The 138,856-nt window shown below is 43.1% G+C and overlaps 1 protein-coding gene across 2 annotated transcripts; it reads left to right on the top strand.

Moving 5' to 3' along the window:
- Window positions 1-66,093: 66,093 nt before the first annotated feature.
- KLHL14 (kelch like family member 14) lies at window positions 66,094-132,744 on the top strand. 2 transcript variants are annotated; one of them, XM_052788576.1, is made up of 9 exons: window positions 66,094-66,133; window positions 67,790-68,772; window positions 84,499-84,620; window positions 115,049-115,138; window positions 119,667-119,745; window positions 126,149-126,339; window positions 126,498-126,656; window positions 129,408-129,565; window positions 130,037-132,744. In XM_052788576.1, exons 2-9 carry the CDS (start codon window positions 67,835-67,837, stop codon window positions 130,175-130,177), a joined length of 1,878 nt encoding a protein of 625 aa, XP_052644536.1. In that variant the 5' UTR covers window positions 66,094-66,133; window positions 67,790-67,834; the 3' UTR covers window positions 130,178-132,744. The 2 variants fall into 2 exon arrangements, with proteins under 2 accessions (XP_052644536.1, XP_052644535.1); XM_052788575.1 differs by lacking the exon at window positions 66,094-66,133 and adding an exon at window positions 66,639-66,789.
- The last annotated feature ends 6,112 nt before the right edge of the window (window positions 132,745-138,856 follow it).

Genomic DNA, 138,856 nt, shown 5'->3' with positions numbered 1-138,856 from the left:
AAGGACATAATTGTCACGAGATGGGAGAATTACTTAGATAGCAGTTTGATTCCCTGTTACAGCCATTTGGATCTAAACTGCATTACAAAGGGATTTTTGACAGGGAAGAGAAGGAGGTAAGAGAAGAACCAATGTGATTTAGAGAAAATAAAACAGGTTCACCCATTTCCTGGTTATGGTCATTAAGAGTGGTTTAATTGTGCATAATCATTGGTCCCATTCCTAGTGTACATTGCTAGAGGCTGACTGAACTTTGCATCTGCATAGAAATTAAGATGCAAATATGAGTTGTGTTCACTGGTATGACTAGTGTAAAGTAAACAAAGAGTATTTCTATTGTATATTTAAGGTTGAGAAACCTATTTTGTGAACAGCATGCTATCAGCAAAGACTTCACAGTTATTAAGTAACAGCAAAAGGATGTGGTCATGTCAATGATGGCTAAGGAAAAAGGAATACATAAAGACCACAACCATGTCGGGGTACTGATAGGCACTTGTAGTTGTCCCCACCTTGGAAAATTGCAATAATTCTGTGTTTCATGATCCCCGTGTTTTAAAACAAAACAAAAAGTGTTGTGTGTGGCCGAAAGAGGGGCTGAATGCCAAGCAGTAATTTTAGGATGAAGAATATAGAAAAGTCAGAGCAAAATGGATGATTTAATTTCTCATCATTATTCTACTGAAGAATTAAATTTGCAAGGTCATGTTGCGGCTTACTCAGTCAGAGGCATATCAGTGAAGGTAACTGGATTCAGATGAGTTACCATCCAAGAGATATTTAAAGAAGCGACTGTTCTCTAAATATATGTACAAAACAGCGTTGTCTAGACTCACGTTGCATATTAAATCAAAGCTTGGCTTCCTGGAGTTAAAGGACCTTATTTCAGGCTCTTAACAAAAAACTGAACCAAGTTCTGAGATCCACCTTCCCAGATTTACTTTATGAGATAACACTGTATTTCATTTGCTATAGCTTCCATGTACTTTAGCCCTTTGTTTCTTTTTAAAATTCTCTACCAATACCTGTAACAGCAGAAATATGCTTTGTATAATTCCCATGCCTCACTAATATATACTCACGGTAGAACAGACATGAAAAATACTGGTTACCCGTAACCAGGTCTATGCATTTACTGAACGTATTAGATGAGTCCTTTCTCTAATTCATGTACTTAATATATAGCTGTGTTTCAGATGTGCTTGCAATAGAATGTGGGAAGGAAAATTCAGAACATGGAAGAAAGGGAAGAAGGGGAGTGGAATTACTGCAGAAAAATTCCTATAGGACAATTTTTGAAAAACCTATACTGTAAATACTTTTCAGGTGTTAATAATTTTTCCCTATTAACATTCACCTTTTTATTCTATTTGTTTTCTTGACCCCTTGTCCTGGTTTCAGCTGGGATAGAGTTAATTGTCTTCCTAGTAGCTGGTACAGTGCTATGTTTTTGAGTTCAGTAGGAGAAGAATGTTGATAACACACTGATGTTTTCAGTTGTGGCTAAGTAATGTTTAGTCTAAAGTCAAGGATTTTTCAGCTTCTGATGCCCAGCCAACAAGAAGGCTGGAGGGGCACAAGAAGTTGGGAGGGGACACAGCCAGGGCAGCTGACCCAAACTGGACTTATCTCAACCCATGAGTTTTACTTTTTCCCGCTTCTCTCCCCCATCCCACTGGGTGGGGGAGAAGCGAGTGAACCGCTGCGTGGAGCTTAGTTGCTGGCTGGGGTTAAACCACGACACCCCTTCACTGATTTGCAGAGGAAGATATCATTTTAGATCTTTTGAACTACTTGAGAAATGTCTGTCAGCTGGTTTTGATGGAATTTGTTATTAACAGCTGACAGTCTTAGCTTTAGGAATCCAACTGTGATATGTAAAAATGATCTCTCAGGTTTTTCTTTTAGCCACACCCCTAATTTGCAGAGTCTTAAATGATTCAGTTCTTCCTTTTTTCTTTTTCGTATTTTCCAAAATGTATCCAGAGCTGCTGGTAGAAGAGCAGCCTGGGCACTAGCAGTATGTAGAGAACACCCAGATTTTTATCTTCTTTCGCAGGGAGAAGTGTCTCAAAACCAAATTCAGATTAGCCTCTGAATGAAAAGCAGAATCCATGTAACATTGAAATAGACAAATAGAAATGGCAGGAAAAATGTTGTTACTTCTGTAATGGGGCAGAAAAGATTCCACCTTTTCTTATCTAACACACCTGTGATTCAGCAATCCAAATGTTCATAAACCTCAGGACTGATTATTCAGGAAACATCTGGGAAAGAACTGCAGTCTAGAGCACGAAGCTTTTCACATCCCATAAGTTTCAAGAGCTTCTTATGTTTTTATCTAGAATAGGTAAACTTCTGCCCTGTTCCCCAAATAGTCCCTTTTCCCCCAAAACTGTGTCACTACATCAACGTGCAGAAAAATTTTGCTACTTTTGGAAAGTGGTGTTTGATCAAGCAGACAATTTGAAATATTTACAGAAAACACATTGGGCAGTAAAACTATTTTTTCAAATCTCATGCTGGTTTGTGAAGCCATCATATGAAAGCTCACCTCCCTTCCTCTTAAACCCACTGCTTAAATCCCGTGTGCCTTAATTCTGAGGATCCTTCGTGGCTCAGCTAGTCCATATGTGCACTGTATTTCATCTACTGCATCTCTACAGGCTAACCCTTTAGGGCAGGGGCTCAGCCCTTTGCCATATGTCTCTTTTTGTATGTTGTAGCACATGTGAAGGACTCACTGTAAATTAAAAATTGTAAGAAGCATACTGGACAAAATGAAGACCCTATGAAATCCATAAACCATTGGAGTGGCTTATTAGAGGCCAGTTCAGTACCCAAAATGCAATTTTAATACAAAACCTTGAACATCATCCTGGTACTGTTTGTATCAACTGGATCCATTTATTCTAAAAATACCACCTTTAGAAAATCAAGAGAAAACAGATGGGAAAGAGGTATTCTCTTTTTGGTACATCAGTTGAACTCCAACCATTGGGGGAATATTTATGACCCTAAAATGGGGGCAAAAAGTCTTTTAGTCTGTGAGAAAAGGCTGTCTGACAGCAGTATCCCAGCCTGATGGGGTTTGGGGCTTTCCCCTTGTCAAGGTCAGACAAACATTTATCAAACAGCTTTGAACAATAAGCAGTTGTGAAGGACACCCAAAACAGAATTATTCCACTTCTTCAGACATGACATATATTGTGAAATTTAGCTTGCCAGTGATGAGGGGTCAATTTTATAAGATTAGTTGGTGTAAAAATTTTAATCTTAAAAATGTTATACCCATTTGGTCTTGTATATACGGCAATCTGGCTTTTTATTTCTTTTAAAGAAAAATGAAAACATTGAAGTGGGGTTATAACAGCTTCTTTATTTTTTTTCTGTATTCTAAATTATGCTTATTCACCCATACATTCCCTCTCTGAGTATTCATTTAGAAGGAAGGTTTTGCAATAGTCACATTTAATTTATCAGGGTGCAATAATTTGTGTTTCCCAATCATCTTGCAGACTTTGGTTCATTATACTATTGTTTCACATGAGTAAGTTAGCAAAGTTTGGATTGATTGACTCTAATTAACTAAAACTGGTTCCAGGCTGTGCATCTATTGTCATGGTAGCTAGCCACAAAGCCCCAAACTGTTCAGTAATGGCAATATAACGTACTACCGATATGAAAACTCCAGCAAATGTTTAATGTTGGGCTTGTCAGCAAATGAAAAAAGCAGTAGTGGAGGAGGGAGAAAGGGACATTAGGACAAGCATGTCTCAGAAGGCGTGGGGGAAATGCAGCCTTCCAGAGCTGCTGGTGCCCTGATCTCTTCACTTATTGTCATCTGGGCCTCCAACATGGAAAGAAATGCAAGCCGAGCTGGAAACATGCACAGTATTCTGTAATAGAAAAATCCACATTTTTGTGTGTGTGTAAAAAACCTCAAAATGGACACAAAACTCTATGCTAGCTAAGACCTTCTGGAATAATGTATACGGATTTCTCCCTCTATATATTTAAAAGGCAAAAGCCTTTTTCCTTGCTTTTGTTAGTCCACTTGCATGATGTCTGAGTCTATTTTCTGTTTACTGCTGTCAAGAGAATCTAAGCACTAATAAATGCATCCCCTTACACGTGACACTGGAGAACCAGCTGCACTGAAAGCTTGGGATAACAAGGAAATATTCCGTCTCTTGACTTGTTCTTTAGAGTCTTTCTGAAATTAAGTAAAAGCAATGAGGACCTCGGAGGATGAGCTGCTTCTGGCAGTGGTGTGCAGCACCTTGGCACGTGCAGAACGTGCAAGTCTGAAAGTGTAAAAGCTTTATACCATGGGCTGTCTGCTCTCCAGAGACACATCACCTGAAATATCAGCCTCCGCATATCATTACATGCAAAACCGTAGTTAGGAGAACACTCACCGAGGTGCCAATGTCAAGTACAAAAGCTCAGAAATGCCAGGACTGGTTTCCTTTGCTTGACCTACCTGCGTGACTGCATTGCTGCAGCCTCCAATGTCTTGCTTCAGAGCTATTTCTAAGATGAGACCTGTAGCAGTCAGTGTTTACTACTCCCAAGGAGCAATTCCTTGGTGTGATGTTTAGTCCTTACTTTGCAACATGGGGCTGTCTTCCCTATTTTTAAAGCATGTGATTCAAACCATCACTCAAGTACAGATATGCCATTCATTTCTAATTTTTCTATGTCCCGTAACTGCAGGACGTATCATAACTCCGCTCTTCATGGTGGGGAGCGCAGTCTCCGTTTTACAGACGCTCTTTGTCCCAACCTCGCGCTATTTGCAGCACCTGCAGCCTGCACCTGAACAGGGCTGGTTTCACCCCCCAGTACCTGGCTGCCCTCCAGGCTGTGCAAGAGGGTGATCGCCCCGTTGCCCACCAGCTGCCAGCCCCTCGGCAGACTGGGGCAGCCCAGAGCCCTGGCTGCTCAGGGGCTGAGCCCCCCTGTACAGGCAGCCTGGCTGCCTCTAGTCTCCAGTCTTTTTTCAGGCAAATATCTTCTGCCTTCCCATTTGCCAAAATAAGGACTCAGATTTTTATGGCACGACCGGTCTCAACCTTTAACACAAATAGGCACTAGGGCGAGCGACACCTGTAATTTTTCCAAAGTGGCACAACTCGTCACAGGTCGTTTCCAAGAAGCTCTTCATAGTTTCATTTCTTCCCCAGCCTGGACGGAGGGATTGAGAGCAAGGCTCGCAGGTAGGAGCTGCGGGGGCCCTTCGGTCCTGTCGGGCGCACGCACGCAGCTCCCATCGACTTCGGTACAATTTACGTCCCTGGGAGTGATGGAATTGGGTCCTGGAGCCTGGTGCCGCCCCGCTCTGACTCGCTGTGTGCCTCCAGGCAAGTCATTTAACACCAGGCTGTGATACCTCTCATTGAACTACACATTACACCAAAAAGGGTCTCCTGGAAGTCAATGGAGCTACTTGTGGAGCGCTTGTACTTAGTAAGTGTGTCACAATCTGGCCTTTGCTTAAGTTTCCCCTTTTATAGGAAATTACAGACTCATTTCCAAGGTTGTGGGGCTTAATTAGTTTATGTTTGCAAAACACATCTTATTGCTGGTGAAAGGGAATAACCATTATTATGATGATGATGTGTTCAGTGCATGGCAAGGTCTTGAGTCTGTCTAGGCTTTGCTTCATTTATTCTGTATAAAATAAAAAAAAAAAAAGGCCTTCCTTTGCAATCATTTGAAAACCTATTTCTAGGAATGGTGCATTCATTCTTCTGTCAGAAGTGTTAAGGGAAAAAAACCCTAAACTCTTCTTGGACAAAGTTCCCCAGAGACTGAGCCCAGGACAAAAATGCAGTCGCCACTGCAGGGCGATGGGGACTGACCAGCCATAGCAAATCTGTGATCAGTTCGGATCCACTTGCTGGGTGACACTTTCCCAAACATAACCACCATTCCCTTTCCCCCACTCAGGATATATTCTCTTTTAACCCTAACATGTATCATACCTTTAAAACTTGGCATTAGCAAACAGTTTGGTTTTTCGTCAGCTGTAATCGGTTTTTTGAATTCTGTTTTTTGTTGGGTTTTTTTGTTTTTTTAATCCAAGTATGGTTCTCATGGTGTAGTAAATGACATTAGGCTTTTGTAAATTCTTGCAGAATATAACAGATCATTGGTTTTATAACACAGTCACTGCTTTTGCATTCTGATGAGATTATTAGTAGCAGCCTAGAATACAACATCCCTGCATACTGTTAGTTAAAAAAAATAAAAGTTTACTAAATGGTCTCTTGTCAACTGTATCTGAAAATCATTATAGTTTCTCTGGTTTCCTTTACGTGGAGGACTTCTTCTGTGAGCTGGTGGGTTACATCAGTATGAAGTTACAGAATTATTGTAGAGATGCTGTTTATTTCTCTATAGCTCTGTTTGTTTTTCTATAGAAAACCAGTTTTTTAAGTATTTATAAATCAGTTGTAAAAATTGTTCACATGCCCAAGACATGCAATATGGTATCTGAGCTTAGTAAATATATTTTTCCTTTCACATTTTAACTGCAATTACATTAGACATTTTTATCTTATGTCAAAGCAAATACAAATCAAGCCATTTTCTGATCTTTTCACACATACTGTCTTGCAGCCCTAAAGCAGTTTCATTTGCCAATGAAGACACAAACCATCTGATCTTTTCAGGCCAAACTCCCTCTCTTCCCCCCTGCATTGCAGCTCCCCACTGTACGTCTGGCGTGTGCCTCCCCCCGATTGTGAGCTGGGGACCCACATGCAGCACCGACCTGGGGCCACGCTTCAGACTCTGCTCACCGGGCAGAGGGGAAGGGAGAATTTGAGCTTGAGCATATTTTTAAAAGGCTAAAAATGCTGGAATTAAAAGCTGGCTACTGACATGCAGCATTTTCTCTCCTTCCATACTGTTATTAACATACATCTGTATTAACACCATGACAGTCCACCCTACAAATTGATACAATACCAAATAAAGAGCCTGCACTGTGCACCGTAATGACTCTACAGGAGCCATTACATCTGATATAGTCAATATTATACATTTTTTAAAAATGTATGAATGCATATTTAACTGAGAGATCTGATCTGCTCCAGCAGTTCTGGTCTATCAGAAACATAATATGCATTTTAAAAAACTGCTTGCATACATTTTACATTTTTACTTGAGAAACCGAACACAGGGTCACATATAAACATTTTATATTCTCTACCTGCCCATGACGTGTTTGTTTAAAAACAAAACAAAAATAATTGAGAAAGTTGATGAAGTCCTGGCTGTGTTGCCTCACCGTGCTACCACCAGCATTCCCATCCCCTTTGCACTTCCCTCCAGCAGCTTTCGCTCCATGTCCCTAGCACGGTGTATGGGTACATTTGCTTTTCATACAGCTGCGAGGAGTGAGCATCTTAGCAGAAGGAGCATCACTGGGCCTCTGCTGATTTACACCGCAGCAGCTCATGGCCATGCCACCAGCCGCACACACCTGGGGTGAGTAGCGTGCACCCACGCACACACGCACAGAAAGTGGAGGATGCTGAGATGCCACCACCACTCACAGGTTACCTGAGCTGCACAGGGAGGGGGGCGGGGGGGACTCAGTTGGAAAATACCAGCAGATGCATTTCTCTCTTGAATGAGATCATATCCTGTGGTTTTGCAGACAGAGCGAATAGCACTATGGCCCCATCTTTGTGGGGCACATTGGGGTGGGAGCAGCTGATCTGGGGAACCAATTTTGAGATGCCATGAACGGCATCACTCCACGCTGGGGTCTGGGCTTGAGCACAGGGCCATTGGAGGTTTCCCCTCAGTTTTGCGTACATTGCTGGTGGGAGGCATCAAACTGTCCCAGGCACCCCCAGCTCTTCTGAACATGCTGCTGATCCCCCCTGCGGCTGCTGGCCCGCCTGACCTATTTTGAGTGTTGTGAGCAGAGGACATAAAAGTTCAGCAATCCTCATCATGAGAGACAGGGTAGAAAGAAGGGGTACGGAGAAAAGGAACCTACACATTTGTATTTTTGAAAAACAATCTTTGCTTTTATCGCTACCATGCAGATGTCTACATGTTAAAAACACACGCAGGCAGTCTCACTCCCTTTCCCACCCTTATCTGCATGCACAAGTGTCCCTGTACTCTCACCAGGCTAATGCAGAATACAGCTTAACTCTGTGGCTTCCTGGGGACTTGCAACCACTTCTTGTCCTCAGGAAGCGTTCCTCCTTCTCACCTGTTACAGCCCTCTTTGGCTTCTTCCCTTATACCTCTACGGAGCTTTTACATTCTCACATGTGTGTGCGGAAGAACTAAATAGTGCAACCAGTAGAAGACCATACATTATTAATTACTCCTATGCATCCATGGATGTGCACAGTAGTTTTGAAGCTAAATGTAGCTTGCCCACATAACAAGGATTTGGACTGCAATGTCACCAACGTTGCCAGCTCTGTAGCAAATCTTACTCATGGATTTTCCCTGAAAGCATTCGTTCCTGGAGTCAGGTGATTATGTGAGCTGCGTGGGTTTCTAAACAAAAGCTGGTTTCTGCCACATGCAGCTGTAGTGTGAAAACATGTAGCTGAAAGGCTCTAGCGTCACAATATTAAGAGTCAGATACGCTTAGTTGTGTCTATATTTGTGGTTCTTTTATCAGGCATCATGTGGAGGGGTGCATGTGCACACTTCAAGGGGCATGTGGAGGCAACATGTATACTGTGGGCAAAGTAGGCTGGCATAACACACGCCACATCAGCTCTTCGAACACATACAAAGGTGTATTTCAGAACAGCCCAGCTAGCAATGGCAGCTGTAACTGTTTCAGGGTCTATGGATAAATGTAGATTTCAGAGAAGCAATTAGTGATAGTAGGGGATGTGGGGGCGGTTTTGAGTAGAGGTGCAGTTTCTTGTACCCTGCACTTCCTTTGCTTTCTGGGTGAGAGGATCTGGGTGTGGGTACACATGCTATTGCAGTATGTCCTATGTTAATACTATAATGAAAAAGCTACTAATGCAAGTGCTGAGTGTTTGCTCAGTGCTGTGTAAGACCAAAAGATGACTGTCCTTCACTGACAGAGTTTCAACCCAGAATGGCCACCAGCTTAAACAAGTGAACAACTCAGGCCAGCACAGAAGAAAAAGGTCTCACAGACAGTCCCTGATCTTGCAGTTATCTCCTGTCCTCTTATCAGAAGAGGAATTCAGTGTGCAAATATTATTAAAGAAGAAATGTAGGAAATAATGAGGAATCATTTCTGTCAAATGGATATAAGATGCTAATTGGTGATGTGCTGAATCCCAAAGATGCTTGACATTCAAAAAGTGAATGAAGTACAGCAGAGCATTTGTATAGACCATCTGGAGATGTACACCATACTCTACACTTGATGAGAAAGTGGCATTAAACTGAAATTTCTGATTCCAAGACCTAAATATGCATCACTCCAGGCTTCAAATTTCATAGATTGCTGGGAAGATCACAGATAAACAGCAATCTGGCACATCTCCGACTACAGGGAGAGAAATGCTTTGCGCTCCATTCCTTACAAAATTATTAATGATCTGAAGAACTTCCATAAACTTAAGAAGCAAAAACTTTGGTGCTTACATTCCCATTTATGCCTAGTTCTGGCTCCTGGGGTAATTTGACTGTGAAATCTCTGTGCAGACAGGGATATCCAAAATACTGTATCAGCAAACAGTGTTACCATTACAGAGGGAATAGCAGGCAAAGCACAGCCAGAAACATCACACAAACCTGCATGGTGATGCCCTCAGTTCTTTCATGACATCAGGATTTCTCTGGTAAGAGAACAAAAACTTTGTAAAAGCAGGTAGTAGCAGTAGTTGTTCAACATCCCCTTTTTCTAGTTTCCAGAAATCTGTAACTTACGTCACTAAACAATTTTTGTTCTCACTAAAAGTTGCTCTTACAAAGCACTTATACAGCATATTAAACCTTAAGATGATCCAGATGGTAGTGTCGAAGACATTACATTGCAAATGTGTACACTGCTACTTTCTTCATACATTGCCGTCAATTCTTTGCAGCGCTGTCGGCCCTACAGGCTATATATATCCTGAATCCACTATGTTTGATGCTGTACCAACACAGAGCTACAAGTGAATCACAGCCCAGGTAGCCTGCAAGCTAAGAAGACAGGGGCAGCACATGGCTGGAGGGTGCATAGTGGGGGGCTTTCAGATAGAGGCAAGGTAGAGCTCTCAGCATAGCAGCCGTAGAACTGGTGCCAATTTTTACAGGTACCTGAGGGAAAAAAAAAACTTAAAGAAAACAAAAAGAAGTGAATCTGCTGATGTTTGTATAGCGCTCTTCGCAAGCTTGAAGAACAGCAATGGAGAAAGTGAGGAAGTGTTTGCTTGGATGTAGCAGCTGGCCGGGCGCGAGCTCCTCATATGGACCAGGGAGCAGTCAACATCTCACCAGGGTCAAGGGCATGTAGGACATCATAGGTTGGTTTGGAAGGCAGAAATTTTGAGAGGTTACATGGATAGAGGTTTAGATATGGCATTGGCACATCTACAAAGAACAAGGTCAAAGTTGAACCCAGGCCACAGTGACCAACAGGATGATGATGGTATAGAAAATAACAGAGAAAGCAGGGAGAGATTTGAAGAGAAAAATAAGGTCACTGTTTTTGTCACCTCAGTCTTGAACTGGTGGCTAGTTATCCTTAAGGAGATATCAGAAAAACAGACAGCATGAAGGATCTGGCATAAAGACCTGTGCAGGGCTGGAAGACAGATTTGTCTGGCCGGGAGAGAGGAACAAGAGATGATCTGAAGGAAAGAAGAGGCAGGGAACTAGGACAACCCTTGGTAGGAAAAGAGGCACCTCTACAGGTTATCTGAAAGAAGAAGCAAGAGAGCAAAGGCAAAGGAGGGGGCAATGGAGGCAGAGAAGCTGCAGAAGATTTCAGGAAAGTGCAGTTAAAACTGCTGCCATTGCCAGCCCCAGGACATGGGGCCCACAAGCTTGTTACTCCTTAACCAAAACACTCTTTTCTCTCCCCACCACCAGAAGACTTTGATGCTGGCTAGGAAACATTGAGGGCTCTTACCCCTTATGCATGCCTGCTGCCTTCACCGTGCCACCAGTGTCACCCTGATTCACTAAGGGGTTATAGAATAAGGGAGGGGGGAAAGAACTGACCCAAAGCAGCTTAATCAAGTTACCTCTTTTCTTAGTCACTGTAACTATAAGCAAAAGAGCACAGCTGTCAGTAAAACTAGATTGCACAAGACAACTACCATTTCTCTGTCCTCTCTCATTGTATTGCAAGCTTCCTGAACAAGGTTCATTTCTTAAATGTGTTCTGCAGCCTGCCTTGTAAAATGGCTTCATATGGGATGGAGATATAAAAAATAATTTGCACCATCTGCACTGATTCCCAGGGACAGAAATCCTGCAATCCAGCAAGAAATTCTTAAATAAACATAAAAAACATGGCACGAGACCTTTGCTATTCTATGCAGATCTTCAGAAACAATTAATGCAGAAAGGACAAAGTGTTTTTCTTTTCTTAAAGGATAGTCCAAGGCCTAGGGTAAAATGCTCAGAGCTTTGCACTAGTGTTGGATGTAGGCAGGTTGGGGCACTCTGCCTCACAGGCTAGAAGTACCTTTTCTGGTGAAAGCCTCTGGAAGATATCTGGAGATATACTGGATAAGTACCACAACAGAAGCAAAAGGCCACACAGCCCCTCTCATTCTCTCTATACTTGTAGAAATGGCATAATCACAGGTACCCTCCCGCTTGGACTCATATTTCTGTTAAAGTCAAGGAGAAAGCAAAGGCAAGGCCATGCCAGCTTTGTGTGAGGGCCATGCATGACAAAGGTGAGTGAGTAAATGTGACTGAAGTGCATCTTTGTGGCACTGGGGAGATGTCCATCAGCCCGTTAGTGCTGCTGGGCAGCTCGTCCACCTCCCACACTGCCAGCTGGGGTCAGCAGGCAGAGACATGATTGTTGCAGTGTGGCTGCGCTCATCAGACCCGAGTGTGGTGGCAGGAAGCTGCTCCTCTTCTTCATGTGTCTGACCTGCATAGTTTCATTGATACCAATTGTCTCCACAGTGCATCTGCTCTGTGGCATGTCACTGGGGGCAATGGAGGCTCTGGTGCTACCCATGTATTGATGATGTCCAGCTCCTGCTCCGCTAGATCAAGGTCTAATCATCTTCTATCCACAGATGCTGAGTGAACCAGAAGACCAGCTCTGAGAAAGCTGAATTCAGGTAAGAATTAACTATACTGTACAGCAAAGCAACAGTTTCCAAGGAGCTAGTCATAAAGGTGATGCTACATTTTGAGGCTGCTACCAGTAGTATGCGAGGGATGTAGTCTCACTCAGTTCCTCATCCCTCTTGAGTATCCGGGTGGTCCAAGGTTTCCAGACAACTGGCCCATGCCTGCCCTAGGCAGACCCATGGCAATGACTAATGCAGTCCAAAATACCCCACCACAGCCTGTGACCTACACATCATGCAGAGCCCCTCCTTTTGATCGGGGCCTGCCTTCAAGGCTGTTCAGGTGGCTTCCAATCAGTTTGACCTTTCTGCTTGAAAATATTTGCATGGTTTGAAGTGCCATAGTATCCATAATTACCTTCTTGTCCTACCTTTACTACCAATCCCTATTTGCAATAGCCATGTCTCTTGGTGGGACTCAGCATAGAGTTGGCGGTGTTTGGAGGCCGGGTATACCCCTTCCCCTTCTCAGTGGAAGGTCTGTCATTCTGGCAGTAGTATTGCTGTAGTGATAGTGATTCAAAGAAATGAGTAGATCAAGATCAAGTAGATCTTAGACCAGCTGATATGTCCAGAGTAAATGGTCTCCAAGGTAAAGAAGTCATTCGTCAGCTCATCCTCAGTAGCCCTTCCTGGGATAAAATATTGTGCCAAGCAGCTTCTCGTACAGCCTCTGGCATGTTGTAAGGAATCAGTGTCAAAAGACAGAGATAATTCACTTCTCCAAAGTGTTATGGTGTTTGTTTATCCTGAAGATGCAGTTTCACATCTGGCTGCTCTAATTTTATACTGGATGAGACATTGTCTGTCCTCCTGCACAAAGCTGGTATAAACATTGTGTTGTTCTTTCAGACCAGGTCTACAGGAGTGCAGCTGTGTGCTTTGCCTGCTTAACATCTGATCTTTACATTTGGGGATCTGCTCCTAAACTGATCCAGGGTTAAGTAATGTGAAACCATGCTCTGGCAGCAAGGATGCTACACTAATAACTTACCACCATGCCAGGTGGAAGAGCTCCAGAGATCACCTTTTCGTCTCCTCTGCCTCAAGATGGAGGAGTAAAGCCAGAAAAAAACCTGGAAAATTTGCCTGACCTCTTCTTTAAAATTCCCCAGTGGTGGCAACTCCATCATTTCCCTAACAATTTGTGACTACGCTTCACTGCTCCTGTTTCCAGAAAGGTTTCCTAATGTCTAAACATAGTCTTCATTAATACCTGTTGAATTTATCACTTCCTGTCCTACCAGTTAGGCTATACTCTTAGTATTAGGCTCTGATCATTTATTGTTAACACAGATTTCCATAGATTTATAGAGTTGTCAGACACAGTATTTGTGAACAACTTTCAATTGGGTAATTAATCATTGCATCTGTTTTCTGTTATTGTGATTCCAATTCTGCATGTGTATACGTGATTGATTTTTAGGCACACAAATGGTCTCATTAAAGACAATGACACTTGCGGATTTGCAGCTGAGCACATACTTACAGGTCTGCAGAATCAGGATACGGTAGTAATCGTGTTGTTGCATAAAAATCTTCTCATTTCAGTCCTGGACTTCATTTATCTCAGGTCATAAGTAGTCCTTCAAAGCAGAAGTGCTGAAAAGTCATTACAGACATTCACTAACTTTAAAAGTCAGTAAGTGGTTTATGGCTACACCAACATGATCATGGTACTGATCCTGTCTTGACAGATTGGATCATCATTACCAGGAGAGTATATGTAAGAATAACTCAAAAAGTATTCGTGCCTGTAAAATATTTTTTATAAAGATCATCTACTAGAGATACTCAATATTCCTCCATAATAATTGCAGATGACAGTCAAAATTTTGGAATATAAATATATTATTAGAGACTGATTTAATTAAGACACAAATAATATTGGGTTATGACCTCAAATTAACACTTCAAAGTGGCTGACTTCAGGGCGTAGTTTTGAAATATGTGTTATTTTGCCTATTCCATGGGTTTTGACTAAAAAGTATTCAAACTATTTAGGAAAGTTGCTGAGAGAAATTATTAAAAAACATTTTATTGCAGTTTGAATGAAGAATACAATTCTATAATAAAATTGCACTAACTGAACTGTCTATTCATTGTACTTTGTTAAAATCTGATCATAAATTTTGAATTCCCTGAGAATCCTAGGTTCTTAATGCTGGTGAAATTTGTCCAATTCATAACTTTGTAGCAGACACTACAAATGGTTACACAATTAGATGAGATGCAGATCCCTTGCTCCCAGCATGAGGGTGTTAGTGTTAAACTCCACAGGGAAAAATAAAATCCTGGAGAATAGAAGGGAGGCACCTGAGAGCAACCCTGTTTATCCTTGGAGCGGGCTCAGTGACTCCTGAGAAAATGCACACCCTTGGATTGGAAAATTGCTAGAAAGGCCAAAGAACAGTCACTCTAAAGGCTGACTTATTCAGGGCTTGGGATCTAACTCAGAGGTTCGATGGCCTGGAGGTATCTGCCAGCACACACAAGAGAAGCTGCAAGAACTTGTGTTTCTGTTGCTTTACACTTCTCTTTCAAATGCAGGCTGAACCCTTGTCAACAGGGAGGGACAACACCACAGTATGCAGCAAGGAGCCAAGTCTCTCCTAATCCCCTCAGTGAAGCATTTGGGAAGGGAGAGCATATGGTCACTGTTGTTTTTTCCACATTAAGGACAGGCAGCTGCAGGGGCTCTTTGGCTGGGGAGCTGCCCCATTCTCCCCAATCTCAGCTCCCAGCCAGCCAAGGTCACCAGGCAAAAGACAATGTGCATTTCCCTGAGTTTCAGGATGTATCTATCTCTGTCAGTGCATCAAGACGTGCATGCCTGTGCCTGTGAAGAGCTTCAGAGAGCACATGAATAGCCTATACTACTTGTCTCTCGGCACCCCAGGGCACAGCAGCATCATGGCACAAAAACACCTTGCTCGTCTCATGTAGCTCCAGGACGTTCCCATCAGGCAACAATGTCACAGCCCCTTTGCTATGAACAGGGTTAAGGATATCACTGAGGCTAAGGAATTAGTAGGACTAGCTACTGCGCTCCTCTCTGGGCAGCACTGATGGTGGCAGCAGGACACTGAACCTCGTGTAGTGGAGCCTGGGCTGAGCTCTTCACTTTCCTGACAATTAGCCTGGAAACCATCCTATGCTGATCATCTGCTCCCCGTATTAACTCACTGCAGGAAAAAAGCTGAGGGGAGAGGGAAAAGAGAGCAAACTGCCATTTCTCTGTGGCTCTTCCCTGCCTCAGGGGAACACTGAGACTTTCCTCTTCCCCAGGGAAAGCCAAGCAGAGCTTAACCACTGGCAGACAGGAGGGAAATACTGCCATGACAAGTTGACCCACCCGTTTAAAATACAAACAAATATCATGTTTGCTTGTGTACCACCTCAGCAGCAAATGCTCTCATTCTGATCATGTATGACTTGGCTCTCATAAGTCTCAGGTGCTACTTGGAGGCTGCAGCTCCTTGGGTTTCTCTCCGGGCTCAGCAGAACCACAGGCAGAGGCCCTTCACGCACTTACAAGGCTGAAAGAGGAAAACAACACGTCATGTTGCACGGGGCTTGGGAGAGACCATGTCCTTCCATGGGCTGTCTGCCAGCTGGGACAGGGTCTGCTAGCACCTCTGCCAGCCTCTCACCGCGAGTCATGACACAGGGCTGGAGCCCCAGTGGGACCCACGCGTGCATATCCAGAGGCAGCGCAGGGCACATCCTGACTCTTCACCTCTTGGTGGACACCTCGCAGCTCACCAGCTGGTCTGCAGGACTCTGCCTTCCCACCGCAATCTCTGCACAAAGACCCGCAGGAGGGACAAATGCCATGGGGGCCACCGAGTGCAGCAGGAGCCCCACCACTGTCCCCCTCCAGGAGAGCGCTGCCCCTGGCGGCACTGAGGCTGCCAGCCCTTGCGGTGGTCTGCCCGCCTGGCCCGTCTGCTCAGCAGCCATGCTAACCCCATGGGCATGTCCACTGCCCCACTTGCTGGGGTGTTGTCCTATCCCCTCCTGACACTTACTATCTTGCTTTTAATCATGGCTTTCGGTGCTGAGATGGCTGTGACTGCTACTTCCAGCTCCCTCAGCAACGTGCCATCTCAGCTTTCCATAGTCCGCTTCTGAGCTAACATCTCCCTGTGAGAAAGGGGAGAAGTTTGAGAAGAGACGGATGAAATGGAGAAAGAAAACTGGTGTTTCCTATTAAAACAGACAAACATACAAAACTATGTGAATGTGACTTGGAAGGTGTGAATGCAAAAGGCCAGGTAACATAGAAGTTAGGCCCCTCACTTTTAAACAAGTAATAAATAATGTATTAAATTGCAAAGTGGCAATACAAAATACTCTGTCTGTCTGACATGACCTCTGTTTGTGGACTACTTTGGTATATGTAATTGAGGCCAGGAGGAGAATCTCTTGGAGATTTCTATTAAAGTTTCTTCTTCTCTCACCATCACTCTTTCTGCTTTTATTCTGATGTCTTTTATACTTGTCTTTTTCTTGGCAATAGTGGCACAGCATCCAAACAAGGTGCAAAAGCAAGCAGTCTGCCAGCTTTAGGTACCAGCGTTCACTACTAAATATCTGAGGGGTTTTTAGCGAGTTGCACAGTGCTATGTGCTTCATTTGGATATGTTGGATTCAATCTTGCTTTGGTTAAAGAGGTGTTTAATTAAAAGGACAAAATGTTAGCAATTCAGTAAATATCACATTAATTTCAGAGTGTAATTACTAAACATGCATTAGTAAAAGAATCATAAATTATACTCATAGTTGTTATTTAAAAAATGCTTGGGTCTTAAGAATGATTATACAGTGGTTACAGTTTGTCTTGTTATAGACATATTTCAAGTATTTTACAGTGGCTTCCCTGTTCATCACCAGCCATCACATTGCAGCATCTGGGATACAGCAGTCCCTCCACTCCAGTTGCCATTTAAACCTTTGCCACAACAAATGCTGCCGAGATGCCTGCAGTATCCCCCAGGCTGCCTGCCTGCCTGCAGGACCCTTCCTAACATGTCAGACACGCTCCCTGTGTTCCCAGCAGTGCGGCGTGGAGTGGTGTTGTGAGCAGTGGTAATGATTGCTGGTGAGGAGAGGATTGTGAAGGTGTTAACAGTGGCATCATAATGAGTGTGAGGTAGTTATGTATGGGTTTCTTAATGCTGCTCTTCTGGAAAAATCTGACATAGTGATGCTTCTTTCCACAGGGCGTTTACATCACCCTATGTCATACTGGAAGAAGTGTGCAATATAAATGCTGCTTGGTTCAATAGGTTAGCTCTTCAGTTCTCCAGAATTTAAATAATTCTCTAGTAATCCCATCTGTTATTCAGAGTAATTTCTGTTGAATCCCATTGGTTTCACCCCTATTATCTTCTCCAAGTTCCACTGCTCATGGTGAGTCAGCATGGTCTAAAAGGCTGAGTGCGAGGAGCCAGAAATGAGACATTTTTCCAGGAGGAAAAGTACATAAGCAGGATGTCCTTTCCAGATGCTGAGTTAGGGAATTTCATTTCGCTTAGCTAAATTCCCCTTGCAGTTTCTGGTAGGTGCAAAATTTTTCTTTATGTTCTGTCATAAACTCCTCTTCTGTTGTGCACTGCTGAATACTTACCTCCAGCTCCAGGTTGCATTTCAATGGTAAGCAGAATCATATTTGTTTCTGTTTCTTTATACTTGTAAATGCTTTGGAGTCCTTCTCCATAAAAGGTGCTGCATAAAGTGTAAACTATATTTTAGTATTATGAGCACCATCACTTGCAGGGGAAGCTCTAAATATATTTCACTCTCGTTGTAGTCTATCAAATTAATGTAATGATGAACATTAAGGCTTTTTATAAATCAGCTGAAGGATGCAAATATTTTTTTTCTCCAAATCATATGGAGTTGAATAAACTCAAAAGCAGAGATAGTCCACAAAGCCCCATCTTAGTCCCTCTAAGATCTCTCTCTAGGGTTTTTGTTGCTCTTGTTCTTTTTCTTACAAAAGTACAAAAAGACAGGCAGCGGTAGTAGGTTTAAAGTATGGCCAGGTAGATGGCAGAAACAGTCACCTCTGGAATTCCCCAGTGCAAGAATGGTGGATTGAGTTTTCGGTGGAGTTTGTGGGGTTTTTTTGTGTGTGTGTGTGTGTGTAAATTGGGTGCATTCAATTCTATATGATTTGGAGAAAAAAAACCTCATCAACCATGGCCAACTCATCACCTCATCACTCAGGCCAGCTGAGGATGCAGGAGCGTGTCTTTGTGCTCTAGCGAGTTTCCCATTCTGCCAAATCTCCTGTAAACAAGTAAGAGGGACCCTCTTGCTAGAGGTTGTTAGAGATTTTAGAGATCTTAGAGATGGCAGACATTACGCTTGAGGTGGTGAATGGCCCCAGAGTGTTTGAGACAGCCATGAAATAGCTATCCTGTCCACCTGAAGCTCAACTCTACATTATTTGCTCGGGTCACATTTTTTACAGCTGAACTTGATGCAGGTAAGGGATAGGGTTGGTTTGTGGCACTAAGAGGCCAAAGATAGCTTGAAGAGGTACGTGACATGACATGAAGAAGGCTGCTAGGGCTCAGGAAAAATGCAAAATCTTTATTCTAAATAAAACAGTCCATGGGCTGTTCTCCAGTCCCACAGCCACATAGCATGGCACAGCTTATATCTGCACACCTGGGCTCTCTCCGCTCTCTTGTCCATCCAGGACAGCACGGCTCTACCCAGGAGTGGTCCCTGGCTCGTGATGCCACTTCAGCTGCGCTGGGGGACTGCCTGGGAGAGCACTCGTTGGCATCGCCCTCATGCCAGAGAGCAATGAAACAGTATGGACAGGAGCGCGTAGTGCTTGAGCCAACATCCTGGCTCTCATTTAATTACAAATACAGACATAGCTGAAGGGGTACTGTGGAGACCTCCTTGGTCTCTGCACAGTGGCAATAGATGGTTTAGATTAGTGAAACTAATGATATCTGAGGGTAAGATGGCCAGAGCTCTTGGTAATGAGGTAGATGAAGGAAGCAGCAAACCTCTGGCAAGACTTGAGAGAAAAGGGATCATGGCATCATGGTGCACTGCTGCTCTTCTGTGCAGCAGGTCCGTGTGCTACCCAAGTGCTTGTCGTCCTTGAAATTTGTCAGCTTTTACACATGCTGGTAAGAACATTCACCCTCTACTTGCCTGTTCCCTGATATCAGTTCTCCCAGTACAGGAAAGACATCATCAAACTGGAGCAAGTTCAGCGGAAGCCACCAGGATGGTTGGGGCTGGAGCACTTGTCCTGTGAGGAGAGGCTGAGGGACCAGTGCTTCTTCAGCCTGGAGTTGAGACAGCTTCAGGGGCACCTAACAGCAGCCCTTCAGTACCTATGGGGGAGTCATCAAGAAGATGGAGCTGGTCTCTTTATAATGGGGCATGGTGAGAAGACAAGAGACAACAGGCACAAGTTGAAAGTATGACATCTTCACACTGATATGAGGAGAAATATTTCCCCAGAAACACAGTGAGGCAGTGGCACAGGCTGCCCAGGGAGGTTGTGCAGTCACCATCCTTGGAGGTTTTCAAGACTTGATCAGAGAAATCCCCAAGCACCTGATCTAAGCTTGTGGCTGAGTCCAGCTGAAGAAGAAGGTTGGATTAGAGACCTCATGAGGTCTCCTCTGACCTGAAGTATCTTGTGATCCTATAGAAAACTTCTTCCTGGCAGAAGCAGTAATTCAACTGCAGCAATAATTATGGCTAAACAGATTGGCACATCATATTTTCAAATAAATGTTTTCCAGGGTCAGGAAGATTTCAGAATAATTTTCTTTCTAAAACCCCTTTTTGTGACTTGTCCAAACTTTCTAAACAAAAGTTTTCCTATGGGATGAAATGGAAACTGTTAGGAAATTGGTTTGCATAGAAAGAGGGGGGCAGTTAGAAGAAAATCAAGCATCAGATGCTCAGCAGGTACTAATTGGGTGGTTAGTTGTGAAGAAACTGCTTCCCCCAGGTACTGGTATAAGGCAGCACAGAAATGACTTGAAATATGGATGTGACCCAATACCTCCCTTTTAATTCAATCTTTTTCCAGCCCATCGCTGGAATTTACACAACGTTTTATTGACTATGGTATCAGAAGCTATCAATTTGCTGCAGCCTCATAAAAATAAAATAGTGATACAGAAGAGAAACTGCTGTGTCAGACACACTTCAGCTATTCCCAGCTTTCCTCGACCCCTTCATCTACCCTCTCATCATAAACATCACTATTCTGTTTGCCTCTTGCTTCTCCTAACCGTTAAAACAGGGAAACAAAAATGTAGCCCCAGAAGCTGTTAACACAAGCCCCAGAAATGTGTCAAATATTCAGTATCTGAAATATTTGTTGGCACCAACTAGTAGGAAGGAACAAACAAGCAAGCAAATAGCATAAAACCAGGTGTGTCTGTGGGTAAGAGAGAGATAAAAGCAGGGCCATATATTTAAAATGGAGCAAGAGTGTTGTCTCATACCATGATTGCTGTGGTAATTACCCACTTTAACGCATATTAGTGCAAACAGCTGTGTAAAATTCATATAAATGGTGGAACATAAGTAATACTCTTTAATTAAAAAAATTACAAGGGTATTTTTTTTTAAGGAGTTAAATGTATTTTGCTCATCACGCTTGATCCCTTATGACATGAATATTTCCCAAGAAACAGTAACAGGGGTGCACAGTAACCATTTACCTCTTGGTTTAATTCCACACGTATTAAAAATACCTTGGTTTGGTGAATTCAATAGTATGTTTTGGAACAATACCTTTGTTTTAGCGCTGAAAATCACAGACCTTCTGCAATACCAATGCTGTTTATCATACTTTATACATGGCCGCGTGTCAAAGACAGAGCATTTAACAAAAAATAAAATAGCTTGGGTTTGGGGGAGTTATAATGCTTCTGTTGTGACTGTGCAAAGTGGGTCTGGTAAAATATATTTAGCAGCAGGAGCTGCAGGTATTTGGACAAAAACTATGGCCCTGGGTGACTTGAAGCCATGAGGAACCACAACATATTACTTTCCATAAAGAGGCAAAAAAGTTTAGGGCAAAACATAAGATGAGATCCTAAAATTGTGTTTTAGGGTGTGTGCTTAATAACAACTTGAGGGGAAGCCCTGGAGCATGGAGCCCCTGTTAACCTCATCGCTCAAACACTGGGGCTTGCAACATTCCCCAGGAAGTTTTAAGTCCTTCAGTACATGCATTTGCTGATGAGAACTGTTCCCTTAAGTATATGCCCAAAGAGATAAACTTTATGCTGTATGCCAACTTTATGATGTGATAAAAGTTTGTGTTTGACGTACCTTACTGATTATCTATTAGGTGGAAGAAAAAGAATAAAACAACCAATTAAACAGTAGCTCTCATATCTGTATCTTAGCTAACGTGGTAATTGAAAAATGGCCCCCATTTTTCCCTCCCCCACCCATTTCTATGTAGCATTTCAAGAACTCTGTCCAAGAATATCACTATATGAAAAAAAACATCATCTCAAAATTATTAAAATCTCTGTGGGAATTCATGATTAATTTTAAGGCCTGGCAGATTAAAATACATTATTATGTACACTCTAGTGCATCCTTTCAGATATTTTCAGAATCTGATTTTGCTCTCTTGATACACACCAATGATTCTACATGTATCTAGTAGATTGCAAGGAATAGATTAGCATTAAAGAGGCAGTATTGTGTTGTTAGGTTGTTATGTGTAACTTGTGCTCATACATTAAGAAAAATGTAGCTGGCATTCCCTTGGACATGACCAGACCCCTTAAAAAAAGGAGAGAATTATTAATAGTTGGTTGTAATGCATTTGTAGAGTACTCCTGAAATTTTGACCTTTAGTACATTAACTGGCTGTTTTTATCCAGCTACCAGGCAGAGTAAGATCTACAGCAGCCTGCTTAGGAAATGGAAATAATGGGCTTATTAGTAGGACTTGTTAAACCTTCAATTTCTGAACATTCTACCTTTAGCTCTGGACCTAGCTTTGCAGCGAATCTATCACTCTAAACAGCAAAATCAACAGCATTCAACATCAAGAAGACAGAAAAAATATTTTTTTATTTGTGACAGACTGACCAAATTGATCATTACTGCAAAGTCATTCATTCACAGTTTAGCTTTATAAATGTTAAAGTTCCAGCTTCAGGCCCAGCAACTGTTGTATTTCTGACTAGAAGTCTGAGGACCCATCTAGCATCAATTTTCCATCATTCTGAAACTTCTTTGTCCTCCATCCTGACATGGTAAGTAGATATAGAGCTCCTTAAGCCTTTTTTTATTAAGGCATGTTTTCTCATGTAATTCTAATGTAATTATCTTTGACGCTTTTCCATGTTCCACCTACAGCTCGGTAGCAACCTGTCCGAGTTGTGGGCACATAAACAGGACAAAGGACTTCGACAGCGTTATGGCTGACATATAACCAAATCCCTCTGTCACTGCATAGTCTCCTGTTTATATGCTTGGAGACCACACCAGGTGCAGGACAACACTGGAGTTCATGCCCAGTTGACCAGTCATCATGATTTCCATCTTTTTCACTGCCTCTGTTATGAAGGTGGTCCCTCTCTTTCAAGTAGTTTTCCCCCAGATACTGCACAGACAGCTTTAGTGAAATTATACTGGTTGGTTGCGCCCATTGTCCTAGCAATCAGACCCTCCTGCAGCAGAGATCTCTCGGGGTCATTATTTAACATGGCCCCAAATGTCATGTCATCTGCAAACTTTATCATAATGATTTTATGTTTTCTTCCATGTCACTGATAATGTTAAATGATATACAGCCAAGAACCAATCCCTGCAGAACCCCACTAGCAACAAACACACACAGTGGTGATTGTTGCTTATTATTATATTTTGAGACATATCTTTTAACCAGTTTTAATGCATTTAACATGTGCCATATTGGTTTTGTATTGCTGTAGTGTGTTAATCAAAATACTTTGAAGTACCAGGTTAAATACTTCACAAAAATTGAAGTATACTACATCAATATAATTATCAACTAAATTAATAATCTTATAAAAAATGTTAGGAAGCTAGTTTCACAAGAACTGTTTTCTATAAAACCATGTTAATTGTCCCTAATTAAACTACTTTATTTGTTAATCAAATCCTCTGTCAATGATCCTATTTCAAAACTCTGGACTGACATTAGACTGAGAGGCCTGGAGCTAATGGGGTCATAGTACTTGCTGGTTTTTAAACACTGGCACAACGCTGCCTTTCTATTCCTCCTCTGCAACATCTGGATTGTTTCAAAATTTATTGAAAATCAATGCTAACAATCTAAAGAGGTCCTTGGCTAGCTCTAAATAAAACATCTGATGATTTTAAACATCTAACCTTCATAACGGCTACCGTCAGCCTTACAAACTGTTGGGAATGCTGGGAAATAGTTCAGTGACAGTTTCATATCATATAAATATAGATCTATTTTTTTCCCCAAATGAAAAAGAGAGATTCCTTGAATGCTTCCACCCTTTTATATTAGAAATGTTTATTCTAACATTTCCATCTTCTTCTTTAAAAACATCTTTCAGTTCAGACCCGTTTTATTCTTCTAAGTCTAAAAATATTCTTCTTCTATTTTTCTTTTAACTCCTTTATCTGTAAATTTCCTCTTTGTGTCCACTAGCTTTATTATTCTGTTTTCTGTATTTTTCTGCTATTAATATATATTCATTGCTATTGGCATCTCATTTTTTTTAACTTTTTCTTTTTGTCTTGGTATCTACAGCTGTTTATATTTCCATGCTTTCTTAGCTCATACAGCCTTTCTTCTGGACTTACATGAATTTGGTGAGGTAACCATTTCTCAAACAGTTTACAGTTATCATTCATGTTTTTCAGCTTAAATTACGTGGCTCAGATACTTTAGGCTGTGTAAAATACACCGTTTCTAAAGCACCAGACAAATGTATTGGGGATTTGGGCTGTATTCTGTTTTCACATAACAAACAGCCAATTTACAATCCTGAACAGTTGTCAGATTTTATTTCAGACATAAATTTCTCTTCTTCTGTTAGATGAACTCCAGTATAACTTTCAACATGTTGGATACAACCGGCGTGGGTTTTGTATTTTTTTGGAAGTTATGAAGTTGTCATCCATGCTTTTAAAAAATTCCAAGGACATTTTAGTTCTGCCAGCCAGATACTTCTTACACATGTCAATCAGATTGAAATCTGTTCCTCTAATACAGCTTTTTTCCCCCCTTACATCTTAAATATAGAAAGATGTTTAAAGGACTGGACATCCTGTTCTCTTGTGTGATTTGGTAGCCCAGAGTAGTTGTCAATTGTCACTTCATTTTGTTCCTTATCTGCTATACCTTCGATCATAAGTATTTACGATCATTTGCTTTAGAGCTGCCAATGACTCAGAAGCAAGTACTGGTGTAGGTGATACAGAGTGCTTTTCTTTCTCTTCCTTTGAGTGCTTTTCTTTCTATTCCTTTGCTCATCTGGTCCTTCCTAAAAAAAAGTCTTAACATACCAGGCATGAAGCGCTTTCTATTTCATAATAACCACTAGGTCAAATAAAAGAGTTATTTGGAAAGAGGACTGGGGTTTAAAATCACGGGTTCTGTTCCTACTGATTCACAAAAACATTTCCTACATAGCTTTATTTATAGACTCAGGACATTCCCAAACCAGGGGGACTGTCCAAAATGTGGTTTGGTCTCATTGTGCAAAGACATAAGTAATAGCAAAGTGCAAAACAATGCAGAATCAGGGTAAAGAGAGGGTAAATTACAGACAGTGTTATTTTCAAAGGTGGCTCCCCCTCTGAGTGCCTCAGTCCCTGGTATCTGAGCAGCACGAGGATATCTATCTGCACTATCAGAGGCATTGTACATCCCATTCCCACTGTAACTTATTAAGATCTCTGAAGTGCAAACTCTTGGGCTGGACTTCATTCCCTCCTCTCTCAACTTTAGGTGTCCTCAAGGTAGAAGTCAAACATTGGCCATGTGAACTCTACCTCCAATCCCTACTCATGAACCCAAACTAGAGACTGGTTTTGCTCGTATGGCTGTTTTCCTCCCTACGCTTCAATGCACCTGCTTCTATGAAGCAGAAATAGCGATAACACCAGGTGTGGAGAGATAATACTGTAAGGGGTCTGACATCTGAAGGGACGAACCCTGTAGAAGTATGATTATGGGACGTGCTCCTGCAGCTCCAGTGGTACCTTCTGAAAAATGTATAATGTCACCTGCTGTGAAGGTCGGAAGCGCTGATGACACTTAGCATCTTGCAGGAACTGACCTATTGTCACCCATTACTTTTTTTTTTTTTTCTGCTTTCCATTACCTTGCAGATAAGTTATGTCTGTGTCTTATTTAGTGCAGCTCTGAAGAAAATCTCTCCCTCCTCTGCCTTTCTAATTGCCTGAACCTTGGAGTTCAGTTAAGTAGCCCCAGCATTTTTGATGATCCCCACAGCTAAGCAGTTGGAAGGGGCAGGTCAGCTTTGTATCCTGTCACCCTCCCATAATGACCAGGTTGACTGCGTGGGCAAAAGGAGGGAAATAACCTACACCTCTTCAATCAGAGAAATAATGTACCTATCCCTAAATAAAGGTTGGAAGCAAGGCATCAGATCTTGGGTTAGAACAAATTTGTGACATTTGCTTGATACCCAGATCTGAGACTTGCATCCTTACTACAGTTGTTAAATGAAAGACAGAACAGCAGGTTGATGGGCTGATGTGGTATTCTGCACCACAGGGCTCATCTCCTCACCAGCAACCACAGGAGAATGAGAGAGCCAGGAAAAATGACAAAATGGTAAGGCAGTGATACAAGGTCAGCCTAGACACAGGAAAGAAAACAGAATAAAATCAACAAACAGATGTAGTGGTCACTTCTTGAGCTGTATCTGAAGGTTTGCTTTTGAGCTATACTGCAAATTATCTGAAAAGCTCTTTTCTTTCTTTTTATTTTCTTGGTTATATGTGTCAGAGACTGAAGAAATGTATGCAAGAAAGTAAGAAGGAAAATTAATGTAATCAGTCATGAAATGGAAATGAAGATTTATAAGAGAATCACATGAGAATCTGCCAATAATGCTTACAATCACTTTGATTTATAAAAAAATAATTCTGGCATTGGTGTATATTTTATTGCTCTTGAAATATTTTGAAGAATTTTTTTTTCTTTTTTTATTAAAAAAAAACCCTGCAAAAACTCAAACTATTTGCAGTCTGGATTCTTTCCTCCACAATAAAAATGGCTGAAATTTTTTTCTGTGTAGAAAAACCCAAATCATCATACCGTACCATCTGTCTGCTGCATCTCCAGGACTCTCTCCATTTCAGACAGACCTCCTCTTCCTGCCAAATTTGTGAGACCTCATCTTCTCCACCAACCTGTCCATGCCTGGGTAGGAGGTACCATTATTTTGTACTGCTGCTTTGCACCAAAATTGAACCTCAGTTTCATCTGCCAGGTGGGAAGAAAGAAGTTTAAATATACAGCGTCTGCAGTGACTCAATAGGTACATTTAGTGCTTAGCAGCCTAAGTATCTCCACAAGGAGTTTCGTTCTGGGTACTTATCTGTCAGTGACCCAAATGGACTAGAGAGGAGGGATTTGGGCATGGAGGAGGTCAGGGTGGGGAAGTTATAGTACTTGTGTCAGGAGGTGATCAGAAAGCTGATGCTGTGCACTTTCCTGCTCCTCAGTGAACTGATTCACTTTGAATGGTTCATTTATTTATGTGACCATCTAGGGGGAAAAAGTCTTTAATTGCAGGCTCCATAATGTGTTCTTCACATTAAATTCCAAAGTGCTGATTTCAGTTGATTCTGTTTAGAGGTCCATATAGTTTCGTTGGTGAGCTGTGCTCATTCTTTAACTCTCTTGGTTTTGGTGACTTTATATTCTTTATAACAATATAAATCACCTTTGGAAGGCAACTAAATATTATGAACTCCTCTGTACAGAGTAATGTTACCGTAATGTAAATTTGCCCCAGTACGATCTAGGTAGGGACAAAGTATAACTAAATATAGGAATGAGAAGTGAATTCTGTATTTTGGAGTAGCGATCACCTTCTTAAGTCCTATTGTTCATGGAGGAAGATCCGTATTTTGGCAAAGGTAGATATATTTCCCTCTCTTTCTGCAGCCAAACTTGGACGCAGCATGCAAGACTTGTTTCTCAGAGGTGATCTGTGATTAGTTGCTTTGAAATTCCTCCCATGAGAGCTTGAATATCCAGGAACTGTGCAGTGCTGTTTCCTCATCCCTCTTCCCATCCTTCAGCAAGTTGGTTTTTTGGCCCCCAAAGACATTATCTTTCCATGTGTTAACACTGCTCTTGTAGCTGTTCTTACAGTAACCAGGAACAACTGTGCAAAAAGGCCATCCAAATGCTTACTGCCTTTCGCTGCAGCCAGAGATCAGTCTCCAGAGTGCAGAGACCTCCATGAGGACTGAAAAGCAAAGATCAGTCTTGGAAGGTCAGCTTTTCCCAATGTTAGAGATAAGTTCTTCAGGAAACAAAGGCCTGCCAAGGATTGTTCTGACACAAGGGTGTTTATTAATGAGCAAACTTGCTTGCATCTCTTTCCAGAAACGCAAATGTTGTATATGACACATGACCCATCTTCTAGGTTGTGAACTACACTTAAGCCTCTTTCAGAGGTGCTAAACTCAAGGGTGACAGAGAAAAAAACAGTAAGGTGATCTTGCCATGCAGCTCAAGATTTTAAAAGCATAATAACTGTACTTTTTAGATAGTCAGAACTTAGTGAACCATTGAAAGTGACCCAGTTCATTGAGCGGAGCTGAACAGATGGAATTCCAGCCTTGCCGTGCTTGGGTGACTCTCTGAACAATACAAAATCTTCCTTCAAAGCCGTCTCCACCAAGCTTCCTGCCTCACGCACGTAACATTTGGGGATGTTCTGGTCACTTCTCAGTTCAGGTCACCATGTTTTGGGGTAGAGTAGGTGACAGACTCTTAGCATTGGGCTATTGCTTGGGTTTTTCCATTAGGGCTTTTAAAACTTCTGCTGTTTTGTTTCAGACCTTTTAAAAAAAAAGAATCCTATAGTACGGTGGGTTTTTGTTGGAAAATGTCTCACCAGCCTGCAGCCCCTGAAATGCAATGGCTACTTTTTCTTTTTTCATTTGAATTGCCTATCACTGAATGCTGACAAAATATATTTACTGCATTTTTGTGATTTACAGCAAGCCCCTTGCTCAGCAACTCTGAGGGACATGGTGGCCCCGTGGCTGCCAGACAGAAACCACCAGCTCCACCTGTAAGCTGCCTGCTACAGCAGGGAGATGAGAGGGAAGATAAAGTAATTATGGGGAAAGTAAGAATAAAAATGGACAGAAAGCTGCCATCACTTCCTATGGGACAAGAGCAGAGAAAGATGATGGATGGAAGGCTTTGGGTAAGGTATTGATTTGCTAAATCAGAGCTGAGAGTGGCAGAGACCTCCTCTTGGAGCTGTAGTATTGCAAGTTCTCCTAAGAGCAAACTGTCCAGGGCCTGATGCTCATTGACTGACAGCAAGAAGCAAGCTTGGGTGAGGCAGGCTTCAAGCTAAGTGCAGGAAGGTGTGCACAGAAATACTGTAGGGCTTTAATCTTCCCACATGCCTGAATACCTTAAAAAACTGGCTCTATTTCAGATTCATTTTGAAGTGCCTGTAGCAAGCTCTACGCTTCTCTTGGTTAGAAAAGTTTTAGGGTCTCAGTGTCTGTTTATTTTATGGTAAACTGGGAGTTTATTGATTAGATACGGCTTGGGAAGAGAAGGATCTGTACTAGTACATCAAAGGGTGACTATGAAAAAACAGTGTGCTGAAGCCATGCAACCTGGAATGAATGTATCAGATCACATAATTGTGGCACAGATAGGGCACTACTCATCCACGGTGCAAGGCAAAGGTATCATCTGAAAAAGTGAGGTGATTAAAACCCAAAAAAGGAGCATGGTCTGGGCAGGTACAGAGAAGGGCTGGGAGGCTGGTCAGGGAAATGAAGATCCTTCTGTATGTGAGAACAGAAGGTATTAATTTGTGTAAAAACCAAAGGCTCTGAAGAGATATTTTCCCTCTGGCTGTGTGCATCCACAAGGCAAGAAAAAAGATAAACATGGGGATAGAGAAGAGCTCTTTAATCTAAAGGACAGTGTAGGCAGAAGCACATATGGGTATAGGTTGGTTAGGAGGGTTTCTAGCCAACTAGAAGGTGGCTCTGAACCACGGAAGAAAGCTCGCTGCCTTCCTGCTAAACTGGGGCAAGCAAGACCAAGTAGAGCTCAGTAGGTATATCTGGCATGGCTTCACATGAGGAGGGGGTCCCTGACCCAGGAGACCTTCCACTCCAGTCCTTCAATAAAGATGCCTGCACCTGTAGCTAGTACTTGGTATTTCTCCTAGTGGAGACATCTAAAAAAAGAGACAAAATCCTCCCTCTTTTCCAGGTTGGTGTGACGGCCCACTTGAGAGGTGATGCAGGCCGGGTTTTGTCACCACCTTTGCTATAGCCGTTCAGCAGATGAAAGGCTGTTACTCAAATGCTTTTCACCTGCACTTTGTTCGCTGACTTTTCTTTAAGAACAGGTCCCTGAAGTCTGCCTATGTGGTAATGGGAGACAGTAGAGGTACCTGTAATCTAATTAACCCCAGTACCAATAACAGTTGCTAATAACCTTAACTAGTTCCTTGGCATGTGGGCAAGTTCCTGTCTTCCTGGAAAGGTTTTAATCAACTTGTACAAGTCTCTCCTTCTCCTGTTTCACTTCGTGTGTACAATAGTTAGGTTACAGATAGCTCTGCTGCATGCAAATGGCTGCAGCCACATCTGCAATGGCACTGTTCATCACACAGCCTTGGTCAGCAGCCCCTCCTCGGACAGGCACCCAGTGCTGAGTCATGAGCACATCTGCTCTTTTTTGGGGAGTTGGCAGAGATACCTGCTCTATTACCTCTTGGCTGAACCAAGAAGGGAAATTAAATGCAATGAACTTATTGATCATCAAAAATAGTAACTCACAGGAGAGGAGTTCTCCTCTGGTAGCTGTCAGCTCAGACTATAAAACACTGGGAGGATGCTCCAGTGGCTGGGTGAGGTTTATATCCATCCCCTGAACTCACCAAGTACTCCTGTTTGTGGTACTCTGGGTTTTATAAATGCTACGTGAGCTACACCGTAGCCCTGTGGTAGGTAAGGATCATGCAAGTTTGTTACCATACACTGCTCCATGGCAAAGCTGAGGGTAACATGCCCAGACAGGATGCTAGGGTAACCTGACTACTGCCTCACAGCCCCCTTTTCTGTCCTGTGTGAACCGTGACAATAGGCTATCCTGGCTATGCTGTTCCATGCGGCCCCTGAACCTTGCAGCAGGCACCCTAAAGTCTGGGGGGGCAGCTGATGGCACAGCCGGGGTTCAACTTGCCAGCTCGTAACCCCTTGGATGTGCTTTCCTCGCCGGACAGAGGGCAGAGGAGGCATTGCCGACCGCCCCTGTCCAGAGTGCCCTCCCCTCTTAGTAGGCTGCAAATTCTCTTCCGGAGGCAAATAATCTTTGCTAAGTCTCCGCCCCAGCCACAGTGGCATCCATTTAACCGATAGAGAGATGCAAAAAGCAATCATCTTGTTTGATCCAGCGGGAAGCTGGACAAGGAGAAACTATCTCCAGTATATTAATGGCTGGCATGAGCCTAGTAAGTGTTATAATTAGGTGGCATTAATTAGTGCTGGAAAAGACTGTCATGTTTTATACCAAGCCTTTGGTTAAAAGATAGGAGCAGAATACTTTTCTTGAAAAAATTCCATGTATATTTTCTTGTTTTACTAGTAGGGATTTTTAATCAGTTGAATGAACTTGTATGTACTAGTTAACTTTGCTGGAGTTTAGTGGTTGTATTTAAAGCAGATTTTATCCTAGAATGATATTAATTTGATAGGATCCCTGATCTGTAAAACCATTGGTTATCTTGGTCTCTCCTGATAAGAAAAAAAAAGTGCCGAGGGTTTCCAGTTGGTGAGCACATTTGGGCAGAATCTTTCACACGTCACAAATTGCAGATGGGAGGCAGTGATCTCGAACATGCAGTCACATTGCGTGACCATCTGACACCTTCCATTTAGAAAAATAATACTTTCCTCACAGCATACGCTCCCTGCTGCAACCAGCACCAAAAATTATGCCTGGGAGAGCTGTTCCTCCTAGACTAAGGTCTTAAATATTTCTTAGGCTGCTTTTAAAAGATTCATGCAGCAGCACCACCTCACTCACATCCTGCTAAACCAGAGAAAATACTGAAATTCTTCCCCAGACAGTGTTAATCACAAAATAGCTGAAAAGAACAAAAGGGGGAAAAAGACAGCAGGAAATATATATATACTCACACTAGCAAGATGAACAATGGAAGGCTCTTGTTGTATGTGTAATTCAAACATACCCATGTAAAACACCACAAGGAGTTATTTCCTATCGCTACCAGTTTCTCAGCTGCATAAAATCCCACAACTGTGGGGAAGTTCAGCTTTCAAGCGCCCTGGTTTTGTGCATAATTCCTTTTGACAATGTGGTGTACTGACGTTCATTCATTTGAAATAGCAATGACCATTTCAGGGTGTCCTTTGCTATATATTGAGGTGTCAGTAGTGATAAAAAAAATCTTTACTGTTTAAGTACAAAGCCATGTGAATTTAAAGGCTGACATCTCGCACTAGGCTATTGTGTCCTCTTTGTTACTATGTCCCAGTAAATACCAAGAATAAAAATTAACCAACACTCATTCTTTCTACCCAAATTACGAGATTGACTAGGAACACGTTTTTTTAACCCATGATATTATCAGCAGTAGGGTGGTGTGACCTGAAACAGGAGGCAGCTCCTGCTGTCCTACCTGACCTTACCAAGTGTAGCTATCTTAAAGACTGGGCCATGTTTTCCCATTTGTCAGCCGAGCAGATGTGCCCCAGCAGCCACGTCAGGCAAGCACTTAATTTCTGCAGAGTGCCTTCCTCCCCACATCACACCGTCACCATTTCAGGTCTGCCATCCCGTGTCTCTTTTCAGTCTCTGTGTGCCCGAGCGCCACTGATATATCTGTGAAAAAGAGGTGCCCATGGGTGTGGGTGTCTTCCTAGGGAATGGGGCACTGGTTGGTTGTTGTACCAGTGAAATTTAGCAAATTGATGGTAGAGCAAACATATCTCCCCACTCTATACAGATGCATGACCCTCTGGCTGCCGTGGGTGTGACATGAGCCATGGCACAGCTCTGCAAGAGTCTCTCACACCCACCCCGGAGGGCTAAGTGAGGCCCCAGGGCACATCTCTTCCCGACACCCTAGCAGGGACTCCTCCAGCCTCCAGGAGTTTTAATGACAGTTTTGTCTTGCTGCAGATTTCTGGCCGTCAGGGCTGGCCTGAGCCCACCAAGCAGTGTTACAAACACCCATCATGCAGAAATAGCAATTAGTGTCTGCCACCATGGGCCAAGTTTGAACTCACAGACCAGAGAGGAAAGGCTCTATCTTCTCTCCTGTCTTCTGGCACAGCCTTTCAACGCCCCAAGCCCTGAACCGGCTTTTTGAGTGATGAACTTCTCCAAGCTCTATCTTGTACTTTCCAGCCCAGACCTCCGCAGACCTCCTTCCCACAGCATCCTCTCCGGTGAGGTCCCCCTTGCTAAGCGGGTGAGATGCTGCAGCTGTGTGAAGACTTTGTGCTGCTTTCACAAGACAATCGTGACATCTGGGCGCGGTGTTACCCCCTGCCTTGCTCCTGGCTGAGCTCACAGGACGGTGAGCACCCTCCCTGGCAAAGCGATGTGTGCTGCACCTCTAGTACTGAGGTTACATATGGTGTGGAGGTGGTATGTCTGCACCAGGACCTACAGGCTAGGGGAGCACTATGCATCAAAGCTGGGAGGACAGGGAAGCACTATTTCGGGGCAGATGGCCAAGGTCAAAGTGAGGGAGATGTGCAGCTGCTTAACTACTCCTCTAGCCCTGCTGTGGACATGCACACTACCGTGGCTGGTGCCAGTGTCTCTCTGCATCCTCACAGGTGGGTCTCACCCGTGTGGTGTCTGGTGAGACAGAGGCCCCTTCTGCCCCTTCTACCAACAGCCGTGCTACATATGCTGCTTCTTCCTAGCCCTACAATTAGCTCCTCCATCTACCTACAGGACTGCCTTGTCCAGCCTTCTCGTAGGGCACGGGTTGCAGTTTTAGGGTGCTGCAGGACTGATCAAAGGGTCCGCTTTGTGCACCAAGACAAAATTTCTCCCTTTGGAGCCAAAAGTGTCAGATCCTGTTGTATCTCCCTCCTGGGACTATTTAAGCAGAATATGGACTTCAGCGTTTTGTTTTAACAGTTTATAGGCACCTATTTAGATCACCACAGCCTGTTGCCTAGTGAGGATTACAGGCCTCAGGTTTAGTTCCCAAAAGCAAAGATCAAGTGGTGGTCCTAATGCTTGTCAGAGGAAAAAAAAAGACCTAATGATTTCCCAGAATAAGCCCTCCTTCCCTGCTGTGGTACCACCTGCAGGGAGGAGCCTGGGGCACTCAGAATGAGAGCCGAGTCCTCTCTGTGGCTCTGGACAGCCTATGTTATTTTGGGGCAGATGGTTGGATACACAAACGCCAGACTTTTCCCCCTTGAATCCCACTTTTCTGATCTGTTAGCTTAAAAGTTGTGACCTGCTGCTTACATCTCATCCTTGTGCCTGCCAGGAGTCATCGCTGTGTCTGGATCAGTAAGGCTGAGCCAACTGGTGAACTTGTCTCATTATCTCCTTGCTGAAAACTTACAAGCGTTACTTATTCTTGGATACTTGTAGTATTTATGCTTTTCCTACCCAGAAGATTAGCTCAGGCATAGCAGAGCTCAGAACACAAACCCATCTTTTGGCATTAACTTAGCCTGGGCTGGCTGTCATTTTACAGTAGTTGCACAAAAAGAGTAACTAGCAGCAGCACTTACAAATCATAGATTATATTGTATTGGTTTAGCTCATATTGTTTGCTTTAAATTTATATTGTGCTTTAAATGCCAGCCATTAAAATTATTAGGGCAAGGTTTGCCCTCAGTTTACAGTCCCTCTTCCCAGCAGCTCATAAGAGAAGCTGCTGCGCAGTGGTCCTCATCCCTCTTCAGTTGTGCAATAGAAGTTAGAGAGGGTGTCCAGAGAGTCATAACACAGCCTGGAGCTGTTTCACTTCCATACAAGGTTTCCATTTGGAAATCCAGGTACAGAACCAGTCAAAGTGCATTAGAAAGCTGCATTTCATTTGCTCCACCTATTCACCCCACCCTGACACCTACTCTAAATCCCTGACATCTGTCTGGGTGCACTGATGCAAAAGAGATTAAGGGACTGAAAGGCCCCACCTTGTCTTTGGCAATAGGTTTTTCTGAGTTGCCATCTAAGCCTAAGGAAGACCATTCCTTTTTCTAGGAGATTATTTTATTAATGTATTCGTTTTGACTGTTATCCTCTCTCATGTGTTGCTTTGCATTTTTCTAGTCTGTCCTCACATTTCCTGTAAAACATAGTTCTTAAATAGCTTCAGACGTGCATACAGAACTTTCTGTGGATGTTCTTAATCTGTGAAAACAAGATCTATAGCAGAGAAACTAATGCAGCCCTAAGCACAGAGATGCCAGTGACACTTCTTCAGGGCCTTTAAACTGGTGGATATGATCTTATTTTGGCTTGTGACAAATCCCAGTGAGGAAATGTCAGCAGTGTTTACACAGAAGTCTCCCTATCAGAGACAGTGCAAAATTAGCCCTTTCTAGCACCGCTGTCAAGACAGAACAGAGCCTTTGTGTTCTTCTGCAAGGATCAGGCTGGCAGAAAAGAAGGAAACGGTTGTGGAAGTATTGCCAAACACCAATCTGGAGGGCAGAGACCCTGTGAAGCTGACCACACTCTGTGTGACAAATTGAACAAGACATGACTTGCTTGAGAGTTGTCCTGGGCAGAGTTTTCCGGACATACCTGGTGAGGGCAACGTCAAAATTTGTCCACAGTTCCTCAGTGGAAGTTTGAACCAAAATCACAGCTATCTTCCAGGCACGGTTTGCCACTACATACGCGATGTCCACGTCTCTCAGCTTCCATAGGATAGTTTAGGTGTGAGACAAAGCTGGACAAAGTTTCAGTGGGAAACTTGAAATATATTTTGCCATGTAAACCCCTGACTGTGCATTAACAGCACACATGGCGGTCTAGGGACATAAAGGCAGACACAGCCCATCTCAAGGAGCAGGCAGCGGAAAAAAAGCTAACAGGATCCTTCTGTCAAAGATCCTGACTTTGTTGAGTATTAGGTCTACAGTCTATATTATATCACTACAATGACTGAAAAAGTCCATGAAAGAAGCAGAGGATCTGCAAGAGCAGGGAGTGGGTAGCCAGAGCTGAGCTAGCCGGCAGGTGGCAAGATGGGAGGAATACACGAGTGGTAGAAAAGCACTAACACTTCCCTCAGGAAGAAGCACATCAAAACGGCCTAGGAGAAAATGGGACCTGGAGATCCAGTTGTAAGAGAGCAGCCAGTGGAGGTGTCTAAGTAAGGAGAGCTGAAGGTGTCTCTGCAGGGGGAAAGCCGCAGGTGACAGGTACAATGGTGTCCCACGTGAGGTTAAGGTAAAGAGGGAGGCAGGAAAGGAAAAAAGGAAAATGTTTTGTGCTGACATGATGCAGAGGAGAACTTTTTGTAACTGCAACATTAGAAAAAACAGGAGGAAAGAAGAGGATTTTAGGAGCGTCAGAGAGGGTGAAAGAGTGGAACTGGTCCCTGCGTGGGCCTGGGAGAGCAGAGAGGACAGCCCAGGTTTGTACGGTGGGGAAGCACAAGGAGATGGCAGCAGCCCAGCCACGAAAAACGCTGTTGTCTCGTGCCTCTTGCTGGAGATGGAGATGGAGCTCTGGCAACAGCTTTGGCTGGAAACTGTGCTGGAAAATCACAGAGCCTCTCCCACACTGCGGCAGGAGCAGTTTGTGAACTGTGTCACCCTGAGGTCAGGAGATAAAGGGAGCAGGGGATGCCTTGCACAAAACAGGCAAACTCTGGGAGGCAGGAAGCCTTGTGCAAACCTGACGTTTTACTGTTGCTAACTAAAATAGCTGTAAGGCTGAATTGTAGGAATAGGCCAGCTTTGAGCTTATGTGGCAACACACATACAGGTTTATAGGCTTTGCTGCTTTCTTGTAGGCTTTTGGGGGGGCAAAGGGGAGTGCTAGCTGTGCCAGCGAAGCTGTGGTGTTCCCTGCACTGGTAAGGGAGGAAAGTGTTAACAAGGAAAATATTACTTAGTCAGAACTATTATCCTGGCTCTTTCAGAGACTTTTTTACAGCATCACCATCTTTCTTCTTCCAGATATGCTGAGCAATTCTAGATCCTGTGAAAGTTTAAGGTAGGTACAGACATTTAGCTGCTCTGAAAAGTATTCAGATCATCCTTGCTGTGTGAGCTCTGTCCTTAAGTGCTGTATGGACACAGCTGCCCTATGCCTCAACTCTAAATGCAAGCTCAATTAACATAACCACCAAAGGCCGTTACAGCCTCTGTGTCTCAGCTCATGCTTTGGCAAAATGCAGGTACCTTTTACACACAGACAAGTATGACAAGGCATAAAGCTTCATACCTAATGCCAGACATGCCGAAAAGCCAAAACACAGTGAGAAGAAAGAGAAAGATAGGAACGGGAGGGCTGACAAAAAAAAAAAGGGGGGGGGGTGAGAAAAGCAGAATGAGTATATTGGAAAAAGAAATTGCCTGTACGGGGGTGGAGAAGAGGCACAGATGAGGGGCAATCTGGTGCCAACAGGCTCTTGTTGAAATGTCCCATATGCTTTGCCCTCCCCCGCAGCAGTGGCTCTTCCAGGGAGCAGGGAGCAGGCGCTGCAGGGGCTGAAGCCTGCCGCCGGCGGGCAGGGCAGGGCAGGGCAGGGCAGGGCAGGGCAGGGCAGGGCAGGGCAGGAGCTGCGGGGCCAGCCGCAGAGCCCGGCTGTGCCTCCCGGCTGCCGCGCAAACGGTGCTTTTCCAAGTGGGGTTAGAGTCAGGAGGCAGCTCACTCTCCAGGCTTCACTGAATTGTGTGGTTGCGTGTCAAAAACGTTCAACAAATCCAGCCAGTGCTCTTTGTGCTCTATGATGTCACTGGAAAAAATGGAAATGTGTTATACTGGGGACAGAAGGGGTCTGGATCTTCCCTTCCTGACACGCTTTTCCTCTTTTAGGGCTTTGCTTTAGGGTTCAAATGCCCTTTACAGAGAGAATCTGCAGTCCTGTTCCTGAGGCTTTTGGGTATCCAAACTCCTCTCTCCTTGCTTTTTGGTCACTGCTTGTGCTCCTCAGAGGCCATTTCGTCATGTTGTAAGGTAAGACAAGGCTGTGACCCAGATTCTGGTCTCTTGGGTGCTGTGGCTCAGCTGCATATACTAATGTTGCTTGGGGTTTCACTGTTTCCACCTTTCCTACTGTTCTTGTAAATTTGATTTCCCACTGCAACACATAAAGAGCAACAATACACGCTCCGAGGCATCGTCTCTCACCTCTTTGTCCTCAGCCATGAGAAAAAGTCTCTTTTAAAAACACCTTGCTTGTATTCATTCGGCTTCTGCTCTTTTTCATATTATTTAATATTTTCATTGCATTTTTTCTGGGATTCTTTCCCCAAGACCTTAGATAAACCACAGAACACTAAACAGAGTCACAGTTGCTTCCCGGGACAATAAAAGCTAAGGGTCAAATGAAGAGGAAAACATCACTTCAAGGTAGGCCTATAAAATCTTGTGCATTTCAGGGGCAGTGCGGGAGTCTGCAGCACAAGTGTCTGACTAACAGCTGGTTGCCATGTCCTACAAACACTCTTCCTGCTGCAAGTACATTGGAAGGCATTTTTAAGGCCAGCGCCAGCTAAGGAGAGTCAGCCCAACAGGCAGCACCAAAGGATCACAGGAATCTTGAATGCAGAATAATTCCCAGAGGAGCCTTTTGTATTTCATACGCCACAGTATTCTTCAGAATTTCATAGAGCTTTACACCAAATAATAATACGTCATGTATCTGTGTTATTCTGTATTTTTCACTGGTTCCTTACAGGGCCCTCTCTGTCCCTCTCCACTTGTTTACTCAAGGGCAAGCAACTGGAATTACATATCCCTTGTGCTCGTCAATCGAGAGAACAAATTATTGCCTGCAAATCTTTCTGGTTACCTACGGAGCAGGGAGAGCAAAACAAGCATAGAGCCAGGCATGGCTTGAGAAGAGAATCCCGCTAGTCATGGCCAACTTATTTGTTGTCATGAGAGACAATAATAATGCTAAAGATGAAACAGACAACACAGTGATGACAACTTTGTTCCTTAGAAAGGGATAAAGGATTTTAAAAGGTTCTAAAATATTTTCCAAAGAGATTACTTTGCCCATGACAGAAACGTGGCAATTGCTGTGGTAGGACACCACAGCTGGGGAGTAATAGCTCGCCGCTTCATTCTACTGTCTGGAAGGGACATATGAACATCTGATCCCATTTCACCAAATCATCTTCCATGCAAAGCTTGTGTCTATGTGCTGTTTCTTTCTTAACAGCAAAGAGAGGCTTCTGAATGTGCGCATCGCATCTGCCCCACACTAATATTTTTTAAAGGCTTTAAGGTTTCTGCCCAGCATCTTCTCTGCATGAAGTCCCTTTCTTCAGACAACTCAAGAATACTTTGCAAATATTTTTATTGTAATTCCGGTGGCCACAGCATAGGGAGCATTCAGAAGGACACAGCTCACTGGACTGGAGCGATGGGGAGGGTGGAATTCAGCCCCCTGCACGCTTCGCCAGGCTGTACCCTGCCAAGCTTTCTTCTGCCTTGCCTCCTTGGAGCTGCCCTGCGCTTATGAGTTAAAAGAAAACTGCAGCCATATTACAGAGGCCAGCAGCATGAAAGTACAGTGCGAGAAGCACTTGTCACCATGAATAAACAGTGAAATGCATTTTTTTGAAGTTGCTAATTCCACTTGGCATTTCTGAGCCCAGCGTTGGAAACATCCATCTTGCTAAAAACTGATGTCATTTGTGACACTAGTAGTATTAGAAGAGACTGCAAACAAGTGTTCAACCTGCTTTAATAATGATTTAACAACCAGGAAAGTAATCAATATTTTAGGGATAAATTTTCCACTGTGCCTTTAGCAGACTCCATTTCTGCCCATACAGAACCATGTCTACAGATCTGCAGGTGAAAATACCTGAGTGCATGTGTCAAAAATGTACACATGAAATATTACCTATGCAACACTTACTGCCCAACACTGAGTTTATATTGTGAATTTGTAAAGTGAATTAAAAATCCCTTTGTCTTTCCCCAGTCTCTGATAAAACCAATTCCAGCTATCTCTCCAATGAATCTATAAAATAAGTCTTTATACCTGTTTTCTCTTACATATTTCTGTGTTTAAAAACAACAAAAAAAGCTGGGGAGTTTTTGATATAGCGCAATATCTAGCACAAGGCACCATAATGTCATTTACTGATAGAATTGGATGACATTTGGATTTCACATCCTGGTCACAAAATGAGATTATGGCATTCTAAACTGCTTGGGTAATTGATGTGCAGATGCTTTTTAAAAAAGTGGATAATCCAAACTGATTGGTTTACAAAGGAAAAAAAAGGGAAAGGAGCTCAAGTTTCTTCTTTTTTTAATGCTGATTCATTCCATAGCTATGTCACTGAAAGCAGAAGCCTTTCAAATGGCTTTGGGGGTTTGTTTGTTTGTTTTTGCTGAGTGAATTGTTCTTATGCAATTTCACTCCTACATAAGAAATATTCTTAAGAGATTATTTAATCATTGGCAAAGTTCCTGAAAAGGTAAGTGTGGAATCTATGTCCTCCCTTCTTGGGAGACATAGACTAATATTTTCTGAAGTAAGTAGTAATTAGATTAGTTAGTGTCTTAAATTAGCCTTTTTATTTTTTTACTGAATAGTGCTCTGAACTTTCCAAACCTAAGTCACTCAAAATCACTACTCCCCTCAAAAGTCTTGGTCCTGCAGTAAAATTCTGTGTGTGACCACATTTCCCTAAGGGTCTTTTTAATGTATCACCAAGCTAGATGACCTTAGGCTCCAAAATACTCACGTTGTTATTGATAGTAAGTCACACTAAAGCTAATAGTAGCATAATGAACTTTTGTTTGTTTATGAGAAGCTTAAAAAAAAAGATTATTTTAGATAGTCTTTTAGATAATTAGAAAATAATTAGACAAAGTATTTCTGAAGTGTCAATTTCTGAGGGCCTCAATCCATGTATGTTCAATTAATTAAGTCACATTCTCACTTGGAAGTTAATGGGAGTCTCTTTACCTATAGCACTGTAAGATTTGACCCAAGGTTTTGGATACCACAATACTGATGAATAATTTTGCCAGCTTTTTTCTCACAATTAAAATCTTTGTGGGTATTTGGCCAGCCAATGTCTCGTGGTGGTAATGTTAAAAATCTCGTTTATGTCTAGCAAGACTAATAGCTACATTTTCATTTTAGAGCACATGTGAGAAAAACACACCTTTGGAAACTGATGCTTAGCTCACCTGGAGCTGGATTAGTGACTATTATTAGGGGCAAGGCAGGAGCTGCTCTGAACTTTAGCTCAAAACTTGACGTTACATACAATAAAGTGTAAAAAGAACCAAATGACCACATGGACAGCTTACGACGGGGAGGCTGGGAAGGCAGGGAGGGGATAGCAGAGCTGCTGGGGAGCTGCTGGAGTCCCCACCGTGGGACGCCGGGCAGAAAGCCTGGCCCAGACCGCAAGCCACAGGTGGGCACTGCTGGGTGGAAAGCTCCATGCGTGACAGGAAGGAGATGTGCACTCAGGGTTGGCACTGTGCCCTTCTCTGTCACTGCGTGGTGCTCAGCTTTGTGGGGAGGTTAGGTGGGAGGAGAAGGGGCCCCTCACCTACGGGACAGATGTTGAGTTGAGCAGCATTTGCTAGCAAGCGGCAGAAATGAATGGGGAGGTGGTGACCAGCTGTGGATAGAGCATAGCGCAAAAAGGATTCAGACTGCAAGTGACGACAAGTGAAAATAGGGAAATCCCGACAGAGGGATTTTGCTTAAATAATGTGCTACGGTAAAAGCTAGCTCAGGTGGGGGATCTGAGATGGAAGTTGACAGTAGGAGTCCCAGAAAGCGAAATGTTTCCTTTCCTCTAGTCTTTACTCTAAATTTATCTCAGATTTCATTTGAAACAGGCACTGTACGGAAAGGAATATCCTTTTTCTGACTACCTATTCTCCAACTTTCACTAATTCTCAGAAAACAACAGATATGACCCTACTGGTCATTCAAGACATTATTGACTTGGATCATTTGTGTGCCCATATATATGTGTGCATGTGGGTGAGCAGGTATGTGAGAGAGTCTGTACTCCCAGTCCCAAGTACAAAGCACCAGCCTAGTATTTCTAACCTAACTTAAATTTGGAAATCTGTGAAGTAGAGAAAATGTTTTCTTGTGTGTGGTGCAGAGAGACCCTTTTGGGAAGTCGAAAGGTTTAGGCAGGATGTCGTGGGTATGAAGACAAATGTTTCAGTCATCCTTCTGAGCCTGTTTCCAGTTATTTGAGCGAGTGTCTAATCATGTTCTTGCAAAGAAAAGCCTTCAAAATGTGAAGCAGGCAATGGCACTTGGTCCTGGCAGAGGGGCTGATGCAGCTGCTGGGAGGTGCAAATGGCACTGGTCCATGGTGCAGGGTGCAGCATGGTGTCATTTTGTCCTACGACCCAGTCAGGCTCAGCAGCCAAGCAGGGGAGCCCCGTCCACAGTTGGATGGGAGATGAATTGGGAATCCTTGGTGTAGTGCAATGCTGAGGAAGGTCTAACTTCCCACTGAATGGGAGAGTGATGCCAAGAGTAGGGTGTTGTCCTAGTGAGCTATGCAAGCCACACACAAAAAGGGGATGAAAACAAGTCTTTGCTCTCCACACTGGGCTCAAGGGGCTGTCCAGCCAACCTAAAGTTGCAGTATGATGTTCCAGTCAGCTGGCGATTGTGGAGACTTATTTGTTCCCCCAAGAGCTGTGGAAGTAGTTACACTGAAATTAATCTGGCCAGAACATGTACGAGAGCAGGTTTCCACTGGAACATATTACTTCCATGACGTGGCATTTTCCTACGAAATATGCCCCAAAGGTCTTCACTAGCTTTCCCACTCTTTTTCTGGATGTGTGAATCCACAGCCTCCCAAAGATACCCATTTCCCCACGTTCCCTCAGTCCACTAGGCAAAACATCTGCAAAGCACTTTGCCAAACCAGAACTTTTCAAAAATTTCTCTTCTGTAAGAAACAAAACAACCCGATCCCACACCCCAGCAAGCACCCCAGTTTGGGAATTTTCATTTTTATTTGGAATAAGAAGTATTTTGAATACGTAAGCATCCCTGCATGATTCTATTGCCAAGTTGGAGGTGAATGAGGATATTTCAGATGTCACTATTCTTAATATCTGTATCATGTATGTGTCCTAGAAAGGAGGCGTGGATATGAAGAGGAGTATCATGTCACACAGATCTAGGGGTTCACTGAAGGGTGGAGAACACTGTGCAGAGGAGACAGTCACGGGACTATACAAACATAGACCATTAGTCACAGGCTGTAAGGTTCATGAAGGGCTTCCTGTGGTCCGATTTTGTTGAAGGTGTGTTTGGCCTTTGAAACCTTGAAAAGTACAGGAGCAAGGGGTGACAAATGGTTTAATGATTACAGGATGGTACGCCACATCACATGTTCTTGGTCCTTAGCCTGACCTGACTCCTGACCTGTTATTCGACTGTAAATAAATTCTTTTACTGTTCCAGTCCAAATCCTGCTGTCTGCATCCAGGCAAAACAGTCACTACAATAAAATTCTGTCTTGCTCAATGTTTTATGGTAACCATAATAACAATGTTTCCTTCCTCTTGCCCACAGCAAGATCTTCTGGTACCACAGTCCCCTGAAGGACAAGGCTAAATGTGGCACAATTTGGTGACAGGCTGTGATCAAAATCAAATCTGAACACCAGTGTATAGCAGTAGTGACCCACTTTCACTCTTTATTTCCTCGTCTCGTCTGTGGTTCTCGAAAATCACTTGCCTCTAGCATTGTCACTTCTTTAACTCCCAGCCTAGAAGATCTGCTGTGCCAGAGCACCCCATGACTCAGAGAGATCCAAAAAGCCTGAGCTTAGCAGCATGCCTACTGAACTGAGACAAATAAGATGAGCAGGTCAGTCTGACGAGCTAATCAGAACTCTCCTCTAGGAAAGATTATGCTTCCAGGACATACTCCACATATTGCAGAAAGCATGTGGAATAGAGCCAAGGCAGAGATACCAACTCCAGCATAACCCATGTTCCCTCAGTCTTGCACATCCTCAAGGACAGTTTGTCTTTTGACCTAACGCTCAGAACCTTTATAAGTACAAAATCTCTCCCCTTCCCTTCCTTCTCAGTGGGGGCGTGTTTCTCATCCCATCACTTTCTCTGGCCCCAATAGTGGGGATTCTGCAGCTACTGAAAAAATGTCTCCAAGTGCCCAAGACAGATTAGGTACAAGACAGACCCTCTGATATTCCTCACATCTCCATGTGAGCACTTAAGGCCTGTATTTGTGACCCTAGTGAGTCTTGGAAGGTTACTTAGCTATGGCAATAGGACTGGAGTTATTACTTCAATTCTCTGTCTCAGGCAGGAAGAGCACATGCTGTGACAGAAGAGCTGTAGATGGTACCTACTGAGTCTACACAGCTTCATGGATGTCGCTTCAAGTCCAGTAACACTGCTGAGAGAAACATCCTCAAGTCTGAAACTCATCATCCCTTTAATTTCTTTTTTTCTTAGACAACCTACAGCACATTTCTCAGTCTTGAAAGCACAACAGAAGATCTCTGTTGAAGGAGAAAATAAGTTGTTGATCTACATTTCCGTATTTTCTAATCTGAGCTCCTCTTACCTAGGCACCCATACCAACACTCACTGTTTATCAAAATATCAAGTATCAAAAATATAGCATATTGGCTAAATGCCACTCGGGGACTCACCCACTGTTCATACCTAGCAGTGGTCATATCCATTCCACGTGTGGTTTGGCCTTCTGTGGCTTTGGGAGAATGGCAGAAAACTGATGAACAGCAGCCCCCCTCTGCCATGGTGCATACTGATCCACATACGTCTGGCTAACAGATCTGTGAACCCTTTGGAAAAAAAAAAATCACACAGCCGTTCTAAGAAAAGGCATTAAATGAGGTGGCAAGATTTTGTTTTACTTTGCTTCCCTTATGTTTTGCTTAGGAGAGTTAGTGCTAAGTCTCCATTTCGGAATTTCAAAGGTTGATGTTTTGCTTTGGGTCACAAGTGAAACAGCCTTTTTAGTTCCATTCTTCTTTATAATTTTTGCATTGGACAGGAATAGTAGACTTTGCAGATTGATACACACATGCTAAGGGAAGATCTGTAAGAAAAATAATGCCATTCTTATCTGAAATATGCCTTTGTAATAAGACTCACCCACCACTGTTCTTCAGTTGTTGTAGCACCAAATTCACATGCAGGTCTAATGCTGAAAATAAATAAGCAGTGACTTGTCTGTGCGTGTGGTGTGTATAGTATAGCAGATACTGGGGCAGATCGTCAGCTGGTGTAAATCAGCCTAGGTCCATTGACTTTAATGGAAACTTGCCAACTTACCCCAGCTGAGAATCTGATTATTGTTTTGCAAGTTCTTGCATTAAAGATAAGCATTCACATTTTGTTCTGTTACACTGGTGTAAGTGGGAGTAACTTCACTGAAGTCTCCAGAGTCTTGCTAGATGTACCTTACCTGGAAAGCAGAATTCAGTTGGAAATCTTAATGAGAGTTAAAGCAGTTTTTACCTCTACTACATTTCAGCTCTTCCCTTTTCCTTAAAAAAAAAAAAAAAAAGGGAAAAAGGAAGAAATATCAGGCTGTCATGGAAATTCTCAACTATATCTTTTTTCTCTGACTCTCATTTCCAGGCTTTGTGCAAATACTTTATTCGATTTGACACCTACTGCACAAAAGGTTGCCCCTTCTGTTCTATCAAGGCTGGTATCAAGAAAAGAGAGAGAAAAATCGCACAGCTGGTAATACAGAGAACCCAAAAATATACAAAGACGTACCAGAGGGAATAGTCATCAACATAAAGTGAACAAGCACCCAGACTATTGATTACATGCTGCTCACAGAACACTAGGCATTTCTGCCAACTTCTTTCCACTCTTACACTGAGCTGCAGACAGCATGTTGTACTTTGCATCATCAGTTTTGATGAATAATGCACTGATAAACACTGCAGCCAATATTCTGGAGGAGCTGAGAAGCCAGATGTCATCTGGACCTCCAATAGTTTTAACCCTGGGTCTCTGACAGACACTGAAATAAACACTAGACATGCACCGCAGAATGGGCGATGCCCAAATGCAAGGTTAGGTACAATATTAAGCTGGCAGGCATATGAAAAATGAAGGGGCATTGTAATCCTTCCACGAACAACTTCCAGAGGTGCTGAGATAGTGAGAAAGCAGCACCCCAGCGCAAGCTGCTCACTGGAAACACCTGCCAGGTGCAGCATCCCTGCGTGAGTAGGGGTGCCCAGACAAAAGAAATGCTGTTAGCTGTGTCGGCTCAGCCCTGCGAGCCGCTGCCCGGCTCCATTTTGAAGGGAGCGAGCAAAGGGCTCAGCGGACTCGACCCCCTGGGGAAGCGGGATCCCCGTTCGGAAGAGCGAATGCATTCTTCCTGCGGCTGTGGGCTGAATATGTTAGGATGGCAATCAGCTGGGTATCTTAGCGATACACCAGAGCCTTTCTCCTCACGGGCAGCAATGCATAGCAAGGTTTCTCAAGCCCTTAAACCTCATTTGGTATTTATCTTACCTGTATCCTCACCAGTGAGACCTGGCTTTTTTTAAAATAAGGAACCTCTGGGCCCCCTCGGTCTACCCACTGATAAGGTCAGTGCTCAGGGGACCTCAAGGCCTGTGAAGGTTTCATTTCAGTGAGTCTCAGCAGCACTGGGTACCCTTTAAAATCTCACATGGTTTAGCAATATCATCACTGAGATTATGCAGTTTTGGAAGTAAGCTATTCAACCCACCCATCTCAATAATCCAAGATCGCAGCATGCCACGTAAGAGTAAAAGTTACTTTTTTTAATGAATGAGGGAAAAGGCTCTACCTTCCCCAGAATTACAGTGTAAAGGGCTCGTTGCTAACTCAAAATTCTGTTTAAGGAAGATCTGCTTATATAAAAAGCCAAATTAGGCTCTCAAAGGCTGAGCGTATGCCTAAGCAACGGAAGAGTAGTTTCTCTCTGCTGGCACTGCAACACTGCTAGGGTCAGGAAGCCCCCTCATGGTTTGCTCACCAGGAGGAGGGTTGTATTATTTGAAGCATCCTAAATGTTCTGCTTTATTTTACCACCAGAATTTCCCAAGAAAAACTGCATGTAGAAAAGAATATATATGGCTTAAATATGGAGGGGGAGTGTTTTCCCTCTATTTACTTTCTCCACTTTCTTTTGCACCTGAGTAACCATTCTTGGCATAGTTGGCAAATGCTCTAAGACATGCCCTACTCCCACACTGAGGGGAAATCCAAAAATAGGTAACATGCTCCTTATAATGCTATATCTTTTCCATTCAGCTTGTCAAATAACTGACAAATGTGAAGCATGAATAAGGACCTCTTAAAGGTATGAAACAACCCAAGAAGAAAACTGGCATGCACCTGGGAAGTGGTTAAAACAAAGTAGTAGATCAGGAAACGCTTACATTGATAAGGGGTAAGCTGTAAAAAGGCAGAGGCAGTGACTACAGTGGAATTTCAATTATACTGACATTGATGGGCATAGCAGTAGTGGAGTCATTAAGGATGGATGCGTGTTTCTGAGTGCAGTACCAAACTGTTTTTTCGGTTTGAGGAGCAATCAACAAGACCAGGGGCTATTTTGGACTTAGTCCAAGGAAATGAAACTAGGTGAAATGAATAATATAGAAGATAATAAACCCTTAGGGCTAGGTTATAATATCATCAAATTGGAAACACTTTTGAAAATATTTGTGAATGGTTATAAAAGTACAATAATTTTGAGGACAGAACGAGTTGAAGAAAGTTGATTGGAATCAACTGTTTGTGGACAATAATGGAAAAGCATGCGGTATTTAAGAAACGGAGAGGCTGCTATTTCTATTCAGTTTATTAGAATCAAAGTCAAAATGCTAGCAAAAACAAGCTAATGTGGCCTCAAAAAATGTAATAAAGGTATAAAAATGCTTTCCTTATTTAAAAGGCCAGGCATCCTTGAAAAATGGGAAGGTTTGGCAGTTTTAAAATGAATGAGAACAACATCGAGAGAATACCAACAATGAATAATATCCATTAAATATTTCAATCAAGACTGAAGCCAAGTTGCTCAAGTGTATGCATGCAATGTAAATGGTAAGAAAGAAGAAAAAGAAAAAAAAGAAAAGATGATAATGAAACATGGAGCACTCATTCGTATCTATTTCCACAAATAAAAGGACCAGTGCTCAGGCTTTAATTCAGAGCGCAGTTCCCCGTGGCTGCGGCAGAGTAAGAATATGAGGTAGGGCTATTCCGGGAGTGTACCCTTAAGGAAGCTGCCGGCAGCGGGACACCAGGATAACAACTTCCATGCGGAAGGGTCTGATCCTACTCTTGCGGTGCTGAAAACCACTTAGAAGTGGCTGCCTAAGAGTTGGTGCAGGGTCTACCCTGGCGACATGGTGGTTATTCTCACTTGCTGTGACAACCTGGAAGATTCAAGAGGAAGAAGTACCTCTTGATCCATACAAATTACTCCAAGGGCATGGTCAAGTGATCAGAAAGGTGGTTCAAGCACACGTATTTCATTTCACAGAGATGCAGTCGAGTACTCTGAACCCTCCTGGGATGGCCGCAGCTCCCAGCTGAGGGGGGCAGTAACCTCTCCCGGTAAGCTAACTCAGTCCTTCCCCAGTTTACCTCTGTTTTCAGCTGTCATTTCTGAGCACACCCTCTGTAACTTCTCCTGAACGCCAGAGTTTGTCACACCAGAGAGGTCTCTCTTCATTCTGCTCAACTAGCAATGTGAGGGCCACAGTCATCTGGCTAAATCTTACCCTGGGAAGGAACCCGAAGACATTGCCTAGTAAGAGTCTAAGCAGAGAGACAGACAGACAGCAGAAGCTTGTGAAAACAAGAGGCTGTGCAGTGGGTAAGGGGAATGTGCTGAGGGAGGTACTTTGTCCCTTCCTGGGGAGAAACAAGATGTCCTCGGTGAGAGCGTGCTGCAGTCAGCAGAGCGCCTGGCCAGGCAGAGATGGGGCTGGCCATGCCTGGCTGAGCAGCACTTCGTGCCCCCGTAGGGATGTGTTGTTCAGCTGGCAGCATCTCCTGCTGCTGTACAGAGCCCGTGACGGGGATTGCTGCTTCTCCCAGGGAAGGAGGTGCCAGAGCCTTCCTCCTTCTTTCGGCACAGCCACGTATTTCTCAGCCCACATCACCAGCCAGGCATGCCATGAAGTTGAACTCCAACCTTCTCCAGTATCCAGAAAGGATGGAATTACTTGTTTCAGTTGCAAAGTGGAGAGCTCAAGATACCAGGTTCCTTTTTACAGCCCTGATTTCAAAGCAGGCCTCATATCTAGCACCCAAGCTCCAAGACAACTCTTCTGATTTTCCAGCGTGCTTTAGCTGAGGACAAAATGGTGACTTTTCCTATGCTGCAGTGATGACTCACAAACAGCCTCAGAATCCAGAAAAGGACCAATTTAAGTGTTTTTTTTCTTAAGCTACAATTTTTTTACTCCATTCTCACCAGGTACCTTCAGAACACAAGAGCGTTGATAACAGAAAAAGAGCTTTTGGGGAGACACTAGCTCTCACATGGGTGAATCTCCTTGTAAAATCCTGATACCATGTGCAGATGTATCCTGAAGACAGATGGTTTCTGGTTTTCATGACTTGAAGGACCTCTCATGGCTGAATCGCACAGTAAGCCCCATGCCCCGGTTTCCATGATGAAGGCCAAAGGCAAGAACAGGCTGTGGAGGATCATGAATGGTTTCTGGACCATGCTGCAATGGTTCAGTGGGAATTAGGAACAATATTATATTTGACAGAGTTTTACACAGAAGTAAACGTGGTACAGGACAGAGAGGAATCCGGTACTTAACCCTCAGACTGGCAGAAATTGTGGCTTTGGCTTCAAAGATAAAGATGAAAAGCAGTTGATTTTGTCCAGTTACGTGTTGCAGAAATGAACCCAGCCCTAATTAAGCTTACCAAGTCCGCAAATTGTAATGGGGACCTTGTAGTTTTGTGTTGGGGTGTGAAAGGTGTCCAAATATGAGCAAGATCAATCCTTTGTGTGCCACCCTTCACCCATCAGTGAGACTCCTTGAGAGAGAGGATGGCCCTGAGTGAAACTGGAGTTTATTGCACAAATCCTCTCCCCTCAAACACTTTGGCACCTATCAAGCACTGAGCATCCCCCACCTCTCCCCACAGCCTTCTCTCCCTGTGGCTGCTGCACCACTGATTCACATGCCCCGCCAGAGCTTGCAGGACCCCTGCTAGCCTTTATGGTAAGCTGGCCTGAGGAGATGGCTTACACTGTGCTCGCAAAACCCACAAAACTCGGTGGAAATTTCAGCCCTGCGATAATGATCCAAATTTCCATGAGCCCATAAAGCGCTCTAAAAAATTAGCAGGGTGAGTGCAAGATCATGCATACCTGTGCAGAATTACTTGTCGCCTAGGCAGGGAAGCAGAGAGGAGGATGTAAAAGGAGCAGAAGCAAGTGCAACAGCAGGGCTACATCTTTCTCTCTAGAAAATTCAGAACTACAGAGGTGCAAACAACTGTTCCCAAAGCAAATGGATACTTCTTTTTCAAGTAAAGCCTGGAGAAAACAAGACTGATAGTGGTTCATAAAACCCTGGGAAGCTCAAATCAGGGTGTCCTCCTTTTCTCCAAGCATCTGTATAAAGTGACGAACAAAGAAAGGATTGCACAAGTGTAGAAACCAGAGTAAATTTTTATTTATTTTTGTTTAAATCCTACCGCACAGCCTGGCTGCGGAGAAGTGCAAGCTCCAGCCTTTGTGGAAGTGGAACCTGCCACATATTTGCCCTGGGTAATGAGCTCAGAGGAGGAGATTTGAAAGAAGACTTTGCATTGTTCGAGGAGGCTCTGGAGCAGAGGGAGGGTGGAATTCCATCTGTTCACTTCCGCGCGGTTCAGTGAGCTGCTTCACTTTTAATGGTTCACTAGGCTGTGACACTTAGCAGAAATTACGGTAAATGTTTTTTAAAACCTTTACATTATCATTTAAGAAGCCACATGACAAGATCACTGAAAAGCTAACCCTTTGATCTCTGTCTCTTGTGAAGTTTTTTTGTGTGATAATGGAGACAATGTACCATGTGCCATTGAGGCTGGATAATGTGTTGGTGTGCTTATGTTCACTTTGCCCCCTGTCTTAATGGCATTCTCTATGGTGTTTTTTTCACACCATCACAAAAAAAGCAGACTGTTGCCCTTAAAATCTATAGTCACCTCAGCAGGTCCCATATAGCTCTTCATGCGTTAGGAGAGCTGACAAACAGCTCGCACACCAGCTCACATACATAGGAAGTCCCCTATGTTACCGATCAGGTGGAATTCCACTTTGCCTGCTTGAGTGACTCTGTGAACAATGTAAATCATTAAGTAAGTCTTTGCAATGGTGCAGAAAGGTGATGGGGGAAGGGAGCTCTGTATCTGGTGCTTGTTCAATGCACTTTCACAGGAAGACTCTTTATTTTCCATAAACCTCTGAAGAAGACCAAGTAGCTGTCAACAAGTTCATCTTGACTTGAAGACAGGGACGGGAAGTCATGGTAAATTCTTGTGCACTTCTGTGTTTAATCAGCACTTAGGACATTTTTGTCTCCCTATGTTTTCTCCTTTCCATCAGACTTTTCAGCACTTTCTTGTGTAAATCGGTCTTTTCCATCAGGAGAAAGATCTATGCAGTGTCTGGAAGACTTGGAGCAACCATTTGGGTGTCTTCACTGTTGTAGAAATTGGCCCTTTAAGTACCAAAAGAAAATCTTTATCTTTCTGCAAAGAAGAAGGGAAACCCATACAAATGAAGTCAGACTCCACACAGATCCATGGCTCACAAAGCTTTCTGCTGCCTTTGCTCTAGTCAAAGGAAATGGTTTACAGCTTCTTTAGACAGACCACACTCCCCCATCAACTACACTGCACAGGTGGCATGCCTGAAAAACAGGCAGCCTGAAAAACAAATGGAGGCTACAGATTCCAGGCCTTAGAGATTATTCTTACCTTCTCCAACCCCCCAAAATTAAATACTAAAGCCTGTTTTGGTGTTAGGGGACAACTACGGGCAGATTCAGAACCATTTTTTTCCTTTTGTCAGTCGTGTCTGATCCAGCCCAGGGGCATGGGTTCACAACATGAGTTCAAGCCCTTTGCTATGTGAAGACATCCCATAGGAAATAGATATCTCAAAGATACAGATTCTGAATTGGGATGGTGTTCACAGCAATGGCTTCATTTTGCTCACATTTTACCAAGGAGCATGGTCAGCACACTTTACAAATAGTATTTTAGCCATCATGAAGGAAAATTCTGAAGTAAAATGTAGATAAATAAACCCAGTGAGTTCTTGCTATAGCTCTGCTACTGTGTTGGCCCTCTTGATGAAAAATGTCCATTTTCCTCCTACAAGGTAGAATCTATCAATCAGAAGACAAAAAGGATGCTCAGACCATTTATGAGAAGCCTGATAACTACTCACTAAGAAGAGACAGAGAGAGGTCACCAGAGAGGGAGAGGGAGAAGAAGCAAGGAATGCAGCTGAATTTCAGGTGGAAGAATATGATATTTTGGACAAGCCGGTAGTAATCAAGAAGAAAGATGTAGCTGGGCTGGTTGGGATTCCAGCTGCAGTAGCTTCATATTGTCCCTTCTAGCTGCTGATTTGGGTAAGGCACTACTGACCTTGAGAATTTGCCTGACATCTAAACCAGCACAAATAAATTAAACAAAAGCAAGCAGCTAAATATTGGCACCACAAGTCTGTTTTTCATTGCTCCCTGCATCATCTCCGTGCTGTGCTTTGCCCATGATCCCAGATCACCCACACAGCTCAGGAGCATCCAGGCTGGGGAAGCCCTCACATCACACTGCTCATATGCTAGTTGCCTCCGGCTGTCTCTGACTTGTCTCAAACAGACACAGAGACAGCGAGACACTCCCCCCTGCCCCCCCCCTCAACTCTGCTGAAATGTAAGTCCAAGTATTTCTTTTCAAGCAGTGCCCAAGACTTTTTTTTCTTCCCCTCTTGGGGATTTGCAAAAGCTCATTTGAAATCCAGTGTCCCTGTACCGGTGCAGTGGCCAGTGAATGCTTTATGTTACAGGGACATGCTACCTCTCAATCTAAACGTGGAATCCTTCCTGCAGAAATATCCATATCTCATGAAGCTGGAAAAGCATGGCCAATATAGAGCAAATAAATCTATCTGCATGTGGACTTTGACTGGTATCAAACTGGCTCATTTATTGCCACAACTCTTTGCTGGGAGATTTTTGTTCTGCTGTAGAGCTGCTAAATTCCCCTTGAGTACTATTAGTGTTGCTGCTTTTTATGTCTCTCTCCATGACACTACTCAATGCAAGTTATAATTAACTCAGAGGAAGTAGAAGGGGATGGACTCTGTCTGTTTAGGGGGAGATGGGTACAGAATGGGAAAAGATAATGCCAAATAACCTTTGGGGTTTCTAGTATCCCCTGAAAACTTGGACCTCGGTTATTTTTAGACCTCACCTTTCTACTGAGAGGCAGCCAAAGCCTGTTGTCAGCCGCAAACTACAGCAATCACGACTAATTTTTGGGGCTGAGGGAGGACTTGAATAACTTAACTTGTAAGACCTTTGTACTGGCCTTTTGCACAAGACTGGTTTTTAGCCTTGGAGAACTACAAAAGTAACCCCTGGCTGAGATCCTAGTTTCAAAGGTGAAAATGGGTCTGTTTTCCAGCAACACTGGACAATCCGGAGAACAATTTATTGCTTAACTATTAAAGATTTAAATGTCAAATGCAGGACCTATCCCGACTCCCATAGATCTCACATTTGTGCATACACACAGAAGCTGGAGGGCTAGTACGCAGCTGAGGCATGCAAAGGCAGGCTGAGAGAGGGTAGCACAGCATTTCCGAAGGTGCATGCACTTAAACAGGATCCTGGCAAGGTTTCTTGCATTTTTTAAAGTACTGCATTGTGGAAGAAGAGAAGGGTAGAAAAACTAGCAAACTAGTGATCACATTGCACGTGCTTTGGACACAGAAATTATTCCCCTAGCAGCAAATAGTGAATGTGAATAGGATCTTAGTGATCAGCTCACAGAATCTTTGGAAGTTGACAAGAAAAAATAAAGTGTCCTTACTGACTTTGACATCTCTCCTGTGGGTACATACAGCCATAAGTAACTTTAAACAGCTGAGTAAACCTACTGAGTTCAGCAGGACCACTTTCACATGCACATTACTTACCTGGGTCTCAGTAATATACGCTCACAGTCTAAATAGTTCATACTTTTGAACTATTCAAAAAGTGAGTTTCTGAACCAAGAAGCCATTTGAATAACTAGCGTGATATTTTGATCTGCATTCTAATTTGAAAACTCATCATTATTTACATGATAAACATAAACGGTGCGTTTGGAGTTGTTATAGTCCATCATGTAAATCCGTATTTAAGCATTATGAAAAAGAGGATTTGTGACTCAGTAGATCATATTAGCTGTAGAGCAGATATTCCTGTTGATCAAATCTATTTTCTTACTGCCCAACGTGCATCAAGTCCATGTGATAAAAAATTCTTATGACATATTTACTGCTGTGTGAAATGATGTGGTCATTTTTAATTTCTTTGTATTTTTCCTGTAATACTCTAAGCAGCTTGGCATTATCTGAGGAGAGCAGCAGTCTTACTCTAGGTGGCCCTACTTTGATCTCAGCTAGGTGACCATGAGTGATGAGCTCCCACAGGTTTAACAAACGTTCCCACAAATATTTTCCCCCTCACTCGGTGATGCCTGTGATGTTCTGTGGGTATATCCTCCTCACAAAAAACCATGCCAACTGCATATACTCCTTTCCCAGCCAGAAAACTTCAGCTCCATACCCTCATTTCCCCTGTTTTGAGCCATTATCCCACTGATCCCTCACACTTGCTCATCCCAATAACCTGGTAGCATTTAGAGCTGTTCTCCTTGCCCAGCAACTGTTTTACAAAGCCAATTCAGTAGAAATGAACTTGGTGGTCCCTTGTCACCACTGCTCCCCAGGGCACCTAGTTCTAGTTCTGCCAGCGCTAACCCTACAAAGGCGGCTCAGACAGCCGCCGGGTGTGCCCTGCTGCAGGAATAGGTAGTCAAGAGGCAGGCTCATTTTTCCTTCCATTCCTCAGGCTGACAGTCCCATGCAGACAGATGAAGGTATCATCTCCCAAATGTCAGAAAGATCTTTACACTTGGTGCTGAAGGGAGAGGCAATAGCTCTTCTGTCTTGTGCATGGCAGTACACGCTTTTCTTGCTTCATGCTGGGCCAAAAAGACCAATTTCATTCTTCTTGCTGCTGCTGTCAATGCTGCATCAAATACATGTGCCTTAGCATTTGGCCATGAGCTGGAAATTTTCCTTCTTGTTTCCACCCCAAGTGGAATGAGACAATATGTGCAATTACTGTGACTTTATTTATATGGCACAAAGTTTTTAGGGACTGTTAATGAGCTAATGTTTTTAGGATACTCTTAACTGCCACCATTTTGTGTACATTCACCATGTATGCTTGCAGGGGAGACAGGGGCAGAATTTTGTCCCCTCAGCCTCCTGCAGTAGAAGTACTCTCTATTCTTTCCACTCTCTCCACTTAGGTCACATTTTTAAGGCTTATTTTGCCAACTAAGGGGAAACAAACTTCAGTCCAGATCATCAAAGATTTCTAGAAACCAATACATTCAAGAAAGCCGATGCTTTGTTATTAAAACGGAGATTATCTTCACAAAGCCCCAACAGTTGTTGCTGTTAGGCAAAGCTTGTAGAAGACCCCCCCAAATCCTGTTCCCATCTTCGATGAGGACAGCAAACAGCAGGGTGCCACCCCATGTGCTGCTGTGCTTTTTGACCTTCTTGGGTGAAATCTATCGCAGTCAGAGAGAATTGAAGGAACAAGGAAAAGGTAAGACAAATGAAATGGCAAAATAAGGGCAACGTTCTGCCTAGCAGATGTTCAGTATTCCTACAGTCTCGTTACCTTTGTTTAAATGTTTGAACCAATGCTCTTAGTTTAATAAACAAAACAGATGCAAAATTTGCAGCTAACTGTTAGGAGTGAATGTCAAGGCACAGCGAGCAATCTGCATGTCCCCTGGGACTGTAGGTTTTGGTCCAGGATGGGAAACCTGTTGTTAGAATTGTTCCCAGATTATATCCCACTGGCCCTGATTACCTTGATGTTGGGGAAATGTCTCGAGGGACATAAATTGCCTAGAATCATTTGCAACAGCTGCCAGCAACTGCGATTCTATGTTATTACAAAAGCAATATCTCCCTTCCTGGGAATTTGATTTGCAAAAATAGAAGAATTAATAGAAATAGAAAGAAAGGTTTTAAAATAGGATCGGTTTCCAAAAACCAGGTGCCCTTTTTGACACAAGTATCCCTTATGCTCTCAAATGGGAATAATTACAGAAGTGACTGTCACAAGATGGTACCTGCTTACGAAAAATAAATCTCTCCCTTGAATTTAGGCAGGCTCGAGTCAATATTTCTTGCAGAAGAAATCTCTCCTTTAAGCTCAGTATATTTTCTGGAACAATGGATATTGAATTGTGTCTGTTAATATAATCACTTGACATCTACCGTTTTGTATATTTCGTGTTCCAGTGAAACCTTCTCTGTATTGCTAATGAAATAATTTTTTTATGTTCTCAATAATCATTATTCTCTTTAATGAAAAGTTAGGGCAGATCTTTCAGTCCTTACATGTGGGAATAATTTCTACCCTCACATTACTTTCTTGAGTAACTTAAGCTGACTTGAGTGAATTAAAGTTTTGTAGGGATGGCTTGTTCATAACTTAAGTGCTAATTGACATCTATTTCAGAACATGACATTCTGGAATAAACCCTACTTTAAGACATTAATGCAATTACGGTTTTTATAACAATTAGTATAATTATGTTTTGGGTAATAACTAATAAGTCATTGCAGTGGAATGTAAGGTAATGTCTCCTGCCAGCTGCCTTCAAAAATCCTCTGTCAGAGACAGTGAGAAAGATCTGTCCTGAGTCACATAAAGCATCTCCTGCAAACACGGTGAAATAAAAGAATAGGAGACACAATACTTCTGTCTTTTAATTCTGAGGCATGACTAATTCTACTGCTAGGAAATTTTGGAGTTCTAGTATCATGAACAAATCAAATATTGTTTCATTTCAATGTCTTTGCATCAGAAGAAGAGTCAGGTCCAGATACAGTGGTCAGTCAAATAAGTGATTAATAGCTAAAGAAGTGAGCCACTGGTACTTTATTTCCTATCCCCTGCTCTGCCTCCTCTTTAACACTCAGGTAACTGTCAGAAAGGGACCCAGCTATTACAGATGACAAGGGGTAAATGCCTTCATGTTGTCCTCCAAAGGTTAAGGTTTACCAACCTCAGTTGGAAGCCACAATCTCCAATAACCATTAATCCACTAAACTCCAGTAAGAGTGAACATATTTATGGCTGCAGTCACTAAAGGGTGAAATAAAGATTAGTTTTTAGTTAGGAACGCAAAGCTTTTTAGATCAATACAGACCCACTGCTGAAATCAATCTAAAGTTTGGAATTTTTAAGTAAAGATTTACTGGGCTTCCTTGTACAGTTAATTTTCCAAAGGGGGAATAGTCTCAGCAATGTTACATAGTAATCAAATTGAGTAAACACTAGTCAGTTCGTAAACTGACCTCAGTTATGTGCATAGCAAATGAGTGTACAGCAATAAAAACACCCATAATGTGGATAGTAAATTTGCCAATAAACAGGTAAAGCCAAAATGCACATATAGACTAACATGAAAAAATATTAGTAGCTACATTTGCCTATTTGAAAACATAAATAATCAATAGACATTAATAATGAAGTTGTTCGTGCGTTTCTTTATTGCTGTGCATATTAAGTGTTCCAATTATTTCTACTTAGTTTGATAGATAAATGTATATGCACATTTTATGCCTTGAAAAGAATATAGGATTACTCTTCAAAACAAAAGCTACTGTTTAGATGAAAGAACAAGTGGACTGGAAATACACAGCTTGTTATACCCCTCTGCTGTTCATGTTTGATGCATGTATACAATTTATTATGCAATTTCTTGAGATTTGACAAAGTAATTGTCTGGCAAACCATAGCTTTAATGATGGTTTTTCTGCTTCATACAAAAGGTCTGAAGGTAGTGTAGGAAAATGACTTAATAGATCAGTGTCTATAAATGCTGTTAATGCATATTATATATGTATGTGTGATGGTAACCCAAGTCATTTTCTGAGTTACCGCACAATATGTTGTGAGATTCCATGTGGTAAATTCGTTTTTTGTCATCAGAGCTACTGCATGAAATCTTATACGTTGAGCTGTAACTTCCAAAATAACTCGGGTCACTACCCTAGCTTTAGTCTTGGTGTCTGTCAGTGGGAGTTCTTGACGGTGGACCAAGGGCTGTGAAGAAGCCTCGATGTTATAATAGCGCCATGGTAGCTTAAAAAAGCCAGAATTTCCATTGGTAATCCCGTTTTAAAGGGCTTGTCACTTGGCAGTTAAAATCCATTCAGGTCTGAAACCTAAGTCAAGGTGCAATATATAAATTTCCTTTTAATCATACTCTTTTTAAATCATTGTGGCTATTCGTGAGATAAGGAGCACAGAAATCCTAAAGTTTTATTATTTTGAACACTTTTGCAGTCTTTTGTAACTAAATATGTCTAATTTTAAAAAATGAAATTTCTCAGCAGAGGGATGTTCTTCATTTTGCCTGTCTCCCTGGTTTATCATCGGTAAAAGACTATTGGCCAGATTCATAGCTTGTGTGAGTGAGCACTGGGTCCACTAGGACTGGCCCTTTACATCAGCAATGAACCTTTGTCTGCTGATGAGCTGTACTAGAATGAAGTTAAAATGGAAACCTTTTTCATTTTTCTCCAGTGTCATCTCTCAGCCCTAGGATATTTGGGATGTTTATTTATATCTTGGTGTAAATGAATATGAGGCATTGGGCAGACAGGAAGATGTTATCTTGTGAGCAATAGGTACCTGAAAATCACTCAGGCAACTTGAGCCAAAGAAAAAAAAAAAGAGATGAAGTTCGGTGACTGGGCTCCAACATCAAGTATTGCTTTATTCTGTTTCATCTCCATTTTTTAGAATTAATGATATCTACCCTCATATCTGCTTTTTTGCCTTCCATATATGGCTCATGAATGAGTTTGTTGATAACAGGGAAGACTGAAGTCTCCTCTTAATCCTCTAGTACAACAGGCTATTGATTTCCTCACATTCCGCATTTGGCACCACGGAAATATTCAAAAAGGTGAGGGGGGGACAATTTCCAGCTGTGAATGGTTGGCATATCCTTCACGCCAAACCAGACCACAGATGATCTGCTCATATTCCAAGGCAATGTCACTCTGAGCCAAATACAAGGACATTTTTATTATGTGAACTAGATACTGGCCTGAAACAGCTGACGGGTGACACATAGGGCCCTGCCAGCCATTCAGTGATGACTTCTTTTTGGTTTCTGCTGCCTGGGCCAGATTCGAACCAGGAAGCTGGACACAGCTGAGAAGCAGAGAAACACTTCAGCAAAGGAAAGAGATTATTTTCCTGCTCCCATTTTCTCCCCTTTCAGAGTATCTGCTACCAAAGTTACATCTTCCCTGACAAAAAAATTGTACTTGTACAACACTACAGCAACCTGAGGTTGCTATTTTGCAGTTGGACCTAGTGGAGACAAGGCAGAGGTCTTTGTTTATCTGAGTAGCTAGTTGGGTTCAGTCAGAGCCACTACTAGAGTTCACCAAAATCACCCTCACCAACTAGTGAGGGTCAACACCAGTTAGGGGAATAATGCTTGACCTTCACTGGCTACATAAAGTTAAAGATTACCTGGTTTTAATCTCATGAAGCCCTGTCTCCATGTTTTGTGTTTGTTTTTTTTCTCTCAGCAAACTAGCTAACTTGAGTTAGCAGGTTCTGATTTTAAAAATACAGTTTGGAATATGGGGGAGAAGCAGCACGTTGACTATTTCACAATGGTGAATAGGTCTGGTTACTGAGAAAGTGATGATACATGATCTCTGTAGAGAGATCACCTTTTTCCCTTCTGCAGCAGAACAAGACTGTACTATTTAAGCACTGCCCTATTATTTAAGCAGCCGGGTGAGAAAGCGCTCTGTGTTATCTTAGAAAGATGGAGTAAAGCAAGGGGAGACCGTAAACCTTAAGTTGCATTTCCTTTGCTTTTTTATACTTCTGTTTAACTTATGCCCCCAAAATGACGTTAATGAATAAGCATCTTGGTAGTCAAAGTTAACATCACATTTTATTTTAAATCATTATTTCCTCATGAGGGAGTTGACATCCAGTGAGTCCTCTCTGCTACATCCAAAGGGAGGAGACCATCTTGGGGCAGTTGAAATGGAGCACTACGGGAAAGATTTCTGTCCCCAGAGCCCAGAGCATTTAGATGTGATGGAGAACAAAAGTCTTTGTCAGAAGACTTTGCTTGAAAAGGAATAAAAAAATTTTTTTGCAACTCTTCTCCCTTAAAAACTGTTAGTGCTCCCTTGGGGCTTGTGAGAGCCATGTTAAACCTATGGATCATGTATTACTTCAGTACAAAAATATACTCTAAATCTAGCCACTGCAATCCAGCTAGTTCCTGTTGCTCTGAAGCTTGCCCTTTCCCCCATGTGTCTCAAAATGCTGCCTCAAGAAACCAAGCAACTGGGATGGAGCACTCTCCCACTTGGGAATGTCTCTTTACAAAGCTTGACCGTGACTTTACAGCAATCGCAGTGTCACTTGCCACCACCATATCCTCCTCTTAGGTCTGCAATGAGTCCTGTGTGCAGCAGGCTGAGAAAACTCAGCCAAACTGAATGGCAAATGCAGACACATGTCCCATGCCAGGAAAGAATTCCCTTTCAAGACAGCACTTAAGAATACGCTTTAAGAAATGCTAAAATGCTTTCCTGAACAGAAATGGACTTAAGCACAGGAGAGTATCCCTTAATTGGGAGTACAGTGCAGACACAATCACTAAAGCTCGCGTGCCTGAATATTGAGTCCCAGAGAGTAAGCTTTTCGGAGTGATGGTTAGAGGGTTCCTAGTTGTAGCATGGTTCTGTACAGAAGGATTTGCTTAATCCACCTTGCTTTTAGATTGCAATTTCCCCAAGCTTAGCTGCTTCTTTTAACAGTTCTGAGTTCTGCCCCCAAAAGTTATTTTAATAACTCTTTCAGAGGCAATACCTTATATTTTGATTTTTCAGAAGCTACTGGTTTTCTACAAACTTTATTCATGTCATTTTGACTGCACAGCATTGCATTGAATGGCGTTTTTATTTTTTATGTAGTTTACCCTATTGCCTTTTCAGGGACTGCAAGAGGAGGAAGAACAATTTGTCTTTTGGTGTTCTTAGGATCATTCATTTAGGGTTCTGCTTAGCAGCTCCCAGTTCACCCCCACCAGACCTTTGGGAAAGCAGGGCAAAAGTCTGAATACTTAATGGTATTACGACTCTTTGTTACAAAAAAATTTCTGTTCTGCATACATTCAGGCATAGAAACAATACTTCACAATATGTCTGTGTGTATAAATAAAACCAGTCAGTATTCCTGGAGGAACCTCAAAGCACTAGGCAAGCATGGATTAACCAGGACACAACACAGGTGACCAGGATGCCGGCGACACCTCTGGGGCCAGTTGTGCCACTCTCTAGAGCCACACAGTTGCAGCAGCCACTGGCATAGCAAGCATAATAGTAAACATTCAGAAATACCCAGCTGGGGGTGGAGCTGGGCAGATGTGCTCAGCAGGGCTGATGGACCACAAGCTGGGAGAGTCTTGGACTGCACTAATGAAAACCCTTTTTAGCATTTGTCAACTGAAGCACAGAGATATTAAAGGATGCACCTGCATGAAGGTTGTTAGATCTGTATTATTAGACCCAAGATAATGTTTGATTTCAGATCTCCCTCCCTCCCAGCTCCTTGCAATGCCTCACATCTCCTCAGTTTCCAGGTGAAAGGCTTCCTCAGGGAACAAGGCACCTGCAAGCTTTGGATGGTTCCCAGGCCCTAAACCCAAAGCATGCAAGCCAGTGTAGGTACAATTGCTGTGTGCCAGTGGTGGGAAACCAGACGTCCAGGCTCGTGAGCCCTGGCTCTAACAACCACCACCATAACCTCCTGAAATCAAGCTTCCACTCCTGCCCTACTCCTGGACTGACACTACCTGGCAATAGATGAAGTGAGTAGTTCATCTGTACTCCAGGAACAGTGCGGCTGTGATGCCAGGTCCACCTTCAGAAGTGTGAGCTTACAAACTTCCATATCAGAAACTTCAGGGTGGATTACACAGCAGTGTTTGACATGAGTAGCAACGTTACTGGTAACAGCCAATACTGCTGTTGCTCATCTCTTTGTACAGTACATGTACTACAAAAGGGACCTGTATGCTCAGATCTGTCCAAACAACTAGTATGGCATGTTGCCCAACAAAAACGATCCAGCTTACCTGTAGTCTTTACCTCTCTAGAAGGCCCCCAAGAGGACTTTCTTCTCCTGTGGTGAGAGATCCCATCCACATACACGTGGCTCTGGTGAGCGCTATCATCTCTGTTATACCATTTGAAATGCAACAGTGGCAGAAATGCAGACGGTTGAGAGAGTTCAGCAGGCCGGACGGCACACACAAAGGCAATTTCTGTGCCCCGAACAGGGGAGCCAGCTGAGGCTCTGACAGCAGTCTCAACGACAAAGGGGCAGGTGTTCAGAATTGACACTTATTTTTGTTCTTAATAATTAAGATACTGTGCACGTAACTTCATTTCTGAGCTGTGCCAGGATATCAGTGCATATTGCAAAAATGAAATCTGAAAAAAATCCCCCACAAAACATCAGTTGGGCAGAGATATGTTTCATACTACCAGCACAGATAGTAAAGGAGTTCTAAATTTATCTTTTTTATATAATTATTCTTACTGAAAAGTATTTACCTTGCTTATTTACCAAGTTTGTTCCCTGGGATTTTAATGGCAATGCCTTACACTGTCTTGATGAAGGCCTCCTTTGCATGAAGGCTTCTTCCTTTAATTGCAAGTTGTGATTCAGTTCCTTGTGCAGTATTGACCTCTCTACCACAAGCTTCTGCAATGAGGCTTCAGTAAGTTGAGGAGTCTGCATGGATGGGAAGACATGAGCTAAAGGAAGACAAGTAAAAGCACAATACCTACGAACCTCTGGCTTTGAGAAGATGAAAGCATGGGGCACTGCACGCTGTTCTTTGGAAATCCTGCTTAGGGATAGGGCCCTATAGCTATGATAGGGAAGGCTTGGGAGTTAGTATGTGTTCAGTGCCTCGCAGGAGATGCTCCTCGCTCCCAGTGGTTTCCCTGAAGTCTGTGATGGTCTTAGGTTTATAAACTAGAGACATGAAGTCCCTGCTTAAACCAAGTGGCAAGCACATCTAGTTTTGCTCCAAAGAAAAAAATGGATAAATTTACATGGTGCAGGTCTGGGAGTAACTGCAGGAGAAAGAAAACACACAGTATTTTCTGCTGACAGCTGCCGTCTGTGAGAGACGAACTTTAGTTTTCTACTTTGCAGATAAAATGTGTAAAATTTTGAAAAGCACCCAAGTGAGTTAGAAACTTTGACGTCTCCCTTCAAAAGCGTTCAAGCCCATTTGGAATATACCATACCAGGACTTTTGGAAATACTTCTCCAAATACTTGTCCAGTGTAATTCATAAGTGACCACTAATCATATACATAAGTAAGACTGAACTTTATTTCAACTGCAGTTAGTGTAGCAAAGTTAAATAAAAATTAACCAGGTCTTTTCACTAATGAGCAAAACATACCAGTATGCTGGTCCCAGAAACTTGCTACACATTGGCACAGACATATTTTGGCAGCTTACAATGGTATAAGAGTGTGTGACACATCAGTCAGTGAAAACTGATACAAAACCCCATGGGGACTACTTACAGCCATTACAGCAGTAAAGTTCAGCAGCACAAGCATGATATAAAAATTGTTCTTCCCATCTACTACAGTTGGGAGACAACTCGCGTCACTGAAGACACCAGCTACTATTGAAATGGAGGCATTTTACAATTCATGTTTCTCTTCACCTGAACAGGGTCAAAATCTGGGTGGCAAACAGGGTAATACTGGGAGGAAGAGGAGGCACAACGGGAGCAAACCACAGAAAACAGTTTTAGAAGCAGCACAGGATGGTGTCATTCTTTTGGGAAGAATACCATGCCCTAAAACACCAGCTGCCTAATTTCTCTTGGAAATTTCTTGCAGAAATAATTGACATCCAAGGGAGAAGGAAGTGAGCTATCTGGTGAGGAAAAACACAAAGGTATGGCAGAACTTCTTTTTTAAGGTCACCGGAAATAAATAAAAACAAAAACTGCCTTCATGCCTTTCAGTTCCAGTCCTTTGCATTCCTGAGCAATCCGACTCCAGCTCTGTAAATGCATTGGCATCCTTGGCCAAGTCAAAGAGAAAGACCATGAGACCTGGCATTCCAAGTCCCACTCCTGGTGTGTATTTTAATTAATGGGAGCCTGAGTATTATCTGGGAAAGGGAACGGGGCTCATGGCTTCCACACCAGGTAAAACTTTCTGTAAGTGCTCGCTCCAGTCTCCTTTCATGTGCATTTCATTCAAGGGCATACATTCCACCTTTTTTTCCTCTCTTTTTTTTTTTTTTGACAATTGGAGGTTTGACAACAGAAGAACAGAGCTATAAATGTGAGGGTGCAATATATCATGAGATAAAGTGTGGAGAACATGTCCTCTACCAAAATGCCCCTTGGTGGAAAGAAAAAGCCCAAAATGCCTACAATGAGAATTCCCTCTGCTTCTTACAACTGTAAAGGAGCAAAAACCAAAACAAAGCCCCAGCCCATGGGCTGTGCTGTGCACGTTTCTAGGGTATCAGCTCTGGCAGAAAGTTGAAAGGTTACGTTTGTGAAATAGCAGCTGCTTTCCTGCCATTTGATTCAGGCTTCTGCATTGCAAAGTCTCAAAACCGAAAGACAAACCTGACAATATGCTAATCTTCTAATAAAAAAAAAAGTGACTTCTGAACCCTTATCTGTTGAAGAGCTGACAGTGAAGTTCAGAGACGGTTGTCTAACCAGACAAAACGATAGAGAAAATATGCCTTCAAATAAGATCATAAATCTTGAACAGTGCAAGGGAACAAATGTAAAGGGAACGTTTTACCACTAACACCATTTAGTAGCCTCACTTTCTTTCTCTCCCTTCCACCCCTCCAGCCTCATCATACTTGCAGGGAAGGAGGATATATACTGTCAAAGCAATAATATAAATACAAGGGGGGTGGGGGTGACAATATATCAGGTACTGAAATCAGACATTATTCCCATCACATCTGGGGTGTGGAGTGAGAGCAGAGACACAAAACAAATACAGTGCAACCTGAATAAAACAGACTTACCCCCCCCCCAGCAACACACACACACACACACATAAAAAGTTTGCATATTGCACAGGGCGCTTGAAGATCATAAATCTATGCATGAGAAAGATGTAGTGGAAATTTTTGGGGGGATTAGAGTTTATTTTTGTCATCTCTGTGAGACAGCTACTCATTCATCCAGATCACAGCTAAGAAAAAAGCTGGTCACAGAAATTAGCAGTTTCAGCTCAGCAGCAAAGTCGCCAGCCTGTGAAGGCAGAGAGAAATTGACTAATTAGCAATGCGCACTAAAACTTGACGGTTCTTTATAGAGAGAGAGAAGAGAGAGGGAGAGCGAGAGGGAGGGAGGCAGAGAGGAGGGGGGGGGCTCGCTTTTTCCCCTTCTTTCTTCCAAAGATGTTTGAAATCGCAGTCATTTACGCTCGACAATTTTTACAATAGCCTTGAGCCATAATTTTGCGAGTCTCTCCAGCATCCATCCCCCTGTATGGTCTCTCTCCACTGGCCATGCACGACCGTTTCTCTCCCCAACCGTGGATTTCCTATTACTCTCGTTACGACTCACTGAGCCCCAGGCCCAAGGATAATGATGTGTTGTTTCTTGGTAGCATAATTTGTCACACGTACATTTTTTCTTCTTCTTCTCTTGCAGAAAGCTCTGCGCTCTCTCTCTCTCTCTCTTTCTCTCTCTCTCCTTCTCTCTCTCTCGTACATTTTCTTGCTGTTGCTAATTCATGGTGATCAAATGATGTACGACAAAATAAATTGTAAAGAGTGACTGCTCCGAGTTGGGAACCAGAAGGTTTTTTTTTTTTCTTTCTTTCTTTTCTCTCCCTTTTTTTTTTTTTTGAAGGAGCGAGCAAACCTTTAAAAAGGAAGGACAATTGATTTTTTGGGGGGGGAGCTTAAGTGAACCTTTACTTTGGCAGCTGGTTGTGGAGCAGGTAAGTTTCTGGCCTTGTGTCTAACCGTCTCTGTGCATTTTCTTGTGTCTCCTGATTTGTTTGTTGTTGGGGGAGAGGAAAGGGGTGTCTATGTGTGCGGGTGTGTGTGCTGGAAGTGTGTGCGGGGGGGGGGCAGTTGTGTAACGAACGCGTTTGCAGAATAAACTCCGATTGCAAGAAATGGGCAAAACGAGGAAGAAAGAAGGGGAGGGAGAAAGAGGACTGTGTGTGTGTGTGTGTATATATATATTTATGTGTGTGTGTGTGCATGTATGTATGTGTGTGTGTGTGTGTGCGCGGTGGGGAGGGGGGGGATTGACCGGGTCCACTTAAAGGGAGCGGCTCCGGGAGGTTTCTGTAGCCGGCGGCGGGGCGCGGAGCGGGGCTGAGCGGCGCCGGGCCGGGGAAGCGGCTGGAGGGAGCCCCTCGCTGTGCCGATAAATGGGGCGGGGGGGGGGGGGGGGGGCGAGGGGAGGCAGAGGAAGCCCAGCGCTGGCGGGGAGTGACTGAGAGCGCTGCAATGGCAGGAGCAGGTCTCGGCGGGATCCCGCTGAGGAGGAGGAGGAGGAGGAGGAGGAGGAGGAAGAGCGGCGGCGGCGGCGCTCCGCCGGGCGGGATGCGGCCAGCGCGGGTCGGTGGCTGCGCAGCCCCCGCAGGTGCGGCCGCAGCTCGGGGCTGCCCCGCCGACCCCCCTCGCCGGGCCGGGCCGGGCGCGGGGGCCGGGGCCGGGGGGGGCGCGGCGGGGCCCGGCCGGACCGAGGGGCCGCCGGGCAGGGCCCTGCTCCCCGCCGCCCCCGCCCGCCATCCCCCGTCCTTCCCCCAACTTGAACTTCACGTAGTTACCGGAGTTACGGCAGCGGCGCCGTCTGCTGCGAGGAGAAGCGAGCCGGGCAGGACAGCAGCGGGCGGCCCCTCGCCGGGGCCGGGGCTGCCGCTCCCCTCACCCCGGCCCCTCCTCCTCCGGGGTGCGAAGTATTGCAAACCCCCCCCGCGCTGGGCGGCGGAGAGGGGGTCAACTTAGGTGCCGGCCAGCGCCGGAGCCCCCGCCCCGGGCACGCCGCCCCCCGGCCCCGGGGACGAAGCGGGTCCCGGCGCCGCCGAGTTGCCAAAGCGGCCGGAGGGGGCCGGGGGCTGGCGGCGGGCAGGGCGGCAGGGCTGCTTGCCTTCCCGGCAGAGTTTCAGACACTTCGTAGTTTCTCTGGGCACCGCGGAGTTGGGGGGGGAGGACACGACTTATTTTGTGTTTGATGGCTTGGGTGGTTGGTGCGGGTTTTTTGGGGGGGGTGGGGGGGTGGCCTAGCTTTGAAAACGTCCCCGGCTTCCTCGCTCCTCCCCTGGAGAGCAGCCCGGTTTGCACCGAGGAGGGAGGAGAAAGGGGTGGTGTGAGTGTGTAGTGGGGGCGGGAAGAGGAAGGGGGGAGGCCAAAAAAATACATCTCCTCCAGCCTTCCCAAGTTGCGGCCCCTCCGAGCGAGCCCGTCCGTGGCCGGGGCGGGGGGGCGGCTCGTCGGGCAGAGGGGAGCCCGTCCCCCGGCTGCTCGCCCCCCGTGCGCACACGGCCGGGATGCGCCCTCCGGGCCTCTAAAGCTCTGTGTTTATTGTTGTGTCGTCCCGTGTGTGTCCCCCACCCCGCTCTCCTCCCCACCCCTCTGCCCAGGTTGGAGGAGGGTTTAAAAGGCAGGTGTGTCGGAGGCCGCTCGCCATGTCCAGATCCGGGGACAGGACCTCCACCTTCGACCCCAGCCACAGCGACAACCTGCTGCACGGCCTCAACCTGCTGTGGAGGAAGCAGCTCTTCTGCGACGTGACCCTGACGGCCCAGGGCCAGCAGTTCCACTGCCACAAGGCCGTGCTGGCCTCCTGCTCCCAGTACTTCCGATCCCTCTTCTCCAGCGGCGGCGGGAGCGGCGGGCACCCGCACGCCCTGGGGCTGGGGCCCGGCGCCCAGGACGGGCTCGGGGGGCCGCCCAAGGAGCCGCCGCCGCCGCAGCCGCAGGAGGAGCCCGGCACCCCGTCCTCCTCCCCGGAGGACAAGCTGCTGGCCAGCCCGCGGGCCATCAACAACCTGGTGCTGCAGGGCTGCTCATCCATCGGGCTGCGGCTGGTGCTGGAGTACCTGTACACGGCCAACGTGACCCTCTCGCTGGACACGGTGGAGGAGGTGCTCTCGGTCAGCAAGATCCTGCACATCCCGCAGGTCACCAAGCTGTGCGTGCAGTTCCTCAACGACCAGATCTCGGTGCAGAACTACAAGCAGGTGTGCAAGATCGCCGCCCTGCACGGCCTGGAGGAGACCAAGAAGCTGGCCAACAAGTACCTGGTGGAGGACGTGCTGCTGCTCAACTTCGAGGAGATGCGCGCCCTGCTCGACTCGCTGCCCCCCCCCGTCGAGTCGGAGCTGGCGCTCTTCCAGATGTCCGTGCTCTGGCTGGAGCACGACAGGGAGACCCGCATGCAGTACGCCCCGGACCTGATGAAGCGCCTCCGCTTCGCCCTCATCCCGGCGCCGGAGCTGGTGGAGCGGGTCCAGTCGGTGGATTTCATGCGCACCGACCCCGTCTGCCAGAAGCTGCTGCTGGACGCCATGAACTACCACCTGATGCCCTTCAGGCAGCACTGCCGGCAGAGCCTGGCTAGCAGGTGAGGGGGGCGGCGGGGAGGGGGGGGCCTTTCCTCACAGGCGCCCCCTCGGCGGCTTCTAGCCGCGGGAGGTCGAGGGAGCGGGGAGTCCCCGCAGGGCGCGGGGCCGAGGCGGCGGCGGGCAGGGACCCCGCGGGGGCCGGGCCGGGCGCCCTCCGGCGGGGCAGGGGGCGGCGCGGCGGCTGCGGCCGGGCCGGGCCGTGCCGTGCCGTACCGTGCCGTGCCGGGCGGCGACGGGGCCGAGCTGCCGCCCCCGGCACCGCCAAACTTTTCGTGCCCTCCCCTCGGCTCGGCGGGGCCGCTGCGGCCGGGGGCGGCGGGGGGTCGGGGGTGGCCGTTGGCGCTCCGCAGCGCCCCCCCCGGCGCGGGGGGAGGCCGTCGCGCGGAGAGCCGGCCCGGGCCCCGGCCCGGGCGCGAAGGCGGCCGCAGCCGCGGGGGTCCGGACCCCCGGCAGGGCAGCGGCGGGGGCGGAGGCCTCCTGGGAGGCGGCCGGCGGGGCGAGAGGCCGCCGGTGCCTCCCGCGGCGTGGGTGCCTCGGCTGCCCGCGCGGGGAGAGCGTGCCCGCCCCGCGCCCCGGCCTCCCGGCGCGCCGGCGGCGGTCGCAGCTCCCTCAGCCGTCGTCGTGCCTGGCCCGTGGGGCTAACGCGTGAACGTGAGGCTTCGCCGTGCGTGCGGGAGCCCGCGCCTTGGGAACCTGTTGTAATTATTTGTGACAGGCCACGTTTACTTATTTTTTTCCCACGGTGTTACTCCCTAACGAGGAGTTGCACCTCCAGGGCGTTTAGAGCTGTAATATCCAGGTCCTAGATCTAATTAATTCTTTTCGTAAATAAGTGCAATATCCGCGCATACCCTGATATTGCTGATGTCCGTATTGTGCGTGGAAACTTGTGACTTCATAGTCCTTACATCTATGACATGTCAGTTATTTTCATTTAATAAGGTAATGAATCATGATGTCAAAGATTCACTATATGAGGTTGGTGTTAGGAACTGAAAGCACAGCATGTAGTTTAATGAGCAGTAAATATACCCGAAATGAAGGGGATATTTATTTTTCTCCTTTTAAAATATGTTTAGACTTCATTTCATTCAAAAATGGAAAGATAATACCATTTTCCAAGTGCAGGGGCACGGTAGCGCAGAAATCAAAGCACACGTCATATTATTCAGCTTTTTAACTAAGAGGGGGATATTATTAATGACTTAACAGCAACAAGAAAAACTAGTACATTATTAAATATTTTAGATAATACGCTCTGTTAGCGTTAATGCAGAGGATTCTTTATATCTTCATGTAATAGGTACCCCGATGATTTAACTTTGGAAATGCTGTGCCTTCTTTTATTATCTCTGGCTAGCTTGCTCTGTTAGTGTTTTGTCGTGCTTGTCACTTTGCTGTCCAACCGATTCTCACTCTGAAATCCTACAGTAAAAAATGAATACCAGCATTTTGCAGTGTAAAGTATTTTTGAGACGCCGCCGTTGTAGCTGGCGTGTACCTTTTGCATTTCTGTATTCAAAACTGTTGACTTTCAAAAATGCAAAACCCACCACCTCCTTCTCAGTCGAGATTGTGCACGCCGCCTGGGGCATGCCAGGGCTCGTGTCCTGGTGGATTGCTGAGATACCAGCCGGCTTGGTTCAGTGAAGATACCTTCCAGCTTCACTGGTCCATGTCATTTGAAGGATATGTAGTGGTGTTCTGACCACTGAATGCTTACAAGTGTCATGGATGCTGCAAGAATCTGATACTCCTGGTGCTGGGAGCCGGCTTTCCCTGTAAGCAGGAGTGTACACAAAAGGATCGCACTTTAAGCAGACCTAGATTAGATTCTAAGTTGCGCTTGCTTAATGACTTATGGGGGATTGCAAATACCACAAATACCACGTTTTTTATTTGTAATAGGTCTGCACGCCTGTGCAGACAGTGGTATTTCAGAGACCCTTAACTGTAGTGGGTGGAAATGTACCATCACCTTCCCAACTTTAACGTGTGTTTAATGACAGAGTCGTAAGTAGCTTCTCTTGGTTGGGTTCTTTGGTGGCGGTGAAATCGGAGCAAAAACATTTAGATTTCTCTTATTTATAAGCAGGCATTAGAACTTACTCAAAATGTTAAAATGTTGGAGGTGTTGAAACATTCTGTGATATAGCATACAATTGGTATATTTTCATTTTGGGTCTTGGTTGATATTCCTGGGAATTCATAAAGGTCATGAAGGCCCGTCTTTGAATCTTAATCATTTTAAGATTTCATCAGGCTGCCTAAGTGTACAAATGCCTTCTTAAACATGAACGACGAAACAAAAGAAGCATACCCAAAACTATAGAGATTTCCAGACTTGCCCTTCTTGTTACCCGTAGTTTCTCTAAAGCTGCAATTTTGACAGGTTGACATTCATTCAGTAAAATTTTATTTTAAGGAAGAAAATCTGCAAAGAGTTTCTTAATTTACTAATTTGCAGAAGGAAATCTTTAAAGTAACTAACAGTACAGTATGTGTGCAAATAGATAAAAATTACTACACAGAAAAGGACTTCAAAACTTTGACTACCTTTTCTGTGAGCAATGGTGACCTTCATAATTTGGAATTTAAAGTTTAATGAAAGGTCATTCACAAAAGGTTCACATGTCTTTAGAAAGAGATTAACTGTTTCTGTTGTACAGTATAATATATACTGCACAGTACAGTATGGGTTGGTGAGAAATACAGCAGCACAGTGCCATAGCCACCTGCTTACTGCATGTTGAAGAAATTAGGAGAATCGCGCTCAGAATTAGAACTTGCCAGTAACTTCTCTACATTTTTAAAAAGAACAAATTTTTTTTGTAACAGGCTACTTAAAAAAAAAAGCGTGTACACATACGTACGTACATATCCATACATGCACTACCACTTTGGAGAACTTTGGAATTGGGGCTACTTAATTTCTTAATTAGTATAATGGGAAGCTCGAAATATGGTGATTCTCCTCTGAAATGTAACTGGAAGGATAGTGCTGGTTGTTTCTTTAAGCTTGTCCTTTATGTGGTAAATCACACATGCTCGCTTTTCTGCAAACACAAGTTTTTGCTGTTATCAGGGCTGGAGGAAAGCGATTTTGGATCATAAGAGCCAGTCTGTGCACTATGAGCAGAGTTACTTATAAAGTTTGTGCTACAAATACAGATCCTGCAGCGCAAGTGGTGCTGGGGCTAGTAGGTACCCGAGTTGTCTTTTGTGCTGCAGTGAAAAATGCTGTTTACCTGCAGGGAGAGCAATTTTTTTTTTTCATGAAATTTCCTGAGAGAAGGTAACACTTCAACGCCCTCATGCATTTTTGTAAAATTATTTTTCAAAGTACAGCAACTAAATGATCATCATTTAAAAAGTTGAGGAATGATGTTCCTGACTTGTGAACCTTGCTGTGCACTCTGAGGTTTAGGACTTTACCACAGAGGGTGGGTGTTTTGACTCTGATCTGGCATTTGATCAGGTGCTCAACTCTAAGCAAAAAGTTAGTAATTCTGTTGACTTTGATCTCCCTTTTCCAGGTTAATGCTGGAGCTTTCTGGCCTCTGTGATCCTCACCTACAGTAGGGCCTCAGGACACAAGCTGCTATTAAAGCCTCTTGAGGCACAGTCCGTTTTGACATCAGGAGGAAAAATCCCAGTTGATTTCAGCACGGAGCAGGTTGGGCCCATTATGGTGACCCTGAACGTTAGGCTTAAGTGATGTTTGTCTGTCCCTGAGGGACACAGGTAACTCTGTGCTGTGTCATGTTTTCTGTAGTTCTGGGAAGAAAATGCATTTAGATAGAGGAATGCTTGTCTTCCCGTTATTTATTTGACTCTCGGGACTTCACTAGAGTATTGAGTTGATTAAAATGTCTCTGTGCTTTATTGTGTAATATAATATATTTTATATAATACACGGTATGTGTTTTCAATTTTTAAAAAGTTCTGGGTTAGAGCATTACTGTGTTGCTGGAAAGAATTTCACTTTAAAAGATGAGTGAGCTAGTGAGAATTATTATTGCTTTCATGTTTACTTGCAACAATGAAAATGGTTAAAAACACATCACTGCTATGAAATGCCTAGCTTTTAACTTTAATTTTGCTTGTGCTAAAGCACAATGTAGCTGTAGACAGAGAATGGAGCATTATAGAAAAAAATTTTAAATTATGGGGCTTATTATTAAATGTTTTACCTAAATATTGTTGCCTTTTTATAGAACATTTCCATGATTTTATGGTTTTGCTCTCCTGTAACTATTTACAAAGACTTCTGTTCCAGGCAGACATGAGAAGGTAGGCTGGGTGGGAAGAGGCAGCCCCTTATGGCCTGGGAATTGTTGTTGGCTGCAGGACACATGCAGCTCCTCTCGACATCAATGGGTGTTAGGGCTGGTCAGCTCCTTCCAGGATTTGCAGGCAGAGCAGCAGTTAGATGTCTGTACAGTTGCATCAGGTACCTGAAGGCAGAGGGGAGTGAGGAAAGTAAAGCTGGGAGAGAGGGGGAAATGCAGAAAAAGAAAGGATTTGAGATACCCCAGGACGTAAGTAGCAGAAGCAAGGACATACAAATGAGTGAAAAGGGGAGAGGAGAACAGTCTCGAAAGGAGAAAAGTGAAAGAATAGGATACCAGACAGGAAAAGACACATACAAAATGAAAAAGCCCCCAGCAGATAAAAAGAAGAGAGGAAATGAAACAAAAGGGGAAAAAAACCCCTAATTCTTGGCAGAAACAGCATCTGTTGTCAATAACAGCTGAGTATTTCAGTTTCTGGAAAAGCTATTTCAGATGTGGGAGAGGAAAAGTAGACGGGGATCAATCAACTGACCTGAGATGGGAAAAGTCATAGGCAGGAAATACAGAATTGAAGAGTAAAAGAAAGGAGGAAAATAAAAAGACAAAGAGATAAGAAGGCTAAGCCTGACCGTGCGGTTTTCTGGGTTCAGCGAAGTCCCAGCATGTACAGACCAAGCTGTTTTTCTATACTTTTGTTTCCTGGACTACTGGACCTTGGGGAGGTTGGAAGTGCAAATTCTGGTCCTGCTGAAGCTAATTGTAGAGGTTTTTATTCTTCTTTAATTTCAGCAGTGAGAGGGTGTCATCAAGACTGTTTGGTGTTAGGTAATATTAGTGAAAGTGACAGCAAATTAAACAGTGACAAGTGATGAAGAAGATATGACCAGTTTTCAGTCAGTAGGGAGGTGGTAACTGTTGATGAAGAAGGAAAATGTAAAGTGCTAAACAGCATGAGATGCTAGCATTTATGTGGAAGACATATACCCAGTCTGTTTTACTTTCTACAGAGGAGATTAAAAATTTGAAGAAACTGGCTACATCCCTTGGCGATTAAATAATTTCCTTCTTGAATACACTGTTTTGTCTACAAATCTCACAGACTGTAGTTCAATTTGACTTCTTTTTCTGCTGACATTTTTGTAGGATCTCAGTAGGGCATGTTTGGTGGTTGTAAAAAAAATTGCTTGTTTTTTCACTGAAATACATTGTTGTGTGTTCTAGTAACAGCCACCTGCCTGTCCCTTTGTGATCCTGACACCAATATTTGGATTTTTAAACTAATATTCCTACTCATGTTTAATTGCAAGTGAGAAATATTTCAGGCCCCAAATTAACACCCAGATAAAAAAAACATTCCTTAAAATGTATGTGAATTATTAACATTTGCATTACGGTGTGGATGAAGTGAATGTGAGGCTCTGGTTTATTTTAGTGGGCTTTTCATCAGGTCTTACGTGCTTGAATTAATATCAGGAAAATTGTACCTGTGCCAGGACTCTCTCAGCTGAGCTGCAGAAGGGAGACTGACACATTAGAGGCTGCGGGGAAGTGAACCACAGACCTGTAGTCAGTTTAATCCTAGTTAGTCTCACCTACTTGCCTTACTTGCCTTATGTGCGTTCATTTGCCTTTGGAGACAGGCTAGTGCTGAAGCGTAAGTGGAGAGATGTTGAGTATCGAAGAGAGAGGGAGGCCTGGAGCTCAGGTTATGGTCGGAGGCAGCACCTTTGTCCTAAAAGGACTGCTGTGGGTCAGGACAGTCATTGGGAGCCTTCTTAAAGACATGTATGTCCTGGCTGGTAAAATCCTTGAGAGCTGTGGTGGCATAGGTGATAACCAGTTTCTTGGCCCAGTTACAGCACTCGTTAGGAGAAACTTAATTTATGAAGAGCGTTTAATGGCCTTTCTTAGGAACAACTGTCTTTCCAACAGCTGTAGATGAGGAAGGGGTGCCAAGTACCATGTGCAGATACTCCCCTTCCCCTGCCAGCCAGTGTCCTGGTCAGAGGTACTAGGTGGGATAGTCTCCTTTGTGAACTGCTGATTTATGTCCTTAGGCGACACATAGTCCTGATACCTCCAGATCTTTCCCCACCTCCTGCCCTCCCTTGCTCCAGAATTTCAAAATCCCCTACTTCAAAGCCTTTTTGAACAACCAAACTGCTCATTTTCCCTTACCAGTCTGCCTCACAGGCTTGTCCTTGCTCCCAGGCCACTCTGCCAGATAGGGCTTTTCCCCTGATCCAACGTACCTGAGCTTCACCTCTGCCTGTCCCTTCTCTTGAATCCCCTGCTACCATGGCCCCGGCCCGTCAGTGCCCCTTCCACCAGGCTCCCTACCTCGCACACACCAATGCCAAAGGCTCCAGACCTCCCACCTTGGATCTCCAGAGGCTGCTGCAGCTGGCTGGGCTGTGCTGCTCCTTGGCTTTCCGTCACCCTGCCCCTTTTAGCACTTGAAGCAGCTTCAAGTATCTGCATCTCCAAACTCTTTTTCCAAGAGGGAAATCTTTCATTGGATTTCAAGCCGCCTTGTTCTAGAGGGAAAACTAACTTTAAAAAAATAGTCTTACTAAACTACTAAACACTGTTACTAAACAGTGGAGCTGTCTGCCATGAGGTCCTGTGCTGTTCTTGCCCATGCTTTGGCAACACAATCCAAGACTGTCAAGTCAGGGAGAACATAGATCACAGGTGGTGCGGAGCCTCCTAGTTAAGGAAGTTCCCTCTCAAAGTCCTCCTGGTATGGTTTTTACTTAGGGTGTACCTTTTACAAATGGAGTGCTGTAGGATCATGGTGAACATCACACACACCTGTCTTGGCTGCCTGTGTGCCCTGTCTGAGGCTTTTCTGTTCCCTCTCTGTCTGATGTGCATCCCTGTCATGTGGAGAGAAGTGATAGAAAGGAGAGAGTCTCTGAAAGCGGGTTGTGGCCTGGGGTCGCTATAGTTTTTTCCTTATAGCAGAAGAATATGGAGGTTCTGAGTCTGTAACTGCTGAGCAGTAAATGGAAGAGTTGCGACAGTGCAATTGTTTGGATTTGTACTTGAAGAGAAAGTACAGTGAGCCTTGGGGGCAAGGGGAGTGAGGACAGCAAACGTAGAAAACAAAATCAACAGAAAATAGTTTGCCAGGAAAAAAGCTTTGGTTCTGTTAAACTCACGTTACAGAAGAAAAATCCTTATGATCTGTAAAAACACCGTTTTATCTTTTCAAACAACTCCTGTGTTTTGAAAATCAGCAGTTCTCTAAATCAGAGCAAAGTTCGTTATTATCCTTTGCATAGTATGGCCTGGAAAGATTGAGGAGGGAAGTTAATAGGAATCCTGAACAAAAATTTTGAGCTGGACTCCACGCTCTGTAAACATCTCTGTCACTGATTTTGTTGAGACAGATCCTGTCTGGTATTACAGGACCACCTAAAGAAATCAAAGAATATCGGAAGTTGAAATCCATTAGTAGATACTTCCTGGCATCATTTTTCATATTTGCTGCCTCCCTGAAATTTTCTTTAAAGACTGTCATGCCTAGTACTTAGTAGTCAACACTTCTTGCTGTATTCTTGGAAAGCAGACAATAAACTTTGAGCAAATATTATCAGCTGCCAAGTTCAATGGAAGCAGACGGTTTGCAATGAAGCTGGAAGTAAATAGAAGTTGGTGCCACAGTTGGTTCTTCCTGCCTTCCCTGACTGCCGCCTCCTTTCAGAAAAAAAAAAGGCAGTGGAAAAGGTAACCAGTCATAGCTTGGGTGATGCAGCAGCAAGTTGTGTTTCTTCTCCTCAGCTTCCTAAGGAAAAGGAGCCTCAGCTGGGGAGAACACAGCCTCTGATGCAGAAACCTCCTGTCATCATGGACTTCCAATAGAGAATCAAACAAAAAAAGGACCTTCTTGACTTTTCACAGTCTGAAAATCAAAAAGAAGAGTTGATTGAAATTTCCTAGGGGGAAAAGGAGGATTTGACCACCCTGAAGCATCCTATAAACATTTCTATTTTACCACCTCTGTCTAAAACAACAACAAAAAAAAGGAGGTGGGGAAGGGAAGGCAAATTGCAAAAGCATCTAGCTTTGACATTTTCTTTAGTTTAACTTGTAAAAGTATTCAGGATAAAGGGAATTTCTTCAAGGTTTTTCAGAACTTCCAACAGTATGGAAAATCAGTTGTTTACATAGTTTTGCCAATAAGATTCATGACACGGGAGGTTTTGTGACTCATTTACCAATATAAGCTTTTCTAGTAAAACTCCTTTGATTCAAATCCCTTATAATGCTTCAGATACTCACTGTGTGGCTAGTAAGGATATCTTTATCATTCAGATCTCAGAGAATTTGAAGACTCGTGTTCAAATGATCTATTTGTGTAGATATTGTCACTATAGAAGTACTATTCATGATCTCATATAGGCAACACATCTATTTAAGCCTGTCTTAAGCTGTAAGTAACAACAGTGTTGTGTATGAATACAGCAACCTTGGTAGGACTCCATATGGGAAAGGTACTGCGCATCTTTCTGGGGAACTGTACCAGTCTCCTGTCAACATGAAGAATATGCTGGTAATACCGGGAGACAAAGATGAGAAGGACATTCCTTTGTGTTCCTCCCAAAGGAATGCTGATGGTAGATGCCAGTCTTTCAGGATAGTTGTCCACCCCTAAGCTACCTGTTAGCTCAGAGGCTCTTTTCCCAAAAGGAAGGGATGTTCTCTTTAAAAATCTTCCAGCTAAAAAAATACCCTAACTCTTCAAGATTTACTTAGAGACCGTTCTAAACTAGTAACGGCAGTGGGATTGGATTCATAAAGAAAAATTGGGTATTTAGAGCTCCAAACAGATGCTAAGTTATTTTAATACAGGGGATGGAAAATTGTTTGGCTACTGTAGAAATAAAGGAAACTTTAACATATCAGGTAACTGCAACAGTTAAGTGTGGCTTGTCAGACAAATTATTCACTTACCCTTAGACTTCTGCTTTTTAGATAGAAAAAGGAAAGATTGTTGTTGGAGCAAACAGTAACTCTCCTTTTTTCTATGCATTTATTTAAAAAAATGCATTGGACGAAAATAAAAAAAAATTCTAGTAGATTCAGAGGACAAAACCAACAATCAATGTCTGCAGCAAATCATTCCCAACTTAGTATTTATGTTCCTAAACTTCAGTCTGTCAGTGGTCAGCAACATGTATTAAATGAACAGGAGAGCAGGTTTCTCTTGGGCATCACTGAACCTCTTCAGTGAACATTGTGCTGAGCTCTGCTGCAATGAAGAATTCTACTCAGGGCCTTCTGCTAAGCATGCCCACATTGAGAATGAAAAGATGAAACCCAAAATCTTCATGGCACTAACGTGAATGATAAGACTGGTTTTCAGGTACAGTATAAATAGAAAGTTTTTTCACATTCTTTCAAGTGTGCCTTGGACATCAGCTGTGCCTTAGAAGAGTCACAAAAATCCATTCATAAAGCAACATTCATACATTCAGCATATTTTTGAACATATTTTGACCCTAAGAACTAAATAATTTCTTGGTCATAATTTGCAAGAGACCTCAGCATGCTTTAGGTTTTGACAAAATCAAGATACTCTTTTAGGTCTGTACTTTGCCCATAAGGAGAAAGCTGTCCTGGTGGGTCAGAGGTCCAGCAGAAGTCTGATCTGCAGGACTTGGTCTGGTGGCTGTGAGAGCTCAGGTCCTTTCCCTGGCAGTGTTGTAGGATTAGGAAGAGATTCTGGATGCCTATTTACCTATAGGTTGTGATGTTCATCAATTCTTTTTATGTGATAACAAAACCTCACAAAATTTCTCCATCCAAAATAAATTTTACATTGTATCTTAAGGCTTTCATCAAGTTCACAGTTAAACTCCTGGATAATGATATTTTCTATTAAACATGTGTTGCTAATCATGGCTGTCTTTGCAGTCAACTGCGGAAGCCAAAATCCATGGAAATAAGAAGTTTTCATATGACACTTTTGTTGCACTGAAATGCCTACTGTCCTGCTTTCAGCTGGGATAGAGTTAATTGTCTTCTTAGTAGCTGGTACAGTGCTATGTTTTTGAGTTCGGTAGGAGAAGAATGTTGATAACACTGATGTTTTCAGTTGTGGCTAAGTAATGTTTAGTCTAAAGTCAAGGATTTTTCAGCTTCTGATGCCCAGCCAGCAAGAAGGCTGGAGGGGCACAAGAAGTTGGGAGGGGACACAGCCAGGGCAGCTGACCCAAACTGGACTTATCTCAACCCACGAGTTTTACTTTTTTTCCCGCTTCTTTCCCCCATCCCACTGGGTGGGGGGGAAGTGAGCGAGCCACTGCGTGGTGCTTAGTTGCTGGCTGGGGTTAAATCACGACACCTACCCAGGAGCAGGGAAGGTAATTGTCGAAGATCTCATCACATGTTCTGTGATGGCAAAACAGTTTCTTCAGTCACGCACCAATGGATGCCTGCAGCATCAGTTCAGATTTGCAGACTGCAACTAGATTCTCCATTACATTTTTTGTTGGACACAACACTCCTTCACATGCCTTTTTAGAAGAAAAAGGTTGCTAAGGACTGTCCTGGTTTCTGAAGATTAAATTAAGTGTTAACAAACAAAAGGTCTGCAACTGAAATGCTGATTGGGACAGTGTATTTTATCTCTTTGTCTATTACCTTGAGATTGGTATCTAAACCTCACTGGAATATTTTGTTTCTGCTGCAGGTTAATACAGCCACCTTTTCTGAGATTCTCGCTACTTTTTGTTTTGACAGTATCACTATGTGTTGGCCTCCCATTTCTCAAATGCTTTGATGTAATGAGATTTGTGGATTTAAGTAAAATTCATCACCCATTCACCTGCTCTTGCTGGACCTGGGCTGGTCTTCTGGCTGGTTTTGTTTGCACCTGAGTTTATTGAGCAAATACCTGAAGTTCGATTTGGCTCTGCTGTGTTTAAGGTCAGCACTCAAGCAGGAGTGAGGCATCCCATGTCTATGAGGTCCCTGGTCTGAAGAGCCACCTGGCTCCCTGTATACTCAAAGCCATGGTGATAGCCTATATTAAAAGAGAATTAATGATCCAGGTTTTTGGTTTTATTATAGTCCTGGGTTACGAGGAAAGTATAGTTGGATAGTCTTTTTTTTTTTTTTATTGATTACCATGATCACCTCTATGTCTAAGATGCAGTTTTCTTTCTGATGTGTAACACTGCACCGAATGCATTAAGAACCACAGGATTGCCACTTCATCATTTTATTCTTTCCATTTCTTTGCATTGGCTAATGCAGGGAGGGGAGCCTTATTGCGTTGCTTAAAAACTGGAAGAGTCTGGAGCAAACCTGTTGTTGTTGGGGCTTGTATTCTTGCCAGCCTTGGTAGAATGAACTTCTACTGACTGCCCAGATAAGGAGGACCCATCAGTGAAAGATTTATAGATATGCTAATAAAGAAAAACAACATACAAGAAGAGTATTTCCCATTCATGCATTTTCCATTAACATGAGGCTATCAAGGTTGCAGAAGACCTTTGGGTGGCAGTGGTTGTCAGGAGTATTGAGGTCTGTTACTGTCTTTCTGTTGGTTCCTTGTGAGCTGATAAACTCCCTTGGGCTCAGCGTTTTGGCTTGTGTATTCACAGTTAGTTTCGCCTATGGACTAGTGACCTGAGTTTCAGAGCTGATGCACATCTGCTGCTACCTTTGAAGTGACTAGGATTAGGTATGTTGGTGGATATTCAACATCTCTGAAAATGAAGGCACATAGTTCTCAAATTCCTAGGTTTGTGTGCCTGAAGGAAATGATACAAGTTTGAAAATGTTGACTTTAAAATATACTTTGGTTTCCAGTCTTGTAAGTAGACAAAATAAATTTCACACCACATGGGATACCCTGGAACTTAATTAAGGTGAATTAAATGTTTTAAAATCTTTGCAGAACAGAAACTGCAAAGTGTGTGCAGAATAATAACAGGTGTGTGTTCATCAATGAGAACTAGAGTTTTAGATTCTAGGTACAAGAAATACTTTTGCGATAAGATATGGCTAAGTTTATCTCAGCTTTTTGCCATGACGTCAGCCTGCCTGGTCACAGTTAACATTATTTTAGCCTTCCCTGACCACGACCCACTGCTGATGGTCACAATAGCCGTGCTAGGGACACTGTGAACCACAGTATATAAATGAATACTATATTACACTGTGAAATAAGGACTATGAAAAGAGAGTGTTTCAGATGTAATGCAGTGTGTTTCACATGGTAATCTTGAGTTATCCAAATAGCAAACATGTAATAATGCAAGAAAGGGAGAAACTTTATCTTGCTAAGGTATTACACATGTTTTTAAATCCTGCCTTCATCATAGTGTTTTACTGACTTACATTTTTATTAATATTTGGAACAGTCTTCTGCATATAAGCAGTGATCACTTCTATGTCTTTCATATTTTAAGATGTGTTATAAGATTTTAACAGTACTGCTCAGTGCAATATGAGACACAAATATAATGTAATAAAGAAAATGTTTTTTCAAAACCTAAAATGTAGCAATTCACACCAAAACTTAAAAAGCAGAATTGGCTCCAAGAAAACACATCAGTTTAAAATATGCATATCTTTAGTCACTGTATTATCTTTACTTGGTTCACTGGAAGAGCTCTCAGTATAGATGAATTGGATACTTTGAGTAAAAAAAAAAAACATGTCTGCTTTGCCATGTAAGAGTTCCCTGTGCTCTTGGTAGATACTGTGCTGGCTAAGAAGTTCTTACTAAACTTTTATTAAGGGCTTCTGTTCATGCTACTTCCCATTTTAAACATGTAAAAATACTAAATATTTTTAAAACTTTCCCATATAGCAGTGCTGCTCCTTCTCAAGAAACAGTAGCTTCTCAGATTGTTTAGCTGAAAAAGTAATGTTAAGGATAGTTGCAGCTGCCAAAGTCTGGAAACTCAGAGTTATATCTGACATTTCATTCTTCACCTTAACTATTGAGCCTTGGCCATTCATTGGTTTTTCACAGTGCTTTGGAGTTAGAAGGGAGTTTTACAGATGAAAGATGAAAATCAAAATAAACTCTTTTATCAAGTAAACCTTGCAAGGGCATTCTGAATTTTACAATACACAGGGAGTTGATTGTGATATAACATACAACACAAGAGGGTTGGAATAAACAATTTATTCTCTATTGTTAGGGATGGCCATGCATAACTGACTTATGGCTCTGGTTTGCTCTGCCACTTGTTACATGTGCAGTCATCCCTAACTCATACCAAAAATAGTTTATCATACTCCTGTGTTGCATAGTTTTTATCAAATGTTCTCTCATTAAAAACTTTGCTGGGGAGATTGAATGTTTCAAGATGCTCGCAATGCTTATGAAAGCTTTTCCCAGAGCTTGGTCTCACCGAGTGGAGTCTGTGCTGACATTGATCATGAGACGGTTCCTGATATCCTACACAGATACAGTCTGGTGGGCAGGTAACAGTCATCATTTGACAGTACATAGCAGGTTCAGTGCAGAGGTCAAAGGCTGGCTTGTCAGAAAGACGGAAGGACCGCAGGGGCTCCCGCCAAGTCGGGAGTGAAGCAGGGGGGTAGGACAGCGTGGGACAGTGTCACTGCCCCCGTGGTGTAGCTCCTGCCCCTGCAGTGATGGTTTTGTTTCCTCCACTGTCAATTCAGGGCCTTCCTTGAGCCCTAAGTCCATTTAAAAACAAACAAGGCTATCTGCCAGATAATTCCCTGGCCATCCTTGTGATAGATGTATCTGCAGTCTGTAGTTGTCTTTTGGATAGCCATTTGAAAGGTTTTATTCCTAAGCGTCATGTGGATCAAGCCTTCAGCTGCATGCTCCCTTCCTGAAGGAGGTTCCTTTTGGGTAGTGCGTGTCTACAGCACCACCTAGTTCATTCTGCCCAATCTTCTCAAGAGAGGATGCAATCCTGATGCAAATGTAAATTGGTGGGTCCCCAAGACTCATTCTAGGTAGTAGTTGGAGCTAAGCCACTGGTGTGCCTCAGTAGTAAAGCACCCGCTGCTGGAGTGCACTACTGAGGTTGGAGCTCCTGGGTGGCAGCTTGATCCCGCCGCATGCAGTTGTGGCGGTGGGCTTTGGTTCATGGCATTATGTACCTTTCCTGTCCAGGAGTGTTTGCTGTGGACTGACACACCGATTGCTACAGTGATGTTGCCATACTTGGAAAAACGTTGGTGTTTGGCACAGGTGCTTTCCATCAAATGCATGATCCCCCTGCACATTCGTTCATATCGATGCATTTTTTCTAGGCTACGTCACCTTCCTACTTCACGGGAACATTTTGAGCCTTTATCTCAGCGTTATCACACCCAAGCTTAGTATAACTGATGAAAGTTCAATTATATGCGAATTGACTATTAAAGCATCAGGGCTCATCTGGGGGTCTGGGTCTCCCCTCCCCTTTTCGCTTACAATTGTGCTAAATCCCTTAATGTTGGAAAGAAATCGTACATTCATCAGGTGGAGCGTTGGAGGCCAGGGTGCAGATAACCGCTTTTACTGCATATGAGACATTGCAGTCCTGTTCTTAAGAACTGCCAGGCAGATTGGGAATCACGGTCACGGTTAATAGCAGCGAATTGCCAGCTCTTGATGGGTGGGTAGTCACTCCTTTCAGTGGTTGCCCCCTGGGGGAGAAGGTAGAAAAACAGAGGGAGGGAATTAGAGTGACTTTGCACAGTTGAGCAGGTTCATGCCGCTGGATCAGTGGCAAGCATTGGCAGGGCTCCACTCTGGGGAGGCTCACAACAACATCACAGTCTCATTTTTACCAATTGGTGTTGCTATAGCCAGTGGTGCACAGGGGGAGAGCAAAGACAAGGGGGGAGCCGGGGGGGAGAGTGAAAGCAAGAGTCTGGACTAAATTAAACAAACAAAAGTGCTTGTAAGTACCATTTAACCCATAACCATTAGCCCAGTGCTGCTAATTGTACTAAACTATATATCTGAAGTTCAGTGTGTGATTAAAGAGTTGGCTCACAAACTCTCTGCATAACCTTAATTTTTTCAAGGTTCTTTGAGTGTAGAATGGCTTATAATAATGATTTTGACTAATACGATTTTTGACATGCAACTTTAATGCTTAACCTTAGTACAACTCCAGAGCATTTCATGTGTATTCAGCTGTAAAGAGTGATGATTTAAAGGGATAATATAAGAAAAAGGTCGTTCTAGAATGAACCTCTAACAAATTGCATGAAGGAAGCTTATTATTCCATGAGTAGAGAGATATGCAGCTTTTCTGATCATTTTTCTGCTTGGTTCAAAAAATTGTTGAGACATGATTGGGGAAAGAAACACAAAAAATGAAATAGAAAACTGCAAGCAGTGAACATTCTTTTGATGGTTATGATTTTGTTGCCACTAAAAATACTCCTCAGTAATGTGGTTGTTCATCTTTCCTCTTGTTTTGGGTGAAGAATTCGTTCCAATAAGAAAATGCTGTTATTGGTTGGAGGATTGCCTCCCGGACCTGACCGGCTACCCAGCAATTTGGTTCAGTATTATGATGATGAAAAGAAGACGTGGAAAATACTGACAAGTAAGTGGTTTATTTTTGTACAGTTGTCTTGATGAATTTAAAAACATGGTTAATCAAATTAGACACTTTATTGATTTGTTTCTCTTCAGAGATTTGTTTATGTATCACAAGGGGGCTTCACAATGGAGCAATAAATTGAGATTGCAGAAGATGCTAATTTTATAATAGGATAGGCCTAAATTAACATTGGCTTAAAATCATTCCAGTAAGTTTTTTAAGTAAACTTGTAAGTCTTTCATACTGCGACATGAATACATGCATATTTATGCAGATATGAATAAAATCTGGTTAGGAAAAAAAAAAGGCAATGTTCGAGACAGTTTTCTCAGAGTCAGATCCCTGGTAAGCCATAGTACTAGAGCACACCTTTGATTCTCTTTTGCATTTTCATTTCCTTCTTCCAGCTTTATCTGTTGTCCACAATCATTAAAGAAAGGTTTCCTCTGTACTGCTCTGCGTCCATTGCTGACAGAAGCATTGGTGGAATATATCAGCTACAATAAACAGTGCACAGAGGCTCCTATCACAAAAATCTTTCTCACCTTCTTTTAAAGGTTGATTGTATTTTAGAGTAAGTATTTTGCCTCGAGCATCAAGATTTGGAACTTATTGTTATGTTGGTTGCGATTCCCAGTCTGACTTGGTCATGGAATCAAATCATAGCTTCCTGAGTGCAGCAGGCTGTGTGTGCATTAGTCCCCTTGTGGCTAAACTGGCTGCATTGGTCAATAAAACTAAATTTTAACTGTCAAAATTGCCCAAAGCAGTATAGATAAAATAATAAATGAACAATTTTGATCCATAAATCAAAGCCATACTTCTAAAACTGGACAACTGGTAAAACCTGGATTTCCTAATATACCTGCTTTTTTTCCCCAAGTAAAATACATTTTACAGAATTCTGTTCCTCATCCCTTATCCAATGGCCTTTAATGGGATATATCCATATTAATATTACATGCACAGGTTAGGAAAAAGAATTAAAAAGACTGCTATGATGCAGGACTTGAAATGATGCCTTTGCAAATTGCTTTCTCCCATGGAAAATTTAGAAGCCTTTCTCAAAGTGCTGCAATATAAAGACTGCTTAGGTATAGATGCCCTGGACTAATAGTTGAGGGTATTGTATAAAAATGGCAATTACAAAAGGTCGTATGAACTGTACATTAGAAAAGACTACAGTATCCGTACTAGGGAACATACTGTGCTTCACATTTTTTAGAATAATGAGGTATGATACCTCTGTGTGCTACTACTAAGAAAATACTGAAGATGGTAAGTCAGTGAAAAATCAATGATATTACGTAAGGCAGAAGTGTTCGGGGTTTTTTAATTTGTTGTGTCTAATCCAGTGGCTCATGAGGAGAGGCAGGAGAAATGGATGTCTTGCTTCAGGATCTGAACTCTCCAGTGAATTAAAGTAGAAAACTTTATTCCGAAACTTACCTATCTGTAGATATGTCAGATTTTGTAAGAATGAAATTTACTCAGTTCTTGATTTACTTACATTGTGGTACGAACTCCAAGACTATGGGATACTGGATCCAGAGGTGTGATACCTAAATGCTCTGGTTAAAAGACCATCTATGGTGGTGTTGAGAGATGTTTCTGAATAATTTTATGTAATTTTATCAAAAGAATGTAATCTTTTCTGTGTTACCTCTAACAGTAAACAAAAAATCTCTTTCCATTCTGGTTAATGCACGTAACCTTCTGTGCTGTGATTAAAAGATAATGCATCTGTTACAGTCCTAGCTAGCTCATGTTCAAGCACTTGGTGCTCAGCACTGGAAGTCCTGAAGGTCCCAGGAGCTGTCTCAGTGTCAGCTGAGACAATGGCTGTCAAATACACAGCCTTCTGTGACATGGAGTAATCCTGTTCTTACAAAACCTGCTAGAAAAGGATGCCCTTTTGGCCTGGACTACAGTTCGAGGAACACAGAGGAGAATGCTTGTCTTTTCACACTGAAAAAGACTAAATGTTAACAAGCATGATTTTTTAGCAAATATTATTACTACTCATCAAATGGTAGCAATAATTATTTTTTTAAAAAGTTGAAATAAGAGTTTCAAGTATCCACTGCTTTATTTTCTAACTTAATATAAGAGAGGATGGGAAGTGGAGACAAGTTGGAGTAGAACTTTTGTCCTGTCCTTTCCATAAAATACTGAAGGACTCTACAGCATAGGAGTGCAGGGACTTGAAGAACTGTGACTGAGCAGTTTTAGGGAAGACCACAAACTAATCACCTTATAACATGGTGATAGTTCAGTGCACTCATGGTGTTGTATGAAGTTTATGGTGTGGAGGAATTTAAGGACATTGTTCTATATTTATTTTTCATGTACTTTTTGCAATATAGGAGGAAGTACATTTATATCCTTCCTTTACCCTTTTACCTCACTCCCAGTCCACAGTTCTGGAAAATAATTGGTCTGTTTATTCTTATCAGAGATGTACAATCAGCAGTGAAGGAGGAAGATTCTTTTTTCTGTTTCTTTTTCACTTGTTTAGACAGTGCTGTCAGTCCTGAGGTTTGTGGTGGGTTGACCCTGGCTGGACGCCAGGTGCCCACCAAAGCCGCTCTCTCTCTCCCTTCCCCCAGCTAGACAGGGGAGAGAAAATATAACAAAGGGCTTGTGGGTCGAGATAAGGGCAGGGAGAGATCACGCAACCTATTACCGTCACGGGCAAAACAGACTCAACTTGGGGAAAATTAACTTAATTTATTGCCAATCCACCAGAGTAGGGTAATGAGAAATAAAACCAAATCTCAAAACACCTTCCCTCCACCCCTCCCTTCTTCCTGGGCACAGCTCCACTCCCGATTTTCTCTACCTACTCCACCCTAGCGGCACAGAGGGACAGGGAATGGGGTTTATGGTCAGTTCATCACACGTTGTCTCTGCCGCTCCTTCCTCCTCAGGGGCAGGACTCCTCACACTCTTCCTCTGCTCCACTGTGGGGTCCCTCCCACAGGAGACAGTCTTCCAGGAACTTCTCCAATGGGAGTCCTTCCCATGGGCTGCAGTTCTTCACGAACTGCTCCAGTGTGGGTCTGTTCCACAGGCTGCAGTCCTTCAGGCACAGACTGCTCCAGCGTGGGTCCCCCACAGGGTCACAAGTCCTGCCACCAAACCTGCTCCAGTGTAGGCTCCTCTCTCCATGGGTCTGCAGGTCCTGCCAGGAGCCTTCTCCAGCATGGGCTTCTCATGGGGTCACAGCCTCCTTGGGGTATCCACCTGCTCTGGCATGGAGTCCTCCCCGGGCTGCAGGTGGATATCTGCTCCACCGTGGACCTCCCTGGGCTGCAGGGGGACAGCCTGCCTCACCATGGTCTTCCCCACGGGCTGCAGGGGAATCTCTGCTCTGGCACCTGGAACACCTCCTCCCCCTCCTTCTTCACTGACCTGAGTGTCTGCAGGGTTGTTTCTCTCACATGTTCTCAGTTCTTTCTCTGGCTGCCGCTTCTGTGCCTGCTGCAACTTTTTTCCCTTCTTAAATCTGTTATCCCAGAGGCACCACCACCGTTGCTGATGGGCTCGGCCTTGGCCAGCAGCGGGTCCTTCTTGGAGCTGGCTGGCATTGGCTCTATGGGACATGGGGGAAGCTTCTAGCAGCTTCTCACAGAAGCCATCCCTGTAATGCCCCCTCTACCAAAACCTTGCCACACAAACCCAATACAGGTTGCAGTTTACCCCCAGGTCATCAGTGCAAATGAAGAGTTTGCTCCCTAGTGAACAGGGACAGAGCAAAACCTGTGTCCTGCTCATGAGGTTCTGTGATGGGAAGAATCTCAGTCCTTGCAGTCTGGTATTTTAGGGTGTTCTGTCATATTATCACCTTAGGTGTATTTGATTTCCTCTTGTACTAGTAAACGTTTACAAAGTCTTTTCTTTAACCTTCTTCCTTCCAGTAGACTCCCCCACGCACCAACAAAAAGCCAGGTTTTGCACTTAGAGACTTACTGATCCAATGTAAATGTGCACAGAAATTCCCCTTTCCCTCCTCCAAACCCACCTACATTACTCATTTTCTGCTGTCTGTGCCAGTGGCATTTGGAGGTAGGGAAGGTGGGAAAGAAGCTTGCAAACACTTTGTCCTGGGTGCAGTGGCAGGGCTGTTGAGGAGGAGTGGATGACACGAGACCGAACCTCCTCCTGTCACCTTCCACTGAGAGGAGCCCCAGAAGTTACCCAGCAGGGCCTGCAAGCCTGTTTGAGAGGGAGCTGCTTGCCTGTTGCCTGTTTCCTTCTCAGTGTGGAGAGCAGCTGTTGCAACCACTCCACTCAGTTGCTTAGGACTCTCTGTCCTGCCGTGTGTGATGCATAAGGAACAGGAGAAGATCAACCATCAGAAACTACTGACTCCATGTAAGCCGTGGCGCTGCAGCTGGAGCTATGAAGACAGTTGCAAGTGGAACAGCACAAGCTATCGAGTATGACAGCTCAGCAGAGTAGCAATCTCATTTTGTTCCTGCGACAAGACTAGATCTATTGGCAGGGGATACTGCCCACCTCTCTCTGCCTGGCTACCCAAAGCACCAAATGCATCAGTACTAATGGGAGTAATTCTAAAGGTATCAGGAAAACAACTTGCCTTGTTCATAGATCCAGAAGAGGAGGGGAAGCATGCACCCATTTCCAATTTTTAATGTCATCATCTATAGGCAAGAATGCTGTGGCTCAAGGGATCAGTAGATTTTTCACAGTCTAGTATTACTGTGTATTTTTCCTGTCTGATATTCCTAGGAGTTATTTTTTCTATGTTGGCAACAAAGAATAGAGACAGAACAAAGAAAAAAAAGGAGAAAGTAAGTGTCATTTTACAAACATTTTTTGCCACCTAATTTTACTTGATGTGGGCACAGTCCTAATCTGAGGTTCATAATGAGCATGTTGCTGTTTAATGTGAAACACTACTTATTACACAGTCGTGTCTGAGCAAAGCAGAGGCTTTTATAGACAGTATGGCAAAGTACAGCAAACAGATCTTCACTGCGTGGTTTCTTTTCAGGCTTGCCTACATGTGCACAAACACCAGATCATTTTTTGACTGGGTGCTACCTATGTCACGTAGCAGCAACAAGCTACCACTGCCCAGTGACACAAACTGAATGGCTGATGGGTGTTTGACAGTCCTTAGTAGCAGCAAAAGTTCTGCTCTGTTAGTGGGGTTTCATTATTCCATGGTATTTCGCAGTCTTCATAACTACTTACTGGATGTGGGGCAGTGGGGGGGTCTCAGTGTCACCACCTCATGCCTCACTGCTCAGAACCAGCCACTGCTGCTTCGGTTTTAATTACCAGCTACCATCCTGCCAGGAGTCCTTGTTTAATCCTAGAACTCCTTTGGTTGTTTGGTTTAACTGCAACATTTAAGATTAATTAAACTTTAAGGAAGTGAAACAATGTTTTGTTTGTTAGAATTATTCTATAATAATTGCAAGTTTCAAAATCCAGAGCCTATAAAGATTTTTTGTGTTCAGAATTGCATAGCTCTCCCAAAAACCCTACTGCTAAGGCAATGATGTATTACTTTCACTTTCATTATATGTTTTTAATCAGAGCGTGACTTCACACTAGACAAAGCGATGCTTTATGCATGGTCTCCCTTGTTTTTTGCTAAAATCTTTTGACATGATTAATTTTACTTTAATGCTTTTGTCTTGTTGTAATGGTAAGAATGATGGGTATAAACCAGGGCAAAAAATACATGCTTTTCTGTCATAATGCCTCTAAGCATTTAAAAAATATATTAAATGAAAGAAAAAATATCACAAGAGACTGATCCAACTGGAATTAAATTTCTTGCTACGTGAACAGAGAATGCAAGAAATAAATAAAAATGATGCAGTCATTGTTTTAGGGGTTTTTTTTGTATTTTTTTCCATAGCAATGTATCCATCTGTCTGATTAGAAGCGATGAGTAGGAGAGAAATTGTGTCTTACAGATTTCTAGGTGTACAGCAAATCCTCCTTTCAATGCAAAATTCCTTTTTCTCTAAAGCACAAACGGGTAAAATATTGGAAACATTACTGAACTCTTACATGGCATGTTCCATCCATGTGAAGCTGCAGCTGCAGCAGATCTTTCTTTCATATCAGTCCTTTGTTTTTCAGTAAGATACTAACTGTAACATTCCTTAACCTCCTTAGTTAACCACATCATCTGGGTAAACCACGGAGAGGATTCAGTGAGCATCAAAATAGTGGCAAATACATGCATGGGCAATAATGCATTTATGCTTAGGGATTGCACTAGGTTTGGATTTTAATCCAATGTAAAAGCCAACGTCATTTTCCAGTGAGAAATATGACACAGGTAATATGTTTGGATAGGAAAGACAGGAAAATGTCCAGAAGGTCGCCAGACTGGAGAGTTTAGTCAGGATGACCAGCACCTCATTTCTGGTTACCTCTTTTCCTAGTTATCCCTTAGTCTTATTTTAGTTATCTTGACCTTCCTGCCCTTTGCCAGGTATATTTAAGTCTGCTGTGTTTGGTTAATGTGTAAGGACAAACAATGAATCAGGCATTTCGATTTCCTTCTCCATTCCTCTCCTTCATGCGAGCAGCAATCACACAATATCAAGGAGTTGTCATTTATTTGTCTTCCTCTGACTCACTGATCATAACAAGCAGCTGGTAACCTTTTCATCCTCGATGCTCCGATAAAGGCAGTCCAACTTCTTCCTTCCCCAGGTTGGCTGTGCTTTCATTTTTACATGAGGCAATCTCCACTGCAGGTAGTCTGGTCTGAATACAGTATCTTTTTATTTCTGCCATTTTGACTTTTTAAATTTCCCTTGAATATGTTCCGTGACAGTACAACCTCCTGTACAGCAGTCCTCCATCTTCAGTAACAACATTTTGAATGTCAGCCAGCACTTAGGTATACTGGTGGTTCTAGAAACCCTTTCAGCATCATTATTTATGTATTTTATCCACAGGGAAGTCAAGTAAAAGGAAAGTAGAATGGTTTGCTTCATGTCATAGTCAGTATCACAGAACCTGGGTCACTCCACTCCCCAGCCTACATCGTTTCTGCTGGAATAGGTTATATTTCTTTCTTCTCTGTTTTCTTTGGCAATTCTGTGGTGCTCAGTTGTATCAGCCTTTCCTATACAGGATGATACTTTGTCCTTCCTGGGCAAATTAATAACAAAACTCCTGTTCCTCTGTTTTTCTGAAATGGCTTTGGAGTCACTAAGAGCTTCTCGGTCCTTCATGTGTTGGAGTACTTTATCCAGTTTTCTCTTTTCAAAGTTGGTTACTTACAACACAAACAGTATGATTTATATGCTCACATCAGAGGTTCTTGGGAGAAATTTTCAAAGGCTTAAGTGTCAGCTTAAGCACCACTAGATACCTAGCATATATTGTGCCTTTGGAAATGTTATGTCTTTTAAGTAAATAAATTTATCCACTGTAGAGCTTTTACTTTTTAGAAGAATGATAGCGTGTTAGAAGCAAAGGTTTCCTCCTTCAATTTACCCCCAATCAATTGGTAACTGAATAAAAGAAGTGGTGTTTGAAAAAGTGAGTCGAGTCAGATGGACAGGTTCTCTTGACATATGCCAGTTATAAATTCTTCCCCCCTTTTTTTGTCACTTGTGAGAATAGTGCACACTTGTGTTAATCAAAAATGTGTCTTGATGATCCCTTCTTGGCAGCCCTGATAAATTTCATCTCTCTTACTCCATTTATCCAGCAGTCGGGGATGCTGCAGCTTCTGCTTCAGTGCTGTGTCGAGGATGGTTTCAGCATTGCATTGAAAAGCTTGAGCAAGCATTAGCATATCGCTAAGGCAGAAGTCTCTATATTACCCACTAGATAGATTTAATAAATGTGGTAGATGTATGTAGAAGTTGTACATCTACGCGTATGCACATGCTTATATGTATCTTCCTTCTTAAATAAACACACTGATTGTACTAAAAGCTAATTTGAAACATAAATTCCATCTATATTTTCCATCTTTATATTTAGACCCTTTTGAAAGGTTCAAAACCAGGAAAATATGGTCACAAAAGAAGAGAGATTCATACACAGAAAAGTTGAGTGATTGGTATGACTGTCCAACTTTAAGCCTGGATTTAGGAGATTAATTCAAGGTGGTCGGACACACTGCTAATAAGCCACATGTTTTACACATACAGGGAAGTGAGAATATAGAAGTGAGAAACAGAAACAGAGCGAACAGTATTTTTTTATGTGTGACATACCAGAGGTTAGCCACAACTCCCATTCTGAGGATGATGCATGGGAATTCAACCATGCAAGTGCCATTAATGGTGCACGCCTGCGTATCTAAGAGCAAGACAGAGCTCTAAGAATGAGTGAAAATGTAGCATGTTCTCACAATGAAAGCTGTATTTGTGCATTAAATATTATTTTCTTCTGCACTATCATGTGAGATAACTTTCTAGAAATGTCAGCCCTCTTTCTGTGCATTTTCCTTTTGATAACAATATTGTTAGCTTCTGCTTTTACACAGGTGTTACTTGACTGTGTGTATCTTTTGTGATAACGTCTGTACTCTGTGCCTTATTTGTAAGTGTGGTGTCTTGTGGACTGGATAGCTTTCTCTTCCTGTATTCCCAGTCCCTTTATATCTTGCTATGCTGTGTCTTTGAAACGGCCAGTCTTATCACTGCATTCAGTCTGTTTGTGCTGAAGCCCTCAACAGTCTTTCAGCTTCTCTTGGCTACTTTCTGCCCTTTGTTATGGACTTGTGAACACCCACCTCTCTGGAAACCAGGCTGTCCATTTTCTTCTGCATATACAAAGATGCCTCTGAATCTACTCGCCTTCGTCCTCAGAAACTTCACTGGAAAACAGTTACTTTCAGGTAGAGTCCAGAAGCGTTACCCGAATATCCTGTTCCCTGCCCATGCTCAGCCAGGACCGTTTGTGGTTGAAAACCTGAGTGGGACAAGAGAACAGGACACAACCCTGTTCCAAGACATCCTTTGGCAGGGCACCGAGACAGTGCAGAGTTGAGCCATGGGTGGCTCCAAGTAAGAAGGCGGCAGGTGTAAGACAGATGAGTTATCAGATGATCTGTGCCATTTCCAGAGCAGATGCCGATGTCAGGCTTCTGTGGAGACATCTTACAAAGAAAGCTGCTGGTTCCTGGAGATGCCGCTTCCTCCTATATCCTTGCAAGTACATCAGAACCCTTGATTCAAAACCTTCATCCTAGATCACAGAACTTACTTACCTTTTTCTACCTCATCTTCCAACTTGAGTTACATATCTTTACAGATGGCTTGAGGATGACAGTTCCATTTTGCAGCAACTTCTACAGCTTTGTTCCAAGGCGAAAAGAAAAATTCCTTCGAATGTGTTTGCAAAACCAGAGTTGTATCAGAATGTCCCTTCTCATCTTAACATCTCTTGTGGGTTGGGAAAGAGGCAGACAATTGAGGTTTGAGTCCCTGCTTTGCTTAAGTCAGAGTACAGTTTTTTAACTTACAAATCCCTCATGTATGTCCCAATGGGTATTTCACAGCCTCACCAAAGAAAGTTTTGTCCAGCTTTGCAAGGCTAACTGCAAACCAGAAACTGCGTAGCTACAAATAACAAGTTGCTATGATTTCACCGGTAAACCCAGGTGAGCAACAGAGCATAGATACTTGGGCTTAATGCAGCCCTAGAGTCTCTGCAGCTTTTCGAGTCATCTCAGCCTATGGGCATCGTGCGTCTGCTATGAACACACATACATATCCTGGTCCAGTAGGAACTGGGAGCTGCGTTGTCCTGTCTTCTGTCCATGCAAGTGTCCCACCTGGCTAGATACAGATTGCAGTAAAGTCACATAATTTCTAGTGAAAGGAAATATTTGCCAAAAATGTTCTTACCAGATCTGTGTGTGTAGGTTCCTTAATACTATTTGGCCACTGTCTCTAAAAAATCAGCCATCTGGAATAACTTCCACACAAAATTATGTGGCATTGTGTGAATTTAGTGCTCCCTGCAAACATGGCTTTCTGTTTCTTAGATGATTGCAGGTAAAATTTATGTGTTTATTCTTACCTAGTTTCTCTGGGATTTATGTAGCATTAATGGGAGCTAGGCATGTATGGAGATGAAAATGAACTCTGGTGTGTTTCTAGTTGCTTACTTTAGAAAGCATTCCCTTTTTTCAGTATCTAATGTGACATTTTATTTATGTACAAATGGGTTGCAAACAGGATGGCAAAGCACCGCTAGCTGGGCAAAATGTAATCATAAAAAATTCTCATAGAAATCCTCAGACTTTTTTGAGAAATTCATACATGGTTTATAAATTTTCTCCTCTCAAATGTTGCTAAAACAAAAGGCAGTTTCCTTCCAAGAAGTGTTTTGTACACAATTATTTGCAATACAGATTTTGGAAGCCTGCCTTAGCTTTCTCATTTTTGTAAGTACTATTAATGGCAAGAGGTGCACATTTTGCATCCTCAACTTTATTTGCTGTTGTATGTCCTTATTGCATTGTAGTGGCTCATCGTTTGTAGGAAGTCATTCTCCTTTCAATTTTCCTCTATTTTCTCACAGCTTGATTACGTTCTTTTCTCCCTTCCCTTCCCCATCCCTTCCCCCTTCCCTACTGGCTCCCCTACTCCCGTACCTTCCCTCTGTTTAAGACAGAAATAAAATTTATTACAGACTTGAGAGGGGTTTTTTCTAAGCTTTCTGTCTCATACCAGGTGTTGCATGAGCTACTGCTTTCATTTAACTGAATGCTGGAGTAAGTATCTGCAGGAACAGACTAATATGTCTTTACGGGAATGGTTTTTGGTATGTTGTTTTGTCATATTTATATATTGTGATTCTACTCCCAAATGGGGATTGTGCTACTATAGGGTATGCAACTGCAGAATGACTGTTCACACCGAGAAAAAAAGTGTTAACAAATTGAATAGTAATGAATTAACCTGCAGAAAAAGCATTTTGCCCTAGTACACAGAAACCCTGCATAACTAGAGCATATAATTTTAAATGAAGCAGGCTCTAGGAATGCCTCAATGGGTGTGATGTCGACAGTAGCTCATAATTCATGGATATGAATTATGGCTGAATATCAGGAAAAAACTTCCTGACATTGAGATCTATTAGGTTGTGGAATAATCTCCCATGGGAAATGGTGGAAATCCCATTGCTTAAGATCAGAATGAGCACTAGAAAAGGGACAAATCCTGGCCTGGCCTCAATCTTCTAGGGCAAATGAATTAATCGTTTTAACATATGACTTCCTATCAATCTAGACAGTGATGTCTTCTGATATTCGCCGGGCAGGAGCGACAAAGGCAGCTGTAGTACGAGCTACCCTACCTTGCCCCGTGACCATGTCCCCTCTGCTTGTGAGTAGATCACCCCCCAGGGGTAAAAAAAAAAAGGGGTGACTTTGAGTGCCTCCAGGGCTGTCCTGGAGAATCACTGTGCTGGCTTCTTGGAACCCATGGCTTGGGACCTGAGGGTCCCTGCTCAGCTTGCAGCTCTGCTGCCGGGGGTCTCCCAGCCACCTTCCACACGTGGCGCAGGTTACCTTCGGTCCTCCGCCTCGGTCTCCTCCAGTGCTGCCCTAAGACTCCTACTGCTCTTGTGAGTTACCTTAAATAAACGTGCACAAAGGGGTGGGAAGTGCTGTCACAGTCTCCCAGAGTGGTCTCTTTATAACAGGACACCAAGACAGGGAGTCGAATGCAGTAAGTTATGTCACAAGAGTGTTTGAGGGTGCAAAGCCTAATCAGGTGGTGTCAGTGGACTGGGGCGAGTAGCAGAAGCCTGACGTCGGGTGGTCTTGTCCATAGCGCCTGCGGGGAGCAGTGTGTGAATCAGACGGGCTGTATTTTTGGCACGGAGAGGGCAGCTGGTTTCCAGCTGCGGTGCCCTGAGCTGACCTGCATCCGTGTGAACTGCGTGTGAGGGGTGAGGCGTGGGAGCAAGCCTGGCACCCCGGCCGTTTGGCGTGAGAGACCCTCACTCAGGACCCTTGGCAGGTGGTGAGAGGGACCACCAAAGGGGATCGGGATCTTTTCCACAGTGTGAACGTCTGTTGTCTGTGAACTGGGTAAGCCTACCCAGACACTCACTGAGCTCAGCAAACACGCAGAGCTTCCAGTGGCTGATGTGAGCCTCTCGTTTTCAGTAACAAACTATCTGTGAATCATTTTAGAGTTTCCCATTTTGTTACAAGTAGTTAATGTATTTAATGCACATGATTTAGATTTAATTTAGGGGGGAAAAAGTCTTCAACTCTGAGATGGCTACAGCTAAAACTATTAAATCAAGCCTGTTGCCTTGTGAGTAAAAACTAGATAAATGCAAGTGAAGTGGCAGTTTTGCAGTGATGACAATAACCAGCACCTTAATGTATACGGGTAGGCCAATGCTTTCAGTTCTGATTATTTGAAAAAAAAAAATGTTTTGACTCTGAAACTTGAAACTAGGAGATGGTAAATGCTCCTCCCTGGGTTAAGCAGGAAGGGAAAAATTGAGAGATGCACTTGCATCACTTTCAGGTGGGGAGGCTTGGCAAATTATGTTATTAGAAATCATTAAAATAGATTTAAATAGAATTACCATGATAAGTGATGCAAGAGCCATGTTTCTTCTCTTCCTCTCCCTCCCTCCCAGTTTTACATGCAGAAGAACAGAGTGTATGGCTCCGATCTGTACTCAGCAGCAGCTGCTTGCTTGCTGGTCAGGAATTACAGCGGCTGTATGTGTGCAGCCTTAACAAACATATGTACCATATGTAAAAAATATTTTTCTGATTGCAATGACATGAAAGGAATGTCAAAGAGCTGCCAGATCAGAAAGAACGAACCGGATGTTTTTTTTCCTTGACAAATCATTAAAGACTAACAAAAAAGAAGTCCAATTAAAGGTCATGGAGCAGTCTTCTGCCCTTATGCATGTGAAAGGCATTGTGCAGGCATAACTAAGGCAGAATTTGACTCCCAAATTAACTCATTTGCTAGATGCAAAACTGAAAGAAAATCCTTATGACCAGCTTATAAGTGTATATAATGAAAAATTACAGCAGCAGAAAAATGTATTAGTATCATATCTCTAATTCAGCAAAGTATTAATCACACTGATGTTCAGTAGTGTGTTTAAGTACATGCTTAAGTACTTTACTAAGTACTGCCTGTAAACAACTCTATATGACGGTGCATTAACATAGGACAGAGTTTATCTATATACTCTCTCCAGAGAACTACAATTATTTTAAGCACTGTGGCAGCCGGTAGCACAGAGCTGGATGATCTGTGGTGTCCAAATCCCAGCCTTCTGGCTAGTCCCCGTGCAGTCCTTGTCTCCCAGCTGCATTACCATTAATGTCTGCACAAGCTCGTTTAAAATTTGTTTTATTCAGCAGAAGCACAACTGCTGGAATCAGCTGGGCATTTACTGGCTCCCGTTAAGTTCAGCTCTAGGAAAGAAAGAGATGTCCGCGGCACAGGTGTCTCATGTAAGGGCTTATACAGTGCTCAAGGCTCCAGCTTAAGTCTTGTTAATGTGTATGGAGTTTCAGGGGCTTTCTGCACTGGGACACATTTCACCCAGCAAGGTTGGAGCCACTGTCCTCCTGTCAGCTCTTGGGCTGTCTCCAGCGCAGCTCCAAGAAATGATCATTTCAGCGCTCAGAAGTTTGATTTTTCTTAACTGCAAAGATTTACAACAGCAATAAAGCTGTGACATAGCGTCCCTTTTCCTGAAGCCATGATTTGGCTTCACTCCAGCTGCTTGATTTTAACAGCCTAGCCTCCTCTGAGAGAGGCAGGGCTGCTGTGAAAAGGGGTTTCCCCCCAGGTAAAACAGCGCTGGTGCCCGCTTGAAGCAGTTGCAGTCACTTGAGGGCTTTCATTTGAAACTTTCAATACTGGAAAATAATTCGTTGTCCTCAGAGAAGATAGCCGATTCCTTAGAGAAGAGTCCTCTGGCTTTACATGGCACAAAACAGTAGTGTTCAGCAGGAATGAAGATACATCTTTAAATAATAGAAAAATTTGTTTGAATAATGCTAAACTCGCTGTTTCAGGAGAAAATGTTTTTATACAGAAAACTTCTATTGATCTATCACCTGCTATTGATTCTCACAAAAAAAATTCTTCCAGGGCTGGCCATTTAACCGTACGATACCATGGTTATTTGCCTCTGCTTCTGAAGTCACTAATTACCTTTTTGCAGTATGCAGAAAGTGTTCCTCAGAGCTCTGCATTTCCCCTGACGCTGAGAGGCTTTGCGGGGTGCTGTGGGGTTACATAGCAGTGGGGTGCTGGAGCTGCTGGGGGGTGCACAGCTGGGGATGGGAAGCCTCTTTCTCTTTGCAGAAGCAGAGCTGTAGAGGTAGCACCAAAGTACTGGAAGCCTAATGATTGCGCATCAGTTCTGGGTGTAAGGAACCCCATGGAGGGTGCAGGCAAGGTGAAGGAGTGGCTGGTTTTGGTTGCTTGGGTTCGCTGGGGGTTGCATACTTGCACAAGGAGGGCAGACGCCAGAGCCGCCCGCTGGGTCCACAGCTGGAATTTGTCCTGGGTGAGCTGTAGAGGCTGGTGCAAAAATGTCCTGCAAGTGTCACGGGAAAAAACCACAAGCAAAGGAGAGTCTGGGCTATTAGAGGTAAGACAAGTGAACTGCGTGGACCAAATTCATACCACTCCATGAAATCTATGGATGAAATCTATTACAAATTTAATGTCCGTGCTACTTAAAAATGATTTGTGGTTGTCCACTGGAGCAACCCACAGACAGATACTAAAAATCTGGAAAGAAGTATTTGATTTAACCATGTGTTGATTGTTTCTATATGCCTTTTTAATGTGTTGTTGCCTGCCACTGGTGGATACAGCACCTGCTGAACTTGCGCCCCGGACCAACTGGGACTTTTAAAACAAAAGAGAACCTGAAAGTACAGCAGTTGGGGCTAAGTCAGTAGCATGAAGTTAATTCAGGTATCGCTATACCATACCGTAACAATTTCGGTACTCACAGTTCTTACCCTGGGACTGTCTCTTCAGAGCGCAACAATAATACTGCCCTTTGTCATGTGTCTAAATAAAGCCTAACTGAGTACCTAATTCTGATTATTTCAGGGAAGTTGCTGCAGAGTTACATTAGCAGTGTTGCCAACAATTTTATCTCTGATCTTGCACATTTAGTATATTAAGGCGAAGCTTTGTGATTCAACTGCTTATTTTTTAAATGGGAGGTTTTGATCTTATGGTTGAAAATTAAAAGTAAATTGAAAGTAAATTGAAGAAAGTAAATTGAAGGGGCATCAAGCATATGTAGTGTCTTGGATTTAGTGGTCTGGATTGTAATTTTTTTAAAATGTTTTGGGTTATCAGCACTTGTACTCCAGAGTAGGGAGCAAATAACTAAGCCCACAGGATTTTTAATGTGATTTGAAGACAAGTTTTTTGAAAAAATGCTTAGTATTCATGTTTATCAAAACTGCGTTTATGCACCCTGCAATAGGAATTAATGTATTTGTGAACCTCCAGTGACATGGATCTCAGCAAGTGTCCCAAACAGGTTTTTGTAATCGCTCAGAGGTTCTACATGTTGCAGAACACCAAAAAGTACTTCTTTATGTCAGAAAACAAAATAAATCAGAGGACTTACCAATTGAAAACCTACATACAGCTGATCATATGGAGCTGTCTTTGCAGACTCAATGTCTAAAGTTCAGCTTTAAGGACTCTACAGAATTTTAACGAAGGTATTTCTCTAATGAAAACGCCACTCTGCTTCTTGGGATATGTATAAGCAGTGCAAAATTTCAATGTTTCTGTATTGTGTAAATAAGGTATGCTGGCGCAAGGAGTAGGCTAGTTTCATCAGCTCATTTTGCAGGTAGTTGCTATTATTGTTTGTCATCTGTGGAGTTTTTTTGAGTCTAGATATTTTATGATTTTGTTATGGTCAAAGGATTGCAAGAGATCTAGCTCATCTACTTTTCCCCAAGGTAGCACCCACTAGTTGAGCCACAATACCTGCTAGTGCTCATGTTCCTAGGTGGTTACAAATGTAAAGTAAAATGTGCTCTTTTAAACAATCTAATCAGTGCTTTAAGGTAGTTTAAGCTAGTGGCTTTTTCTAATTGTAAGAGACTAGAAGCAATTAACTGCAGCCCAGCTGATAAGTAGTGACTTTCACAAGCACAGCGCTAAACCAAAGCAATTGCGTTGATCATCTGTTCGTGCTCTGTAGTATGAATCAAAACTGTTTGTATCAGTGGTAACCTAATTTGTGTAAAAACACGTTTATTTTAGCCAGATGTGGATCAGCAGTGTCCATATGAATATATATGATCAAATGCACTGCATTTGGGATTATGTTCTGTCTTCATTAATGTATAGGAAGACTGCAAACTCCTCAGACAGGATCGGTCTGTATTAATGTCCAGTAATAATGCACTGCACATTTTGTCAGTGGTTTTGCAATGAATTAAAAAAAGAACTCCTCAAGTGCACTTTTTAGTTTTATTTCCTTTGTCTTTCTTTTTCTGTGACATTTTTTTCATCTGTTCCTCTTTGTGAAAATCCAAATTCATCAGGAATGAAGGATGAGTTGAGTTTTCACCTGCAGGGTATGTGACAGGACATACTGTTGAGCAGCACAAATCTGTCTGCCCATGCTCGTCTTCCAGTTCACAGCTGAGGTGTAATCCTGCCTGATCAAGTGCTGCATTGCTGCTTGGGTGTACCCCTCCGTGTGGCTCTTTCAAGATGGCTTTTGGGACACTAGCAGGGATATAGGCCTGTGCAGCGCTGGCTGTGACAGGCTGCAAAATGCAAGTTATCCCATTGCTGGGGTAGAGAGGAGAACTGGGGGTGTGCTTACCCCCATCAGTACTGCTGCCCCGTGTTAGGAGCATCCCCAGCAGCTGCCCTCAGGGAGGCTTCCTCTGCTGAGTAGGAGGATGACTTTCTCTACCCATACCAGCAAAGAAAAATAAAAGACTGACTTCAAAATGGTCCTGGCTTTTTGCTCTCCTTCTCTTGGCCATGAAGAAGAAGAGGAGCCTGCAGGAGCTTACAAGGCTGGGCTGGGTCATGAGAAAGTGCTGTGTAGGGGATCTAGAATACCTGTGTTTTCATAGGAAGCTGGAAGAAGCTGGATGTTGGGAAGGAGTGCTTGGCTGTGTTTTATATACAGGTTTAATAATAAATAGTGTTACTGGGATGGATGATGCCTTGAGAGGGACAGTTCTTCTTGTAAGCGGTTGGGAAAGAGTGAGAGAAGGTGTAATTCGGCAGCGGCGTGTATGCAGGTGAATACCAGTCCCTTCCCACATTCCTGATAGAATAGGTACACTTCAGCTTCTGCATGCCTTCCCCAAAAAATCGTTCTTTAGGGAGATGAGAAAAGAGCTGTAATGTGGCCACCTTTATGCAGCTCGGTCTGGGATTAACCTTGAGTAAAGCACCGTGTTTCCATTGGAAAGGAGTGACTATTTTAGAAAGGATTCTTTTTTTTTTCCCTTTAATTCTGTAGGTTATTTTTTTGCATCACGGTTTCCTCACGTCCTCTTTCCCCTTCCTTAGCCCTGTAATGAGGAAGCACGCTCTTTGTCAAAAGCGAGCATGTTGTTTTACCCAGCTTCCAGATCATTATTAAGAGAGAGAGGGAGAGAGATTTGGCGGCGTGTTGGTGGGGAAGGGAACTGTGCCTGCTATATTGCACTGGGACTGGCGCGTGGAGTAGAAAAGCAGATGTGTGTGGACTGCCAGAGAAATCGCTGACTGATCCTCGCGCAGTCTGGGTTCGGGGAGCTGAGACAAGACGAGGCAAAGCAGGTATGACTGATAACCGTGCCAAAGCCTGAGCACCCGCCATGCCCATTGCAGGCAGCGGGAGCCGGGGGGGGCTCAGCATCCGCCAGGATTGATGCACTGAGCGTTCGCCGGGGTTTGTGTACTCCGTTTGATTTCTTCCCTTTCACGCCGAACACGAGGAACAAGCAGAAGTTAACTGCTTGGGAGGAAGCTGGCTATGTCTTTTTTTGTGCTGCGTTTCACCTCTTTGTTTTTTGGTTGGCTGCAAAACCTGAAGCCAAAAGATGATTGAAATGCCTCTCCCGGGGGCGGGGGGAGCCGAGCACACCGCACCCCATCTAGTGGCTTAACCTCAAACTGCCGGCGAGAAGGAAATGCGGCAGGAGGAGGAGGAGGAAGAGGAGGAGGGCTCCTGCAACTCCTGCCACGGGCTCGGTACACTTCGGACTCCACAGCACCTACGTGGGCGATTCAGAGATGCTGAAGCAGCTGCAGGATAAGGAAGGCGTTAGCTGCCTGTCAGACCTAGGGTGGATGACACACAAGGGACTTGCACCAAGCTTGAAAAGAGCGTTAGACAGACGGCGATACCAAGCCCTCCGGAGTTAGGAAATGTGAGAATTAAGCTGCTTCTGCAACCTTAATTCAGCCTCTGTTTGCATAAGCATTAAGATACGATCTCTAATGATATCACACACTATTCTTTGTCACGTGTCAGTGCACAGAAGGGACCGTGCTGAATTTCTGCTCACAGTATTTCTTCTCTGTTGTTCAGCAAGTAGATCCTGTCTGTCACACACTACTGAAGTCTTCTGAAGACAGAATTTTTTCACAAGGTTTCCTTCACAGGCTTCATAACAACAGGGGCCAATTGCTTCATTGGCATTCTTTGTGGTATTTTTGCACCATCGTCTTTGTGAGGAGCATAGTCTGTCATTGTTCCCATTTTGTAGATGAGGAACAGAGGTGCAACGAGGTTAAAGTCGAAGGTAGCCTTTAGTTTGGGGTGCCCATTTCAAGACCCGTCAGACCATGCCTTCCAGACTGCCTCTCCCACCTGCTTCAGTTACAGCAGTGAGCACAGAGCACTCCTACCTATCAGACACAGGGATCAGATCGGGGTCTCCGAAAATGAAGCACACGTAGTTAGTGTTCTCAGAACAGGGGAAGTGGGTAGCTGTGGAAAAAATTAGCTTAAGGGACTTGTCTAGCACCACAGTAAAATCGTGTGGCAAAGGCAGGGACAGGATCCTGTCCGCCAGCTCAGGGCACAGCTGCCTTAACTGTGAGAAATCCCACCTGCTCCCGCAGCCCCCAGCCTCTCCCTACACACCTTCCAGAAGTGAAGCAACCTCTGGCAGCCAGAGGTCTTGTTCACTGTTACCTGCGTCATTCATAGGGTGGCTTCATCCCCTGCACGGGGGCTGTGGCCATGTGGTAGGTGAAGCTGTTGCTGTTGTTTCAAGTTCCTTTCCACCCAAACCCTATCCCGTGGTCTTGTCTCCTCCTTCATGTCAGCGCTGGAACTCATTTGACTCCTGGGTGAGCCTGCTCAGGGCATTAAACCAAAATGAAAATATACTCTCTTGTTTTCTGGGTTATATTTCCACCAATAATTGCTTTGAGAGGGCTCACTGAGGGGTGCTGAGGAGAGACTGTGCTGGCACAAAGAGGGGCCTGGATTGCCTGGGCTGTGAGAGGGACAGGGTCACAGCAACGCTGGGTTAGACCCATTTAAATGGTTTGGTATTGTGTGCCGAGATTGTAGTTTCACAACCATGATAAGCTGATGCAAGTTGGTGCTGCTGCTTATACATCAGTCCTTTTCTTCTTCTCATGGCCTCACTCTCCTGCTGTCCTGATTTCGGCTGGGATAGAGTTAACTTTCTTCTTCGTAGCTGGTACAGTGTGTTTTGGATTTAGTGTGAGAATAATGTTGAAAACACTGATGTTTTAGATGTTGCTAAGTAGCGCTTATCATAAGTTAAGGATTTTTCAGTTTCCCATGCTCTGCCAGCAAGCAGGTGCACAAGAAGCTGGCAGGGAGCACAGCCAGGACAGCTGACCCGAACTAGCCAGAGGAATGTTCCATACCATAGAACATCTTGCTCAGTATATAAACTGGGGGGAGTTGGCCAGGAGGGGCAGATTGCTGCTGCGGCATCAGTCAGTGGGTGGTGAGCACTTGCATTGTGCATCACTTGTCTTTTCTTGGGTTTTGTTTCTCTCTTTTTTCTAATATTCCTTTTAATTACAATTATTATATTTTATTATTGTTGTTATTATTCTATTTTATTTTAATTTAGTTATTAAACCATTCTTATCTCAACACACGAGTTTTACTTCTTTTTTTCGGTTCTCCTCCCCATCCCACTGGGAGTGGGGGTACTGAGTGAGCAGCTGTGTGGTGCTTAGTTGCTGGCTGGGGTTAAACCACGACACCTGCTCACTCCAATTTGTGAGGCCAGGCAGGGAAGCTTAGTGGGGAACAGATCTGGGTTAAATTCAATGCACCTTAAAAAAATAGTGTGGTTTCTTGCTTGTTTATTGCTTGGCTGCATGCATGCGTCAGCCATCACAAGGAGTGATGGGACCTGGGACATGAAAGGGCAGAAATGTTTCTTGCAGTGGCAGCTTCTGCAGGTCTCTGGCGTTCATGGGACTGAACCTTCAGCAAGATGGGCAGCTGGGAAGTATCACAATTAGCTGTTTAAGGACCATACAAGCATAAATAAACAGAGGGGTGCCAGAGGAGATGTGCACTGAAGCCCCTCATAATGGCAGGCCATAACTTCTGAATGCCCCACATCTCCTCAGCATTTTCATAGACTTGGAGGTGAAACTGCCTTTTCAAGGTATGCTGAGAAATGGTGCGTCACGTAGGCTGGCTTTGTAGATCTGCTGTACACATCTCTGCCTTTTGAATTCAGGCTGTTGCTGGTGACAGTGGAGGCTGTGTGTCCTGGGAACCAGGGGGTGTAAACAGCACAAGTTTCTACCCAGATGTGCTGACAGTGGAGGAGTGGGAAGAGTGCAGGACTTGGGGCTCTGGATTAGTATGTGCTGCTGTGTTCGCAGATTTTGCCATCTTTTCCTCCAGTCATGGTCCTTTCTGCCATGTCCCCTCTGACCTGACCTGATCTGAGCCATCCCTGTCTGTTCATTTCAGTTTCATTCCGCTCTTGAATTCAGTCTCCACCAGAACCTGGTCCAAGCCATGGTTACTAGCACAGCGAGTCCCCATTTATTCACGCGGGCTCTGTGTCTCAGTCCCTGCTTCCCTTCACCTAGCTAACTGAAAATGATACTTTCATGAACAATACTGTTTGCAAAATTAACTTCTTCAACAAAAAATGCAAGCCAGTTGAGGATACTTAGTTATGTGTATTTTAAGTATTCGGGATTGATCACAGCAACTTTAATTTACTCTACTGTACATGTCAAATCCTGCAGTCCTGGCATGGCCAGTGATTTAAATTAACCTGACCTTTCATCCTGTTTGTCAGCAGTCCATGACCATGCACTAGTGTGTCATTTGTGAATTATTTGTGATTCTGTGTGAACATGGTTCAGCCCATGAATTTTGACACCGCTTGACTTAAATAGCAGCTGCTTGTGCTACGATACTCAGCTTGGTATTCAGTTTTGAGAAACATGGTTTTGCTTCTGTTTCCTGACTGGGTGCTTTCTAAATCCACAAAAAGTTTTTGAGGAGATGGAACAAATTTTTCTGATTGTTATGATGAGGCATCACAACACATTTTTCGTAACAGTTTTGCTGAAAATATTAAACAATACTGTTATTATAGAACGCAGAAGAAAATTAACATAAACTTAGTCCAAATTTATTAATGGGGTTTTTTTCAGGTATACATTCTCGTTTCATCTTCTGTGTATAGATTTACAAAGTAAGTGTTCTGTGCCAATTTTACATGAGTATGTGGTTTTGCTGCCCAGGTCAAACTTCCTTCCCTGAATTTGAAAACTGTCTGTGGGTCTGTCATTTCCTTTCCTTGGGAGCCCATCTGTGGGGAGAGGTCTAGGAGAGCAACATTTCTGCCTGGTTTCTGTTGGAGAAACCAGTCCTTTGTGTTACCTAATGTATGTGGATTGATTCCTGTGTTTCCCTCTGTATTTGTTTGCCTAGTGGTTAGAATATTTTAGAGTGGGCTCTTGTTGTCCATCCTGAGCAAAAAGAATATTATAAATTATATTTAATTCTGTCCGTCATGGAAGAAGTGTCAACAGTAAGACACTCATTTCCTGGTACTCAGAATGACCATTTCGGTGGTGATGAGAACGTTCAGCTCTGCCGGGGCATCTCCAAGTGCCTTTTTTTTCTCAGGGTGCTGGTAGGGACGTGCAGAATCGGGGTGAAGTCTGGGCTGCAGTCCTCACTCAGACAGCAGTGTTCCCACCTATGGGTATGTGTCAGGGCATGGTGGGGCTGGTGGCTTCATGAGAACAGGCCTCAACACAGGTCCAAAGTCCATCCAGGAGACAAAGACAGGACTGGATATGGACTGCCGCGTACCTGCATGGGGTCCATCCAGGCCAGGTCTGGGTGCCTAGGCCTGAGCTGAAATGGGGCTCCTGTGCCCATGGGTGAGAGGTGTTGGGGAAGACCCTAGGCTGGTCAGGACCATTGGGTCCTGTTGGTGCCCTCAGCACCCTGACGGTATGTTGTCTGACTGCCCTGTCCATTAAAGATTAACTCAGAGCCTTCCTGGAGTCCCTGGCAGGGACTCAAGCTTTCTTTAGGCAGCCTAGGAACATTAACATAATACTACATGGACATTTCTGCTTCTGCATGCTGTGCTTGGGCATGCTGGAAGTTAGGCATGTTGGAGTTTCTTCAGATACCTGTTCAAGGTATATGTCTTCTGAGAAAGCAAGCATTTTTTAAGCTTTTTTCCTGGTGGTAAGCATTGGACAGATCCTTCCACTCTCTTCTGCTTTATGTCTAGTGCTTTAGGTATGTGCTGGACTCTCTTGGAAACAAAACCTTTCGTTTGCAAATACTGAAGTATTTAAAAGGAAAAGTCAAAAAATCTGTAGCAGTGAAGGTTTCAATTTATCTGTTATGAGTGAACTTATGTATATGGAAACTGCTGTTCTAATACGGTGAAATATGGGCACATCCCTCCTCCCTGTAGAGTTTTCCAAATGGAAAATCACATTTTTCTTCTTCTCCTGGAATGACTTCAAGACTTAGTGAGAAGAAAAAATTACTTTTGGTTGCTCTGAAATAATATGTTAGTCAGGAGTGGAGAGCAGGATAGGAAGTACTGAGACATAGAGAGAAAACAGTGAAAGAGTCGACTTTTGGACCAGTGGGGCCTAAGTAAGATCTTGCTGCATGTGATGAATTCTTCTAAAGACATGGGTCCCTGAGCAGTACCGACAGGATCCGACCAGGAAAACGCAAGGAGTGGTTGTGGTTGTCCAGAACTTGGAAGATTACCTTCAGAGGAGAGCAGGAGAATGCATGCATCTCAAGGTCAGTTAGAAGTTGAGATGCAAAAGGATGCGACTGGTCACAAGCAGTTGGGCGTTAGCGCACTGCTCCTGGTCGGGGTCTTCTGTCCTGTGGCTCTGTTAGAAGAGGGAATGCATGTCCTTGAGCTGACGTCTTGGAGGATCTGAAAGCCTCCAGTGGGACAAAACAGTATTTCTTTCTGGAGCTTTCTGGCAACTCTGCCATGGTTTTCTTCCATCAGGGACCATTCATCATTTCCTCCCTGAGGAGATTTTGTTGTGCAAAATGTCACACATGAAGGTTTGGTGGTGAGACTGTTACGATGTAACGAGATGTCATTCCCCAGTAATGTAAGTTGGGCTGTACTTTAGAGACCATAAATCCAGGCCTGAGCAGGTACACAGCATATTCTGCTGGGGAGCAACCATCACTGAGGTAACATTGCATAACTCATGGCGGTGGACAGCGAGCATCTTCTGATAAACGGTCGGTGGGAATCGGTGGGGCATCTGGGTGGCCGGGAGCAGCCTTCAGCAGGTTGACAGGTAAGTAGGGGGTAACAAAACAAGAGGAGTTGTCGCTTTGAACCTTCCCAAAGGACTGTGCGTTACATCCCCCTGCTCCGCATCGTGCCAAGACCTTTGGTGTATTCATGTACACGTGCTTCTTGGACGCTGTATCAGCAGTTCAGCTGCATGGAGTCATTTCCATGGGGAGGGCGGCAGAGACGAGCAGCAGAGTGTGCGTAGGTTTGCTGTACACTGCACAGGGAGGGTTGTGTCAGGATTTTGGTGCAGGAACATCAGTTTTTAAGTGGGAATGCAGTATTTTCCTACTTTATTCAGACACTGCTGATCCGAGTAGGCAGCTTTATTTTATTATTCAGATGAAATCCAAATGGGTGCTTGCAGCTTTGAAAATACATGGGTAAAATTTGTTCTTGCAAACAGCCAAATGTATATGTTGCTGAAAACCCAATAGAACATTCTGCGATTGGGTGAATTTCACCCATGGAAGCAGACAGGTCTGTACTCAGAAATTGCATCCAAGTAACTTTAAAACAATTTATTTCAGGGGGGAGCTGAGCATGCCAGCTATTCCTGATGTTATGTTTGCCTGATCTGGTGCATCAGCATGAATTTAAGTGCCTTATTTTAGATGCTCACGTATGAAAAATTTAGCCCATTAAAACAATTAAACTGAGAACCCCGCTGAAAAAGCCTGCCTGGTGTTATTCCAGAGAATATATCAAAAGAATAACTCCTGACATTTGAATGAAAAAGTTGGTATTTTCATTAATAAGAAATATCTTCATAATGTAAATTATCTTAATTAATATGAAATATCTTAATTATATGAAATGCCATTCACTATGTTGTGAATGATTCCAAGGACTTTCATTTGCTCAGATAACTCTTTCTTAGTACTTATGTTATCTCGGATTGAGGGTACGTTTGGGTGGCATTTTACCTTTGCTTACCTGCAGCCTCACTTGAAGTAGGCGCTGTGTCCTAGATGAACTCAGCTGCCCTGTGCCCATACTACCTGTGATGGCTTGAATGGAGTTGCCGCAAAACTGGCACAGGGATGAAGAGGTTGTGAAGTTTCTAGCTGAGCTGATGGAGTTGTCTGTGGTGCAACTGGACCAGAGCTATACCAGTTATTCTCAAAGGTGACTTTAAGGTACAGTGCTTCATCTTAGGATTTTCTGCTTATGATGACTGCTGTTGGATTGTCCCAGGCTTCCCCCACTGATTGAGCTCAGACTCAAGATTGGCATTTGTGTGTTAATGGAAAAAAATACTTCACACGTATTTGCTTGAATTTGAGGTGATAGGATGCAGTTTGGCCATAGGCATGTTAACATGCCATCAACTGTTGATTATTCTCCTCTTTTAACTTTGTTTCATTATCTTTTGAGCAGAAAATACCAGTGGGTGAAAACCCGATGCCTTTAAAGCAAAACTCCCACCATGTTCACCAAGCCTAGAATTTCATACTTACTGTGGTCAGTCTTTCCCCACAGTTATTAAATAACAAACAATTGAAGTGAACAATTCACAGAGGAATCCTAACGTTTATTTATATAACCTCCTTGGTGAGAAATAACAAGTAACATTCAGTAATAAATGCATAGTCTTCTTGCAAATGATGTATGAACCAAAGAAAGGTGAACAGCATCTGATACTCTTTTCTCAAGAAATAATTGGACCGGCTGTGGTCTGGCCAGCATTTTGCGGAGAGGGTTGGGAATGAAATGAATATTGTGTCTCTGCCATGAGCAAATTACAGTCTCCTAAAATGAGTTTGTAGGTGCCTTCTGTACTGGAAAGAGACATCTTCTCATGTTACCCTGCCCTCTGGAGAGCCGTGGAAATAACCAGTTTTCAAGTAGCAGTAGTTGAATATTATGTAGCCAACAGGTTAGGCCGTCAGTATTGTGGAAGGTCATTATTGACTCCATATGTCCTCTGGTAATGACATCCCAGTTCTGGAAACACACTCTTCTCTTGCGTCATCTGCACAGGTCATTAGAGATGATAAGCGTGACTTCTTGGTGTGTACTGAGTCTTGAAGGGGCTATGCTAAAGCTGTGCAGTAGCTGAGGAAAAGATTTCCTCATGGTACCTCCTGCATCCCAAGCAGCTGAATGGGTCAGGGCAGTGAAAAATCTATGGATTTAAAAAAAAAAAAAAACAACAAACAAAACTCTTCTTGAGTAGAAGAATCAAGTGGAGTTTCTGAAAGGAGTTTTTAGCAGAGCAGGGGAATGGCTGTGGGCTGTATCACAGCTTTCAGATCTCCTGGGACCAGAGCTCATCCCTCCTCCTGTCGAGAAATGCCATTCCTGTTCCCCCTTCTTCCCTGCTAGTTAGTGTTGAAGTGACGATAGACAGGGGAAGGTGTAAGGAGAAGGAGGAACTGATGACCCCTTAATTAATGTATGGAGAACAACCAGATGCTGTTTCCTAAATGTGCAATCGTTGGCAGAAACTAAGCAAAACTGGGTAAGATGAACAGCATACATTATTGTTTGTTAGGTGAGTGAGGTGTGACTGTCACCCCCATACAGAAGTTGGAGGTGCCTTTGGAGCATCATTGCATCTGGCTGACCTCATAGGCATTGTGGCTGAGAGTGTTTGGTTTCATGAGCGTTTGGCTATAAACTGTAGACTCTGTTTTTGAAAGTAGGTCCCAGAACACTGTCTGGTGCCTTTCATTAACTAAGGTTTGGCATATTTGAGGAGTTTTTGCCTGGGACAGCTATCCTGATGTGCAGAGTACTGCTGTGTCTTCCCCCTGCGTCTGCATCTGAAGAACGTCCATGAGTGTCACTTCCTGTACAACATCACTGATGTTTGTGTAGTGAAGTATTTCTTAGCAAACACCACTGCCGTCTTGGACTCCGCTGCCTTCCAGATCATTCTCAAGTATAAATCACCCATTTGGTTTTAACCTAGAAAGCTCTGCATGTTACATATCTGCCTGAGAAATTGCCTTCCACCTTACCGAGGGTCTGCTACCAGTCGTACGTAAATTGCATGGGAAGGGGCTGGTGGGGTTTTGTCTTCTGTAGGGCTGCTTGGACTCATTTGTGCTCTTGGTCCAGGAAAGCACAAGTTTGTTAACCATGGACCTCCCGAGCTTTGGGAAGTGTGTGTGAGGGGCAGTGGCTTAGATGAGGCAGTTTCTGCCAGTTTCCTGACTAATCTGTTCATATCTGTCTGTCTCACATAATTCTCTGGCACCTATCACCTTGGTAGCTAAACATGTTTCTCAGATGACCATGGCTTTTTTTCATCTTCTCCTCTTTTTAATAGTCTTTTCTCCTTCCTTGTAAATAGGTCTTTAATAAAGTTGAGAATTCTTGCACAGGGTTTTATAAACATGTGTTATTAAATTTTAAATCTGTTTTGAAAGTGCCTCTATCCTACTCCCTCCTAGTAAAGTGACCTTTTTAAATGGAGGGAAGTGGGTTTAGATGACAGTCATGATAAATGCGGTCATGTTCACTCAATAAAATAAGGCCCAGTGCATTTGAGGATAAATCAGTGAAATGTACAGCCCCACCTGTCTGTCTCCATCATTCATTTCCACTGTCACTTTCACAGTGGCTGATGGATCACAGTTGCTGTAAAATTAGACAGCCTTTAATCTCATTTCATCCTGATTAGCTTCTCCTTACCCTTTCCCTCTAACTCACTGACTGACACGCTAAAAACTCACACCGGGCTGTGTTTGAGCGTGGCGTACAAACTTCTCTTCAAATACCCTTTTTGTGGGGCAGGCAGGTGTTCCACTGAGTTGAAATAAAAAAATGAGAAGATGGAATTTTCACATTATTAAAGCAAAACAGCAGACAAAGGCTCATATAAAATTAATGAAAGCAGCAGCCTGGCCAGACCGTGTGATGGGCCAAATTTTCCTGTTACACCCTGGCAAGCCCAGTGAATTTGAAAAGATTGTTCTTACTAGAAGCTGCATTTAGCATGCTCATTGCCATGTAATTTTGGCTGTATCTATGAAAAGTTAGGTCCTATATGGGTGTGCGTTCATAAGGAATTACAGTTTACAGCACAGGTTTCTGGTGCTTTCAAGGGGCGTTTTATAGCAGTAAAAAAAATTGTTCATTCCAATAGTTTTGATTTCTGTGTATAACTGATGATTCTAAGGGATCCTGAAAATAGTCAGGGTGAAAGACTGTGCTGTTGGCAATTCCACGATTTCAGTGCCCAGACTCCTTCCCTCTTAGATGTCCACAGTGTTGCTCCATCCTCCCTGTTTTGCCCAGACTCCTCCAGCCCCGTGGGCAGATTCATGAGACCAAGCACAGAGTTTTCCCCAAAGCTCTGTGAGAAACAAAGGTCATAGTAAAGGTCTGCAGTGTTTTATTGCAGTCACCTTTCCTTCTGAAGCCCAAATACTACGCTCCTTTCTAAGACAAGCTTCCCTTTAGCTTTGCCATGAGTTACGGATGGTAGTTCGGGTCATTTGGGCCCAATCCCCTGTCAGTGGGAATGTTGCCATCAAGTTAAGTAGGAGTCAGGATTAAGCCCTTAGTTTTCAAGGTTTAATTATTGTCATAAGTGTGGGAGTCTTATTGCGTAGTTTATATGCATGGGAACAGCAGAAAAGCTTAAAATATAATTTCTTCCTCTACTGGCCCTGTTTGTGTCAATATGGAGGGTAAATAAAAAAAAGTGTTTGCAAAAATGAAAACACAACATGTGAAAAATATGCATGTGTGCTGCCTGCAGACAGTTCTTTCACTAAATGCTAGATCTCTCCAGATCGACCAATGGAAGAACCTGGTTCAGGGTACAACCACTAGCTTGGACCTAATTGGAAACCATAATAGAGCATTGGATTAGGTAAGAATTGAAGCCCCTGCAGACTGATCCTGGGTAGTCTCTTCTTGAGAGGAGGGGTCCTAAAAAGCATCTAAGGAAGACAGCAAATTTCCTGGGGGAGACTCAAATTCATTATGTAGTACAAGCATCCACAAAATCACGGAAATTGCTGCAGTTTTGAGAGACAAAATTTTAAAATAGGAAAATGTCTGAGATTAAAGAATGAGATAAATATGATATGGGGGCTAAGAAGATAACAAAAATCTTTTTCATTCTTTCATCCCACTCTAGGAATCTCTAGGTAGTATAAAATCTTATGCAGCGCCTGGTATAGGATTACTTCCCAGTTATATAAAGTGTACTAGTAACAAATAACCTTAATTAATGAACTTTCACTGTACCTGTCTGCCCAATTTAAGAACTGCTTCACTTACATGACTTGTAAGAGCACAGACTATGAAAATGATATTCGACCTTTACTAGAAACTAAAAACATACCTTACTTATTCATCATTGCCTTGGCAAAAACTTCAGTAAGAAGCTTAAATGAGCCCACTTGATCTTTAAGAAAATGTGTCCTAAATAACAAAGCTGTGCGTATTTATTATTATTATTTGCATATGCTATACTGCACAACTGCATTCGGAGAAAAATAAAAGATAATAAAACAAATGAAATGAGAGATATATCACCCAAAATAATCCAAGTGTGAGATAGGCTGCCTCTTTTTTTTTTTTTTTTTGGCATTGGCAAAAGAGCACAAAGTAAGAGCTGGCCCTGAGTCATATTGATTTCCCACTGCACTGGTTTCCTAAGTGCTCTGTTGATCCGTGTCAAGCAATAAGTTCCCTGCCTGTACATGCACATCACCTCCCCATTTGTCCTCACCTAGATTTAAGGTGCCCATATGATGAGCTGAACAAGGACATCATTTTTCCTACTGGTGTCACTGGGCCAAAACTACTCTATGTGGTATGATAACTAATGCTATGTAAGTTTACATTTACCTTATAATATCACAATAGTGCTGTATGGCACACTGCAATAATATGTGCATATTATGTATATATAAATCCTTATTTTTATGTCTTAGCATTTGAAGTGGAAAATGTAAATTTAAAAAAATAGATTATTGCGACTGTAGTTGGTCCACAGTAATCGCGATACCTCCAAAAAAAAGGGATATTGCAAACCTAATGCCACAGTTTTGATCTTTGTTAACAAAGGGCTTCCTGATTAGATGAATAGAAAATGTGTGATTCTGCTGCTAATGACATTGTACAGGAAATTAAGCGTATACATTTGGAAAAGGCATTAAATCAGCAGGACCTTAATTTAAAAACTTAAAACTGTATGGAAATGCAGCTTGTTCATTGCTGTGTAATAGAAAGCTACTGAACATACTGACTCTTCTTGTGGAAACATTACCAGCAGAACAAAGCTGGGCTGAGGTTTTTTTAATGTTTCCTAGCATACTAGGATTCCTAGCATCTGCTTATTTTCAGGGAAATATCAGGCAACTTCACCCCCTTTTACAAGTTGTTTTTAGAGCAGCATATATGGCACTTGGGCAGGTGGGGGGGCGCTGAGGGACGACAATTCCAGCTTTTTTTCCTTCATTATTTGCAAGATTAAATAGTGTAAGGTTACTAATAAGTGGCTTTGTCTACTGCTAAGTCAGTGGACATACATTCTTGGGGTGATGCATTCCCCTGTTATTTCATACAGATGTAATCTGAGTGTTGTGTTTTGTACCTTTGAAAATATTTGATGGAATCAGTGCCCTGAGCTGACAAAGAATTCTTGCTTTTCTTGCAGTTATGCCATATAACAGTGCCCATCATTGTGTTGTGGAAGTGGAAAACTTCTTGTTCGTGCTGGGAGGAGAAGACCAATGGAACCCTAATGGTATGTATAGAATATCAAAAGGCACAGGCAGCATCTGCCTTCCTCTGTCTGTCTGTCTGTCTGTCAGGTCAGCTGATGTAGTCATTAGCAAGGGCTTTTGAGGACCCTCAGCCTAATTGTTGAATCTAGTAAAGGCTACTTTTAGATATTGATGTAATAAATATCTGGTACTTTAGCATTAGCATTTCCGTCATTCATCAGCTCCCACATCCCTTGAGAAATGCCACAGGCAGCAGAACAGACTCTTTAAAGTGCATGCACCAGGCAGCAGCTGTTAAGAATTTTAACCTTCATTTCCAGTCTCCTTCCAGTCATAATATAATAATGCAATTGCAGTAGATGAATGCTCTGTTTCTATTGTCAAACAAGATACTTGCAGCTAAAGTTGTTAATGTGTTAATTATCTAGACTCTGAGATTCTTAAACTGGTCCTTTTTTTAGTCTTGTGCAAGAGCTTCTCATATAGATTATCTGCTGCTACCTTCTTTGATTTGATTACTTCATAAATTTACCGCAAAGAGAAATTAAACAATTTAACAGGCTTCTGAGCAAAGCAAAAGGAGAATACCATGCCTTGCAAAATTCACAAAATTGTCAAGACATTGTTAAAAAGCTTACACACGAAGAAAGAGTTGTAGTTGTAGCAGTCTGTGTAACAGAGATAATTATGACTGAGAAACCATAAAACAGCTTGCAGGTACACATTTTTACTTTAAAACACCAGAGGATCCAGCTGAAATTACATATACTGCATATATTTTATTGTGAATGCCCCATTTCAGCATCTGCACTAAACCAAATTATAGAAAATTGTTACATCTGTTCACTTCCTAAAACCTGAGACAAACAATCCAGTCCACCCTATAAGCATATTTCCGGTGTAGTTAAAAATAACAGTAAATGTCTTAGGAGAAGACCCCTTTAGTCCTAATGTTGAATCTCCTTTATATTAAACAGGAGAGTATTATTATTATTATTATTATTATTATTACTACTACTACGGGAGACAATTATTATTAGGACCATCGGCCACATCCAACAACTGAGGGCCCCTGTTGTGCTTGGTGGTAGGCATATGGATAATAAGAGGCAGACCTTGTTCCAGACAGTTTATAATTAAATGGCCATGTCACATGAAGGATAAAAGAAAAGAAGTATAATTACCCACAATTTAAAGATGTGGAAACTTGAGTCGCAAGGTGATGGAGAGATGCTAGAAGGCGTACATACCCTGCGTCTGAGGTAGGAGTCAATCACAGCTGTTAGTGAGATGGATAGTACCTTAGGTGTAAGGTCACTAAAGACATCTAACAGCTTCCTTGTTCTGTGAATACCAATGCTGTGATTTTTCTGTAGAGAAATTTTTATTCTGTAGGAATAAAAGAGGTAGGAGCATTGCTGATACTGATCTCTTTACAAATTTACCCAGAGAGAAATGGGTCTTGTCACAAAAAGTGGACCTGAAACCATAACCTACATCCTGTGCTGTTGCTGGGCTAGTTCTTTCTTGGAACTGCTTTGCTCTAAATGTGCAGCTACATGGGAACTGCTCACATGTACCCGCTTGAATTTATGTAAAGGCCCTTGTCTGCTATCCTTATAGCACAGAAGGGCCTTCAGATGGACCTGGCTGGAACTGTCTTGCCAGAGCATTACAAGGCTTTTGATTTGAATGAGAATGTGCCAGGTGTTTTTCCAGTGGAAAGAATTATCCTTGAGATGGGGACAATGGAAGGAGCACCATACATTTCTTTAGCCATCAGACTGACAGATTGTTGACAAGCTGGGTGGACCCGAGGAGTGCCCGTGCCCATGCTGACTCCATGCTGCTCCTGTGATTTCCTGACAACCTAGAGAGCATGGGAGACATTTTTTCTCACTTTTTCACATCCTCCTATGGCTATGCCTTTCCAGTCACAAGGGATCCCCACACGAGTAAACGCTGATGAGAGCAGGTTGCAGAACACAGGCATGGATTTAAGACCGACCTTCATGACCTTCAGAGCCCTTCACCTTTTGGCATGGCTGCAGACTTTCCTGTAGAAGGCAGAGAGCAGCATCTGCCTCCTTTTGTCCCACTGTCTTGATTTGCTAATCCTGATTTCTGATCACTTGTCACAGTCTCTACGTTCTGACAGGTGCTTCCTAACATGTGTAACCTCCTGACTGATGAGCAAGGCAAAATAATAGATTCAAACTGAAGTCCGAAATTAAACTGGAGTCAAACCAGTTACACCAGGCAGCTTAAGTAGGTCATCAAGTCCTTTTCCTGCCATCACAGGCATCATATAGTCCCATTTTGTAAATTTTCTAAGCTACATTTGAAAAGCAGTTGGATTTTTAGCCCCCACTACTCCTGTTGGAAAGCTCTTACAGAATCCAATTGCTCTAAATGACTGGGAGCCTTATTGTAATTTCCAGTAAAAAGTATTCTTTGACTGTCTAAATCGCCTTGTTCTCATGCCAAAGTTGGCCTTTATCTTAATGGTTTTTGCCCTCCTGGAGATTTGTTCCCCTGATGTATTACAGACAGCACTCCTATCCCCTTTCAGCTTTTGTTTTCCTAGAGGCACAAGCAAAGTTTCTTGTCTCCTGCCGTAAGGTAAACTTTCTGTTCCTCCTGTCACCATAGTAGCTCTTCTTTGTGCCTGTTCTAGTTTGATTTCATCTCCCTTCCTCTGAGTGACCAGATTTGTATCCTGTATTGCCACTCTAGGCTCACTAAACCCTTCTCTTTCTACCCTGCGCTATACAATCTTGTACATACATGGTATTTGTAGTGAATATGTGTATGACACCTGTCATGTTAGGAGGCCAAGGTCCCCAGATCATAGGTTTGTATGACAACAATTAAAAAGCTGCTATATAACCAGTGACCACTGAAGTCCCCAGTAGCTCTGAAAGATGTAGTGAATACAGCAGCATTAAAACCTCCTACTAGAAATCCAAGCTTATGATCAATACTTACATTGTTTTGAAATCCTGCTTTTTGAAATAGAAATAGATTAGTAAGTGTCCTAAATAGTGAGACCTAGAGCCAGTTAGATGCCCGCTGTTATTGTTTTACTGTTTATTGAATCTATAGCTCTCAATGCCTCTTTTTCTAAATTGTCTGTATAGACTTAAAGGAATTCAGAGAGGGACCAAGAGCAAAGCCTCACTTTGCTAAACACAGTGGCAAAATGACCAGTTGTCCCTAGTGTAATGGGGATCTCACCCTGTGTCTTGAGATGTGTTTGAGTGGTGCTCAGCATAAAGGGCTTTGGTCCTCATTAGGCACCACACTGGATTTGAAGGGAAATGCTGCATTATTCATCAGTCTTCTGCTTTACCCTCCTCATATAGAACATGCTTATGACATAGCGAGGGAATGAATTTGCTTCCAGACGGAGTGGTCAGCATGGTTTCTTTCTCTGTTTTCTTGTAGAACATGATCTTAAATTATTACGAATATAAATTCTAGCTGTATCGTTATTCTTCTCTACAATCTTGATGGTCTATTTATACATGCTGAAGTAAGTGTGGAATGAAACAAGCAAAGCAAGCCAATCCTACAGAGGCTTGTCCGATGCAAAAATATTCACCTTGTAGAATACCCAGCGACCATTTATAGAACTGTGACATACGCAGTTGGGTTATTCTGCTGGCCTGTGAAGCCTCTAATTCAATTTTTTAGTCACACATACGTAAACAAAGGTTTCTGTTTCCGAGATCCTCATCTGTTGAAGTCTCAGGTGTTACAGGAAATTGCCATACACTCTCTTGCTTCAGTTTTCTTGCTTTGATGTCAATCTGCATGTAAAATAAGGTGAAATCTTAATATCGTGAAGACATGAATACAGTTCTTGGGCTTGACAGCAGGGATAAGCTAGTTAGCTGGTGTCTGTTGCTCATGTTTCATATTTTAGCTAACACACTTGAAATAAAAGTCTAAGAGTGTATTCCCCCTTCGATGCACATGTGTAATTCCTTCTAACTTACACTGAAAGTGCATGGTAGAATAAACCATCTAGTGCAAACACTGCATACCCCATGCTGATGGCTTATGCAGCTCCTGGTTATTTGCACAAGGTTTTTTTACCATGTTCCACATAGAGATGATGTGAGGAGAAAGAAAAGCACATGTTCTCTCTCTGATTTTTTTACCTGACACAAAATACTCTAGTCATAAAAATACCATAGGGATGCCCTCTTTTGGGCAGTAATTTTCTTTAGTGCTGTGATTTATTGTGGCTGTGAAAGTACCACAGCATCTATAAGTAAATTTAAATACACATTTTCAAGATCTTATTACAGAGAGCAAGAATAATCTCTATCTGCTTTTACTGCTAGCAATTGCTAATTCAAACCTTGCAGTGCCCCATTTGTTGAATTATTACTGTACACATAGCGTAATCATACATTGTTGTAAAAGGGGGAACCCTTCATAAAAGCTGTCAACTTGTGAAGTATATGTAACATATATTACAATCATGATGTTAAATACATGAAACAAACAGCTGAGTGTCAAAATAATCTATCTTTACAGGGAAACACAGTACAAACTTTGTTAGCCGATACGATCCCAGGTTTAACAGCTGGATACAACTTCCACCCATGCAAGAGAGGTAAAAACCTGCTACATGTTTTTCAATATATGTTTTATCATCCTAGGAGCAGCTGAAGTTTGGCTTAGTTCTGGGAGTAAGGAGGCCTACAGAACCGTTGAAAATACTGAGATAAAACTGCAGCATGCAGTTACGTCCCATTTGTCTCCTAATTTTTTTAAACTTTCCAAATTCAAAACTCCAGATGCCAAATCCTGCAGTGCTAACTCATGCAAAATAACCATGGACTTTGTGCAATTACTGGTTGCCTGAGTACGGTCTGAAGGATTTTTCTGAAGTCTCCATAGTGTCCTGTCATGTTCCCTGACTGAAGTGTCATGATGAGTTTGCAGTAAACAAGCAGTAATTATAGTCAGATATCTTATAGGGAACTGAAACCTTCACATGTTGACTCCATCCTGTTTCACTGTGCCAGCCATGAAAAGCTCTCCTGAACATGTCTTCCCTTGTCAGAGGACTCTTAATCCTAGGTGGTCTTTGAGTGAAGTTTCTGTCAGCTAATGCATATTAGAGTAGCACATGTTTTAATCTTACATGTACCAAAGAGCAGAGGTGCATGTGGACTTGAGCAGTGACCCATAAAGACAACGTAAACTTAACTCTAGATCACAAGTCCTACCCTGGCAGGAAAAACGTCCCCCAAACCTGAACTGAATGATGCATGTTTCCTAAGAAGAATCTCAAAGGCAGAAGATCCAAAGTTACAATGTTTTATGAAAAAGCATTCAATGTCCATCCTTCATTTCAATACCCATCTTCTCATGGATCCAATGTACGAGAGATCTCACGGTGTCTTCCTAAGATACTTTCCTTATTTCATGTGTAGTCAGTATTATAGCTCTTTTTCTGTTGGCTCTCCACAGTGTTCAGGTGTCTGGCAGTCATAAATAATACATATTGACCTCGGCGCAACCTTGCGATTCAAAGTGTGTATTATGAGATGCATGGAAATATGGCTGTCTTTTCCAATTTCCAGAGATAAAATGTCAGTCTGTAGAGTTTTTGAAGGGCCTTTGTTCAGGATTCAGTTTGATTGACCTAAGTCCATATGCAGACCCATGTGCGATGCTTGTCACCAAAAAATACTGCATTGTACCAGTACATGAAAAAGCGCAAGTGGAACAGATCTGAGTAGGTTCCCTGTTGGAGCTGAGTGTACTGATAAATCTAGCCGTATAAATAGAGACAAGAGCATCACAGTTCATTGTAGTCTCTGGGTTTATTAGTAACATTGTCCTTTACTTTAAAACTCCTTTAGTAAAATTCCTTTTTCTTTTGTAGTTGTTAATAGAGCTAGTCAAACAGCAGGCTTTAGCTAAAGAGGTGGCCCTGCTTTGGCAGCCCCCAGCCTTCTCCCTCACTCCTGCCAGCCCTGTGGGATAAACTCACAGCTGGGTTATTTACCTTAAAACAGAGGGACACCTTTCCCTCTGGTTCAGCTCCCCGGACGGGGTCACCACCAGCTCAGGTGTTGGCATGGGGGAGACAGGAGTTGTGCATGAGATTGCGCATCGCCATGCAGGTCATCCTCAGTGAACCAGGAGGCTGACTGGTGTTTGTACGGAACCTGAAGCTCTTCTGTGGAGCCTAATCTGTGTCCTAATTAGTCCCTCTGCGTATCTGCAAGCAAAACTCCTGAGGGGCATGTGTGGCTGGCTGAACGGTTGCGTTTATTTGGCTGACAAAGCTCAGAAGGCAGAAGTAAGTAGTTGAGGGTCAGAGAAAGCAGACAGTAGGAGTTTTTCCACCTCCACAGTGGTCAGTTGCGTTTCACTAGAAATTCAGTTTATAATCGCAGGTGCAGAACATGATTTACCGTGTGCTCTGGTGGAAGCTGCCGCCTTCAGCCAAGAGTCAGAAACTCTGCTGCGCATTGTGATTGTTTAGCAGCTGCCCGGTAATAAACTGTAATGTATTAGCATCTCAGCTCCTTACAGTGTTATTTAAATGTAATGGTCCACTCACACATAGTTCCTTCTGCAAGGGGCTTTACTATGACAACGTTAATTGTCACCTCCTCCATTCAGGAGACATAACTCATAGGCTTGCCCATTATTTTTCTTTAAAGGCTCCTAAGCATTGGGGCTATTGTTGGAAAACGGGGATTTTCAAATCACTTTCTAAAATGTTTTTAATGGTTTATTTGCTCATCCCTAATGACTTCCTCAGAGTTGTTGCAGTCTTTAGAGGTAGGGTCTGGCCCAGTTTTTAGAAGATCATACAAACAAGAGAGAGCTTTTATGCAGTTTCCTTTCCCAGCTTCTTTACTCAGGTAAAGTTCCCATTAAAGTCAACAGGCTATTTTTTCCCCCCTAGGAGTACAGGGTCACGCCCTGTCTCTGCTGGCATAATGCAGGCACCATTGACAAGACAGACTGTTTAATGGGTTTTTCTGAGTCATTATGGTCCATCAAGTCAAAACCTACTTAGGAATTTTAGTCTGAGAATAATTGGCTGGATAGACTATAATAGCTCCTTTGGAATGACTGCCAGGTAAATGTGGGTCTCATTCACAGGCAGTATGTTCTCAAGTTGAAAATCTGTCTGAAATATTTGATGAGTAAACTTTTATCTCATATGCTAAAATCTATATCTGATTGATTTTACTGTATGAGCTATAAAGAAAAGCCTAATCCCGTTATGGATTCAGAGCCATCAGTTTATTCTCTTTAAAGCCAAGTTTGGTTTCTTTTCATTTTGAACATCTCAAAAATACATGCTATTGAAAAGTATGTACTATTTTCAGGCGTGTGTTGTTTAGAGAAGCAGCAAATGACTCATAAGCCTTTGAAATACACATCTGCCTGACAATGCGATAACAATGGGATGCTTTTTGGAGAGCAGTTCAGTTAGACTAACAGGCCTGCTAAAGGAGTGGTCTTTGTAGCAGACGTATCTGAACTTGTGGCATGAGCCTCAGCTGGACACCTCAGTCAGTACTGTTGCATCTTGCCAGCTCAGCCCAGAGCTGGACAAGGTGTGTGGGACAGTAACATTTAAAACATCTTTTTTCTTACATTCCAAGTAAAAAGTTTTTGTTTAAAGACCAGCAAAAGCCATGTCATTGTACCAAGACCTGAAGAAGCACAAGTGGAAGTGTGAAGGTCAGCGTCCTCACTGAGGCCGAGTGAACAGAGAAAAGAAGATGCAGAAGAAGAGATAAAACAATTTCACATTTTATTTTAGCCTTTGACTTTAATAATAGTGATGTTAACCCTTATTAAGATGACTTTAGTTTTTAAAAGGCAAACCATACAGTCTAAAAGTGACTCTGAAATCGGGTCCAGATATTGCAATGATCAGTAAGAGCATTAGTGGTTTTAAACCTCAGACTGGTTGTTGTATTTCTTGTTTCAGGGCATAAATTCATCATCTATGGAAATTGGAAAAAAATTCTTCCCTTTTATGTGTGTGTACTTATGAGAAGAAGTTAGTTGGGTTGATTATTGAGTGAAGGGATGTGAAGGAAAAGCATTTCAGAGACCAGTGACTGTCAAGTACTTGCAAGTCCTGAAGAAAACGACAAAATAATTGTCTTATTGTCCATATACAGATCCTGAGGTGCATTCCAGTTATCTGATTAGAATGGATAGCGTCTTCCTGGTTTTGCGGGAAAAGTTGTGCAAAGATTGCTGTATTATATTTTAATCTGAATCATATTTTACAGCAGTTTAAAAAGCCGTCACTTAACAGCATGCCCCTTACACACTGTATCATTGAAAAGTAAAAACACAGAAAGCTTAAAATGTTTGTGACAGGAGCTACTGAGTGAATATTCACGTCCAAGCAGAAGAGTGAAGCATGCTGACGCTTTTATTTTTGCTCCTTATAGTGACACTGTGTGGATGAAACCAGGAGTACACATACAGGATAATGTCAGTGAAATCCTAGTTAAGAGAATGCCTGCCAGTTGTACCTACCTCTGTTTATTAAACCTGATCTAAAAAAACCACACTGAGAGCAGTTCGTTAACAGGTTTGTCAGAGGAGGGGTGAGAGGACAGACGAGCGGATGCGTGAGCAGCCCAAGCATCGACGACAGGCGCCCTGTGGGCTTGTGCCTTGCGGCTGCCAGACACAGGAGGGTTGGAGAAAGAGTGCCTGCCCATGCAGGCTCTCTGATGTCTAACAAGATGTGACCTCTGCAGCTTTTCCTACTTTTGGGGCTGCTACGGGCTGTCTTGCCTCTGGCCTGTCACATATTCTCAGGAAGCATATAGGCACTTGATTGCCTGTAACGCCTATACCCTCTCTGTCACATTAGAGTGAAATCAGCCAGCAGGTTTTTGTTGAGGAGACAACACTCAAGCAGACATGGGTACACGTACAGGGTAATCAAATAAGCTTTGTTTCTGTAGAAAATCAGGGTAAAAACATAGATGCACAATTTGCTGCCCGACCATGCAGAGCAATATATGCCATCAGCTTCTATCTGCCCATTGACAGATAAATTAAATGGTCTTATTTAATTCGTCAGCTGAGCTGGAGGCACTTAGCAGTATTCCTGTCCTCCTGTTCGCATCTTTTTTTTCAGTAGCCTTATCCCTGTGGTGGTGGTCCCACTCCCACTCAACTAGGGGTGCGGGCCCGCACTGTCCAAGTTGCCCATGTGCAGGCAAGGTGAAAGTAAAGAGGTAGACAGGAGGTGCTCAGTGACCGTGGCTGGTGAGGAGGCCTGTCAGGTTTGCACCGAATCCAAAAAGTAAGGCCAGAAACAGGCAGCACTGCGTCAGATCTGCTCCTGAATACCCAGCCATACTTGCTGTTTCCATGGCTGTATCTTCGTGTCTGCCTGACCTCTCCTCCAACTTGCAAACCACCAACCAGTCTCAGCCACATTTAACAAAGAGGGAAATTTCTCCAAAATGGTAAAGCATACTACAAATTTTGTGAAAATAGACAGCTGTGTAAAGGAGAGAGATCTTATTCCTGCCTTCACTGAAGGAAATGCTCCTGAACACATGCCTGGCCAGATGGCAGGTTAGAGACATGGCACACCAGGCTTTGCTAGCTCACCTGGTCATGGCATGACTACAGGGAAGCTCGGGGAGGAGTTGGGACATACCAGAGCTGTTCATTGCAAGGTGGTGTGCTCTGTATGTGGACCACCACTTATCCTGAATGCTTTGCAGCTGTCTGCAGGATCGAGCCCTTGATGGTGCAGGTGACCATCAAGCCCCCAAGATTCACCGTGCGATTCAGGAGTGCAATATACAGCCACTCCCAGATTCAAATTCGGGTGCCTGGGCAGGAACCAGAGCGGATTGTGTCAGCCACGGAGCAGGGTTTGGCAAGCTGCAGACACACTCCAGCGTGCCTGCTTTGCAGGAGCTGTCAGGGCTAGACTTTGCCGTGCCTGACCTGCCTGCTTGTCTGTGGGCTCCCACGCCACTCCGGTTTCACCCAGGAGAAAATTTTAGCTTTGGCATTTACAGTTCTTGTCATTCAATATTTTGTACAGGTCTTCATCTTAGCCTAGCTGTGCTCTTTTGCAATTTTCTTTCTCATATCATTGCAGCTTAAAATTAAAGGCCTCTACGCTAGCAAACCTTCCCGCTGCTGAATAAGCCAGGGAGCTTTCCCTGAAAGTGGATTACACCAAACTGGGTCTCTCAAACCTGTCTACTGCTCTATTTTTACTTCAGCAACAGGCACTCACCGTTAATTTTGGAGGCACGAGGAAGATGAACTAATATATACCTAGCAGTCCTGGCCAGAAAAACTAATTCTTTTCTTGCTTACCTGAGTTGCATGTGAAAGCGGACAGGTGGCTAAAACTTTTCTCAGTTAGCTGGAGACAGACCTCTTCTGAGTTAAAGGGTGGAAATGTAATATTGTACCTAGTATAAGGAAAGTTGTTCTATTTGCAGTACTGCAGAAAGAAGAAAAAAAAAGGATAATTGAACAAAAATTTTGATGATGTGGTTCTCTTAGTAAATTGGGAACAATGACCCTTGAAGGACCATAAAGAAAGTGAATGTCAAGATAATTCATTATTGTTACATTACCTACCTCATTTTTCACTTTGTCTTACTGAGTTGTTATATCCCTTACAAGGTAATGCCCCAAACATTAATGAGCACCTTTTTATCTTTCACGGGTGTGAAAAAGCAACAAACAGCTTTGAAAAGGGGTATTTTCTGCCAGGTTTATGTGTGCTTAATTGTTTTGACACCAAAAATGAAGTATTTGTTTGATGTGGAGCATGTATTTGATTAGCCAAGCAGCCACAGTCTCTAGGATAGCTGTAGGCCTGTGAAGCTCCTGGACACTTCTCTCTGAAGTAGCATTTGAAGGAGCAGCTATCTTAGTTCGGGGCGTCAGCTGGAGAGGAAAAAAAAGGGTTGATGTGGCTAATTGGTTTGTTGTTGGCTTGTTTTGTTTTGTTCTGCCCTGTCCTCCAGGAGAGCCAGTTTCTATGCCTGTCGCCTTGACAAGAATTTGTATGTAATTGGTGGAAGAAACGAAACTGGCTACTTGTCCAGCGTGGAGTGCTACAATCTAGAGACAAACGAGTGGCGTTACGTGTCTTCGTTACCGCAACCTTTGGCAGCCCACGCAGGAGCCGTTCACAATGGCAAGATATATATTTCAGGCCAGTGTCTTTTATAGTTCAACAATATATAACAAAAAAACAGCCTAAAATGACCACCAAAAAATAAAAACCCAGAACCCAAAAACATAGAGCTAAATTCCTGCTGCAGCGCAATGTCTTTATTTACATTAATTAACAGAAGTACATTTACTTTGCAGGAGGTGTTCACAATGGAGAATATGTCCCCTGGCTGTACTGCTATGACCCCGTGATGGATGTCTGGGCCCGAAAACAGGACATGAACACAAAGCGAGCAATCCACACTTTGGCTGTAATGAATGATCGACTGTATGCAATTGGAGGAAACCATTTGAAAGGTCACATTTTTAACAGCAAAAAAGCATTTCAGTGTCCCCCATCTCCTGATAAAGAATATTTTTGTTAGACAGTCATTGTTAAATACATGAAAAAACAGGCAACACAATTTAACAGGACACTTGAGCCAGCAATTTTAAAAACATTTTATGCAAATTATTTTAAAATTATAACAGTACATTAAATATATGAGTAATGAATGCTTTAGATAATAAAAATGGGAGCTTCCATTACTCAAAGGCATGGACAATTTGTCATTACCAAGAATTCAATGAAACAAACAGATTATTCTTTGACCCGAAAGTATCAGCAATATTTTCCTCTGTAAATCATTTTCCAAAATGTGCAGTTAGAGAGAGCTTTATTCAGAGCAACACACAAAAACAAGCTTCTGATTTAATTAAGAGGAAGAAAAACCTCCAGCCATTAAATATTAGGACTAGGCTCTTTAGATCCCTTTTTAGTATTAAATGTAGCTTGTTAATTATAATTCTTTTTAGAGGTCTCTTGTTTTCATCTTTTGAAAAGGTCTCATATTAAAATAACTACTGCTTAGGCATCTGGTATTTTTGTCTTAATACCTACATGCCATTGCTATTACTGCTAAAGAGATTCTGCTTAATCCAGCCACTTATACAAAAAGCACAGCTCCTGCTCCTTTGTCCCATGACAATATTTGACAGTTCATATTAACATTTTTTTCTTCTTTCTCATTTCTTGCTTAAAAAAAAAAAGCTTCACAACAACAAAAGGGAAGTTTGTAATGCGAAAGAGAAAGTGATGTTAACTGCCAGTAACACCAGGCCATGTGCCTCAGTGACTCTGGCACCCGAGTCCCAGTGAGACTGAAGCCACATGCTGCTTTTGAAGATCTGAGTGTTTGTGGAGCATGTAGCGGACAAAGTGTCAGATGTAAATTTTTCCTGGTAAATAGTACTGGTGCATAAACCCCTACAGCCAGGTGCAGGGCTGTTGTGCCTCTGCTTCCCACCCCCAGTTGTGATGGGTGTTCCTGGACTGGACCTGACAGGGTGAAGGCGGTAAAAGCTGCCTGCACGCGTGCACCTGCAAATATTGTAGAGGTTGCAGAGCTCCACAGTGTTGGCTTTTTCTCCTACAAAAGTAAAAGTTAACATGTCATAGCTCTCCTATAGCTAAAGCACATGCTTTGGTTTGCATAGCCTTGAAGTGCTTCCATCCTGCCTTCTGCTTTTTTTTCACCCTGTTTCACCTACCATCCTCTGGGAAAGAAGGAACTTCTAATAAACATTGCATTTTTGCCTCTACAACTGTTGCCCTAGGTGCTTTTGTTACGTATTAATTGCTCACTGTTGTGAGAGGTATTTAACATCCAGGCTTCTGGAAAGCCACGGCTGTCTGATAGAAAGGCTTTTTGGAAAACTGGTTTCTTCCGTACAGTGAAACAAAAGGAGGAACTGCAAGGAAAGGGAGGAGGGAGGGGACTGAAGTGCGGATGAAATGCTACAAATTCTCCACCGGGGGGGAATAGCAGGGTTCCATGGCAAAGCCCTCCTTTGTGAAGCTGGATCTGTATGCTAGTGTTAGCAGTGCATTTACCACATCACAGCTAGTCATGTGCGTATCGCAGTTTATTACAGAGCTTTTGACAGATTCTGGGCACGCTGCGGTGGCCTTTCTGTGGCCCCTTGAAAACTTTACAGCAACGAAAAATTATTTCATCATAACAATTCATTCCTGACATAAATAATACTCTTACAAGCAGCATCATTGTGAAGTACCAATATCACCAAATGTGCTTTTCCAGAAAATCTAACTCCTGTTTTCTGTCATACCTTGATGGGGAAGAGAGTAGTGTCAAGTAAAGCATCCCAGCATATTAAGAAAGCCATAATTTTACTGCGGTGCTCTGATAAAGAAGGTAGTTTGAGATAGAAAAATGCCTAAATATCGGAGCAGGAACCAGGACTCCTGGGTTCTATGTCTGTGTTCAGCTCACTTAATTGATACTAATTGACACAGCTTGGGAGTCTTGAGCTGACACCCGTCTGCCCTTTGGTGATTAGAAAGCAGCAGTCGCATGGAGCCTTTTTTGGTCTGTCACGGAAAGATGGGACCACTGGTTTTTTTGGTTATGTTTTCTGACACCTTAAAGACTTTGTCACATCACAGCTGCGTGCTTAGGGTACACCTTAAATCAGCTTGAAAATTGAAACTGGTCCTGAACATCACATCCGTTGTGCTAAGCACCTTTGTCCCTCTGGAACCAAGTGGCATGAGTTGTCTAAGCTCTACCTTGGCTCACTAGACATTGATTGCTGAGCAAGACTTAATCTGTTGATTTTTTTAATAGATCAGATCTGCTGACACTTGAGAAAGGCTGCCAGGACAGTCTTTTCCTACATGTTCAAACTCGCATTAGCACTGATAGATGAGGAGGAATATTGCTTGAATCTGCTTGCATCATTGATAGGTTATTACTGAGTATTACCTTCTGATCCTTTCAGGTTTTATATGTACTTGTGATTTGTAGAAAACTGTAGAAGTAATGGTAAAAGCTTTCAACAGATTTATTTGAACTGAAATAATGAGACGTTAACGTTACAGAAGATGGCTTGAATGTATATGGCAGTATTTTCTAGGAGAAAGTGTAACAATGATGTTATAATTGTAATAATGTAATTGTAGCTGTAATTTAGTAAATTTAACAGTAAAACAAATAATAAAACAGTATGTCTTAATGCACATTCTCTTTTCTCAATGCCCTTATTCAGGTTTCTCCCATCTCGATGTAATGCTTGTGGAATGCTATGATCCAAAAGGTGACCAGTGGAATATCCTCCAGACTCCTATTTTGGAGGGTCGCAGTGGCCCTGGCTGCGCAGTCCTTGACGACAGTATTTACCTTGTTGGAGGCTACAGCTGGAGTATGGTGTGTACCTGCTTTCTGCAATGACCCTTCCATTCCTTCTGAGTTCTCACAGCCAGTCTGTATTACTCAGATGGGGCAGAGAGGAGATGAGGGATGAAGTAGGTGCAGGGGCAGGTTTTGGTTTGGTTTTCAACTTGTGGAGAACATGGAGTATTTTTTCACCTTTGTGCTTTTCTATTTAGATGAGTTCTTATCAGACCATATTCACTGATACGGACTAATATAAAAAACAGATGAAATTTGGCAAAAGTGATTGATGGGACTATATGCTTATAGCTCTGCTTATAAAGCGCTTGTAAAGGAGCCTAATTTGTAGAGGCTGGGTGCTCAGCCCATATGAAAACCAAACCTCTTGAAGGGCTCCTAAATTAGAGCTCAAAACCATGAGTCACTTTCAGACATCTTTAAAGCTAATGTTTCACTTGGGTTTTACCAAAGCCACATTTAATATGTCTTTTTGTTCTACTACAGGGAGCCTACAAATCTTCTACTATTTGCTATAGTCCTGAGAAAGGGACTTGGACAGAACTAGAAGGAGATGTTGCTGAGCCACTTGCAGGACCTGCTTGTTCAACTGTCATATTGCCAGCCTGCGTACCATACAACAAATGATGGTCAACGAGCACTAACACGAACACTGATTGCATTTGGGACAATAATGACGGGTGACATAAATATTTTATTAGAACAGGATTCCTGTTAAAACAAAGCTACCATAATTGACCCCTTACTCCGTATTTATGCTTTAGGAGCAAACTGAAAGAAAACAAAAATCAAGTGTTGTCCCATCTCAGATAGATGCCGGTGTCTTATGAAGCAAGTAGCTAAAACACACCGAACATTACATACTGACAGACTGCCATTTCAGACTGATTTTAACTTTTTCCTGCTGCAGAGATATTCCTCACGTCAAATTTAACTTTAAAATAAATGAAGGCTAACTGTTCAAATACAGCCTGAAGAGACAAGATCAGTATTGTGCATTGTATCTACCTGCATGTGATCTGTGTTGAAGTCATGAGGATGTTGTTTTCATGAATGCTTCAGAATTCAGATAGTGAAAAGCTCACACTGCATTGCAGAATTGTCTCCTCCTCTGTAATCCTCACCTACAGCTACTTCACATGCTCTGCAAGCAACACAGCATCAGAAGATTATAAAAGGTAAAGAAATATCATTCAGTTTTTGCACAGTTTGGCAACTAATAACACTCTGCCTTCAAAGTCCCCGTGTGTAAGTGCAGTGGAAAGCAGACTACAATGAAAGCCATGCTTTACAGAGCACTTCTTGGAATAGCAGCTTAGGGATTAGGATCAAATTCTTCTAATCACACTGGTGTAAAGTCAGAGTCATTTCACTGAAATCACATGGAATGACTGTTTTTACATTATTATAACAGAAATTTGGTCCTACACCTTAAATTCTGGGTTCGTAAAGTAAGTTATTTCTATGACCACTTAACGAAGCGCCAGAACCCTTACTTACTTTTCACTAACCTGTTAGATAGGAGCATCCATGCTAGTTGCCTCCAGAGACAGAAAGACTGCATTTAACTATAAATGTGTTACTTTGGACTCTTAAATGATTGTGCACAATTTTGGAGAGACACTGGTAAGCAGTTAAAATACTCCTGTGTGGTCAATCTTAAAATGTACTCTGAAAGATTTTTACTATTGATCTAAAGTAATACGAGGCTAGACTTTCCACTGCCTTATAGCTTGTGTAACTACTCATTGCAAAGCGAATTCAGAATGTTACCACATGGGACCAGGAGCATTTAGGACTCGCTTCATGAATTCATAGTTGCTTGCACAAATCAGGCTGGCTGTATTTTAAGCTTACATCTTTCTGTCCTGGCTTTGCAAAAGCAGTGACAAAATCTGAGCCTGATTCTTCACCACCTTGCAGTTAACATAGTCATCTACACATCAGTAAAGTATATGCGTAATTCTTCCGTTGTGGTTTACTGATGCTGCATCCGTTACCCTCAGGACCATCCTCTTCGCTGGTATAAACTGACATTGCTCCATTGAAGCCAATGGATGTACTTTGTTTTATGTCAGCTAAGAATCTGGCCTTTAATTTGCCTAGTTGTAACTAGCTGCACCAGATAAAAGGTAAAGGAGACCCAGATCCTGGATTTTCAAGCCTGCACATCTTTCACAATAGGACTTAATGCTACTGCATTAAGCAAGGAGCAGGCAACTACTGGAGGTTGGTTTCTGCCTCAGAGGCAATAGATGGGAGAAATAATTCATTATTTGCTTTGCAAAATAGAAAGAGGGCGAATGTACACAGAAATTACACTATATATTGATGCTTGAGAGCAATATAAATAATGGAGAGCAAATACCATGGGACTGTTTCTTTCTGGCATCAGTCCAGTTTTATTGCAGTGCAACTCCCTTCCTTGCAGCAGAATTACATAGTTGTAAAATTGGAGTAATGCAGTAAAGGCTGATACCATACAAATGCAATAACCCAATTGATGAGGTAGCTGCACGCCTGGAAAAAAATTGTTTAAACAAAATAATTATCTGAAGATGCTAATATTTGAATGTGCCGTTGGGGAGTTTTCCAGTGAGCATCACTAAGGAACTCATAAAGGTGGAGTGTATATCCTGAAATCTCAATCCATTTCTACTATATAGTGCAATCTTAGTTGGTTTTGTATTTATTTATATTGTTCAGATCCAAGGGATCCCTTGTACAATATATTTGGTGCAATCATGACTTTTTTTTTTCCTTTCCTGTTGAAAGTCTATAAATATAAATATATATAAAAAGGAAACTGTTAAGATACTAAATGAGGAAACCTTGAATGACATTTAAGATCAGGATAAGGTCTGCCATTAAACACTGACTGTCACCTGTCTCTACTAAAATGTACCATTTTTAAAGGATATTTGTTGTCCTTTTAAGTGGTTCTTTTTTTTACCAAGATAATTTAAAGATTTATGAGGACTGTATGTAAATCTTTCTATCTTTCAGGAAGGCATGACCAAGGAAAGTGCTAACTGAATAAGTCACACAAAGAATGTAAATTTTGTACAGTACTAGACTGTGTAAATGAAGCTTGCTTGTAGGGGGGAAACTTTAAATAAAACTTTATGTACTAATTCAACTGTCTGCCATATTCCTACTTACAAAGTGTATGTATAAATAATATCTACATTAAATTCTTTGGAACTTTTTTTATCATGTAGATGTGTAAACTTCTTTTATTTTGTGGCCATACATAACAGCCTCATTGTTCGCCAAGTGTCGTTACTCAGTGCTTGTAAACTCAGCGACGCAGTAAAATGTAGTGAGTCAGAGTCTTCCCCTGAGCGCACGTGCCTGGCCTGTGCTTCCAGCAGGGAAAGCCCGACCTGCGTGCCCGCGGGCAGGCTCTGACCTCAGAAGCCTACGGATGCGATGGGACGCCTGTGAAATGCCTCTGCCTTGCGCTCCTCTGCCCGTTCCTCTGTCCCACGGTAAGATGAGTGAAAAGGACACCGCTTTGTTAAATGCAGTCTTGCTTTGGGAAATTTGATGTTAGTTGTGGGAATTTCTTCCCTCTTCAAAATGTCCCTTCAGTGGTGATTGACCCTTCTGAGTATTTCTGTTCTTGGAGGGGAAGTGCTGGCACGGGCGAGCAGCGGAGGAGTTGCCAGACTCAGAAGACAAGGTGAAGGCAGGGGTTTTACCAGGAAGCAGAATCATTATCAATACCAGTTACTATGCTACATGTATTATTTATTCATGCCTACCAACCTTTGTCAGGGACCAGAACCTTCCTATGCAAACCACGTGGGTGCACTGAGCAAACAAAAAGGCAGTCCCTGACCCCTGTGCTTGTTGCAGCAAGTGTGAGCTGTGCTGAGGGGTGGCTGAGGCACAATGAAAGAGTTGGGTCTAGCGAGCGGGGATCAGTCCTGTTCAAACCTTTTATGAGGAAGGGAAAGGTGAGCCAGCAGCAACTACAGTAAGGTAGCACAATGAATAGGACTGTCTCATTAATGAGTTTATTTCAGAAGAGCAGGGAAGAGATTTATGCTTTTTTTTTTAAAAAGTAATGTGGGAGAAGAAGGAAGAGGAGAAGCTGGAAGCAGTGGGCAGAGGTAAGATTTAGAAAGGAACGGAATGAAGTGAGAAAGAAGAGGTAAGAATGAAAGGAAAAAATAGAAGAAAAGAGCCTGCAAGAGGAGAAAGTGGGAAGTTCTTGTGGATCAAGGGCACAGAGAAAGTAAGGGTTGGAGTAATAAGGAAGGCAAAGGATGTTTCTGAGAAGCACACATCAGAGAAAGCCTGGAAAGAAATGACAGGAGAGGCAATACAAAGAGCAGAAGAGAAACACGAGAAAATGCCATAAAAGAGGACATGAAATAAACATGAAACTAAATAAGCACTTGGTGATGGTACCGCTCCTATTTTCTTCAGCTAATCATTTACAGTGGTCTAGCTGTCAAGCAGAAGGATCAAATCAGCAGAGTACTTAGGTGTTGCAGCCTTCAAGCTTTCAATGCACGGACTTCAGTACAACAAAAATCATGAGAGGGATGCCCAGCAGCACCTCTCTGGGGTGCCTGGGCTGTGGCAAGCGCCCAACTACAGCCAGCACCTGTGGCAAGGGAGAAGAGCTGCCGCTGGTGGTGAGAAGCAGAGGAAGAGCAGATGTATCACAAGTCCCGGTCCCCGCTGGGCTGGAGGGAAGCATCTTCGCCATTTCTGATTCACAGATGAGAGTCATCTTTGGGAGCTTGATACCTGGACTGTTCTTCCGTTCTCCTTCTCTGCTGTCCTTCCTGCCAAACATTAATCTTCTCTTCTTTGTCCTCAGCATGACAAACTTGCCTGGGTACTTTTGCAGAGCTGGGCCTGGAAAACAACAGAGCAGTGAATGGAGCTATTTCCCTGGTCCTGAGCTGTGGTCCCATCCGCTGCCCAAGAAGCGTGAGAAGGCTGGATTGCTGCTGTCTTGCAACCCATGCGCATGCCCTTAAAGAGGGCAAAGATGGTGTTTCAGAAATACGTTTTTCATTGATTATAGCACTGTCTTCAAAGGTACTGTGCAGCCACCTCCCAAAAGCTGGCATGGCTTTCCTTCACGTTTGTTCCCTTTCCTGCTTTTAATACAATGATTTACTCTGTTAGCTGCATCTGTGAGCCAATTGCGGAGAAGAACCCATGCCAAACCTCATTATATATACCGGTTTGTATTGTATTATGATCACCGCCAATATAGTACTCTAGTTCTCTTGTTTTTAAGGGACAGACCACGTTTCAGAGCTTTCCGGGTACAGACAAAGGAGACAGAAATCCCAAACAGTGCTAAAGAGGCCAAGACAGTAATTGCTAACATACACGCTCCTGAGCAGTTCAAGATACACATTCTCATTTCTGTTGTTAGTGCGGCAGCCGAAAAAAGTCAGTGTTTCAGCCTCTCAGGTCCAGACTAAGGAAGCAGAGATGGCAGCACTGGAGGTCAGAGTGGTTAGCGGGAAGGGAAAGTACACTAATGAATTCTGGAGGGCTTGTAATGCCGTAAAAGATTCAGTTAATCTGCAGCATAGATGTTGATCAGCGAAACTGAACCTAACTCTCTGGACCTTGTCAGATGTATTCTGTGCATGTCAGTGTTCCACACCAATTACAGATTTGAGAAGATGCTCTCATGCAAAACTATGTGCCCTAATATATAAGCCAGCTCAGATGTAACTAAAATTAAAATCTGACTGTGGCAAATCTCTGTGATCCTGATATATGAAAATCCAAATAAATGATTTGTTCCCAGAAATGAAAAATAACTTCAGCAGGAAATTTCAAAATTACTTATGCAGGATTAATCCAGTTCAATGAATGCATCTTGCGTTGATTAATAAAGCAATCCTGAATTGCAAAGTAAAACGAGAGGAGACTTCTGGTGCTGATATATTTGTGTATTTCTGAAGCTAGAGAGAAATGTGCGCTTGCAAGAGATGTGGTCAACCAGTGTAAACAGAGATTGAATACAAATAGTGATTTTCTAATTGTCTGTTTTCTCCCTGCAGCAGAAAACTACCTTTGTGTCACTGATCCTTCCTTGAAGAACACAGATACTGTGTTACCTGCCACAATATTGAATGAGAACAGGGCATCTAACACGATTGTACAATGACGCCAATTAGCATCCAGATGACATCTGCAGTCTTATCTAGCAAAAAAAAAGCAAAACTTGAGCTGCTTTCTGCTGATTTTCTTGCCACACAGAATAGAAATTTTGGTCAAGTAGCATTAGCTTTTGTGATCTGCTGCCCTTGAATTTAATTGGACTTAGAGGTGAACAGATACAGGGAACCTATTTAGAAAGCAAAAACAAGGGAAGGCGATTTAAACAAATATAGCATTTTCCCAAATTTTTCTGAAGTATCCACACACACACAAAAATCAATTGAATTTATTTAAAGTGGTCTCATCACTTAATCTAAAAACGTGTTCTTCAGTTTGGAGACCTACCTTCAATCATTGCAGTGTTTTCAAAAATAATATCTATTAATGGTTGAGGTATTTTGCAAAATACCTTTAAAATCCTTATGTTTTTTTCTTTAAGAAATGGTTCCTCCTATCACCCTTAAACATCTTCCAGAAAACCCCACTGGAAGGGTCATATTTGTAAAGCTTGCTTAGTATCTCGGTATCTTGTGTGGTATTCATTCAGTTCCTGATTCTTTGCAATTCCATTTTTGTTTGCATTTGTGCAAAACAATTCAGTTTTCAAAAAACTTTGGCTGATCAAGAATATTTTGTATGAATGGAGTAAGTGAACTTTAAACATGCTTCACTGTGAATAGTGAATACCGAGACTGATGATCCATTGCATAAACAGTAACAGAAAAATTGTTGCTTCCTGTGTATTTAGGGCTTTTGAAAAAGGTATATAAATATACACATACACATTAGCACCCGAAAAACGTCAAGTTCATAGGCCATAGCAAGGACTGCTGTGCCATTAAAACTGTAAACTCGGTAACAGCACTGAAACTTGGATGTTTTTCTTTAAAAACCACCTCTTTAACTACAAAGATGCCATTAGTCACAGCAGGGAGCATAACCAGAAGGAGGATGTCTGTAACTATAGCAAGAGAGCACATTAAACTGTAGGTCAAAATCACGACTCACTGATTACCTTCAGGGTGAAAATAAATCTTCAGACTTGCTGGAGTGATAGGAAACAGGACTGACTGGGGCTTGCCGAGGTCATCCCCTGCCTCCCCCACGCCACGGCGGGGTCGGCGATGCCCAGCGCACTCCCAGCAGACATTTGCTGACTCGCCTAACCTTCGTAGTGATGTGTGACGGGATGTAGTCATCGTCATCATTAGAAAATGCTTCCTAATGTCTAGCTTAAATGTCTCATTAGTTTAAAGAGATGATTCCAGGAAGAACCTAAAAGAGAAAGCAAATATTTTCTAAAAATTTAAGTCCACAATTAAATCATCTAAAACTTTCACAAATGAAAGGATCTTCAAAGCTGCTTTTCCTTCTCCTGCTCTCTCTGGATAAGGAGAACTTTTCATTCCCACTCTTTTTGCAGCAGCTTTTTTTTGCAAACCCAAAGACTACCAGTCTTCACTTTTCTCTAGGCCTGTGACTCAGTCTCTCCTCCCTGACTATGGATTTTACATCTACCAGCAGTCTGATTTTTCCCTTTTTAGCTGGTCTCCAGCTGGCCCACATCTTCAGCTGTGCATTGACCAGTGCAGAGAAGACCAGAAGATTTCTGTCTAACTTAGAATAATGCAGTCCAGGGTTGCAATGGACTGAAGCTTTGCAGTGAGGTCTTTCCATCCCTAGTAAGCCTCCCTGTAACTCACCCCGGTCAGAGCTGATCAGACTGGTATTTTGGCACTATTCAAGATGAAACATCCTGTTATTAACAGCACTTCCACTGAGGATGAGGATGAAAACCATAATCTGGATGTGCAGGATTCAGGTACAGAGTCCAATCCAATAAGCTTTAGTGAATGGAGTTTACCTACAGCACTGCATAAAGATTAATTAACCTGCTGTAGGAAAGTGTGGCACTTTTATCAGTGGCTGGGCACTCAGAAAAAAATACTGTTGTCTTTTAAGCTCTTTTGCTTCTTTTAGTGGAATAAAATGAAAGACATTTGTGAAGAATTATGTCTGGCACACCACCACCTCTTGTGAATTATTCTCCAAGCATTCACTTTTGCCATGATATATTCCACTGGTTTCAAGAGCTACTGAGCACTGCCAGTACCTGAAATGAAAAGATATATTTCTCCAACAGTGGTCTATTTTGACTAGCACAAGGGTGTCATGCTCTGGATTCCCTCCTCTTGTTTTTAGATGGTGGCTCGAGGTAGAACAATTTTCATAGCTATAGGTATTCATGCTTCTGATCACGGAAACACCAGCTCTCCTGTTTGTCCTGTGAAAAATGTCATTGGACATCAACTTCAGTTGATTCCAGTGTGCTTACTTATTCTCAGCATATTTACCATCTCTGTGTCCATCCCTGGCTCTGTAGTTCAGAGTTTAATCAGAAAACCTTTTGTTGCAATCCTTAGCGATACTGGATGTGGTTACTGAGTCTTTGCATTCAGGGTTGCAATAACGCTGGCCATTCCTCTTATAGCGGGAAAAAAAAAAAAATAAAGGGTTGTAGCCTTGACTTGCAAAGTGAATTGTGTATTAGACTCCATGTCTGTCCAGCCCGAAATGTCAGTGAGTGAAGTCTCAGACTAGCCTACACCCCAGTCACTATAAATCTTGCATTTCTATGTTAGCCCATTGGGCAGGCCACGGGCTGTGTGGCTTCACTCCCTCCTCTCTCCTCCATTCCCTGGAAATGTGCGACAACTCATCCAAACGCCCTCCCGGGGTGCCCCCCCACCCCCCAACACAAGGTATTCCCCGGGCTGTGCCAGCCCTTGCCTTCCTGAGGGCCCGTCGCCCAGGGCCGGGCAGCGGCACTGCCTTTGGCCACACGGCAGGGACTGTCACTGTACCCTGACCCCGGCCTTGTTTCAGACACCCTCGTGCTTCACCAGAGGACACTTATAGCTATGGAGAGGACTCACAAAATCATTTTTTTAGACCTGGAACAACACTTAATAGATGAGAAAAAGAGTCTTCATTCTGTACTCATTGGTTCCAATTAGAGGATGAACTGTCCTCTATTTTCCAAAGCATGTTTAATTTTGAATGGGTTTCTCATGGACAGTGGGCTACCATAGGCAAATCTCATTTCAACAAGTACTAATTATGGACAACGCAGTGGCAGACTGTAATCTCTGTCATGAG

This window comes from Harpia harpyja, chromosome 5 (genome assembly GCF_026419915.1).
Source record: "Harpia harpyja isolate bHarHar1 chromosome 5, bHarHar1 primary haplotype, whole genome shotgun sequence".
Classification (NCBI taxonomy): domain Eukaryota; kingdom Metazoa; phylum Chordata; class Aves; order Accipitriformes; family Accipitridae; genus Harpia; species Harpia harpyja.
The sequence above is the reverse complement of the archived record's forward strand: the minus strand, read 5'-3'. Positions and strand labels throughout refer to the sequence as shown.

Bases quoted from the DNA above. Each gene is read 5' to 3' on its own strand.
- KLHL14 (XM_052788576.1), top strand. From the start codon at position 67,835: ATGTCCAGATCCGGGGACAGGACCTCCACCTTCGACCCCAGCCACAGC. The intron at 68,773-84,498 runs GTGAGGGGGGCG...TTTTGGGTGAAG, and splicing joins CGGCAGAGCCTGGCTAGCAG to AATTCGTTCCAATAAGAAAA. The intron at 129,566-130,036 runs GTGTGTACCTGC...GTTCTACTACAG, and splicing joins GAGGCTACAGCTGGAGTATG to GGAGCCTACAAATCTTCTAC.